This window comes from Phaenicophaeus curvirostris, chromosome 29 (genome assembly GCF_032191515.1).
Source record: "Phaenicophaeus curvirostris isolate KB17595 chromosome 29, BPBGC_Pcur_1.0, whole genome shotgun sequence".
NCBI classification, from domain to species: domain Eukaryota; kingdom Metazoa; phylum Chordata; class Aves; order Cuculiformes; family Cuculidae; genus Phaenicophaeus; species Phaenicophaeus curvirostris.
The window spans coordinates 2513764-2614733 of record NC_091420.1 but is presented as its reverse complement, the minus strand read 5'-3'; the positions used below and the strand labels follow the sequence as shown (position 1 = coordinate 2614733).

General features: G+C 56.4%; 11 protein-coding genes across 14 annotated transcripts in view; 6 read left to right on the top strand and 5 right to left on the bottom strand.

Annotated features, from left to right (window-relative positions):
* Positions 1-2691: 2691 nt before the first annotated feature.
* On the top strand, positions 2692-19646 carry MCL1 (MCL1 apoptosis regulator, BCL2 family member). 4 transcript variants are annotated; one of them, XM_069878789.1, is made up of 5 exons: positions 2692-3501; positions 6698-6945; positions 7362-7474; positions 14640-14735; positions 19397-19646. In XM_069878789.1, exons 1-5 carry the CDS (start codon positions 2751-2753, stop codon positions 19629-19631), a joined length of 1443 nt encoding a protein of 480 aa, XP_069734890.1. In that variant the 5' UTR covers positions 2692-2750; the 3' UTR covers positions 19632-19646. The 4 variants fall into 4 exon arrangements, 3 of the variants coding, with proteins under 3 accessions (XP_069734890.1, XP_069734891.1, XP_069734892.1); XM_069878790.1 differs by lacking the exon at positions 19397-19646 and adding an exon at positions 17527-17728; XR_011339265.1 differs by lacking the exon at positions 19397-19646 and adding an exon at positions 13497-13613 and having other exon boundaries at positions 2693-3501; positions 14640-14719.
* Positions 15661-19016, bottom strand: SSR2 (signal sequence receptor subunit 2). The gene is made up of 6 exons (XM_069878884.1): positions 18956-19016; positions 18337-18491; positions 17754-17852; positions 17092-17200; positions 16871-16948; positions 15661-16282 (listed from the first exon to the last, which is right to left on the bottom strand). The coding sequence occupies exons 2-6, from the start codon at positions 18489-18491 to the stop codon at positions 16172-16174; spliced, it is 552 nt and encodes a 183-aa protein (XP_069734985.1). The 5' UTR covers positions 18956-19016; the 3' UTR covers positions 15661-16171.
* A 101-nt stretch (positions 19647-19747) lies between the features above and the next one.
* On the top strand, positions 19748-27474 carry CCT3 (chaperonin containing TCP1 subunit 3). The gene is made up of 14 exons (XM_069878759.1): positions 19748-19861; positions 21144-21205; positions 21652-21702; positions 21795-21857; positions 22133-22229; positions 22582-22699; positions 23153-23339; positions 23925-24074; positions 24223-24355; positions 24790-24871; positions 24987-25167; positions 25707-25952; positions 26513-26644; positions 27191-27474. The coding sequence occupies exons 1-14, from the start codon at positions 19831-19833 to the stop codon at positions 27293-27295; spliced, it is 1638 nt and encodes a 545-aa protein (XP_069734860.1). The 5' UTR covers positions 19748-19830; the 3' UTR covers positions 27296-27474.
* A 136-nt stretch (positions 27475-27610) lies between these two features.
* LOC138732272 (glycosylated lysosomal membrane protein A-like) lies at positions 27611-32958 on the top strand. Its single transcript, XM_069878821.1, has 6 exons — positions 27611-27689; positions 28674-28931; positions 29843-30025; positions 30310-30528; positions 31154-31431; positions 32028-32958. Exons 1-6 carry the CDS (start codon positions 27618-27620, stop codon positions 32194-32196), a joined length of 1179 nt encoding a protein of 392 aa, XP_069734922.1. The 5' UTR covers positions 27611-27617; the 3' UTR covers positions 32197-32958.
* A 2189-nt stretch (positions 32959-35147) lies between these two features.
* Positions 35148-39430, top strand: LOC138732276 (glycosylated lysosomal membrane protein A-like). Its single transcript, XM_069878826.1, has 5 exons — positions 35148-35403; positions 36315-36497; positions 36782-37000; positions 37626-37903; positions 38500-39430. The coding sequence occupies exons 1-5, from the start codon at positions 35152-35154 to the stop codon at positions 38666-38668; spliced, it is 1101 nt and encodes a 366-aa protein (XP_069734927.1). The 5' UTR covers positions 35148-35151; the 3' UTR covers positions 38669-39430.
* A 1164-nt stretch (positions 39431-40594) lies between these two features.
* Positions 40595-44129, bottom strand: TMEM79 (transmembrane protein 79). The gene is made up of 3 exons (XM_069878822.1): positions 43344-44129; positions 42196-42409; positions 40595-41035 (listed from the first exon to the last, which is right to left on the bottom strand). Exons 1-3 carry the CDS (start codon positions 44071-44073, stop codon positions 40831-40833), a joined length of 1149 nt encoding a protein of 382 aa, XP_069734923.1. The 5' UTR covers positions 44074-44129; the 3' UTR covers positions 40595-40830.
* A 3304-nt stretch (positions 44130-47433) lies between these two features.
* SMG5 (SMG5 nonsense mediated mRNA decay factor) lies at positions 47434-79267 on the top strand. The gene is made up of 22 exons (XM_069878721.1): positions 47434-47637; positions 52317-52415; positions 53211-53334; positions 54186-54342; positions 56959-57048; positions 58295-58384; positions 59536-59614; positions 60138-60263; positions 60690-60758; positions 62965-63173; positions 63299-63436; positions 64867-65568; positions 68028-68197; positions 68411-68486; positions 69479-69654; positions 70486-70644; positions 71157-71216; positions 72115-72274; positions 72623-72713; positions 73686-73760; positions 74104-74242; positions 75148-79267. The coding sequence occupies exons 1-22, from the start codon at positions 47561-47563 to the stop codon at positions 75229-75231; spliced, it is 3150 nt and encodes a 1049-aa protein (XP_069734822.1). The 5' UTR covers positions 47434-47560; the 3' UTR covers positions 75232-79267.
* A 3529-nt stretch (positions 79268-82796) lies between these two features.
* On the top strand, positions 82797-87364 carry PAQR6 (progestin and adipoQ receptor family member 6). The gene is made up of 7 exons (XM_069878835.1): positions 82797-82860; positions 83020-83147; positions 83971-84176; positions 84949-85075; positions 85329-85425; positions 85510-85654; positions 86459-87364. Exons 1-7 carry the CDS (start codon positions 82810-82812, stop codon positions 86737-86739), a joined length of 1035 nt encoding a protein of 344 aa, XP_069734936.1. The 5' UTR covers positions 82797-82809; the 3' UTR covers positions 86740-87364.
* Positions 87365-87646: 282 nt separating this feature from the next.
* Positions 87647-89141, bottom strand: BGLAP (bone gamma-carboxyglutamate protein). Its single transcript, XM_069878911.1, has 4 exons — positions 89081-89141; positions 88401-88445; positions 88248-88314; positions 87647-87821 (listed from the first exon to the last, which is right to left on the bottom strand). Exons 1-4 carry the CDS (start codon positions 89139-89141, stop codon positions 87689-87691), a joined length of 306 nt encoding a protein of 101 aa, XP_069735012.1. The 3' UTR covers positions 87647-87688.
* A 1552-nt stretch (positions 89142-90693) lies between these two features.
* On the bottom strand, positions 90694-94390 carry PMF1 (polyamine modulated factor 1). Its single transcript, XM_069878862.1, has 5 exons — positions 94102-94390; positions 93228-93333; positions 92954-93054; positions 92049-92244; positions 90694-91733 (listed from the first exon to the last, which is right to left on the bottom strand). The coding sequence occupies exons 1-5, from the start codon at positions 94338-94340 to the stop codon at positions 91680-91682; spliced, it is 696 nt and encodes a 231-aa protein (XP_069734963.1). The 5' UTR covers positions 94341-94390; the 3' UTR covers positions 90694-91679.
* A 1954-nt stretch (positions 94391-96344) lies between these two features.
* The window catches only part of SLC25A44 (solute carrier family 25 member 44), an 8275-nt gene continuing 3649 nt past the window's right edge, over positions 96345-100970 (bottom strand). Inside the window, exons 4-5 of the mRNA XM_069878840.1 lie at positions 98420-98547; positions 96345-97837 (exon numbers count right to left, since the gene is read on the bottom strand). Coding sequence (XP_069734941.1) covers positions 97646-97837; positions 98420-98547 — 320 coding nt within the window. The 3' untranslated portion in view covers positions 96345-97645. The remainder of the gene's footprint in view (positions 97838-98419; positions 98548-100970) is intronic.

Sequence of the window (100970 nt, the reverse complement as noted above, 5' to 3'; positions counted from 1 at the left end):
CAAAATTGCTCCGAGTCCCTGCCCTTTCCTCCTCTTCCTCCTCCTCCTTCAGGGCTCCTTTCAGCTCCCACCATGCGGCTTCTCTCCCAGCCCAGCTCTACGCGTGCTCCGTGCGGGGCTGCCCCCCGAAACTGGAGCCATGGGGTGTTGGGGGGGGGGTTCATTCCCTAGGGAAAGCTGACCCCAAACCGTGGGGCTGTCAGGTTTGCAGGGGGCTGACCCCCCCTCCCCCCAAACTGTGGGGCAGGGGGCTCTTGGTCAGGCTGCCCCTTGGGGCTGGGGGCTGTGGGGCAACCCAGGGCTCTGAGGTGCGTGAGGAGCCATCGCCCCACAATGGAGCCGTGGGAGGGATCGGAGGTGGCCACCTTGGGGAGCCCGGGGGGGTGGGTTTTATTCTCCTGCCTTCAAATCAAACCCCTGTTGCCCCTCCAGGCTGTGGGGCAGGTGCTCCCGGTGCCCTCTGGGGCTCTGGGCTGCCCCGCAGTGACGCTGTCGCCATCCTGGAGTCCTGACCTCTTGAGGTTTTTACCCTCCGTGTCACGCTTTTCCTTTCTAGAGTTTTCTGGCGTGGCCGCTGCTGTCCCCTGACCCTCCCTGGGGCTGCCGGCAACCTCCTCGCTGCGTTTCCACGTCCCAGCCCACCCCAGGGCCGGGTGTTTGCACAGGGACGCGTTGTTCCAGCTCGGTGCCAAGTATGTGCTGGTGTTTGTTTGTGCTTTAAAGCTTGGCACTCGGGGAAATATGTACTGGGCGCTGCCCCAAGCTGCCGGAGCGAGCCGAGCTTCCCTCTGTTATTGCTCCTGGGGCCAAGAATTTGCTTTCCCACAAGGACGCGTTCCTTGGGGCCGCGGGAAGGACTTGGAGGGGGCTGGGTTTGGTCTTGCTGGATCCCAGTGCAACCCAGTCATGCTCTCGCCCCGGTTTATGGAGGTGACAGCTGGGAAAGGAGCTGATAAAGGGGCAGAGGATCTCGGAGGGGAGGCGCATCCTTGGCTTTGGAAGATCTGGGGTGCTTAGGATGGGGCTGTGCTCCCTGCAGCTGCTGCCTCTGCTCTTCCCACCGGTGCTTGGTGATGCTCTGGACGGTGACAGAGGCTTGTTCTGGTTTCTATCAGCAAAAATACTGATCAGAGAGGGGCTTCTTTATGGTGGGAGCTCCCGTGTCCTCAGTCGAGTGGAAGGAATGTGATAGGAATGGTGGGACTTGATCCAGTGGGTCCTTTCCAACCTAGTGATTCTATGATTCTAAGGAGCCGAGGAGGTGTCCTGGCATTCCCCTCTGCCAAATCCCAAGCTCTCAGGACCGTCCGCCCTCCTGGCCCTGCTCTTAGGGGGTTCAGGGTGGCTTTTGTGGGGCTGTTGGAGTTCAGCGCCCTGGCCCGTTCTTGCTCTCATCACCCCTCGCTCTGGTGACGCCGCGGTGCCTCGGCTGGGTGACGTGGGGCTGATGTCACCGTCCCCAGCCCTGGGTACTCACTCGAGTGGCCTTTGGACAGAGTGGCAGTGCGGAAAAGCCTCGGCACGCGTCCCTGGCGTGTCTGGCCCAGCCTGCTGCGTGTCCTCGGGGTCTGCGGGGAAGTCCTCTCCTGCAGCAGGTGATGGGGCTGCGATTCTGGGGCGCCCACGCCCCGATTTCCAGAGTCCTGGATCTGGTTAGGACAAAAGGCCCCAAGGCCGGAGTGGGTTGAGCTGCTGGTGCTCCTGCTGCTTTGCTTTACCCTTTCAGCAGCTGCCTCTGCCCCTGCACCGCTCTCGCCTTTCTGAGAGAAATGGAACGTAGAATCATGGAATGGTTTGGGTTTGAAGGGACATTAAAGCCCGTCCAGTTGGGCAGGGACACCTCCCGCTGCATCAGGGGCTCCAAGCCCCATCCAACCTGGCCTTGAGCATCTCCAGGGATGGAGCAACCTGTTCCAGGGCCTCCCCACCCTCATGGTGAAGAAATTCCTCCTTATATCAAGCCTAAATCTCCCCCTCTCCAGTTTATCCTCATTCCCTCTCATCCTATCACTCCAAGCCTCTATGAACAGTCCTTCTCCAGCTTTCTGTAGCTCCTTCAGGTACTGGAAGGTCACCCTAAGGTCTCCTCGGAGCCTTCTCTAATCCAGGCTGAACAACCCCAACTCTCTCAGCCTGGCCTCGTACTCCAGCCCTCGGATCATCCTTGTAGCCTCCTCTGGACCAGCTCCAACGGCGATGGGACGCGAGGAAACGGCTTCAAGTGGCAGCAGGGGGTGGTTTAGACTGGATCGGGGGGCAAAACTCCTTTATTGAGGGAGCGGGGCAGCCCTGGCAAAGGCCACGCAGGGCGGTGGAGGAGCTCAGAGCCCTGGAGAGGCTCCAGACGGGACAGGGCGAGAGGGAACGGCCTCAAGCCCCACCAGGGGAGGGTCAGGCTGAATATTAGGGAAAAATATTTCATGGAAAGGGTGATTGGGCCCTGGAACAGGGAGGGGGTTGAGTCCCCTTCCCTGGAGGGGTTGAAGGGCCGGGTGGCCGAGGTGCTGAGGGACATGGGTTAGTGATTGATGGGAATGGTTGGACTCGATGATCCTGAGGGTCCTTCCCCCCCGCCCCGGGTCGCTCTGTGCTTCCCCCCGCCGCGGGGGCGGGGCCGGAGCCGAGGGGCGGACCGGAAGCGGAAGCCCCGCCCCTTCCTGCCGCCTCCCGCCGCCATATAAGCGCGAGCGCCGCTTCCTCCCCCTCCGCAGCCCGGGGAGCCCCGCGCGCGCCGCGCCGCCGCCATCATCATGTTCGCCGTCAAGCGCAACGCGGTCATCGGCTTCAACCTCTACTGCGGCGGCGGAGGCCTCCCCGGCCCGGCCCTGGCTCCCGCTTCGCCTGGAGGAGACCCCGCCCCGCCTCCCACCGCCTCCGCCTCCACCACCACCGCCGCCGTCCCTCCGGGCTCCGGCCCCGCCGCCGCCGCTGAGGTACCGGGCGCCGCCATTGGCTCCGCGGGGGCGCGCGCCGCCGGCGGCCTCCGCCGCGACCCCCCTCGCTCGCTGATTGGCTGCGGCGCCGCGGGGTCCTCGTCGCTGATTGGCTGCGGGGCCGCGTCCTCGTCCCTGATTGGCTGCGGCTCCTCGGGGTCCTCGCCGCTGATTGGCTGCGGCGCGGCGGCTCCGTCCCTGATTGGCCGCGCGGCGGGGGCCTCGTCGCCGATTGGCTGCGGCTCCTCGGGTTTCGCGACCCCCGAGGAGGAGCTCGACGGCTGCGAATCCGACCCCGAGCGCGGCCCCGCGGGGGAGTCGCTGCCCGGGACCCCCCCCGGGCCCCCCGACCGGCTCCGGCAGGACACGCTGGAGCTCATCGAGCGCTACCTGCGGGAGGCGGCGGGGCAGAGCGAGCCCGGCCTCAAGAAGAAGCTTTTCCCGGCGCTGCTGGGCGGGCCGGGCTGGCCCGGCGGCGGATCGGGAGAGGCGGCTATGGAGAAGGCGCTGGAGACGCTGCGGAGAGTGGGAGACGGGATCCTGCAGAAACACGAGCTCGCCTTCCAGGGTGAGGGGCGGCCGGGTCCTCCCCGCGGGGCGGGAGGGAATCCTGGAGCCACAGGAGCATGGAATGGGGGGGTGGGAAGGGACCTCAAAGCCCCCCAGGCCCACCCCTGCCCTGGGCAGGGACACCTCCCACTGCAGCAGGGGCTCCAAGCCCCATCCAACCTGGTCTTGAACCCCTCCAGGGATGGGGCAGCCACCCCTGCTCTGGGCAACCTGGGCCTCCCCACCCTCACAGGAGAACATTTCTCCCCAAGATCTCATCTCAATCTCCCCTCTTGCAGCTCAAAACCATTCCCCCTCATCCTCTCCCTGCCCTCCCTGATCCAGAGCCCCTCCCCAGCTTTCCCGGAGCCCCTTTCAGCACTGGAATCTGCTCCGAGGTCTCCATGGAGCCTTCTCCAGGCTGTACAACCCCAACTCTCCCAGCCTCTCCTCATACAGGAGGTTCTCCAGCCCTCAGGTCATTTCTGTGGTTTTCTCTGGACCCATTCTAGCGCTTTTGAGCCCTGATCCTGTCCTTTCCCTGGGGGATGCTGGTGATTCTCCCCGTGGCTGGTCCCAGGGTGGCTAGGCTCGAAAATCATAGAATCACCAGGTTGGAAAAGACCCACCGGATCATTGAGTCCAACCATTCCCATCAATCACTAACCCATGTCCCTCAGCACCTCGGCCACCCGGCCCTTAAACCCCTCCAGGGAAGGGGACTCAACCCCCTCCCTGGGCAGCCTCGGACACTGCCCAATCACCCTTTCCATGAAATATTTTTTCCTGATGTCCAGCCTGACCCTCCCCTGGTGGAGCTTGAGGCCATTCCCTCTCGTCCTGTCCCCTGGCCCTTGGGAGAAGAGCCCAGCTCCCTCCTCTCCACAGCCTCCTCTCAGGGAGTTGCAGAGAGCAATGAGGTCTCCCCTCAGCCTCCTCTTCTCCAGGCTGAACCCCCCCAGCTCTCCCAGCTGCTCCTCACAAGGCCTGTTCCTCTAGGCCACAGGCGGGTCAAGGTCTCTTTTGGGGTTGCCCAGTGCAGCTTGAGGAGTTGGACTCAATGATCCATGTGGGTCCCTTCCAACTAGGGGATATTTTTATGATTCTTTGTGCCCGCCCCTCCCAGCAAGCAGGAGGCAGCGCCTGAGCTCTGGGCTGGGTTATTTCCGAGCTAGGATGTGGCCTGGTTTCGAGCGAGTTAAACCAGCTGAGAAGTGATTAAAAATGAAACTGAACTTTGCTCGATCGGGAGGTTGAAAAACCGCTGGTGGCGTGTGCAGAGGAGATAATCTAGTTACAGATTAGCTCCAGTTCCTTCTTGCGTCCTGCTTTGCTCAGCAGGACTGCACGCAAATAAACCCAAGAATCCAAAGATTCCTTAGCTCAGGAGTTTAAACTCCTTGCGCCCACAGCTCTGGTGGAACAGGGTTTTTGGGGAAAAAATTCTCGTGGACGATGTGCTTGGGTTATAGCTGGGCCTTTGCCAGCTTCTGGTGATCCTAGAATCAGGATTCCCAGGAATCCTGGACCTGGAAGGACCTGGAAACCCAGTGCCTGGGTGGGGATGAGCAGGAGCTCTCACTGCAGAGTGTCCTGGGAATGGATTGGAGGGGAGAACCAGCAGTTTTGAGCTGGAACTAGGAAACAAGGTGGTTTGGGGCCGGCCTGAGCTGTCCGGGTGGTGATGCTGAGCTCCCAGCTTTGTGCTGGGGCTGCTTTCCCTGTCCAGGTTTTGGGTTCTTCTTTTTTTTTTTTAATGGAGAGGGCTTAGAATCGTGGAATCATTAAAGTTGGAGAAGACCTCTGAGCTCACCCAGTCCAACCATCAGCCCAACCCCGCTGTGCCCACTAAACCGTGTCCCAAAATGCCACAGCCACGTGGTTTTTGAACCCCTCCAGGGATGGAGACTCCCCCTCTGCCCTGAGCAGCCTCTGCCAGGGCTTCACCACTCTCTCAGGAAAGGATTTTTTCCCCAATATCCAATCTAGACCTTCCCTGGCACAACTTGAGGCCGTTTCCTCTCATCCTCCCCCTTCTTCTGTGGGAGAAGAGACCCAACAACCACCTCGCTCCAACCTCCTTTCTGGAATCTGTGGAGAGCGATGCGATTCCCCCCCTCAAACTTCTCTTCTTCAGGGCTTCGCGTTCTTCCTCGTGTCCTTAGATGTGCTTAAATGAGAGACTGTGGGTTCAGCCACCCTGGCTGAGTTGATGGATGTGCCCGCGAGGAGCGTGAGGCCAACACGAGCTGGGGTTGATGTCAAAGGCTCCTGCAGGGACAGTGACCTCTGTGCGTGCAAAGCGGAACAGGCTTCAGGGAGGCTTCCTGGCAGTTTGAGCAACAACAAGCAGCGCGTCTCGGTTGTGCAAAGGCTCCTCTTGTTTGCGTGTTCACGAGGGGGCAATGGAGGTCAGACTAGGGAGCTCCGTTGTTCCAACCTCTAGAAGCAGGTTAAGAAAAAGGCGATGCACCTGCCCCGCGCTTCGGTTTGAGGCTGCGAAGCGGCTGCTGTGGTTCTGGTGCCGTGGGGTTTAACGCCCTTGTGAGACAGGAGGGTGTGACACGGGCCGAGACGGCAGCTGTGCGTGAGGTGGGGAGGAAGGAACTAGAAATGGGTTACTGGCTGGTTTCTGTCTGGCTCCAGAGAGCAGGAGCAGCAGAGCTGTCTGCAGAAACAGGCAGGTTCTTACTCTCCCACCCGTGACTCTTGCAGTTTTATGGGCCTAGAGCGCAGGGGCTGTGTTTTCATAGAATCACAGAGTGGTTGGGTTGGAAGGGACCTCCAAGCCCACCCAGTCCCACCCCTGCCATGGGCAGGGACACCTCCCACTGCATCAGGGGCTCCAAGCCCCATCCAGCCTGGCCTTGAACCCCGCCAGGGATGGAGAATCCACGACTTCCCTAGGCAACCACCCTCACAGCAAAACATTTCTCCCTAAGATCTCACCTCAATCTCCCTTTTTTCAGCTCAAAACCATTCCCCTCATCCTCTCCCTGCCCTCCCTGATCCACAGCCCCTCCCCAGCTTTCCCGGAGCCCCTTTCAGCACTGGAAGCTGCTCTAAGGTCTCCGTGGAGCCTTCTCCTCTCCAGGCTGAAGAACCCCAACTCTCAGCCTAGCCTTCTATGGGAAGTGCCTCATCTTCTCACTGATGATCTTGCGGTGTGTTTGGTGTCCTGGGTGTGCTTGCCTCTAAACCAGCACCTCTTGCAGGAATGCTTCGGAAGCTGGAAATCCAGAAAGAAGAAGATCTGCAGTCGGTATGCGAAGTATCTGCCCACGTGTTCAGTGATGGAGTAACTAACTGGGGTCGAGTCGTGACGCTCATCTCGTTCGGTGCCTTTGTTGCGAAACACCTGAAGAGCATAAACCAGGAAAAATGTATCAGCTCGCTGGCCAGGATCATCACGGACGCCCTCGTCTCATCGAAACGCGAGTGGCTCATGAGCCAAGGAGGCTGGGTGAGTCACTGCCTGTCCCGAACACTGCGAGCCTTTCGGAGCAATCCAGTATTGTCCCATTTCTGTGGCCTGCTCCTTGACAACCGCGTGTGTCAGTGAAGCACGGAGGTGACTCACTGCTCCGGTTAAAACCACAGTCTGAAATATTTAGCTGGAGCGCTGATGTTCCAGTCGCTCCTTACAAGCCTAAAGCAGTTTTGACCTGAAAATGTGCCCCTGTCTGGTGTAGAGCAGGCAGAATTCTTGAAGCCGAGTCGATCCTGGGTGTGCTGAGCCTGCTTGAAGCCGCTCTGGTGCCACCTCTGTGGTGCCACCTCTGTGGTACAGGCCGTGGCTGTAATGAGCGCGGGGAAAACGGCTTTCCCTGCCGAAGAAATGTGGCTGACGGGGAGATGACTTTCCTTTCTTTCTCTTAGGAGGGCTTTGTCGACTTCTTTCGAGTGGAAGACCTTGAAGGCAGCATCAGGAACATTCTGATGGCGTTTGCGGGTGTGGCCGGACTGGGAGCGAGCTTGGCCTACATGATCCGGTGAGCCCGGGCGCGCTGCAGAGGGACAGGACTTGGGGTGGCCCGGCTCTTTCGGGGGCTGGCGAGCTGATCTTCTGTCAGTACTTACGAAGCTGGACTTGAGTGAGCCGAGGAGAATATCTAGGCATCCCCTGAGCAATCCTTTCCTAAGAAGGAAGGTGCGATCTGGTCAGATTGTGGGTTTATTTGGATTTATTTGGTAACAGAAAGTGGAAGAATTGATACTTTGCTCCCTTCAAGAGGATGAGGACAGAAAGCTCAAGTGGACTGCTTCAGTTTTATCCCGGAGGGAACCGAGCTGCTCGGCAGCGAGCCCGTGAGCACCGGCAGCTTCTGTCTGGACTGACGCCTTCGGGCTCGGCAGCTGCGTGCGGAGCAGATGTTTCAGAGTTGTGGGTTTGGGTTTCTGGAAATAGCATCTCCTGCTGCTGGTGTCCTGCCTAAACTTGTGGCTTTTCTAGGAGCAGAAGCGTTGAACGCTGGGTGTGGGGCGAGCCTGCGCCAGCCCCCAGGTGGTGCTGCCCAGCGGGGCCTTGGCTCGGCCGCCCTCCAGAAGCAGCAGAGATGTGGCAGCGGCAGAGACGCGCGACCCGCTGCCAGAACAGGAGCCCTCGTGGCCTCCAGCTCGCTTGCCGAGCGAGCCAAGAGGGGCAACCAGAGCCAGCTGCGGCCCGGCCGCCTTCGCCTGGCTGGCCCCGCTCCGCTGCGGCGACGCGACTCACCACACACAGGCAGTTTAAAAACAAGGAGTGTGTTTGTGACTCTCGAACCCCCCCCACGGGGGCGGGGAGGCCGTAGAGAACCTGCAACTATCTATAAATCTGTAAAATATGTACATATTTTTACAGAGCTAACGATACAAAAAGGAGGAATTTTTGAATGTGGTGTCGAACCGCTGCTGGGTGCGCTGTACTTCATTCCTCACGTGAAGTAGCATTTCTTGTGGCGAAGCCTTCTCCTGCCTTGACTCCGAGCGAGCCTTTTCTTGATGTTTTTGAGCGGCGTTGCCAGGGAGCACAGGGATCTGTGGGCTCTCGTTTTGCCCAGGCCTTCCTGGCAACAGTTGATGTTTCTGTTTGTTTTAATTGTTTTGGTTATTCCAGCCCTTCTCGTGGGTGGGGAGTTGCGGAAGTTGATACCGCTCACTTCCTTCTCTTCCCTTCGTTTTGCTCCTTTAAGCCGTGAGTCAAACGAAGCTGATGTTTGAATGTAAACCTTCTGGAGCAGAATAAAACTGATCGGCTCGCGCGAGTCCCCTGGGGGCTCCGCTCTGGTCCCCAGCGGGTAGCATTGCTCCTCGGTGGGCTCGCAGCGCTCCTCCACCTCACGCCCTCTGATTCTAGACTGATTGTTCTTGGGGATCTCAGCTCTGTGAGATTGAGTCCCGCACCGCGAGGAGCATCCTCACCTGTGGTGCTTCACCTGCAGCCCAAGCGATGCCTGATGGAAACCTGAGTGGGTGGAGAGCTGGAAGTTGGTGCTATTGTTGGGCCTGCTTGTTTGCTGAACAAGCGCTTAGTTTTGTCAATAAATATTTGGTTTATTTTTTTTTTTTTTTGGTTCTCAATCCTCTGGTATAAAACTTGCCATTTCCTCTAACGAGGTGCTGACGTGCTAAATGCTCCTGTGGGGGCCTATTGGACACCCCACAGCCTTTTGCTTATTAGAAAACCCCTGTGGGCTGTGGAAAAACTTCTCTGGGTGTCCTTAGTCACGCGCTGGGGCTCCCCGGAGCCGTTCTGTGCCGAGACGCCCGTCTCCTTCACCACATACGTGGGTGGGGAAGGTCTACGAGGTGCCTGTGTGCTCTGAAACAGGTTTCTCCGTGGCGTCCCCAGAGCTGTGGCTCTCTGGGCCCCTGCGTGGGGCTGCAGGACGTTGTCACCCTCTAACCCTGCAGAGAGAGGGTGGGCAGAGCTCCTCACCCCTTCCACAGCGGGGAACAAAGCGCTCGGTGGCTTTGCCTCTCTAGAATTACTCTCGTCCCTCTGCCTGGGCAGAGCAAGCTGGTGTTTTTGAGGCCGAGGAGGTCTCTTTAGAAGCAGCCCTGCTCCCCTCCACCACTCCCTGCCCTGCAGGTGCCGGGGAGGCTTCTTTAGAGGGACCCCAGACGCTCCGAGTTTTGATTCCTGCAGGTTGGGGCTGTTGGAAGCGAGCGGCTTGCTTGAGGCCAGAGCTCAGGTGAGGTGCAGAGCTCCTCTGGGACAGTGGTTTGAGGAGCAGCTTCCTCCTGGCAGGACCAGCTCTGCTGTGGGGAACCTCGGCTAGAAAATCCCCCAAAGCCAAACTCCAACCCCGTGGGTCTTTGGAGCGAGATGCTCCCTGCGGTGCCAACGAGAGACGCTCTTTGGAAAAGAAGCTGAGGGCTCAGCCCTGCTCTGCAGATATTGCAAAATGCGGGTTTGTAGGGTGGGTAATTTCTTTAACGCTGTCTCTTGGGGGGCTATTTTGGGCCCCTTTGGCCCCCCCCAGGGCGTGGTGGGGCCCTCATGCAAAGCTGGAACTATGCAAAGGGGCTGGGGGGCTTCCTGGAAGCCGCAGCGCTCCGAGCCCGCCTGGCTCAGCACCGATAAACCCCAAGGCTTCCTCTTCCGCTCCGACAAGGGCTTTTCGCAGAAATGGTTTCGCCTTCTCTGAACTTTTAGTGTAAATAAGATAGGGGGGGAGGGGGGGAGAGGGATGAAAGCGGCTGCTGTGCCTCAGGGAGCAGGTTCTGGGGGTTCTGCAGCACCCAGCCCGGCTGGTTTGGGCTCCCACGTTGTCTGGGAATAGAGGGTCGGTGGGTTTTTTTGCACCAGCAGCTGGAAATTTGGGTGCTGCCCTTGGGAAGGGAAAGAAGGGAAGTGCTGGAAAAGCAGCAGCCTCCGCTGCCGCCTCTGCACCAGCTGGGGCCGAGCCAGGATCCGGCCTCGCATTTGCGAGCTGAAAGCTTACACCGGCTCTGGCTCGTGGGTGGGGGGAGGCCGATGCAAATACAGAAAATCCCCTGGCCAGGCAAAAAAAACCAAAACAAACCAACCCAATTCCTGCCTGTTTCTGGCTGAGCGGCCCCGATCCTGCACTGGGGGCTCCGATAAGATTTTGTGGCGTTGCTTGTGACGTCAAACTGGGCTAGTTGGGCCCCAAATGTAGAGAAGACCCACAGGATCATCGAATCCAACCATTCCCATGCAAAAAAGTGTCCTTTTCTTCCCAGGGAGGGCTTGCAGGACAGCAGGGACGTCGCTTGGTGCCCCCCACCTTGCTGGCACAGCGCTTCCCTCTGCATCCTGCGCTGGGAGGGATGCGCCCCCCGCGCTGTGGGGCAGGACGCAGCCCCCCCAGCACCAGCAGCGTGCGAGGGAGTTGGAGCTGCACCTCCCAGTGCGGAGCTGGGCTTGTGAGGAGCCCCTGGGAGGTGAATCCGGGGTAACTAGGCAGGGACAGGACCCTCCCCACGCTGGGGACAGGCTCTGGAAACGGAGAGGCTGTGGGGGAGAGGGGTCCCTGCAAGGAATGATAGAATGGGGGGATCATTATGGTTGGAAAAACCCTTGGAGTTCATCTAGACCAGCCCTGCTGAGCTGACTGAACCAAAGTGCCACAGCTGCAGGGTTTTTGAAACCCGCAGGGGAAGGGGGCTCCACCTCTGCCAGGGCTTCACTGCTCTCTGTGAAGACAATCCCAATCTCAATCCCAATCTAAAGGTCCCCCGGTGCAATTTGAGGCTGTTTCATAGAATCACCAGGTTGGAAAAGACCCATCGGATCATCGAGTCCAACCATTCCCATCAATCACTAACCCATGTCCCTCAGCACCTCGGCCACCCGGCCCTTAAACCCCTCCAGGGAAGGGGACTCAACCCCCTCCCTGTTCCAGTGACCCTTTCCATGAAATATTTTTTCCTGCTGTCCAGCCTGACCCTCCCCTGGTGGAGCTTGAGGCCATTCCCTCTCGTCCTGTCCCCTGGCCCTTGGGAGAAGAGCCCAGCTCCCTCCTCTCCACAACCTCCTCTCAGGGAGCTGCAGAGAGCAATGAGGTCTCCCCTCAGCCTCCTCTTCTCCAGGCTAAACCCCCCCAGCTCTCTCAGCCGCTCCTCTTCTTCTCCAGCCCCCTCCCCTCCCATCGCTTCTCCCTTGGGGGCAGAGGCTAAGCAGGAGGGAGCAGCGTTGGGGTTTTTGGGGTGGGTGCTGGGGACCCCGGCGGGTTTGGAGGCCGCGGGGTGACTCATTTCCAGCTGAGCTGACAACTCTTCACTGGCTGCTTTGTCACACTCGTGTCACGAGCCTGTCAGGCCTCAGCCTCTCCCGAGGGGGGTTGTGGGGCTCAGCCCCATGTTTTCGGGGGGCGCTGGGACTGGGGGTTCCCTTTGGGTTGCGGACGCTGCGAGGAGCTCTGCCCAGCAACGAGAACCGTTTATAGCATTTGGGGAAATCACGTGGGGCTTTTCCAGGAACCCAAGCGTCCGGTGCGGCCCATCCCCCTTGGGGGAACACAAAAAAAAAAGAGGGGGGGGACGGGGACCAGAGAGGATCCCCCCAACACACCTTCCTGGCTCATAAACCTGGCCGCCTCGAGGAAGGCTTCGCTCCTCTTCCTCCTTGTCTGGGTGCCTCAATCCCCCCCTGCCTGGGGGTTTGAGGGGTGCAGGGGGGGCGTGTGGGATATAGGGGGTTTGGGGGGGTGTCTGGGGCTGGGAGGGGTCTCGGGGGGGGGGGACAGGGTCCAAGCGCATGGGGCTGCGGTCCTGGAGCTGCCCAGGCAGGAGCTGGTGGTGACTCAGGCAGGAATGTGCTGGCAGGACACGGTGTCCCAGCAGCGCCCGCGGTGCCAACACCCAGCGCCGTGCCCAGCGCCTCCGTCCCCCCCGTCCCACGCCCCGCGGGGTGCCCCCTGCGCCCCAGCGCTGACGCACGCGTCCCCGGGGCGTGGGGAAGGGGACACCCTCTGTGGGACACTGGGGGTGCTGGGGACAGTGTCTGTGGGACATAGGGGACAGGAGCTGTGGGTCACTGGGGACACCAAGGACAGGCTCTGTGGGATGCTGGGGACAGGCCTTGTAGGGACACTGGGGACAGTGTCTGTGGGAGGCTGGGGACACTGGGGACACCAGGAACAGGCTCTGTAAGGACACTGGGGACAGTGTCTGCGGGATGCTGGGGACAGGACCTGTGGGACATCAGGAACAGGGCCTATGGGTCATTGGGGACACTGGGGACGGTGTCTGTGGGAGGCTGGGGATAGGACCTGGGGGACATCAGAGACGGGATCTGTGGGTCACTGGGGACACCGAGGACAGGCTCTGTGGGATGCTGGGGACAGGCCCTGTAAGGACACTGGGGACAGTGTCTGTGGGATGCTCGGACAGGACCTGTGGGTCACTGGGGACACCAGGGACAGGGCCTGCAGGGCATTAGGGACGGATTCTGTGGGATACTGGGGACAGGACTTGGAAAAGGCCCCAAAGCCCACCCAGTCCCACCCCTGCCACGGGCAGGGACACCTCCCATGGATCAGGGGCTCCAAGCCCCATCCAACCTGGCCTTGAACCCCTCCAGGGATGGGATCTGGGGGTTCTGGTTGATGTCAAGTGAGAATCATGGAACTATGAGATGAGTTGGCTTGGAAGGGACCTCGGAGCCCATCCAGTCCCACCCCTGCCATGGGCAGGGACACCTCCCATGCATCAGGGGCTCCAAGCCCCATCCAACCTGGCCTTGAACCCCTCCAGGGATGGGGCAGCAGGGCACCCCTGCTCTGGGCAACCTGGGCTCCCCACCAGAAAAGGTTCGTTTTACAAGAAACTGGGAAGAGATGCAGCCAGGGTTGGATCCGGTGCCACCAGCCGCGTGGCCGGGATCGAAGGGCTCGGTGGTGCCGGGTTTCTCAGCTGGATTTGCAGCACGTTTCAGGTGTGCGGCTCTGGAGCTCCGTTTGGGATTCCAGATCGGCATCGCGTATCACCCATTTGTACATTCCTTTATTGTTATTATTGTTGTATTTTCTCCTACTTTTCTGCCCTATCAAACTGTCCTTATCCCAGCCCATGAGTTTTATCTCCTTTGTTTCCGCTTCCCATCCCACCGGCTGCGTGAGCGAGCGGCCACGTCGTTCCTTGCTGCCGGCTTGAGGCTGAACCACAGCAACATTTCCCTGGAAGGTAAGAAATTCCTGGGTTTGAGCCCCCTCTCTTCCTGGGGTCTCACCTGGTGGGAGCTGCAGGGGAGGGGGTCGCTGTGGGGGCAGCCTTGTCCCTTCCCTCCTGCATCTTGAGAGGTGATGGAGCCCCAGAAGGTCCCATGCGAGTTTTCCCCCCACGCAGCCTGACCCAGGGCCTCCCCACCCTCCCAGCAGGACATTTCTCCCTAAGATCTCATCTCAATCTTCCCTCTTGCAGCTCAAAACCCTTCCCCTCACCCTCTCCCTGATCCAGAGCCCCTCCCCAGCTTTCCTGGAGCCCCTTTCAGCCCTGGAAGCTGCCCTGAGGTCTCCCCAAAGCCTTCTTTTTTTTTTTTTCAGTCTCCTCCATTCCCTTCTGCTTAGAAAGAATGTTTGTGGTTTCTCTGGTTCCCTTGACCTTGACGAGCTGGCCTTGGGGGAACCTCCCGTGAAGGGCACGTTGAATCTTGTGTTGAGCACTGGCTGCTAAGGGAAGAGAGAACTGTAAAATCCCTGCTTCAGGTTAACTTCTCCCCTGCTGTAAATAAGAATCATAGAATAGTTTGGGTTGGAAGGGACCTTTAAAGCCATCCAGTCCCACCCCTGCCATGGGCAGGGACACCTCCCGCTGCATCAGGGGCTCCAAGCCCCATCCAACCTGGCCTTGAACCCCTCCAGGGATGGGGCAGCCACCCCTGCTCTGGGCAACCTGGGCCAGAGCCTCCTCACCCTCATGGTGAAGAAATTCTTCCTAATGTCCAGTCTAAATTTGCCCCTCTCCAGTTTATCCCCATTCCCCCTTGTTCTATCACCACAAGCCTTGGTGAACAGCCCCTCCGCAGCTTTCTTGTAGCCCCTTTCACGCACTGGAAGCTGCTCTAAAATCTCCTCAGAGCCTTCTCTTCTCCAGGCTGAACAACCCCAACTCTCTCACCTGTCCTCACACAGGAGGTTCTCCAGCTCTCACATCATCCTTGTAGCCTCCTCTGGACCCGCTCCAACAGCTCCATCTCCTTCTTATGTTTAGGACTCCAGAACTGGACACAATCCTCCAGATGAGGTCTCAGAAGAGAGGAATCAAGAAGCAGAACCCCCTCCCTCATAAAAGAGGAGGCTGTCACAGGTTGGATGAGAAGTTCTGTTCTCGCTTCATGTTTTTCTTGCTTTCTGGCGCCCTCAGGGGGAGAGAAGTCAACAGGATCAAAGACTGTGAAAAGCAATCGAGTGTGAAAGCTTTGTCAGCAGCCCTAGAGGTGGTGGGTTAGGAATTAGGTGGGTTAGGAATTAGGTGGGTTGGGTAAAGCCAGCACAGCACCAGAACCACCTCCTCGGCCCCTCCAGGAGCTGAATTGTCACCCCCGGCAAAACCAGCCAAGCCCTGAACGAGGAAACTTGAGGCCTTTTCCTCTCATCCCATCCTTTGTTCCTTGGGAGCAGAGCCCGACCCCTGCCTGGCTCCAACCTCTTCTCCGGGAGCTGCAGAGAGCGATGAGGTCTCCCCTCAGCCTCCTCTTCTCCAGGCTAAGCACCCCCAGGGCCCTCAGCTGCTCCACAACCCCTGTTCTCCAGCCCCTTCCCAGCTCCATTCTCTTCTCCAGACGCGCTCCAGCCCCTCAAGGTCTTTCTTGGAGTGAGGGACCCAAACCTGAACCCAGGATTTGAGGTGCAGCCTCACCAGCACTGAGTCTAGGAGGACAATCCCATCCCTGCTCCTGCTGGCCACCCCATGGCTGATCCAAGCCAGGATGCTGGTGGCCTCCTTGGTGCCCAGAGCTCTTATGGCTGTCAGGAAAGCAAGGTCTCAGCCCTTCCCTCTTCCGTGAGTCCCCTTCCCTGGAGGGGTTTAAGGGCCGGGTGGACGAGGTGCTGAGGGACATGGGTTAGTGATTGATGGGGATGGTTGGACTCGATGATCCGGTGGGTCTCTTCCAACCTGGTGAGTCTATGATTCTACGTAGGGATTAATTTTCCTGACTGTGCACCCGCTGGCTGCTTCTGGACACAGCCAGGGGCCTCCAGGACTTCCCAGTGAAAGAAAATCAGGCTGCTTTCACGGCCTTTGTTTTATTACAAAACCCTCAACACCCCCCAACCCGTAACAGAGCAACCCAGAAAGAACAGGGACGCAGCAATTAACGGCTCAGCAAACACCACGGGGCCGCCTGGAGAGCCAGAGCTCCCGTTTCTCCCACCGAAGCCCCTTCCCGCAGGCGTCACCCAGGGAGGGGACGCCGAGATTGAACAGGACAGCAGTGAGGAAAGAACCTTTTGGCTGAAGGTAGCACCGACGGCAGAACCGCAGCTCAAACGAGCTCCTCGGCGCTAACACGTCGGTCCCGGCCCAGAGAGCGGGCTCTGCGCCAAACACACGGACACTGAGTTTGCCTGGGGGAGGCCTGAGATGTTCAGCTCGGGGTTTATTTCTTCTTGAGAACGTCGAGGGGCTCGGTTCTTTCCTGCCGCCAGGGCAGGGGGAGCTGCTGCTGATCCCCACACACCTGCAGGTCCAGGCGCGCGGACGCGTGTTCTTTCCGGGGTGCTGGCGCCTCTTGGCTTCGCTCAATTCTTTTTGGGTTTGGGGGTGTCGTACTTCCTCTTGCTGGAATACCAGAGCAGCAGCGGGATCCCGATGGAGGGCAGCGTCATCACGCCGAACGCCGCCCAGTCCAGCTGCAAGGAGGAATCGTGAGAGAGAAGTCAAAGCATGTACGCATCGGCCTCAGAACCATCAGATCTTCTCCTCTCAAAGCTTCTGCCTCAAATCCCACGGTTCCAGCTCCTTGTAGCTGGGATAAAAACAAGCTTTGCTTTTTCTGGACAACTGAGAGAGATTAATTGCAATTTCTCCCTCCTTCCTCCCTCTGGGCTCGGCCCTGGGGAGACCGCTCCTCGAATCCTGGGGTCAGTGCTGGGCCCCTCCCCACAAGAAGGATGTTGAGGCTCTGGAGCGAGTGCAGAGAAGAGCAACGAAGCTGGGGAGGGGGCTGGAGAAGAAGAGGAGCGGCTGAGAGAGCTGCGGGGGTTTAGCCTGGAGAAGAGGAGGCTGAGGGGAGACCTCATTGCTCTCTCCAGCTCCCTGAGAGGAGGTTGTGGAGAGGAGGGAGCTGGGCTCTTCTCCCAAGGGCCAGGGGACAGGACGAGAGGGAATGGCCTCAAGCTCCACCAGGGGAGGGTCAGGCTTGATATCAGGAAAAAACATTTCCCACAACGTGGCACAAAGCCCCTGTGCGATTCCAATCGCGATGGAAAGGTACGTACAAAGTGAGGGGAGAACCTCCTGTCGAACTCACGCTGAGCCAGGATCCCTCCCTGCCCGGGAGCACTGGTGAATCCAACCTGGAAAAGTAGCGGGGTGGAAAAAGATTTATCAACTTTGAGAGTGCAGGACAGGCGTCAGCCCCCAGCAGGCAGCTGGAAGAGCAGAGTTGGGTGAATTCACTCTGCGGTTCGGGCCAGGATCCTACAAATAATAAACTCACCACGACCTGCCCGCCCTCCTGCGCGAGGTAGGTGATGGTGGCAGAGGTGAAGTTGAAGTATCCAGCCTTGAGAGGCCGCAGCACCACAGTGTGGGACACGTTGCTCGCCCTGAGCGCCGGCAGTTAAGGAAAATTGCTGGAGTTCATCCAGGAAAGAAAAATCATAGAATCACAGAATGGTTTGGGTTGGAAGGGACCTCAAAGTTCATCCAGTCCCATAGCAGGGACACCTCCCACTGAATCAGGGGCTCCAAGCCCCATCCAACCATTCCCCCTCATCCTCTCCCTGCAATCCCTGATCCAGAGCCCCTCCCCAGCTTTCCCAGAGCCCCTTTCAGTCCTGGAAAGAGGAAGCGAGGAGACAGGTAAGGAGCAATCCCAAACCAGGTAGAAAAGTTGCTTCTGATGGGAGATCTGAGTCCTCTGTGGTTACAGGTACCAGATCCACCCAAGGCTCATCCAGCTGCTCCTCCGTTCCCGGCGCAGGAACCTGGTTCTGTTTTTAAGAAACTCCTTCAAGGAGAGCAAAGATTTTCACTCAGTTCCCTGCCCAGGGTCTGAGATGTTGGGATTCCGGTGGCAACAGATGCAAACGGAAGAGCTGCAGGACACTCAGGGGTAAGAAGAACCTTCTGGAGCAGTTTCAAAACACGAAAGGATACGGAGCGATCCTGTCCCACTTCACGTTGAGCATCCCAGAGACAATGCCAAAATCTTCTGGTGGGAAAGAATCATCCGATAGCTCCACATCTAAAGCAGCACTAAACGCAACAAAGAAAGGGATGAGGAAGGCTCCTCGACTTGGCACAGAGAGGGACCAGAGCACCAGTTCCACCAGAGCAGAGGAACTGGTTTAGGAACATAAAATGTCACCAGGAGGAGAGGGAAAGCGCGGTACAGGGGGATTATGGAAAGGGGAAGGCAAAGACGAGACGAACTGCATCAAAATCAGGAATGTTGATGTGAAAAAGAGCTCAAGGAGGGGCTGGGTGTAAGGGAGCAGCATCACAGATACAGAGGTAACTGCAGCCAGAGCAGCCAGGAGGGGGAAAGGAGGGAACAGGGAAAGCTGGGACAACAGGAAAAGGAGAAAACAGAGGATTGTGGGGTGAAATCTTCCAGTCGTGGTGGTGAGTCCAGAGCTGGAGAGAGCACAGGCAACAGGACAGAGCCCAGGAACGTCTCAGAGCCGCAGGCGCCTCACGTTTGCTCCCAGTCAGTGTTTGAAGCCCGAACGCGGCTCACCTGGAGCCGACGTTGTAGATGTTGTACTGCAGGGTCAGGTCCTTGCCCTCCACGGCGTATCTGTTCAGCAGGGATTTGGAGGCCAGGAGCCGGGCGCCTTCCTCTCCACAGGCCACGTGGAACAGGGCGAACACAGCGAGAACGAGGAGCTTCATCTAGAAGGAAAAGAAAATGGGACGTCATCGGTAATTTAACTGCAAAGAGAACACGAACAGGACAGTGAAACTGGGCAATCCCCCCAGGGCACCCCACGGTCCCTCTCATCTCCAAATTTCCCCCTAAAATCCCTCCTCCCAGAGCCATTTGGTCCCCAATCCCTCCCCACGAACCTCTCCCACCCCCCAATCCCTCTTCACGGAGACTCTACCCCCCGATTCCTCCTCAGAGGCACCTCACAGCCCCCCCAATCCTTCCTCAAGGAGCCTCTGCGTCCCCATCCCTCCCCACAGACTCCTCCCAGGTTCCCCAGTTCTCCCTCACAGCCACTCCTGCTCCTCCATCCCATCCCCCAGGCCTCCCCTAGGCCCTCCAGCCGCTCACGAGCCCTCTCGCCCCCCGATTCCCCCCTCAATCCCCCCTTTCAGAGCCTCTCGCCCCCCTCAGGCCTCCCCTCCCTCACCTTCCCTTCCCCGCCAAGGCCAAGTCAGCGCAGCAGCACCGGAAGCGCCGCAGACCGGAAGTTAGCGGCGAGCGGCCGCGGAGCACGCTGGGAAATAGAGTCTTGAGCCGCGCGCCGGGGACTCCGCGCATGCGCAGAGCTCAGACACTAGTTCTCCCTCACCCCCGCAATCCAGACCTGAGCTATGTGTGTCCCCCACAGAATCCTCAGGGATTTACACCCCTCCAGGTACTCTGCTCTGAGGGGGCACGGGGGCACCGAGAGGAGCTCGGGCGCCCCCCAAGCAGTTCCCGTGCAAAGGGAAAATGGCAGCCGCTCCTGGAACTACAACTCCCGTCATGCCCCGCGGCAGCGGCAAGGCGGGCGCGACCACTGCGATCACGGGGAGGGGGGTGTCTGTGAGGAGTTCCTTTCCACATAGATATCTCAATTCCATTTCAGCTGGCTTATGGAGCGGACTAACCCGTCTAAAATGCCTTCTAGACGCAGGAGTGTCGCTGTGCCGTCCTCCCGCTGCTCCTTTGCGTCAGTGCGACGACTCCCCCCCCGCATCATCCACACGCCCAGCGCATGCGCAGATCGCTCCACTGCACGCCGCGCGGGCCTCCTTTGTACATTAAACCTTCTTCGAGCGCCGCGCTCTGATTGGGCGCCGCGCGGGCGGGGCGCGCGGTGATTGGTCGGCGCTGGCGGGAGGCGTTGCTAGGAGCGGCGGGGGCGGAGATCGGCGTTCTGATTGGGCGGTGCGCGGGGGGGAGGGCGCTGTGATTGGTCCTCGCCGGGCGCGGGGGCGGGGCTTGCGTGTCGCGCGGCGGCGCAGGGAGCGCGCCGGGTCCAGAAGGTTCCGCGCCGGGCGCCGCGCTCGCACCGCCGCCATGATGGGCCCGCGCCCCGTACTCGTTCTCAGTGAGTGCCCCGGGGGTCTGCGGCTGTGGGGAGGGGCCCAGAGGGGCCGAGAGGGGCCGGGGACCCTTCCCCCTCGCCGCTACAGCGGGTTCTGCCGCCACTGGGGCCTCTCCGTGCCGGAGCCACGGGGCACGGGCCCTCCCCTCACGGCCCCCGGCGCGCCTTGGGGCCTCACGGGGTGGGGGGTGAACCCATCCCGGCCTGCTCTCCTCTCTCCCCTCGTCCCTCTCCCCTTCCCCCTCGTCCCCCTTCCCCTTTGCGCTTTCCCATTGAAGCCCCTGCACTGCGGGATTCTCCCCAGAACTGAAAACGCCGGCAAATAAGGTTTCCGAGAGTCATTTGGGGGTTTTAGAAAGCAAAAAAGCCTTTAATCAGGCCCGGGCTGCACGAGGGAGTGATCATAGAATCATAAAATAGCTTGGATTGGAAGGGACCTCAAACCCATCCAGTTCTACACCTGCCATGGGCAGGGACACCTCCCACTGCATCAGGGGCTCCAAGCCCCATCCAGCCTGGCCTTGAACCCCTCCAGGGATGGGGCAGCCACCCCTGCTCTGGGCAACCTGGGCCTCCACACCCTCCCTGCAGTTCATGCTTCTCTTGATGCAGCCCAGGATACGGTTGGCCTTCTGGGCTGTGTGTGCACATTGCCAGTTCACGTTGTGCTTCTCATGGACCAGCACCCCAAATCCTTCTCCCCAGGGCTGTTCTCAATCACATAATCCCCCATCAGGTACTGAAAACGGGGATTGCCCCAACCCAGCTGTAGGACCTTGCCCCTGGCTTTGTTGAACCTCATGAGGTTCTCCCAGCCCCACTTCTCCAGCCTGTCCAGGTCCCTCTGGATGACAATCCATCCTTCTCATGTGGCAACTGCACCACTCAGCTTTGTGTCATCTGCAAACTTGCTGAGGGCGCCCTCAATCTCACTGTCAGTATTTTTCTGAGAAAAATATTTTTCCTAACGTTCGTGCTAAACCTCCCCTGGTGGAGCTTGAGGCCATTCCCTCTCGTCCTGTCCCCTGGCCCTTGGGAGAAGAGCCCAGCTCCCTCCTCTCCACAACCTCCTTTCAGGGAGCTGGCAAGAGCTCTCTTATATCAGCTTTCATTATATTCACATTATAAACTCTTAATGCAGAACTGATGCTTCGAGTGTGTTTGTCTGCGAGCATCTCGGATGCGTTGTTGGCCTCGCTGCTTTAGTCTTGGACTGCTAAGTAAGGTCAGATTAAAGTTATAGTTGTACTTCAATATTTTATGGGGTTTTTTTTCTGTGCTTTAGGTCAGAATATGAAACGTGAGTCTGGAAGAAAAGTCCAGGCTGGAAACATCACTGCTGCTAAGGTACCATATCCTCATGTCTGGCTGTTTCCATCCTTTTTTTTTTTTTGACCTGTACATATATATTTATATATTTAAGAAGGAAAACTGGATCTGAATTGTTTTCTCTCTGATCTTTGTGAATCCAGAGCAGAAACAGCGTAAAAAATGAATTTTCAGTGCTATAAGAGGTACAGCGTAACTGGAGGGGGGGGGGGGTTTAACCCACCGAAACCTCTTCCTCTGCAAAATCTGAAAGTACCAGTTGTCACATTGGATTTAATTAATAACTTCTGTGCTGCCTGTGTTCTTCTTACCCCCGTGTTCTCGTTCTCACACAGTTGTTCTGCTCAACTGCAGGGTCATCAGAGCATTTTAATCTTGCAGTGACTGCTTGTTTCCCATAATCTCTGCTTTTTTGGACTCCTCAATGCCCTCCTGCGTGGCCTCATTTCTTTTGTCTCTCCTAGACTATTGCTGACATTATCCGGACGTGTTTGGGACCGAGAGCCATGATGAAGGTAAGAGCTTTGCTGAAATACCTGTGCTGTGACCTAACCAGGAACACCACGAGTTTTCCATCAGTGCAAACCTTCTGCTCTCTCGCCTGCAGATGCTTCTGGACCCCATGGGTGGGGTCGTGATGACCAACGATGGCAACGCTATTCTGAGAGAGGTAAGATTCTCCTGAAGGGTTGTGTGGCTTAACCCGTGGGTCGGAATCTTCCACGATCATGTAGCTGCCGGTGGGACGATGGATGATCTATGATTCTGTGCAATATTCTGAATGAAAAGGGCTTGTTTCCGGTCTCAAAAATGAAGTAAAATCTTCGCTGTAGCTGGGCAGGATGCTTGCGTTGTTAAAAGGTGTGGTATTTGTTCAGTTGAGCAGTGAACGAGCTTTCAGCTTTCGCCTTGTGGCACAAAACCAAACCCCTTGCTCCCGTACAGATTCAGGTCCAGCACCCTGCAGCCAAATCGATGATCGAGATCAGCCGAACTCAGGATGAGGAAGTTGGAGACGGAACCACGTCTGTGATTATCCTTGGTAAGGGGCGTCAGTGAGACAAATGCTGTATAGGTTAAGTCTGAAGTTTGTTCTCTCTGCTCCTCAGTGAGAATGCATTAATGAAACAGATCCTTGTTATTTCCCAGCCCTGATATCAACAGGGATTTTTACCACAGAAGAGAACGCTGCATTCTTTAGACCCTTAGGAGATCAGCTCCTTGGGAAGCTGTGGTCTTCCCCTGAGATAAGCACAGTTAGGGATATAGAAAGTTTTAGGTGCCATTTGATTTCTCTGCTGGGGTAGGGGATGCGTTTTGTCTGCTGTGCTGTTCTACTGTCCTGACTGTTGGTTTCTCTGCTGGCTTATCTGGTGTTTTGGGTTTGTTTTCAGCTGGAGAGATGCTCTCTGTGGCCGAACACTTCCTCGAGCAGCAGATGCACCCGACTGTGATCATCGGGGCGTATCGCAAGGCTCTGGACGACATGATCAGCATCCTAAAGAAAATTGGGTAAGTGTGGGCTTGGGGACTTAGAAGGGGCGTGGGGTCCCAGTGCTGCTTAAATAGAATCATGGAATCATGGTTGGAAGAGACCTCAAAGTCCACCCATCAGCCCAAACCCACCGTGCTGACTGAACCACACTCCAAAGTGCCACATCTACATGGTTTTTTAACCCCTCCAGGGATGGAGTCTCCCCCACTGCCCTGGGCAGCCTCTGCCAGGGCTTCACCACTCTCTCAGTAAAGTAATTTTTCCCTATATCCCATCTAAACCTCCCCTGGTGCAGCTTGAGGCCAGTTCCTCTCGTGCCATCCCTTAGTACTTGGGAGAAGATGATCCTTCAGGGAATCCAGTTGGTGAAGGGTAACTGAATACAATTGGAAAGGGACTCGATGGGATTAGGAGCAGATTACAGCCTGGAGTAAGATTCAGTTTCCTGTTTGTTTTTTCCTTTCTGTCAGCACTCCAGTGGACGTGAACAACAGAGAGATGATGCTTAAAATAATCAAGAGTGCGATCAACACTAAGGCAATAAACCGCTGGTCTGACCTGGCCTGCACCATTGCTCTCGATGCCGTTAAGACTGTGGAGTTTGAAGAAAACGGCAGAAAGGAAATTGATATTAAAAAATACGCAAAAGTAGAAAAGGTGAGCGTGTCCTGAGCCGTTTCTGACCCGTGCGCCCCTGTCTTGCTTGAGAAAAGCCAGGAATGAGCTGTTGGTAGGACACGGTGGGGAGAATCCTGTGCTGCTGATTTGCAGTTCACAACCACAACGCTTGAAGATCTTTTATTTCAGTTGGTGCCGTCAGCCTTGCTGCTTCACAGGGAAAACGGGGCAGGATTATTTCAGCTCTTTTGGGATCTTTGTCAAAAAGATCATCCAAGTTTCACTTCCCGTGTTCCAAATACGTTGACAGGCAGTGGGATGTGAGCGGTTTCTCAAGTTCTTTCGTGGCTTTTAGTAGAGTCACGGCTGATCCGAACCAGGGTGCTGGTGGCCTCCTTGGCCACCTGGGTCACTGCTGGCTCGTGTTCAGCTGCTGTCACCCGCCACCCAGGTCATTTTCCAGCTTTCCAGCTGCTCTTCACCCAAGCCAGTGGGCTGAGAATAGTCTCTAGTTGGAAGCTCGTGGTTGCGTGGGAGCATTTTCTTTTCTTGGCATGTGGGATGGGTGATGATTATTCCTTGAGCAGACTGACTCCCCTCGCTTTCCCCCTTTCTGTGCCTCAGATTCCAGGTGGTTTTTGTGAAGACTCCTGTGTTTTGCGTGGAATCATGGTGAATAAGGATGTCACTCATCCCAAGATGCGTCGCCTTATTAAGAATCCGCGCGTTGTCCTTCTGGATTGTTCCCTAGAGTACAAGAAAGGAGAAAGCCAGGTAAAGCCAGTCCCGTGAGGGCTGTCTGTAGAGTTTTGGGTGTAGGACTGGTGCCGAGAACCAGTCCAGATGGGACGTTAAGTGGTGGAGGTGGGTTGATCAGAGTTGGGAGGAGCACGGTGAGGCCTTCACGCTGCTTTCTCTCCAGACCGACATTGAAATAACGCGGGAGGAGGACTTTGCCCGCATCCTGCAGATGGAGGAGGAGTATATCCAGCAGATTTGTGAGGACCTGATGAGAGTCAAACCAGACCTGGTCATCACTGAGAAAGGGATCTCTGGTAATGGCACATCTCATCCTTCTTTGTGTTGAATTGATCTTCATAATGTTCCTGCTCTGCTAAATGCACCGTTCGGTAGCTTTAAAACAAACCAATGCCACAAATTGTCCTCCAAACCTGATTTTGAACAGGACCCTGGTTTTGTTTTTAGCTTTAGCAAACTGTTCTTTGTGGCAGGCGTTGGTTTTGAGGTTATTGTGTGAGCATGGACATAAAATATTCTGCTTTTCCAGCACTTGGAAATGATACCAAACCATGAATGAGGATGAGTAGCAAACCATGAGGAGCTGCGCTGTATTTTTGCCTTGCTGCATGGTTTAAGCAGCTGCATTTAGGTTTTTTCCTTCCATAATAACCCTTTTTATTTTAAAGATGCATAAAGTTTGCTCTGATCCCACTGATCCCTTAATAGTATTCCCCAAACCTCCTTCCAGACTTGGCCCAGCACTACCTGATGAGAGCCAACATCACCGCGATCCGCAGGGTTAGAAAGACAGACAACAACAGGATTGCCAGGTAAACACCATCCCCTTGCTGGAGCTTCTTCTTCCTGCCTGGAACATCTATTTTTCCTTCTTATCTCACCCTGGTTTTTCATTCTGAGCATCTGACTTGATTGTTTGTGTTCCAGGGCGTGTGGCGCTCGCATCGTGAGTCGCACGGATGAGTTGCGGGAGGACGATGTGGGAACAGGAGCCAGGCTCTTCGAAGTTAAAAAAATAGGAGATGAATATTTTGCCTTCATCACCGATTGCAAAGACCCCAAGGCCTGCACCATCCTCCTGCGCGGAGCCAGCAAGGAGATCCTGTCGGTACGTTCCTCCTGTCCCACCTCTCCTCTGCATTGACTCCTTCTTGGTGTCAAGAAGTTGGTGCTTCCCTCTGAGAAGCTTTTATGCACACCCAAAGTGAGGACAGGTGTCATCCAGCTTCCGGAGTGGCTCAGAATTCATAGAATCATGGAATGGTTTGGGTCACAAGGGACCTTAAAGATCATCCAGGGGTCTCCAAGCCCCGTCCAACCTGGCCTTCGACACCTCCAGGGATGGGGCAGCCTTCACTGGGCAACCTGGGCCAGGGCCTCCCCACCCTCCCAGCAAGACATTTCTCCCTAAAATCTCATCTCAATCTCCCTTCTATCAGCTCAAAACCGTTCCCCTCGTCCTCTCCCTGCACTCTCTGATCCAGATCCTCTCCCAATCTTGTGGGCTGGGCTGTCCAGCAGAGGCCAGGCCTGTGTCCCGGGGTGGACATGGAGCTGGGGACTGTGCTGGACTTCCTTGGAGCTACCAATTCTCCTTCCCCACTGATCCCTCCTTCCCCGCTGATCCCTGCTTGGCTCCCGTTGCAGGAGGTGGAGCGCAATCTCCAGGACGCCATGCAGGTTTGCCGGAACGTCCTCCTGGACCCGCAGCTGGTGCCGGGAGGGGGAGCTGCCGAGATGGCCGTGTCCCACGCGCTGACGGAGAAATCCAAAGGCATGACAGGAGTGGAGCAGTGGCCCTACCGCGCCGTCGCCCAGGCTCTGGAAGTCATTCCCCGAACGCTGATCCAGAACTGCGGCGCCAGCACCATCCGCGTGCTGACCTCGCTCAGGGTAAGACGTGCGGCCTGTGGTTGCAGGAGGGCTTCGGCCCTTTCTTCTTGTGTCCTGCCCTGCAGATCAATCCTGGCAGGCAGCTTTTTCGTAGCTGCTGGGGTTTTTATTTTGAAGGAACCTTTGTGGAAGCAGTAGATCCGTAGAAAGCGACGAGAAGGCTGTTGTGGGTTTTGCATTCCCCGGGCTGCAGACAATTTGACCAGCTTTGTTGCCAAATTTGGAAGCCCCAGAATGGGATTGAATGGCTGGGTTGAGGCACAGGAGCTTAAAAACAAAACAACAAAGCCCTGAGGGTGAAGAAATCCAAAATATTTGGGATGAAGTGCAAGAGTAACTCCAAAGTGGAGATGATCACACAGTGGTTTGGGTTGGAAGGCCAAACCTGGAGCCCCTGTCAGCACTGGAAGCTGCTCTAAGGTCTCCTTGGAGCCTTCTGCAGGCTGAACGACCCCAACTCTGTCTCCTTTGCTGTTTTGTGGAACCCTGGTTGGTTCGGCTCTCTGGAGGCGACTTTTCCGTTGGGTTGTGTTGGTGTTGAGCTGTCGTTGCACTCACAGGCGAAGCACACGCAGGAGGGCAGCCAGACGTGGGGGGTGAACGGCGAGAGCGGAGCCCTGGCCGACATGAAGGAGCTGGGAATCTGGGAACCTCTGGCTGTCAAACTGCAAACCTACAAAACAGCCGTGGAGGTGAGTGGGAGTGGGAGGTCGCCGGGAGCAGCGTTGGGATGTGGTGCTGGCATTCCAGGGCTGCCGCACCGGGAGAGCTTCTGAAATGCTTACGAGTGTTGGATCAGAGCAGTTTCTTGGAGCAGGCCCTGTGCCTTTCCTCTTAGTCAGCTGGGAATTGGGGTCCTCTCCTCCACCGAGCATCTCTGGAGCTTCCAGCTGCTCTTGGCTGCTCCATCCCCTTCCCGTGGCGCTCAGAGAATCCTTGAACTGAGGGCAGAGGGTTCCTTGGTGGGAATCACGAGGGCGGCGGGAGGTTTGATTCTGTCACGACTTGGGCTTTTGATTCTGTTGGGACTCTGGGTTTTGATTCCATCACGACTGGGGGTTTTGATTCCATCATCATGGGTTCTGATCCTATCGCAGTGGAGGTTTATCCCCTGGGAGTGGGGTTTTATCCCCGGGGAATGGGGTTTTATCCCAGGGGAGTGGGGTTTTATCCCCTGGGATGGGATTTTACTCGTTTCCATGAGCTCCTGGCTAACCAGGCGCGGGATTTCTCCGCAGACTGCCATCCTCCTCCTCCGCATCGACGACATCGTCTCGGGGCACAAGAAGAAGGGCGAGGAGCAGAGCAAGCAGCCCGCGGCACAGGAGGCAGCCCAGGAGTAGGAGAAGCCCCAGTCCCAGTTTGGCACTGGGAAGAACTGGGAGAAGGCAGGAACAGAGGGGGCAGGAGTGGGGGAGGGATGGGGAAGGGCGGGCATGGAGCCCTTGCCCCGGGGGATGCGAATGGTTAATTTAAGGACTGTGATTCCACTGTTGCCTCAACAATAAAAACCACCTTTCAATGTTCGTTGCGCTTTATGGGGGGGGGTGGAGTGGGAGGGTCCCGGAATGAGAGGGCGGCCCCCTTTAAGAGGGGAGGTGGTGGCCCCTTTAAGAGGAGAGGGGGCGTGGTCTGCGCGGTCACGTGAGCGGCCGGGAGCTCAATATGGCGGCGGCGGCGGTGGTGGTGGCGCTGCTGCTGCTGGCGGCGGGGGGGGCGGCGGCGAGCGGCAGGAGGGTGAGCCGGGGAACGGGACCGGGAGCGGGGAGGGGAGCGAGAACGGGAGCGGAGGGAGCGGGGAGGGCGGGGGGAAGGAAACGGGAGCCGGAGGGGGAAAAGGGACTGGAGATACGGGGAACCGGAACGGGGCTGGGGCAGGACCGGGAGCAGAGGGGAACGGGAACGGGAATAGGAGGTGGTGGGGGGGACCGGGAATGGAACCGGGACCAAGAATGAGGGGAATGGGACCCGGTCCCGGTCCTGCCCCAGCCCCGGTCCTGCTCCAGGTCCCGGCGGGAGCAGGGGTTGGGGACCGGGACCAGTGCGTGGGAACGGGAGCAGGAACGGGGCCGGGGAGGGCGGGGGTGGAAATGGGAACGGGAGGAGGTGGGGGGGACTGGGAATGGGAGCGAGGACGCGGGGGAACGGGAGCAGGAACGGGGCTGAGACTGGACCGGGGGGAGCAAGGATGGAAACGGAAAGGGGAATGGAACCGGGAGCGGGGGTAGGACCGGGGATACCGGGGGGAGAGAGAACGGGGCCGGGGCCGGAGAGGGATGGGGGCACCGGGAGGAGGCCGGGGGCAGTGGGATTGTGGGGAGAGGGGGGTCTGGGGACACCGGGGCCTTGCCGGGGACCCGGAGAGGCAGAGAGGGGCTCTGGGGTCCCCCCTGCGTGGGGACCCTGCGCTGCCGACGCTCCCGGTGCCACCGTCCTCCTCGCCGCCGCGTCCCAGTGCGGCTCCGGGACACGGAAGAGGCTCAGGGCTGGAAAGTGGCTCTGAAACCGCGGGGTGGGAAGTGCTGAGCGAGCCTGGGCTGTGGTCGGGCCAGCTTCCTCCTCTCCACAACCTCCTCTCAGGGAGTTGCAGAGAGCAATGAGGTCTCCCCTCAGCCTCCTCTTCTCCAGGCTGAACCCCCCCAGCTCTCTCAGCCGCTCCTCTTCTTCTCCAGCCCCCTCCCCAGCTTCTCGAGCCGCCCGTGACCTCTCCATGCTCCGCAGGTGTCCATGCAGTACAACCCTGGCTGGAACAGCTCCTCGGTCAACCTGCTTCACGTGCAGGCGGTGGGGCCTGCGGACACCCTGCACTATGTCTGGAGCAGCATCGGAGCTCCTGCCGTGCTCCTGGTGGCTACGGAGAGCGAGAGCAGCTCCTTGCGTGTCAACTGGAAGCAGTTGCTCTCCCCAAGCCCAGCGGGCGCCGTCTGGATTGACCCTCCCAGCAGCGTTGTCTACTCTGCCGCCGTTGTCTTCACCAAGGTAGGAGTGAGATGCTGCCCCGTGGGGGAGGAGGGTGTGGGCAGAGCTGACCTGGGGGTGTTGGTTGACAGCGACTGAACAGGAGCCAGCAGGGGCCCAGGGGGCCAAGAAGGCCAAGGGCATCTTGGCTTGGATCAGACCCGGCGTGGCCAGCAGGGCCAGGGAGGTTCTTCTCCCTCTGGCCTCGGCCCTGGGGAGACCGCTCCTCGAATCCTGGGGTCAGTTGTGGGCCCCTCCCCACAAGAAGGATGTTGAGGCTCTGGAGCGAGTCCAGAGAAGAGCAACGAAGCTGGGGAGGGGGCTGGAGAAGAAGAGGAGCGGCTGAGAGAGCTGGGGGGGTTTAGCCTGGAGAAGAGGAGGCTGAGGGGAGACCTCACTGCTCTCTGCAACTCCCTGAGAGGAGGTTGTGGAGAGGAGGGAGCTGGGCTCTTCTCCCAAGGGCCAGGGGACAGGACGAGAGGGAATGGCCTCAAGCTCCACCAGGGGAGGGTCAGGATGGACATTAGGAAGAAAATTTTTCCCAGAAAGGGTGATTGCGCCCTGGCAGAGGCTGCCCAGGGAGGGGGTTGAGTCCCCTTCCCTGGAGGGGTTTAAGGGCCGGGTGGACGAGGTGCTGAGGGACATGGGTTAGTGATTGATGGGAATGGTTGGACTCGATGATCCGGTGGGTCTCTTCTAACCCGGTGATTCTATGATCAGCAGTGTTCCCAGCTCTGTCCCATCCTGGTTTTGTCCTCCTCGAGCTCCAAAAAAGACGCTGCCTTGGCCAAATGTCTCGAGGTACCACCTTTGGTCAAGGCAGCTCCTTTTTCATCTCCGTCGTTGCCATGCTGGCAGCAGCAGCTCCTGGATCGCTGCACAGAGCAGGTCTGGTAGCGGCTCCCAACCCCTCTCCCGTTCCTCTTTCCTAGGTGTTTGAGTACAGAGATACCAAAGTGCCAGGAGAGCTTTTCTATCCCACTTACGACCTCTCCGACTTCTCCTGGGACAGCATCAATCACACCCTCAACCACACGGCGCTGACGGCCGAGTTCAAGGGCATCCCAGCTACTGACCCCGGTGGCAGCTTCTCCAATGGCAGCGTGGCATTCCGAGTGAGTTCCCAGGGAAGCTGTGGCTGCCCCATCCCTGGAGGGGTTCAAGGCCAGGTTGGATGGAGCTTGGAGCCCCTGATGCAGTGGGAGGTGTCCCTGCCCATGGCAGGGGGGTGGAACTGGATGATGTTTAAGGTTCCTTCCAACTCAAACTATTGTCCGCAGTGGCTGAGATGCTGCTGTAGGGAAAACACAATGAATATTGTGTCCAAAGCATCTCCTGGAGAGGGGATGTTGCTCCCTGGGGGCTCAGCCGGTGATGGTGCCGTGTCTCACCCTTGCAGGTGACAGCCTACGAGGCCGGTGGCCGCGATGGGCTCCTGCCCAGCCTCCTGCACACAGCGAACAGCTCGAAAGTGGAGTTTGTCCTGGCCGGGGTGGCTCCGCGGGGCAACGGCTCGCGCTTTGCTTTGGAGGTGGCCACGGTGGAGGAGCTGGGGGTGACCCAGAAGCTGCGCGCAGTGCGTTCCATCGACGATGAGTACACTCCCACTGTCTTCGAGGTGAGTGTGGGGCGAGCGCCGCGCTCGGGGGTGTTCCCTGTTGCTGGAACGAGGCTGGGGGAGTCTGGGGTGCAGCCTGAGCAACCTCCACTGCGGCTCTTCCTTGGGCTCCTCAGCACAAGAAGGATGTTGAGGCTCTGGAGCGAGTGCAGAGAAGAGCAACGAAGCTGGGGAGGGGGCTGGAGAAGAAGAGGAGCGGCTGAGAGAGCTGGGGGGGTTTAGCCTGGAGAAGAGGAGGCTGAGGGGAGACCTCATTGCTCTCTGCAACTCCCTGAGAGGAGGTTGTGGAGAGGAGGGAGCTGGGCTCTTCTCCCAAGGGCCAGGGGACAGGACGAGAGGGAATGGCCTCAAGCTCCACCAGGGGAGGGTCAGGATGGACAGCAGGAAGAAATGTTTCATGGAAAGGGTGATTGGGCAGTGTCCGAGGCTGCCCAGGGAGGGGGTTGAGTCCCCTTCCCTGGAGGGGTTTAAGGGCCGGGTGGACGAGGTGCTGAGGGACATGGGTTAGTGATTGATGGGAATGGTTGGGCTCGATGATCCCGTGGGTCTCTTCCAACCTGGTGATTCTGTGATTCTATGATTTATCTTGGCACGGAGACCATTCCTGTCCTCGCTTCCCCACCAGATGCTCTCTCTGGTAGCCGAGTCGCGAAACGACAGCTCCACGCTCAGCTTCCTGCAGTGGAAGGCGACGGCCTACGGCTCCCGGACACCCAGGCGTGAGGACAACATCCAGTGTCGGTCTGAGAGCCTACAAGCAGCCAACTGGAGCCTCCCCGTGTCCAGCATTGTCCGAGCCTACTTCGGGGAGGGTGTTGGCAGCACCTACACCGTCAGTGCCATCAACATCTCCTTTGGCGGAGAGGAAGGAGGGGTTTACCAGGAGAAGCGCTATCTCAGCTGGTGAGTGGGGTGGAAGCTGCACAGTGGAAAAGGACTTGGGGGTGCTGGGTGACAGTAGCTGAACATGAGCCAGCGGTGGCCCAGGTGACCAAAAAGGCCACCAGCATCCTGGCTTGGAGCAGCCATGGGGTGGCCAGCAGGAGCAGGGATGGGATTGTCCCCCTGGACTCAGATCCTGGGTTCAGTTTTGGGTCCCTCACTCCAAGGAAGACCTTGAGGGGCTGGAGCGTGTCTGGAGAAGGGAACGGAGCTGGGAAGGGGCTGGAGAACAGGGGTTGTGGGAGCGGCTGAGGGACCTGGGGCTGCTTAATCTGGAGAAGAGGAGGCTGAGGGGAGACCTCATCGCTCTCTGCAGCACCTGGAGAGGAGGTTGGAGCCAGTCAGAGGGTTCCTCTATGTGATAATGATCTCCTTCCAAAAGTCCATGTTCCCTACGATCCCACAGCCAGGAGTTTTGCAGTTTATTGATGCGTTCCCTCACCTCTCTCCTTGAGGAATCCCGATCTGAGCCTCTCGGGGTGGACAATCCCAGCTATTCCAGCCACGGGACGTGCCCATTCCCATCTCCATGGCTGATCTCTCATCCCCTCCCGCAGGTCGGCTCTGCTGGGCTTTGGACAGCCGCCCACGGACACCTTCTCCCCCCTCGTTATCTCCATCACGGCCGTGGCCCTGGGGACCCCCGTCCTGATGCTCCTGGGGGGCACCTGCCTGGTCCTCTTTGCCCAGAGGAAACGCTACTCGGAGTACGAACCCATCAACTGAGCGGGATGGACCCCGGAGAGACCCCCGGGATCCTTCTTGTTGGCAGGAACCAACGGTGGCAGCTGGAGGGGCTCCAACTCCTGCCGCCTCCGCTCTCTCCATCCCTGTGGTCCAGGATCAGAAGGGACCAGGGCAACATCGGCAGCGCTTGCCCACGTCACAAATCCTGCTCCCATCCTGCATCCGATGACTCTTCTTCCTCTGTTTTTTCCTCATCCACCCAGCCAAGGGAAGCGACCCGGGGGAGCTGATCAGGGTTGCCTTGAGCTGTGGAAAGATCCTTCTTCTCCCAAGGGATAAAACCACTGTTGGGGCTGCAGCCAAGCCCGGCTCTTCCCCATCCTGTGCTGCTTCCAGGGTGGCTCCAACCCAGGAGCGAGGCTGGAGCTGGTGTGCAGGGTGCCTTCTGCTTCTCGCCGTGCTGGGGGCATCCCAGAAGAGACCCCCTAACCCCACTGGGGCTCACGGACTCCTCAACCCCAACTCTTTCTGCTGTGCTGCCCTCGGTGAGGGTGCAAGAGGGAAACGTGGGGCTGCTTGAGCTCAGGAACGTCCTGGCAGCCCATGAGGAGCCGCTTGAGACTCACTCTTGGTTCTCCACGGCCTTTGGCTCTGTGGTGCTGGCTTGGAGTCGCTGTCCCGGTGCTCTACGCCGTGGTCTGCGGCTTCTTGGTGTTGGCAGAGGCTCCGCGTCCCTTTGGGCTGTGCTGCCCTTTCACCGTCTCCATTCACTGACTTCTCTTTGACCAAATAAAGTGGATTTCTCAGAGTGGTTCCGTGTGGAATCGCTGCAGGGTGAGCACGAGGAGAGCGGCTCTTGGCCTCGCCCGAGTTAAGCTGTGCTGGAGCTCAGCAAGGTAGGAAAACACGGAGAGGAGGGAGGCTCGGTGACGCTCAGGGGGGTTCTGCCCAGGAGCTGTGTCCCTGCTGGGAAGGTTCCGGAGTCTCTTCTAGGCTGCAGGGGGAGAATTCCCACCACGTGGCGTTGCGAGATGGGAGCAGGGACAAGCCGAACGCTTGGCAGATCCAGGGATGGAGCAGCTTTCCTCTTTATTTGGTGGATTTTTAACTGGGTTGGGGGGTACCTGAGAACTAAGACAGGCTGAGAGAGTTGGGGTTGTTCAGTCTGGAGAAGAGAAGGTTCCAAGGAGATCTTAGAGCAGCTTCCAGTGCTGAAAGGGGCTCCCAGGAAAGCTGGAGAGGACTGTTCATAAAGGCTTGTGGTGATAGGATGAGGAGGGATGGGTGTAAACTGGAGAGGGGCAGATTTTGGCTTGATGCAAGGGAGAATTTCTTCACTGTGGGAGTGGTGAGACAGGGTTGCCCAGGGAGGTTGTGGCAGCCCCATCCCTGGAGGGGTTCCAGGCCAGGTTGGATGGGGCTTGGAGCCCCTAATCCATGGGAGGTGTCCCTGCCCAGGCAGGGGTGGGACTGGATGATCTTTAAAGTCCCTTCCAACCCAAACTATTCTATGAGACAATCAGGCTGGATTCCAAGGGCCTTCTTTGTGTCCAAAAAAATATTTTAGATGGAGCTCAGTGCCCTGCAGGGTCCAAACTGGGTGCCCAGCCAAGGAGAATCGCCCATCCTGCTGCCACCTCACCAGTCCCAGTGCCCTCTCAGCAGTCCCAGCTCCTCCCCTGGGGCAGAGCTCCCTCCCTGCTACCTGCCCTGACTGGTTTGTCAACCAGGAGCTGAACTTCTCCCAGGGGGAAGAGGAGGAGGAGGAGGAAGCTGGGGGGGGACCAGCCACAGCACCACACAGGGACGCAGGGCTGGGGTGGAGCTGCTGGGAGATGGAAAGTTTGGGGAAACATCATTTTTGGGCTGGATGGTGGCATCCGGAGTCCTGGCAGGACCGATTCCTAGGTGAATTTAACCCAAACCAGCTACAGAGCCGCTCAGTGAAAGGCTTTATTGGGCAAAGCCGGCTCCAGCAGCCGGTAAGGCGAATCCTACCCCAACCCATCCTCACCGAACAGGACTTTCTGCGGCTCAATCCAGGTCCTGTTTGCGCTCCTGCAGGAAATTCCCAGTGCAGAGGGGTTTACAGCTTAGCTCTATCAATCCCAGGGGTCCAACCTGATCCGCCTGCACCCTCAGCTTCAGGCTCAAGCAGGGAGCGAGGGGAGCTCAGCTCTGGGGTCCAGGCGCCCCATCTCAGCCCCAGTAGCGGAGTTTGGTCCTGGTGTCCTTGGAAGGCTCCTCGGGCTTTGATGCTGCCAGGGCGAGGAGGTTTTCGGGCTCCAGGACCAACATGCTGTACAGGTTCCAGAGCAGCATGGCCAGCAGCGGCAGGAAGGTCATGCTGAAGCCAAAAGCACGGAAGGAGCGGCCGATGGCGTAGGAGAGCCAGTAGATCAACCTGGAGAGGGCAGAGACGAGGGCGACGCTGTGGGGTTGGCCAAGGGGACCCGTTTTCCCCCTTCCCTCTCAGTTGCTCCAGAACTGGTGGGCAGCGCAAGGACCACAAGTGGTTTGGCAAAGCTCTGTGAGATCTCGCTCTGCTGGTGGGTTGGGGGGTTCTTTCACAGAATCACCAGGTTGGAAGAGACCCACCGGATCGTCGAGGCCAACCATTCCCAGCAATCACTAACCCATGTCCCTCAGCACCTCGTCCACCCGTCCCTTAAACCCCTCCAGGGAAGGGGACTCAACCCCCTCCCTGGGCAGCCTTTCTGTGAAATATCTTTTCCTGCTGTCCATCCTGACCCTCCCCTGGTGGAGCTTGAGGCCATTCCCTCTCGTCCTGTCCCCTGGCCCTTGGGAGAAGAGCCCAGCTCCCTCCTCTCCACAACCTCCTCTCAGGGAGTTGCAGAGAGCAATGAGGTCTCCCCTCAGCCTCCTCTTCTCCAGGCTGAACCCCCCCAGCTCTCTCAGCCGCTCCTCTTCTTCTCCAGCCCCCTCCCCAGCTTCTCGAGCCGCCCGTGACCTCTCCATGCTCCGCAGGTGTCCATGCAGTACAACCCTGGCTGGAACAGCTCCTCGGTCAACCTGCTTCACGTGCAGGCGGTGGGGCCTGCGGACACCCTGCACTATGTCTGGAGCAGCATCGGAGCTCCTGCCGTGCTCCTGGTGGCTACGGAGAGCGAGAGCAGCTCCTTGCGTGTCAACTGGAAGCAGTTGCTCTCCCCAAGCCCAGCGGGCGCCGTCTGGATTGACCCTCCCAGCAGCGTTGTCTACTCTGCCGCCGTTGTCTTCACCAAGGTAGGAGTGAGATGCTGCCCCGTGGGGGAGGAGGGTGTGGGCAGAGCTGACCTGGGGGTGTTGGTTGACAGCGACTGAACAGGAGCCAGCAGGGGCCCAGGGGGCCAAGAAGGCCAAGGGCATCTTGGCTTGGATCAGACCCGGCGTGGCCAGCAGGGCCAGGGAGGTTCTTCTCCCTCTGGCCTCGGCCCTGGGGAGACCGCTCCTCGAATCCTGGGGTCAGTTGTGGGCCCCTCCCCACAAGAAGGATGTTGAGGCTCTGGAGCGAGTCCAGAGAAGAGCAACGAAGCTGGGGAGGGGGCTGGAGAAGAAGAGGAGCGGCTGAGAGAGCTGGGGGGGTTTAGCCTGGAGAAGAGGAGGCTGAGGGGAGACCTCACTGCTCTCTGCAACTCCCTGAGAGGAGGTTGTGGAGAGGAGGGAGCTGGGCTCTTCTCCCAAGGGCCAGGGGACAGGACGAGAGGGAATGGCCTCAAGCTCCACCAGGGGAGGGTCAGGATGGACATTAGGAAGAAAATTTTTCCCAGAAAGGGTGATTGCGCCCTGGCAGAGGCTGCCCAGGGAGGGGGTTGAGTCCCCTTCCCTGGAGGGGTTTAAGGGCCGGGTGGACGAGGTGCTGAGGGACATGGGTTAGTGATTGATGGGAATGGTTGGACTCGATGATCCGGTGGGTCTCTTCTAACCCGGTGATTCTATGATCAGCAGTGTTCCCAGCTCTGTCCCATCCTGGTTTTGTCCTCCTCGAGCTCCAAAAAAGACGCTGCCTTGGCCAAATGTCTCGAGGTACCACCTTTGGTCAAGGCAGCTCCTTTTTCATCTCCGTCGTTGCCATGCTGGCAGCAGCAGCTCCTGGATCGCTGCACAGAGCAGGTCTGGTAGCGGCTCCCAACCCCTCTCCCGTTCCTCTTTCCTAGGTGTTTGAGTACAGAGATACCAAAGTGCCAGGAGAGCTTTTCTATCCCACTTACGACCTCTCCGACTTCTCCTGGGACAGCATCAATCACACCCTCAACCACACGGCGCTGACGGCCGAGTTCAAGGGCATCCCAGCTACTGACCCCGGTGGCAGCTTCTCCAATGGCAGCGTGGCATTCCGAGTGAGTTCCCAGGGAAGCTGTGGCTGCCCCATCCCTGGAGGGGTTCAAGGCCAGGTTGGATGGAGCTTGGAGCCCCTGATGCAGTGGGAGGTGTCCCTGCCCATGGCAGGGGGGTGGAACTGGATGATGTTTAAGGTTCCTTCCAACTCAAACTATTGTCCGCAGTGGCTGAGATGCTGCTGTAGGGAAAACACAATGAATATTGTGTCCAAAGCATCTCCTGGAGAGGGGATGTTGCTCCCTGGGGGCTCAGCCGGTGATGGTGCCGTGTCTCACCCTTGCAGGTGACAGCCTACGAGGCCGGTGGCCGCGATGGGCTCCTGCCCAGCCTCCTGCACACAGCGAACAGCTCGAAAGTGGAGTTTGTCCTGGCCGGGGTGGCTCCGCGGGGCAACGGCTCGCGCTTTGCTTTGGAGGTGGCCACGGTGGAGGAGCTGGGGGTGACCCAGAAGCTGCGCGCAGTGCGTTCCATCGACGATGAGTACACTCCCACTGTCTTCGAGGTGAGTGTGGGGCGAGCGCCGCGCTCGGGGGTGTTCCCTGTTGCTGGAACGAGGCTGGGGGAGTCTGGGGTGCAGCCTGAGCAACCTCCACTGCGGCTCTTCCTTGGGCTCCTCAGCACAAGAAGGATGTTGAGGCTCTGGAGCGAGTGCAGAGAAGAGCAACGAAGCTGGGGAGGGGGCTGGAGAAGAAGAGGAGCGGCTGAGAGAGCTGGGGGGGTTTAGCCTGGAGAAGAGGAGGCTGAGGGGAGACCTCATTGCTCTCTGCAACTCCCTGAGAGGAGGTTGTGGAGAGGAGGGAGCTGGGCTCTTCTCCCAAGGGCCAGGGGACAGGACGAGAGGGAATGGCCTCAAGCTCCACCAGGGGAGGGTCAGGATGGACAGCAGGAAAAAATATTTCATGGAAAGGGTGATTGGGCAGTGTCCGAGGCTGCCCAGGGAGGGGGTTGAGTCCCCTTCCCTGGAGGGGTTTAAGGGCCGGGTGGACGAGGTGCTGAGGGACATGGGTTAGTGATTGATGGGAATGGTTGGGCTCGATGATCCCGTGGGTCTCTTCCAACCTGGTGATTCTGTGATTCTATGATTTATCTTGGCACGGAGACCATTCCTGTCCTCGCTTCCCCACCAGATGCTCTCTCTGGTAGCCGAGTCGCGAAACGACAGCTCCACGCTCAGCTTCCTGCAGTGGAAGGCGACGGCCTACGGCTCCCGGACACCCAGGCGTGAGGACAACATCCAGTGTCGGTCTGAGAGCCTACAAGCAGCCAACTGGAGCCTCCCCGTGTCCAGCATTGTCCGAGCCTACTTCGGGGAGGGTGTTGGCAGCACCTACACCGTCAGTGCCATCAACATCTCCTTTGGCGGAGAGGAAGGAGGGGTTTACCAGGAGAAGCGCTATCTCAGCTGGTGAGTGGGGTGGAAGCTGCACAGTGGAAAAGGACTTGGGGGTGCTGGGTGACAGTAGCTGAACATGAGCCAGCGGTGGCCCAGGTGACCAAAAAGGCCACCAGCATCCTGGCTTGGAGCAGCCATGGGGTGGCCAGCAGGAGCAGGGATGGGATTGTCCCCCTGGACTCAGATCCTGGGTTCAGTTTTGGGTCCCTCACTCCAAGGAAGACCTTGAGGGGCTGGAGCGTGTCTGGAGAAGGGAACGGAGCTGGGAAGGGGCTGGAGAACAGGGGTTGTGGGAGCGGCTGAGGGACCTGGGGCTGCTTAATCTGGAGAAGAGGAGGCTGAGGGGAGACCTCATCGCTCTCTGCAGCACCTGGAGAGGAGGTTGGAGCCAGTCAGAGGGTTCCTCTATGTGATAATGATCTCCTTCCAAAAGTCCATGTTCCCTACGATCCCACAGCCAGGAGTTTTGCAGTTTATTGATGCGTTCCCTCACCTCTCTCCTTGAGGAATCCCGATCTGAGCCTCTCGGGGTGGACAATCCCAGCTATTCCAGCCACGGGACGTGCCCATTCCCATCTCCATGGCTGATCTCTCATCCCCTCCCGCAGGTCGGCTCTGCTGGGCTTTGGACAGCCGCCCACGGACACCTTCTCCCCCCTCGTTATCTCCATCACGGCCGTGGCCCTGGGGACCCCCGTCCTGATGCTCCTGGGGGGCACCTGCCTGGTCCTCTTTGCCCAGAGGAAACGCTACTCGGAGTACGAACCCATCAACTGAGCGGGATGGACCCCGGAGAGACCCCCGGGATCCTTCTTGTTGGCAGGAACCAACGGTGGCAGCTGGAGGGGCTCCAACTCCTGCCGCCTCCGCTCTCTCCATCCCTGTGGTCCAGGATCAGAAGGGACCAGGGCAACATCGGCAGCGCTTGCCCACGTCACAAATCCTGCTCCCATCCTGCATCCGATGACTCTTCTTCCTCTGTTTTTTCCTCATCCACCCAGCCAAGGGAAGCGACCCGGGGGAGCTGATCAGGGTTGCCTTGAGCTGTGGAAAGATCCTTCTTCTCCCAAGGGATAAAACCACTGTTGGGGCTGCAGCCAAGCCCGGCTCTTCCCCATCCTGTGCTGCTTCCAGGGTGGCTCCAACCCAGGAGCGAGGCTGGAGCTGGTGTGCAGGGTGCCTTCTGCTTCTCGCCGTGCTGGGGGCATCCCAGAAGAGACCCCCTAACCCCACTGGGGCTCACGGACTCCTCAACCCCAACTCTTTCTGCTGTGCTGCCCTCGGTGAGGGTGCAAGAGGGAAACGTGGGGCTGCTTGAGCTCAGGAACGTCCTGGCAGCCCATGAGGAGCCGCTTGAGACTCACTCTTGGTTCTCCACGGCCTTTGGCTCTGTGGTGCTGGCTTGGAGTCGCTGTCCCGGTGCTCTACGCCGTGGTCTGCGGCTTCTTGGTGTTGGCAGAGGCTCCGCGTCCCTTTGGGCTGTGCTGCCCTTTCACCGTCTCCATTCACTGACTTCTCTTTGACCAAATAAAGTGGATTTCTCAGAGTGGTTCCGTGTGGAATCGCTGCAGGGTGAGCACGAGGAGAGCGGCTCTTGGCCTCGCCCGAGTTAAGCTGTGCTGGAGCTCAGCAAGGTAGGAAAACACGGAGAGGAGGGAGGCTCGGTGACGCTCAGGGGGGTTCTGCCCAGGAGCTGTGTCCCTGCTGGGAAGGTTCCGGAGTCTCTTCTAGGCTGCAGGGGGAGAATTCCCACCACGTGGCGTTGCGAGATGGGAGCAGGGACAAGCCGAACGCTTGGCAGATCCAGGGATGGAGCAGCTTTCCTCTTTATTTGGTGGATTTTTAACTGGGTTGGGGGGTACCTGAGAACTAAGACAGGCTGAGAGAGTTGGGGTTGTTCAGTCTGGAGAAGAGAAGGTTCCAAGGAGATCTTAGAGCAGCTTCCAGTGCTGAAAGGGGCTCCAGGAAAGCTGGAGAGGGACTGTTCATAAAGGCTTGTGGTGATAGGATGAGGAGGGATGGGTGTAAACTGGAGAGGGGCAGATTTTGGCTTGATGCAAGGGAGAATTTCTTCACTGTGGGAGTGGTGAGACAGGGTTGCCCAGGGAGGTTGTGGCAGCCCCATCCCTGGAGGGGTTCCAGGCCAGGTTGGATGGGGCTTGGAGCCCCTAATCCATGGGAGGTGTCCCTGCCCAGGGCAGGGGTGGGACTGGATGATCTTTAAAGTCCCTTCCAACCCAAACTATTCTATGAGACAATCAGGCTGGATTCCAAGGGCCTCCTTTGTGTCCAAAAAAATATTTTAGATGGAGCTCAGTGCCCTGCAGGGTCCAAACTGGGTGCCCAGCCAAGGAGAATCGCCCATCCTGCTGCCACCTCACCAGTCCCAGTGCCCTCTCAGCAGTCCCAGCTCCTCCCCTGGGGCAGAGCTCCCTCCCTGCTACCTGCCCTGACTGGTTTGTCAACCAGGAGCTGAACTTCTCCCAGGGGGAAGAGGAGGAGGAGGAGGAAGCTGGGGGGGGACCAGCCACAGCACCCCACAGGGACGCAGGGCTGGGGTGGAGCTGCTGGGAGATGGAAAGTTTGGGGAAACATCATTTTTGGGGCTGGATGGTGGCATCCGGAGTCCTGGCAGGACCGATTCCTAGGTGAATTTAACCCAAACCAGCTACAGAGCCGCTCAGTGAAAGGCTTTATTGGGCAAAGCCGGCTCCAGCAGCCGGTAAGGCGAATCCTACCCCAACCCATCCTCACCGAACAGGACTTTCTGCGGCTCAATCCAGGTCCTGTTTGCGCTCCTGCAGGAAATTCCCAGTGCAGAGGGGTTTACAGCTTAGCTCTATCAATCCCAGGGGTCCAACCTGATCCGCCTGCACCCTCAGCTTCAGGCTCAAGCAGGGAGCGAGGGGAGCTCAGCTCTGGGGTCCAGGCGCCCCATCTCAGCCCCAGTAGCGGAGTTTGGTCCTGGTGTCCTTGGAAGGCTCCTCGGGCTTTGATGCTGCCAGGGCGAGGAGGTTTTCGGGCTCCAGGACCAACATGCTGTACAGGTTCCAGAGCAGCATGGCCAGCAGCGGCAGGAAGGTCATGCTGAAGCCAAAAGCACGGAAGGAGCGGCCGATGGCGTAGGAGAGCCAGTAGATCAACCTGGAGAGGGCAGAGACGAGGGCGACGCTGTGGGGTTGGCCAAGGGGACCCGTTTTCCCCCTTCCCTCTCAGTTGCTCCAGAACTGGTGGGCAGCGCAAGGACCACAAGTGGTTTGGCAAAGCTCTGCGAGATCTCGCTCTGCTGGTGGGTTGGGGGGTTCTTTCACAGAATCACCAGGTTGGAAGAGACCCACCGGATCGTCGAGGCCAACCATTCCCAGCAATCACTAACCCATGTCCCTCAGCACCTCGTCCACCCGGCCCTTAAACCCCTCCAGGGAAGGGGACTCAACCCCCTCCCTGGGCAGCCTTTCTGTGAAATATCTTTTCCTGCTGTCCAGCCTGACCCTCCCCTGGTGGAGCTTGAGGCCATTCCGTCTCGTCCTGTCCCCTGGCCCTTGGGAGAAGAGCCCAGCTCCCTCCTCTCCACAACCTCCTCTCAGGGAGTTGCAGAGAGCAATGAGGTCTCCCCTCAGCCTCCTCTTCTCCAGGCTAAACCCCCCCAGCTCTCTCAGCCGCTCCTCTTCTTCTCCAGCCCCCTCCCCAGCTTCGTCGCTCTTCTCTGGACTCTTTTGGCAAAGATCTTTTCAGATCTCGCTCTGCTGATGGGTTGGGATGTTCTCTTCATAGAATCATGGAAAGGTTGGAAAGGACCTCAAAGCCCATCCAGTTCTACCTCCCACTGGATCAGGAGGAGTCTCCATCCCTGGAGGGGTTCAAAAGCCATATGACCATGGTACTTTGGGACAGGGTTTGGTCGGCATGGTGGGCTTGGGCTGATGGTTGCACTGGATGAGCTGAGAGGTCTTTTCCAACCTTAATGATTCCATGATTGGTTCAATTCTTTACTTATGGGAGCTCAGTGGGTGCTTTTCTTTCCCCTCTCTAACCAGTTGAGTAGAGTTCAGGTGGCCAGGAAGGAATCCAAGTGTTCTCTTGCCTTGGATCTGTCCTTGACAGCCTGAACCTCAACCAACACACGACCTCTCAGGGCATTTGGGCTGTGACACTGGCATCCAGATTCACTTGGGTGTTCTGACCTCAGCGAGGGTTTGCCAGGTAAGGCTACTGTGGGAAGTGGGATGAGGGATGGAGGAACCCTTCTCCTCTCTTGGCTTTCCTGGCTGTTGCGGCCCAGGTAGGATGAAGGAGCCACTTACCGGGAGATGGCAAAGAGCCCCGTGAGCAGAGGGATGAGCTTGAGAACCTCCTGCGGGAGGTAGGTGGCCAGCACAGCCATGTTGAAGAAGTAGAGGATGAAGAGATGGATGGACTGGGAGACGTAGGTGCGGTGGAGCTCCACCTCCCGCTGCAGCTCCCCGAAGGGCTCCAGCGCTGAGGAGCAGAGGCGAGAGATGCCGCTGACGATCATCCCTGGGGGGCAGAGAGAGGGGGCTGAGCAGGTTGCCTGGTGAAAGGGGACCACAGGGACCAGAGGGAGACTCGATGGGGTGGGAAAAGGGGAGGAAAACCCCATGTGCTTCTCCTGGGGGGAGCAATGGAGCTGCAGAGAATCATAGAAGCGCAGAATCACCAGGTTGGAAAGGACCCACCGGATCATCGAGTCCAACCATTCCCAACAATCACTAACCCATGTCCCTCAGCACCTCGTCCACCCGGCCCTTAAACCCCTCCAGGGAAGGCGACTCAACCCCCTCCCTGGGCAGCCTCGGACACTGCCCAGTGACCCTTTCTGTGAAATATTTCTTTCCTGATGTCCAGCCTGACCCTCCCCTGGTGGAGCTTGAGGCCATTCCCTCTCGTCCTGTCCCCTGGCCCTTGGGAGAAGAGCCCAGCTCCCTCCTCTCCACAACCTCCTCTCAGGGAGTTGCAGAGAGCAATGAGGTCTCCCCTCAGCCTCCTCTTCTCCAGGCTAAACCCCCCCAGCTCTCTCAGCCGCTCCTCTTCTTCTCCAGCCCCCTCCCCAGCTTCCTTGCTCTTCTCTGGACTCGCTCCAGAGCCTCAACATCCTTCTTGTGGGGAGGGGCCCACAACTGACCCCAGGATTCGAGGAGCGGTCTCCCCAGGGCCGAGGCCAGAGGGAGAAGAACCTCCCTGGCCCTGCTGGCCACGCCGGGTCTGATCCAAGCCAAGATGCCCTTGGCCTTCTTGGCCCCCTGGGCCCCTGCTGGCTCCTGTTCAACCAACCCCCCCAGGTCCTTCTCCTCCAGGCAGTTTCCAGCCAGACTTCTCCTGGTCTGGAGCTGCTCAGGGTTGTTGTGCCCCGGAGAGGAGCTCAGCCCCAGCTCTATTCCCCACACACCCAGCGGCTGGGACAAAGGCCTCCGTCCCCGGCCCCGAGGCTCACCCAGCACGATGGGGAAGGTGGCGAAGGCGGCGCAGCGGAGGGTGTAGACCAGGCGGGCGCTGATGGTGGGCAGCAGCGGGGCGTCAAAGGGCAGGAAGACGTAGGCTCCGTAGACGAGGCAGGGGCAGAGAAGCAGAGCCCCCAGCACGGCGGCCACGGCTTTGAGGTTGATGGCGCCACAATTCCCGCAGCACGGGCACCGTGGCCCCTCGGGTGGTGGCTTGGCCACGAGCCCCTCGAAGCCCAGCGGGTCCCTGTAGCGCGAGGGGCTGGTGGGAAGGAAGATCTGCTTCTGGCGGAGGCCGTTGGCTTTGTCGATGGGGGGGACGTGTTCCCCCTTGGTCTCCTCCCGTGGCCACGGGGCCGGTTGCTTCTTCTGCTTGCTCGGAATCCGCTCGATGCACTGGGGGTCGATGGGCACGAAGACATGGGCTGCCATCACGGGCAACCCGGGGACTTCTTCGTCTTCGGCCTCAGCTGAAGGGGAGGCGAGAGCAGCCTCCTCGGGGTCTTCGCGGCCGCCTTCGGGACTCGAGCGTCTCTTGGCCTCTGCAGGCTCCGGCTGGCTCCGGGCGCTGTGCTGGCTCCGGGAGTCCCAGGGCAGGGTGGCTTCAGGGTCCCTCGGGTGTTCATCCAGGCCTGGTGGCACCTTCTTCAGGGGAGTGGCCAGGGCCACCTTCCCCAGGTCCAGCAAAGCCACCTCCTCGGGGATGGGGTCGGCAGCAGCCATGACACCGGCCAGCTGGGGCCTGGCAAGAAACCCTCTTGTGTTTTGGGGTGCCAAGACGGAATTGGACCCTGTTCACCCTGTGCCAGGAGAAAGGAGACAGAAAACAAGTAGAAATGGGAGGTTTGGACTCGATGATCCGATGGGTCTCTTCCAACCTGGTGATTCTATGATTCTATGAGATAGTTTGGGTTGGAAGGGACCTCAAAGCCCATCCAGTCCCACCCCTGCCATGGGCAGGGACACCTCCCACTGCATCAGGGGCTCCAAGCCCCATCCAGCCTGGCCTTGAACCCCTCCAGGGATGGGGCAGCCACAACCTCCCTGGGCATCCTGTTCCAGTGTCTCACTGCTCTCATGGTGAAGAAATTCTTCCTTATATGAAGACTAAATCTGCCCCTCTCACGTTTATCCCCGTTCCCCCTTGTCCTGTCACCACAAGCCTTTATGAACAGCCCCTCCCCAGCTTTCTTGTAGCCCTTTCATGCACCAGAAGGTCACTCTAAGATCTCCTCGGAGCCTTCTATTCTCCAGGCTGAACAACCCCAACTCTCTCAGCCTGTCCTCGTATGAGAGGTTCTCCAGCCTGTAGGAACCCGTCACCACAAGAAGGATGTTGAGGCTCTGGAGCGAGTCCAGAGAAGAGCAACGAAGCTGGGGAGGGGGCTGGAGAAGAAGAGGAGCGGCTGAGAGAGCTGGGGGGGTTTAGCCTGGAGAAGAGGAGGCTGAGGGGAGACCTCATTGCTCTCTGCAACTCCCTGAGAGGAGGTTGTGGAGAGGAGGGAGCTGGGCTCTTCTCCCAAGGGCCAGGGGACAGGACGAGAGGGAATGGCCTCAAGCTCCACCAGGGGAGGGTCAGGATGGACATCACGAAAAAATCTTTCATGGAAAGGGTGATTGGGCAGTGTCCGAGGCTGCCCAGGGAGGGGGTTGAGTCCCCTTCCCTGGAGGGGTTTAAGGGCCGGGTGGACGAGGTGCTGAGGGACATGGGTTAGTGATTGATGGGAATGGTTGGACTCGATGATCTGGTGGGTCTTTTTCAACCTGGTGATTCTATGAGTCTATAATACTGGAAGGTCTCCCCACCACCCACCAGCCCTTTCCGAGGCAGGAGGAAGCAGATCCTGGTGTTTCCGTGAGGTGCCCAGCCCTCAGTGGTGGCACCAGGGCGTGTGGCATCACCCGGAGGCACCTGGTGGACCTCAGAGATGAACCAGAGCAGCCTGGGAATTGCTTCCCCACCCTGTTAAACATCCCAGGGGATCCAAGTGGGCGCGACCCCAGGGATTTGGGGGAGCCAGATGTTTCCTGCCCGATGCGAGTGGCTCCTCTCGCAGCCCGGACGCCTGGCCATGCGTAGGAAGCGGAGCTAAAGCCACGAGCCAGATTTCCAGGCAGAAATCTCACTTTTTTCCCCTGCTCAGCAGGAAATCCCTGTCTCCTGGCCCATCCCAGGGCTTGCTGGCTGCGGAGAGGGGAGCCTCATTCACCCCTGCAGCCCCAGAAGGAGCCCTGGCCTGGCCACAGGCGTGGGGAAACTGAGGCACAGAGCGGCGTGGGCTCTGCCTGAGGTGCATACGTGAGACTAGGGCTCCAGGGGCGTCCTGTGCCTCACACCCCATCGCTTTTCTCCCACCCCACTCGCGCGTCGCCCACGGGACGCGGGAGGAAGGCGGCACCGGGCGCCCCTCGCTGCGGGACTTACTTGGAGAGAGGTGGGGGGCCATGGGGCCGTGCGGCGGCCTGCGAAATGCTTCCACTGTCTCTCCGCTGTCTGGACTTCAAACCTGTTTAACCAGCTAAGGTGGGGCCGGTGGAAAGGGGCAGGCGGAGCGGAGAGCTTGATGAGGTGATGAGACTGTGCTGAGCCCTGAGCTGAGCCCTGAGCCCAACTCTGAGCCCTGAGCTGAGCCCTGTGGCCAAATCTGAGCCCTGTGCCCAACTCTGAGCCCTGAGCTGAGCCCTGAGCCCAACTCTGAGCCCTGAGCTGAGCCTTCTGCCTGACTCTGAGCCCTGAGCTGAGCCCTGTGCCCAACTCTGAGCCCTGAGCTGAGCCCTGTGCCCAACTCTGAGCCCTGAGCTGAGCCCTGAGCCCAACTCTGAGCCCTGAGCTGAGCCCTGTGCCCGACTCTGAGCCCTGAGCTGAGCCCTGTGCCCAACTCTGAGCCCTGAGCTGAGCCCTGAGCCGAGCCCTGTGCCCAACTCTGAGCCCTGAGCTGAGCCCTGTGCTCAACTCTGAGCCCTGAACTGAGCCCTGAGCTGAGCCCTGTGCCCAAATCTGAGCCCTGAGCCCAACTCTGAGCCCTGAGCTGAGCCCTGTGCTCAACTCTGAGCCCTGAACTGAGCCCTTGAGCTGAGCCCTGTGCCCAAATCTGAGCCCTGAGCCCAACTCTGAGCCCTGAGCTGAGCCCTGTGACTGACTCTGAGCCCTCAGCTGAGCCCTGAGCCCAACTCTGAGCCCTGAGCTGAGCCCTGTGACTGACTCTGAGCCCTCAGCTGAGCCCTGTGCCCAACTCTGAGCCCTCAGCTGAGCCCTGTGCCCAACTCTGAGCCCTCAGCTGAGCCCTGTGCCCAAATCTGAGCCCTGAGCCCAATTCTGAGCCCTGAACTGAGCCCTGTGCTCAACTCTGAGCCCTGAACTGAGCCCTGAGCTGAGCCCTGTGCCCAAATCTGAGCCCTGAGCCCAACTCTGAGCCCCGAGCTGAGCCCTGAGCCCAACTCTGAGCCCTCAGCTGAGCCCTGTGCCAGCTCTGCGCCGGTTCCGAGCCCTGTGCCGAGCCTGGTGCCGGTTCCAAGCCCTGTGCCGGCTCCGAGCCCTGCACTGATCCCTGTGCCCAGCTCTGAGCCGTGTGCTGAGCCTGGTGGAGAAGGAGAAGCCCCGATGCTTGTCTGGCAGGGCAGGGACAGGGCTGGCTTGGGACTCTGCCCAGGCACAGGGCATGGGGGGCTGTTTTGAGCTGCAAGAGGGGAGATTGAGATGAGATCTTAGGGAGAAATGTTCTTCTGGGAGGGCGGGGAGGCCCTGGCCCAGGTTGCCCAGAGCAGGGGTGGCTGCCCCATCCCTCGAGGGGTTCAAGGCCGGGTTGGATGGGGCTCGGAGCCCCTGAGGCAGTGGGAGGTGTCCCCAGAGCAGGGATGGGCCTGGGTGGCTCCGAGGTCCCTTCCCACTCAAACCATCCCATGACCCAGTTCCCGCCGCAGGGGACTATGGCGGAACTCTCGCGAGATGACGCCGCGCGGCCGCCATGTTTGCCAGCACTAAGTATTGGCAAAAAAAAATCTCGCGAGATTTCCTCGCGAGGCTCGCCCTCCACCCCCCCCCCCGCCCTTCCCCGGGGCCCGAAGTCTCGCGCGAAATCTCGCGAGAACTACGCGGGGCAGGGGGCAGCCGCGCAGCCATGGCGGCCGAGCGGGGCCGGGGGCGGCGGCGGCGGCGCCGGGGCCGGTGCTGAAGGGGCTCGGGGCCCGGGATTTGCCTTCGCCGGGCGCCATGAGCCAGGGCGGCGGGGCCACCGGCGAGAGCGGCGAGCCGGAGGCCAAGGTGCTGCACACCAAGCGGCTTTACCGGTGAGGAGAGCGGGGAGAGGAGAGGAGGGGGCTCGGAGGCCTCTGGGGAGGCCGCGCGGGGGCCTCGTGGCCAGCCCTGGGGGCCCCGGTGGGAGAGGGACAGGGAGCTCTTGGAGGAGCCCAGAGGAGGCCACAGGGATGAGGCGAGGGCTGGAGCACCTCCGGTACGAGGACAGGCTGAGAGAGTTGGGGGTGGTTGTGACCAGCGGGGCGAGGGAGGGGATTCTGCCCCTCCGCTCCGCTCTGGGGAGACCAAACCTGGAGCCCTGCGTGCAGCTCTGGAGTCCTCAGCATAGGGAGGACATGGAGCGGTTGGAGCGAGGCCAGAGGAGGCCACGGAGATGATCCAAAGGCTGGAGAACCTCCTGTGTGAGGCCAGGCTGGGAGAGTTGGGGTTGTGCAGCCTGGAGAAGAGAAGGCTCCAAGGAGACCTTAAAGCAGCTTCTACTGCAGAAAGGGGCTCCAGGAAAGCTGGGGAGGGGCTCTGGATGAGGGAGTGCAAGGAGAGGATGAGTGGGATGGCTTTAAATTAGAAGGAGGAATGTTTAGATTAGACGTTAGGAGGAAATTCTTCACGATGAAGGTGGTGATGCCCTGGTGCATGTTTCCCAGAGCAGGGGTGGCTGCCCCATCCCTGGAGGGGTCCAAGGCCAGGTTGGATGGGGCTTGGAGCAACTGGATCCAGTGGGAGGTGTCCCTGCCCATGGCAGGGGTGGGACTGGATGGGCTTTGAAGTCCCCTCCAACCCAACCCATTCCATGTTTTTATGACTTTGGGGGAGGACTTGCCCCTCAGAAGGTTCCTTCCAACCTGAGCTGTGTTCCTTCCACACAGCACTGTGCCCTGTGTATAAGCCCTTAAAATCACCTGCTCTGTTCGGAGCAGTAAAAGCTTAATTTACACTCACCTGAAAATCCAAGGACTCGCAGAGGTGGGAAGCCACCCCGAGATCATAGAATCGTGGAGTCCTGGAATCGTTTGGAATCGCGTTGCCCCGGGTGGTGTTCTGCCGCGTATGTTTTAGCGTAGGGTGAGCAGATTTACTTTACAGGTCTCTGCTGGCTCTTAGTGACCGCTGGCTCCCGGCCTCTGGATTCCTGTTCTCTTCTGGGCAGCGTTATCTGTGTGCTGACACTCACCAGAATACAAATGAAGGGCTGCAGCTCTTCCCTGAGAAATGCCTTACTCCTCTTAGCGATGTATTAAATAAAGAAGCAGGGAGAGGACAGAGAGTTCTCATCCCAGGACGTTACAGGCAGGTTGATGTTTTCGTGGCCGAAGAGGACATCATGTTGGACCCTTTCCACCCTTCTTGGCGGGATGTGCTGGGCTCGGTTCTTTTAATAGTCTGGCATCCCGTTGGCCTCCTCTGTGGCTCCGATGTGCTGTCTGAGGGCAGCGTTTAAACCCAGCAGGTATATAAAACAGGTGCTGGGACACAATTTGGCCTCTCAACCGCTAAAGAAGATTCAGCCCGTGGTCCTGGGCCACCCAGGGCACACACATTTTAATCAGTGCGTGGTCTGTAGTGCTTGTGTTGATGTTTCCTAACATTTCTGAAGCGACTCTGGCTCCTGCAGCTCTTTATCCGCACCCGCTCCCTTTGCTCCCTGCTGTGGCCACAAGATCCTTGCAGGGCATCGCTGGTTGTCACCGACAACTCCTGCTTCTGCCTCCTCCGGTGCTGCTGATAGAGATTTTCAGCCCCGTCTCTGCTTTACAGCTCAGGAACCGCGTCCTGAAAGGGAAACGGTGCTGCTTGCAAGTCACCAACTCTCTCTTTCAATATGAACCCACAAAAAGTACCAGAAGCAGCTGGTGTCTTCGTGTGCCCCATCCCTGACCGTTCGTGTGTGGGAAACTCCCTCAGGGATTCCTCCTGCCCTGTGCTTGAGGGGAAGGTGAAATACCCTCAGATAGTCCTTAAAAGGAAACTCTTGTGTGTCGAATTCCAAATTCCACTGGGTCCTGCTGCGTGAGAGTGGGGTTTCCTTGCTGCTTGATCACATTTCCCACCCTCCGCTATTGCTGGCAGCCGAGTAGCTGTCTGTGTGCTTCCAGCTTGGAAAGGAGCTTCTGGCAGTGGGTTTTTTTGAGTCATTCCTGTGATTTCATGGGTATGGACTTGATGATCTGGTGGGTCTCTTCCAGCCTGGTGATTCTACAATTCTATGATTGTGCTGCACGATGTGTTTCTGCACTGCTGAGCTTGGGAAGGTTCTTGGATGAGGTTTTGTGACCCTTTCTTTTGGATATCCCAAGCACAAACTCATGCTGGGCAGAGAATGGATGGAGAGCAGCTCTGAGGAGAAGGATTTGTGATTTGGTCTGGAAACCAGCCGTGTCCTGGGCTGCATCCAAAGCAGTGGGACCAGAAGGGAGAGGGAGGGGATTCCACCCCTCTGCTTTGCTCTGGTGAGACCCACCTGGAGCCTCATGTCCAGTTCTGGAGTCCTCGGCACAAGGAGGACATGGAGCTGTTGGAGTGAGTCCAGGAGAGGCCACGGGGATGATGTGAGGGCTGGAGCACCTTGTGTATGAGGACAGGCTGAGAGAGTAGAGGTTGTTCAGCCTGGAGAAGAGAAGGTTGTGGGGAGACCTTTCAGCACAGAAGGGTCTCCAGGAAAGCTAGGAGGGGCTCTGGATCAGGGAGTGCAGGGATAGGATGAAGGGAAATGGGTTTGAGCTGAAAGAGGAGAGATGGAGATGAGATCTTAGGAGGAAGTTTTCACGATGAGGGTGGTGATGCCCTGGCCCAGGTTGCCCAGAGCAGGGGTGGCTGCCCCATCCCTGGAGGGGTTCAAGGCCAGGTTGGATGGGGCTTGGAGCCCCTGATGCAGTGGGAGGTGTCCCTGCCCATGGCAGGGGGGGAACTGGATGGGCTTTGAGGTCTCTTCCAACCCAAACCATTCTATGAAGTGGCTGTGGGTATCAAGGTCAGTTGCAGACTTTTGGGTGTGAGCCTCAGTCTGTTCTTGGTTTGCTTTGTGATTATTCAGGAAAAACTTGGATCAGCTCTCTGCTGCTTTGATCTCCCAAACCCTTGCGTGAGGCAGTCCCGTTCCCTACACTCGTTCTCTTCTCTTAGATCCTGTGTCTCACTGAAATAAGATTTCCATTTACCGCTGGATGAAAGTTTCCGGTGCCGCAGGAAATGGGACGTTTTCCCCTTGAGCTCCTCACGTTTGGGGTATTTTCAGGGCAGTTCCTTTTGGCGTGGTGGGTTTGTGAAGAGAGATTTCTCTTGCTGGGAAGGGGCTGGTACTGAAAACCTGGCAGTTACCTTACAGCGATCTCTGTAGTTGTCAAGGAAGCGGTGATGGTTTCAGCCCTGCGCACAGTCCAACAATGATTTTTGTGTGTGTATGTGCTGAAAGGAGGGCCAGTCACATCATTCTGTGTTGAGGGAGCTGTGTTCTGCAGGTGATGAGGATCTCGAGAGCTGGAAGGAGGCTGGTAGCAGCATCGAACTGCTCTTTGCAGAAGGTTGCTCTGCTCAGGTCGGTCTTGTTTTGTATTTACAACACATCGTGCTTGTCTTCAGCTTGTTCAAACAGCTCTCTGTGCGTGGCAGGCTCAGCCCTAGGAGCAGGGAAGGTGCTGGAGCAAACCAGGAATGACAAGTAGGTGGATGTGAAGTTGAGGTGGGGAGAGCAGGTCCCTGCGGGGTTTGATGGCTGGGGATGGCGTGGAGGACGTGTTCCTGAAGGAGAACGTGGGGAGCCAGCGTCTGGGAGCAGTTAATCGACCTCCAATACAGGCTGAACAAAGGCGAAGGTTGACATGATCTCTTGTGGCAAGAAGGGTTTTGTGTAGCTGGTTGATTCTGTGTTATCAAACTGAGATATCGATGAGGGCTCTTTGGGTCGGCACTGATGCTCTCTAACTCCCTGGCTTTTATTTCACTGCTTGAACTGCAGTTTGAGTTGTTCACAGCCACAAACTTTGGAGGGCTGGAGGTTTTACATGCGGTGTGGTGTTCCTCCTTGAGGAGAGGATCGGGCAGTGATTCACAGACGTGGTTTTCTGTGTGACTCAGAGGTTTGGAGGTGGCTTGTTCTGTCTTTTAGCTGGTGTTCAGGCAAAAAACCTCACAACAACTTTCATATTTTAGGCTGGTTTTGAATATCTCCATTCTCTTTTGCTGAGAGACCTTAAAGGGCTTTAGTCAATGAATCACTGTAATGAAGATCAGGAAGGTTTGGCAAATGAGAATGAGTTGCTTTCTTTTATAGACAAATTGATAAGGAAATAGGAATTGGTGGAGGTTAGAAAGCAAATAATTTTTTTTTATTCATAGAGTTTTGACATTTAATTTAATCTGAGTGTTTATATCGTGTGATTTAATTGCCACGGTTAATAGCTGCTAACGCATCCTAAGACATTCCTGACTTTGCTGCCGTGGAAGTAATGGACATTTCTTACCAGACAGGCAGTGCTGACTGGGGATTAAACAGCTGATTTGCAGCAAAATCACTACAGTGTACATAACTCTGCTTTTTTCTGCTTTCCATAAGCTTTCTAAAAGAGACTGCTGAAAGGAAATCGATTAATACAGTGCGTTGGTATAATGTGGCTTGCTAATAATGGAATTAACTAGGCCAGTGTGGTTCTGTGCGGACATCCAGAGCTCAGTTAACCTGCTCTTCTGACCCTCCTCGTCCTGTGCTTCCTTGCAGAGCAGTGGTGGAGGCTGTTCATCGACTGGATCTCATCCTTGGCAATAAGGCCGCGTATCAAGAAGTGTTCAAGCCAGAGAACATCAGCTTGAGGAACAAGTAAGTTAGGCAGGATGCTGGGTTTTTATATTGAGCTGGGGAAAATCCATGTGAAGCAACACTAATTCTGCGGGTTTGGAGTGCGCTCGATGTGTGATGTGGAATTCCTCCGGGTTTTTGAAGCAGAGGCTGGGTTTCGGGTCTGTGTTTGAACAGCCCCTCGTAGAATCATAGAATGACCTGAGTGGGAAGGGACCCACAAGGATCATCGAGTCCAACTCCTGTCCCTGCCATCCTGTCTGTGGCTGGAGACTTCTCCACAAATCTTCTCCATGTTGGCCAATGCTTGCCTTATAATTCATAGAACCATCGAACGGTTTGGGTTGGAAGGGGCCTTAAAGATCATCCAGTTCCACTGGCTCAGGCTGTCCAAGACCTTGTCTAACCTGGCCTTGAAAACCTCCAGGGACACGGCCACAGCTTCCCTGGGCAACCTGTTCCAGTGCCTCCCCACTCTCATGGTGAAGAAATTCTTCCCTGTGTCTACTCTAATTCTCTTTAAAATCTCACACTTCTTATATGTGTGTGAGATCTTCTATTGGATTCAGAATCCATGGCAGGGATGGTTATTTATACTCATTTTTAATCTGTCAAGACAATTCTTGACATCATCGGGGAGTTGCTAATGGCCAGCTGAGCCAAGAGCTGGTTGGGTGTGTGGGATGGGGGTGATACAGGTTGTACCATCACCGCGTGTTCTGGCTCATCTGTCGCCGTGAATTCTGATTTTCCTCTTCTGTGCTCTTGTCGGGAGCTGCCGTAGCTGAATGTGAATTCCCTGCTGTCTCCTCTCAGGCTGCGGGAGCTGTGCGTGAAGCTGATGTTCTTGCACCCAGTAGATTATGGAAGAAAAGCAGAAGAGCTGCTCTGGAGGAAGGTTTACTATGAAGTTATCCAGCTCATTAAAACCAATAAAAAGGCAGGTATCTCTGACACTGGCTGTGAAACGAGAGATGAAGTTAAAAGCTTCATTTGCCTGGAAAAGTTGTGATTCAACACGGGGCAGGGAGCCAGGTGCTCCTGAACTTTAACTATGGAGCTGATCTATGCTTTTTGTTCAGCTGTGGGCAGGCAACCTCCAGTGATGTGCTGAGAGCTGCCGATGCCGAGGATATTTCAACATTATTTGCTTAAATTTTGTCTTCCCATCTTCTTCCCACTGCATGAGAGGCTCCAAGCCCCATCCAACCTGGCCTTGGACACCTCCAGGGGTGGGAAAGACACCGCTGCTCTGGGCAACCTGGGCCAGGGCCTCCCCACCCTCACAGGGAAACATTTTTCCCTAAGATCTCATCTCAATCTCCTCTCTATCAGCTTCAAAACGTTTCCCCTCATCCTATCCCTGCACTGTGTGGAGTTCAGTGTCTCCATGGAGAACAGGGTCTTAGGAGGTTTTCTCTGTGCCGATTGTTTTTACTGGGATCGGTCCCTGAGAAATACTCATATTATTCACCTCTGTATTTTCTGACGCCACCAGCTCTCTCCTGCTGCTCTGCTTTTCTGGAGAAAGGTTCTCTAAGGTTCTCTAATTTAAGGTTCTCTAAGCAGACACCTTGATTTTATTTTTCATCGTTGCAGCCAGTATTTCTCCTTGATGTTTACCCCTGGTAGATTCCATCAAACAGAACCTTGTTGAGCCAAAGGAGGTCCAGAACATGGCAAAACCAATTCCAGCCGAGCTTCCCACTATCTTGTTTCCCAAAACTTGAGTGGCCAGCCTGAAATGCTGCCTGCAGGACATTAACGTGTTCTCCTTTGCCTTCCCTCCAGCACATCCACAGCCGGAGCACTCTGGAGTGCGCCTACCGGACTCACTTAGTTGCTGGCATAGGATTTTACCAGCACCTTCTCCTCTACATCCAGTCTCACTACCAGCTGGAGCTGCAGTGCTGTATTGACTGGACACACGTAACGGATCCTCTAATAGGTGAGTGCTCTGTGTACTGGGCTCCTGGGACAGCTCGGAATCCCAGGCAGGTGGCTTCCCCAGCGCTTGTCTCTCTTTGTTTCAGCGTTCCAGGGATTATCTCGGTTCCTTTCCCTGATTAGCTGGTTATCTGTTCAGAGCAGACTGTTCTCTCTTCCCCCCGCTTCTTGTTTTTTTGATACTAAACTTGGGAAGAAGGATGGGTTTCTATCAGGAATTAAAAGCTGTTGGAAAATTCTTCAGTGAGCGTTCGGTGATGGCAGATTTTTATGGAAAATCGTAGAGCTTTTCTGGCTGTACACAATGTTTTTAAAAGCTAATTTAAAGCAGGGGAACGGATTCTTGAAACCAACAGATTGTTGTCAGGACATTGTATTCACTAGATGTAAGATATTGTTCCTTCTCTTGCTGTCCCTTCTCCCTGTGCTTCCTTCATGTGCAATCTGGAGCTTTAAGACCACAGCTGAACTGGGAACTTGAGGAAGCTCCCGTCACACTGTACGGTGTGTTAGATGTCTCGGGGCACCACTGCTGTGTTTGAGGGATCTTTGCTACAAGGGGAAGAAGAGAAGAGTGTTCACAGTCCTGAAACAGCTCAAGGCTGTGCATGTATTACCTTGTAGTAGAATCACAGGGTGATTTGAGTCAGAAGGGACCTTAAAGCTCTTGCAGTCTCACCCCTGCCGTGAGCAGGGACACCTCCCACTGGATCAGGGGCTCCAAGCCCCATCCAACCTGGCCTTGAACCCCTCCAGGGATGGGGCAGCCACCCCTGCTCTGGGCAACCTGGGCCAGGGCCTCCCCACCCTCCCAGCAAAACATTTCTCCCCAAGATCTCATCTCAATCTCCCATCTTTCAGCTCAAAACTGTTCCCCCCTCATCCTCTCCCTGCACTCCCTCCTCCAGGGCTCCTCCTCAGCTATCCTGGAGCCCCTTTCGGTCCTGGAAGCTGCTCTAAGGTCTCCCCACAGCCTTTTCTTCTCCAGGCTGAACAAGCCCTAGTAGTTCATTCACCTCTCCTGAGTTGTGCTCGGTGGCCTCGAGGCACGTGTTTCTGGTCTGATGGGAGAACTGGAACCTCTGTGTGTTTTCTGAATGGTATTAGCCAGGCTTTCATTGACATTCTTAAAGCTGGAGGGAGAAGGACGGCAGGAACTGGTATCACAGGAGTCAGTATGTCTTTAGCAATGGAACGTTTCAGGCGCTGCTGTCCTATTCTTAGTTCTGGGAGACGATTGTATCACGATCGGCTTTGAAATGTTGGTTGAAAAGGCAGATGTCCCTGGCAACTGTTGCTTTGAGAAATGTGTCTCGGTACTGCGGAATCAATAAAGGCTCGAAATACGCATTCCAGATGGGTCTGTTCCCTGTGGTGTGTGATTGTGTTTGAATGGCTCCCCTCATTTTGGTTCCTTAATGTGTTTGGGCTCTGTAATTAAAGGATGCAGCAGACGAGCGTGTAACGAGACAACAGAGATGTAACCCTGCATGTCCAGAAAGGACAGATGTGTTAGAATCTCGTATGAATGACAGATCAGGTTAAATAAATGGGAGCAAGAGGATTCACAGCAAAAAAGAAAGGTGGAATGGGTCCAGTAGCGTATGTGGATGCAGATTTGAAGGCTGTGTGTTTGTATAATGCAGTTTGTGTGATGCTGGTTGTTAAGAGGGAACCGTTCCTCATTTAAGGTCACATAAGCTTCCAGATTTCACTTCTACTCTAAATCCAAGCCAAGAGGGGCACAGCTCAGACTGTAGGCTGGACCGGTCTCAAAAAGCTTCCTTGGGGATTCCTGGTTGAGGGAATTTGCGCCTCCAGAAGGGGAAAGTCCTTGGCAACAGGCACCCTGAACCCAGATGAATCCACGGCACTGACCTGCCTGGTGGTTTCCTTTGCCTCCTGGTCTCAGGCTGCACAGTTTGTCTCTCTGGCCAGGAGAAGGTGCCGATGGGGAGATGGGAAGCAGGCTCTGGCCAGCAGCAGCTCATCCCAGGAACTCAGTAACGTTTGATGGCTTCACTTAGTTTGGATCAGCTAGCTGGAGCCTTCCCCTGTTGGTTTTGATGTTGGAAAAGACCTCTAAGCACATCCAGTCCAACCGTCAGCCCAACTCCACTGTGACAACCAAACTACGTCCCCAAGTGCCACGGCCACACAGTTTTTGAACCCCTCCAGGGATGGAGTCTCCCCCACTGCCCTGGGCAGCCTCTGCCAGGGCTTCACCACTCTCTCAGTAAAAGAATTTTTCCTGATATCCAACCTAAACCTCCCCTAGAACAGCTTGAAGCTGTTTCATCTTATATCCCATCACTTGTTCCTTGGGAGAAGAGACCAGCACCTGCCTGGCTCCAGCCTCCTTTCTGGGAGCTGCTGAGAGCGATGAGGTCTCCCCTCAGCCTCAGTGTCTACATGTATTTTCTACACTTCTTTTCCACTTTTTGACATCCAGAGTGGACCAGTGCCGGTCAGTCGGATGCCACAGGCAACAGCGTGGTCTAACACATGGTCTGTGTTTTCATCCAGGGAAACACTGGGTGCCTGGGGCAGAGGTGCTGGCTGCTCCTGTGTCTTTCTCGCAGCCTTTAACCCGTGGTGTGTGTGATTTCTCATGCAGGCTGCAAGAAACCTGTGTCTGCGTCAGAGAAGGAGATGGAGTGGGCGCAGATGGCGTGTCACCGATGTCTGGTTTATCTGGGAGACCTTGGTAAGAACAGTATTGTCTTTCAGGGCAACCTGTAATACCTCCACGGTCCCTGTGCAGCTCCAACCTCCTTGCAGAGAGCAATGAGGTCTCTCCTCAGTCTCTTCTTCTCCAGACTAAACAGCCCCAGGGCTCTTAGCCGCTCCTACAGCCCCTGTTCTCCAGACCTTTCCCCATCTCCATTGCCTTCTCTGGATGCACTTCAGCCCCTCAAGGTCTTTCTCATAGTGTGGGACCCAAAACTGAACCCAAGATTCGAGCTGCGGCCTCACCAGCACCGAATCCAGGAGGACGATCACTTCCCTGCTCCTTCTGACCACACTATTTTTGATCATTCCCACAAGTGTGACTGAAAAGCAGGTTTATTAAGCAGAGTTTTGGACCAGTGCAGAGCAGCAGGCTGCTGCAAATCCTCAGCTTCTTTCAGTGTCATCCTTTCTAGAGCAGGTGTGTCTGTCCCCCAGTCATGACCTCCTGAAGCGTGTGGTAAGCATGTCAGCTTCTGGCTCGATTGTGAACACGTGGGAGTGAAGGGAGGGAGAAAACACGGAGCTGTGTGACAAAAGCTTTTTGAAGTGTGGCGCGGGTTAATGTGCTTGACATGCAGCAGCCTCCAAGCTCTCGAAAGCTGTTTGGCATTTAGTGCTGTGCGTGAATCAACCTAAAAATGGCATTGCAGATAAATGTCTTAGGGGGGATTTAAGACATGGTGGGAGAGAAATGGGTCTCCGTCTTCACAAGGGTGAGGTTTCCAAAGCGCCTGCTGCTGTCAAAAACCCAGAATAAACTCCAGTCCAGCCCCAGCCAGGTGTTTTCTTAGCTCAGCTGACTTTCTTTGCATTTCATGCTCTGCTGTAGTAGAACCCAGTCTGTTTGATGTGCTGGAAAGTGGAGCACAGCTCCGAGTTATTTCAAGGGTAGATGAATCAACATTTAACACACGGAGATGAAGAATTCCTTCCTTTTACTTACACACTGCCACAAGCGTTGAGGGAGATCCCCTTCGCTTGAAGCGGCAGGGGTTGTGGTGTGTGGAGCAGAGCACTTAAAATTGCTTCAAACAGGCCTGGCAAACCTCGTACATCGCTGTGTTTTGCCAAGAGCAGTTCTTCTTTGATGGATTTGTTGACTTGGCTGGTATTTCTAGTTTTGTGGTATTTTTTTTAATCTGTAGGGAAACTGCGCTTCTCTGCGGAAGGGAAGAGAAGGCTTTCTGCTTTCTGATGTGCGGTGTGTGGTTTTTTTTCAGCTCGCTATCAGAACGAACTGGCAGGTGTGGACACAGAGCTGCTGGCTGAGCGGTTTTACTATCAAGCCCTTTCTGTTGCACCACAAATTGGTGAGTTGAGTTACCGTGAATTTTTAGTTGTTAAAAACCTGCGTTGCCGCAACCTACAAACAACACTCTGTGCCACGCTGGTCAGGTTTATATCCTGCTGCTGAGGGAGGAGTGCTTTTATCCTCGTTTTATCTCTCCTTAACCTGGGTTATGTCTTCCTTTGGCAACCTCTCTTGCTGGCAAGCCAAATAGAAGAGTTAAAGCAAAGGTGCTCTTCACCAGTGACCTCAGCTTCTCATCTGATAACCCATGGGAAGCTCAAACTTCCACAAATGTGATAAATTATCTGGCTAAGGGGAAACCCAACTGCCCATTGCCAGAAGCAGAGCATTATCGGTCATCTTCCTCTTTTTACCACTGCAAGAAAACCCCTTCACGTGCTGCTTTCTCCTTCGGAAGTGGCTGCTTTCCTAGAACACCCTGGGGCAGGAGTTGAGGGCCTGTCTTATATTCAAAAGTGTGCAATGCCAGGAGAGTGTTTTCTCTGTCTTTGCAGAGTTCTCAGTGAGTTTGATTAACTGATCCCAAACACCAGTAAGTGACAAAAGTTAATGTACCACGGTGAGATGGATTGGAACTCTGAAATGCTGATAAGATGTCTGTGTCAAGAGGAATAGAGAGTCAAGGACATGGCATTAATAATATGGAGGAGGTGGCGTTGTTTGCTCTGCTTTCATATGTAGATAACTGGCAGGAAGGAGGGGAGGATGTGAGAGAGCTATAAAACAGAACAAAAACCTGGGTGGCAAAAGGGTCAAGTAGTCCAGACCTTTGTGCTGCAGCCTTACTGCTCTTTGTGTCTGCTGGAAGAGTAGTGAGGGGGAAAGGATCTGATGGAAAGATTTCCTAGTAGGGCCGTTAGGGAATCGTAGAATCATGGAATGGTTTGGGTTGGAAGGGACCTCAAAGCCCATCCGGTCCCACCCGTGCTGTGGGCAGGGACACCTCCCACTGCATCAGGGGCTCCAAGCCCCATCCAACCTGGCCTTGAACCCCTCCAGGGATGGGCAACCTGGGCCAGGGCCTCCCCACCCTCCCAGCAAAACGTTTCTCTTTAAAATCTCATCTCAATCTCCCCTCTTTCAGCTCAAAACTGTTAGTTTTAAGAATTAACTGTGGGTTAATTCCATCGCCCCTCTCTCTTGTGACAGGCATGCCCTTTAACCAGCTGGGGACCTTGGCAGGGAGCAAATACTACAACGTGGAAGCTACCTATTGCTACTTACGCTGGTGAGTGTCCGGGAGGATCTTGGCTTTCTAGACAGAGAATCAGGGCACTGTGGATGCTGCTGCTGGGTTCTTTTCCCCTTTACTTTGCGCTTGTGACTGTTTTCAGCAGATGAGTTTCAGGGGAGGAGAAAGAGAGATGGGTTTATTCCAGCCACGAGCGAGAGTGGTAATAAGAAAGAGCCTTGGTTGAACCAAACCATCCTGCTGGTCACTAAAATACAGTGGAGGGGCTGCGCTTAGAGCGCAGGGTTTCATCTAAGCCCCCTCTTATCTGTGCTGGAGAGCTGGATTTGAGGGGGAACAGAGGTGCTGAGTGAGGTGGGAGAAATTCTCTTCTCTGAACACAGTCTTGAGGCGCAGATTGGAGAAGGTGATAGTCGGGTAGCCCAGCACGGGTACAAAAGCTCTGGGTACCCGTCTTCAGGCTTAGATGTCGGAATAACTTCCTGGGGGATTAAAGCCACAAAATATGAGCAGCCTGGTGGCAAAGTGACTGTCGATGTGTTGTGTTTTGGGGTCTCAGTATCCAGTCTGAAGTGTCCTTCGAAGGTGCCTATGGGAATCTGAAGCGGCTGTACGACAAATCAGCCAAAATGTATCGCCAGTTGAAGAAATGCGAGACCAGGAAGTTGTCTCCGAGCAAGAAACGGTAAGAGGGAAAGGAAAAGGAGACCGGTGCAGGCTGAGGGTTTGCAGTGCCACCAGCATCGTCCTCTGGGTTGGGAGTAGTGTCCTTCTGGGAAGTGGAAACTGGAAGATGGCCAATTGGGGGCAGTGACCGCTTATGGGATTTTGGGAGCCCCAGTTTTGATCCCATTCTTGATCTGTTGGGTCATGATTTCTGGAGATAAGTTAAATGCTGGATAGGTGTAGAGTTTAAGGTGGGAGGTTTCCTCTCTCTCCCCTGGCTGTTCATGAGGGTTGACAATACTGGTGATGGTTTGAGAGGTACAAGCTGGTTTTTTTTCTCCCATTTCATCAGAACGCGATTTTCAGTCAAGGCCCGATTTACTCGTGAATAGAGCTCTGTGATGGTGCTACCTGCTTCACACTGTTTTCTTCTCAATCTTTTCAGAGGCAAAGACATTAAGAGGTTGCTGGTGAGCTTTATGTACCTGCAGAGTCTTTTGCAGCCAAAGAGCAGGTAAGGTTACGGCCGATTACATCTTCTGTTGGGAACTCACAGTCGCAGGCATTCAGCACTGGAAGAGGCTGTTCCCTGGAGGATAACGTGCCTGTGCTGAGGCTTCCTGCCAAAAGCTCCCAGATTTCAACCTTCTAACCTTGCTGGGAGAGCGCAGATTGTCTTCCGAGCGAGGCTGGAATACCAGGGGGGTGTTAAATACTTTAGATCTGGCTAAATCAAGCCAGTAGCTGGATGGATGCTGGACTCCTGAGCCTTGCAGCTCACTCTGTGCTGTGCGGTGCCTTTGGTGTGTTCTTCCCTTGTTCAATTGTCAAATGCTTTTGCCTGGCAAGCACTGGGTTTAGGCCGATAGCAAAAGAGTCACTGCCTGTATACGAGCCTGGCTGTTCATTGCATTCGGGAATCTGTAACCAAATAACTTCTTCCAAGAAACAAATAGCGTAACCTGTTCCTGTTAGAAAACAGGGAAAGCTTTGTCTTTTTTTTTTTTTTCCCCTTGGATGCTCTCAGTCTCTGTTGGGAGGTTTGCAGGTGATTGCAAATTAACCTCTTCCTGCCTAGAACAGTGCAGGTGTTTTTAAGGGCATAGTTGACTTGTTGTTTAGGTTGGAAGGGATCTTCAGGGAGTCTAGTCTTTCCCTGAAGTCATAGAATCATGGAATGGTTTGAGTTGGAAGGGACCTCAAAGCCCATCTAGTCCCACCCCGGCCATGGGCAGGGACACCTCCCATGGATCAGGGGCTCCAAGCTCCATCCAGCCTGGCCTTGAACCCCTCCAAGTGGGGCAGCCACTGTTTCTCTGAGCATCCTAAGCCAGGGCCTCTCCCCACCCTCCCAGGAAAACATTTCTCCCTAAGATCTCATCTCAATCTCCCCTCTTTCAGCTGAGAACTGTTCCCTCTTGTCCTATCCCTGCCCTCCCCACTTTTGCTGCGGCCCTTTTCAGTGCCAGAAGCTGCTCTAAGGTCTCCCTGGAAAGTCACGTCCACTGTGAAGGCAAATTCAGCTGTGAAGTTAGGCAAGGTTGCTCTGAGCCTCATCCAGTCACGTTTTGAATGGATGTAAGGACAGAGATTCCATACCTCCCTGGTCCCCCTTCCAGTGTTTGACCTCCTTCGCTGTGGAATATTTTTCCTTTGCATCTTCTCATTTTCCTTTCCTGCAGCTTCTACCCATCACTTCCCTTTTTTGTGTCGTGCACCACTGAGAAGACTCTTATTTGCTCTTCTCTAACCATGTGCTTGGCATCTGGAAACAAGACGATACCCCCTGAGCCTTCTTTCAGGCTGAACAAACTCAAATCCTTTTGCCTTTTCTCGTACATCGTGTTCTCTATTCCCCTCACAGTCCTCTGTTGGATGAAGTCCCATTTGCCTGTGTCTTTGGCTGGTTGTTTTGTACCGGAGGCCCACGGCTAGATGCGCTACTCCCGATCCCATCTGTTGAGTGCCAGAGAGAGGGATAATCCTTTTCCTCAAGCTGCTGGCTGTGCCTTTGCTGATGGGATCCCTACTATGGGATTGGCTTCCAGAGATTGACTTGCACCAGAGTGGAACTTTCAAGGCTCATTTAATACCCACTTAACACACATTTAGCACATAAGAAAACTGGAAATTACTTCCATTTCCCAAGCACATTAACTCCTGAAAAGGATTTGCGGGTTGTTTTGCAGATGGTTGCATTTTGTAAGGAGGAGACTCCCACAGCCCATTTTATGGAATACCGTGGGTGCTTCCCTCGATGGAGCCAACAGCTGCTGAGGATTTTGGAATGTTCTTACAGGGCTGTGAGTTAGAGCCATGGGAGGTGGAAAAATTGAGTCCTCGCTGCACTGTAATCCTTTAACTGAGCTGTGGATCCAACACTTCTGCTACCTTTGACATTGAAAGTGCCCTGGATGTCCATATGGCTGCAGCCCAAGTGCCCAGGGAACAATCAGATGCTTCTCGGTGACCCATCTCATTGCAGGAAGGTGTTCTCGTTATTGCTTGTCTTTTAGTTTACAGCTTTGGAGAAGAAAACATAATCTGATTAATCTCACTTGCTTCCCGTAGCTGTTGTTGCCTCAGAATATTCCCTGGTGCTTCACTCTGTCTAGAGCTGAAGGACAACCTAACCGCCAGTTTTGGTTCAATTTCCATACAAACTCTGGCAGGAACTTGAGTCTTGGATAACAATCCTTGTGGTTTTTTTCTCTCTTAAGCTCTCTGGACTCTGAGCTGACATCTCTCTGCCAGTCTGTGCTGGAGGATTTCAACCTGTGCTTGTTCTACCTGCCGTCTCCTCCGAACCTGAGCTCAACTTGTGAAGATGAAGAGGAGTACGAGAGCGGCTACTCCTTCCTCCCCGATCTCCTTATCTTTCGCATGGTGATCATCTGCCTTATGAGTGTTCACAGCCTCAAGAGGGCAGGTAACCAGCTCTTTGTTAGCATTTAGTGACTAAGATGCGTTAAGATGAAGATGTTGTCTTAATTGGCGTTTGTGTTTTGGGTTAGCGGTCGGTCTCCTCGACCTCATCACGCTGTCTCCTTGCAGGTTCCAAGCAGTACAGTGCAGCCATCGCTTTCACGCTCGCCCTCTTCTCTCACCTGATAAACCACGTCAATATTCGCCTGCAGGCAGAGCTGGAAGAAGGGGAAAATCCAGTCCCAGCCTTTCAGAGCGATGGCACAGGTAAGAGAGCAGAGGCAGTAGGGCTGGGTCTGCCTCGTTGCCTGCCTGCAGAGCTGGCTTTTACTTTTCATTCCTAAATCTCCTAGACGTGTTTTTTTTTTTTTTTTTGAGCGTAGTGCGTGAGTGGCCTTAGAGGTATCTTGATCTTTGACTTGTCTGCTGAGACAAGCTTTGCTTAGGTGCCCTCTGTGAGTATTGGAATCATCACAGGACGAAAACGTTGCTTTCTGTGTTGTAAGGAGTTATCCTTCTGTAGCTCTTGGCAGCTCATCATCTGTTAACCTCACTCTCTCTTCCTTATTTTCTGTGTATTTGCTGGTATTTACTGGACTCTTCTCCTCTGCTGAGGAGCTGATCTCAGGTGAAACCCAGTGTCTAAGGGAGGCAGGCCTTGCTCTGCACAGCTCCTCTCTGCTCAGACAAAACCAGATCTCTGGTTTCCGAAGGATCCTCTTGAGCAGAGAACAAAACTACTGGATCTTTCCTCTCCAAACAGTCAATTTGTAATATTTCACAGAATGCAGGACTAGAGTTTTCCTGGTCAGAACCGAGTGAATGACTCCTCCCCTGTGTGGGTTTAGGAATTGTTGGGGCCACGTAGCGGCTGCTGGAAGGGCTGGGAGCGTGTTGGTCAAGGGAGGGATGAGGTCAGCTCAGTGTGGTTACAGGGTGGAGTTGGTGGCTGGCACCTGCCCCTCCCATGCTTGCTTCTCAGGCTGTAGGAAGCTGGGGAAAAGATAAACTGTGTATTTGATGTTGATCTAGAATCATGGAATCATAGAATCATTAACGTTGGAAAAGACCTCTGAGCTCATCCAGTCCAAACATCAGCCCAACCCTACTGTGGCAACCAAACCACGTACCAAAATGCCACAGCCATGTGGTTTTTGAACCTCTCCAGGGATGGAGACTCCCCCACTGCCCTGAGCAGCCTTTGCCAGGGCTTCACGACTCTCTCAGTAAAGACGTTTTTCTCAATATCCAATGTAAACCTCCCCTGGTATATCTTGAGGCCGTTTCCTCTCATCCTATCGCTTGTTCCTTGGGAGCAGAGCCTGATCCCCTGCCTGGCTCCAGCCTCCTTTCTTGGAGTTGTGGAGAGCGATGAGGTCTCCCCTCAGCCTTCTCTTCTCCAGACTCAACAGCTCCAAGTCCCACGGCTGCTCTCGCGATGTTCAGTGCTGATGCTGCCTGATAACAGAGCAGCACAGCTTGAGCAGTAGGAATCCCGGCTTCATGAGTCTTTCTGGACATCTTTTAGAAAGTGATTCGCTCTCTAGGGTTGCGATGACCTGGTCTCTCATTAAAGACACAAATAGAAGCTGTGGCTGAAATTTCTACTCCTGATTCCCCAGGCTCAGGGCTGGCAAGTAGCTCGTGTGACGCTATGAGACTTTCCTTACTCATGGTCTCTTTTTAAATACCTGCAGATGACCAGGAGCTGCGGGAGCCCTTGAACTCGATTGAGAAGGAAGCTGAAGCTGACTTGGCCAATCACCAACCCATCGAGGAACAAAGGAAGAACGACTGCAAGAAAAGCAAGAAATACTCGCGCCTCTCCTGTTTGCGTCGCCGACGCCATCCCCAGAAGGTGGATGAGAGTGACCTGAGCGAGGGCTTTGACTCTGACTCCAGCCAGGGCTCCATAAAGGGCAGCGATGGCTCAGAAAGTGGCTCGGAGAAGAGTGATGAGGAAGCAGAAGCTGCTTTTGATGTGGAGACGGACTCTGACATGAACAGTCAAGAATCTCGGTCTGACTTGGAGGACATGGAGGACGAGCCGGGTGAGGAGGGGAGCGGCCAAAGCAAAAGTGGGCCCAAAGAGGCCTTAAAAAACTGTGTGGACGGCAGTGTGCTGGGGGACTCCAAGAGCCCAAACATCTCTAAAACTGAGGCTCCGGATGCAGCAGTCAATGGGCCAGCTTCCCTGAGCACTAACGATGCAAGCATAGCCAGCAACCTCCAGGCCATGTCCACCCAGCTCTTTCAGACCAAACGCTGCTTTCGCTTGGCTCCCACTTTCAGCAACATCCTTCTGAAACCCAACAGTGACCCACCCGTCCTGAAGGACGGAATGGACAGCAAGCCATGTGTCAACGGAGATCTGGAGAAGCCTGGCTTGGCAGAGCAAGGTGAGAATCAGCGACCTCGTTCAAAGTGTTTGCTGTGTAGAAAACCGCAAGCTGTAGCAGTCTCTCTGCTAAAATCTCCCCTTTCTCACAGTGCAAGTTCTCCTTCAGCCAGGCTTGGAGGAGCCTGGTGATTCTATGATTCTATGAACAGGTTGCCCAAGCTCTAGGCAGATCTTGGATCTGGTGTTTCTAGAAGGAGGACCTTAAATCTTACTGCCTGACATCCAGGAATATGCGCACCGGGCAGCAGCCAGGGTTACCTGTTATTCTGCTCCACAGGCTGAATGCTGAGCAGCTGTGATGATGCAGGGGATAAAGAGGAGAGATTTAGATGAGATATTAGGAAAAAGTTGTTTCCTATGAGGATGGAGAGGCCCTTGACCAGGCTGCCCAGGGGGGTTGTGGCTGCTCCATCCCTGGAGGGGTTCAAGGCCAGGTTGGATGGGGCTTGGAGCCCCTGGTGCAGTAGGAGGTGTCCCTGCCTGTGGCAAGGGTGTTGAAACAGGCTTTGAGGTCCCTTCCAACCCAAACCATTCTATGATTCTATAATAATTCCAGCAGGTGGTAAAAATTCGGATCTTCTTCCTTTTTCCTGTGTGAAACGCCTGTACTCACAGACACTTCATAGAATCACCAGGTTGGAAGAGACCCACCGGATCATCGAGTCCAACCATTCGCATCAATCACTAACCCATGTCCCTCAGCGCCTCGTCCACCCGGCCCTGAAACCCCTCCAGGGAAGGGATGGGGTCCAGGCAGTTCCCCATGAGATATCTGCTTATCAGCTCTGCTGAAGGTGTCTGAGATGTGATTGAGGTGCAAGCGAGAGGAGCAACAAGCCTCTTTCCGTGCCGCTCCAAGCGTTCCGGGCTGAACCGAACCGCGGCCGCACAGCAGGTGGAGCTGCGATGTCTTGGTTACCGTGCAGCTTACACAACTGAGTCATGTTCTGAGAGAAAAAACCCAACCAGCTTGAAAGGGAGATCCGATGCACTCCAGGGAGCTGTTTGTGTTTCAGATAAAACCACACGGGCCTGTTCGGTCTTGTTTGTCATTCCTCCCATCTTCCCTACAGCAAGGAAACATTTTTGCGTCGTGCTGCCAAATCCAGTGGGTTTGCAGCACTGGCAGGATTCAGGCTTTGCCTGGGCCAGGGTTTGAAGGGGGAGCGTTAAATCGTGTTAATGTTTACTGGCCCCTGGCATTGCTTTGTAGGCACTCGAAAGAGATGAGGTTAAAGGAAGAAACAAATGATTTTGGGTCTATTTAACGTTTTCTTCCAGTGGGTTGCGCAAATGTTGCAGCTCCGGGAATACGTTTGTATTTTAAACTCAAGATTTTTCAGGAGGCTGAGGTTCTGCACCTGGGCTGGGGTTATCCCAAGCAGAAATCTGGGCTGGGTGGAGAACGGGTTGGGAGCAGCCCTGAGGAGAAGGGCTTGGGGTGCTGCTGGTGAGAAGCTCCGCAAGAGTCAGGCAAGTGCACTCACAGCCCAGAAACCAACCGTGTCCTGGGCTGCGTCCAGAGCAGTGGGAGCAGCAGGGAGGGAGGGGATTCTCCCCCTCTGCTCCGCTCTGGTGAGACCCACCTGGAGTCCTCCAGTGAGGAGAGGGCTGGGGAGGGCTGGGAGAGGACGTAGGGGAACGCTTTTCAGCTGCAAGAGGGGAGATTGAGATGAGATCTTGGGAGGAAATATTTTGCTGTGCGGGTGGGGAGGCCCTGGCCCAGGTTGCCCAGAGCAGTGGTGGCTGCCCCACGCCTGGAGGGGTTCAAGGCCAGGTTGGATGGGGCTTGGAGCAACCTTCTCCAGTGGGAGGTGTCCCTGCCCATGGCAGGGGTGGGACTGACGGGCTTTGAGGTCAAACCACTGCGTGATTCTGAGCGGTGTGGCCATGGTACCGTTATAGGAATGAGCGGCCGAACGAGCCCTGGTGAATGAATGAACCCATGGAGTTTTTAGCTTTGAGCTCTCCTTGCCTCTCAAGCTCTTTAATGGTTTTAACACACTGTCAGGGATGGTTCCTGAAGAAATTACTTCCCCTCTTATGATTTATTTATTGGATGATAATTGCTGTGCTAATAGGCAGAGACGACGTGGACCACGCATTTAAAACAAGGGACTGGGGCAGAGCACATTGTTGATTCCCAGCTCGCTGCTCCTTTCACCCCGAGTCCCTCACATGGCTTGCAGGCAGTGGGATTAAAACTCAGCCGGGCCCTGACCCATAAAATCACCCAGCCCTTTTCTTCTCTTGCCTAACCTGAAGATTGATGCTATCACAGTTCAGCCCCGACCCGGCAGCAGCACAGGGGTTGGGGAGCTGGATTTTTGCGGATGTACAGAGGCACCGAGACATTAAACTCGACTCTTCCCAACCCAGCACTGTTCTTGAACCAGTAGGGCTTGGCTTCTCAAGGGATTTCGTGTCTGTCATCCTGCTTTTCCCTTTGTTTTCCAGATGATGTGTCTGACTCCGAGGAAAGCATTTCAAGTAACAAATCCTGCAGGAACGAGCGATCCCTTCAGGAGAAGCTGGAGATCGTGACTAACGAAGGGCTGCTGCTCACTGTCAAGGTGTTCCTGGACTGGCTGAGGACAAACACGGACCTCATCATCATGTGTGCTCAGGTGGGAACTCTGCTCTGTGTTTGGGCTGAGGCTGCGTCCGTTCAATTCCCCGGGGTTGGGATGCAGAAGGCGAATTGGTGTTTCTGTCCTAGTCCAGGACAGAATATGATATTAAACACTCCACCTGTGAAAGATGCTGGGAAGCCCAAGTGGCCTGGTTATTCCATCCAACTGTCTTGACGTCTCCTGTGGCCTTGTGTTTTGTCCCTGCAGAGCTCCCAGAGCCTGTGGAACAGGCTGTCTGTGCTCCTGAACCTTCTGCCTTCTGCTGTGGACCTGCAGGAATCAGGTACTGGAGAAGGAAGAGGCGATTTAATGTTTCGGCAAGCTTGACCATCAGGGATTTTCGTGGGGTGGGATAGAGCGCAATGTGAGAGATTTGCACAGAAAAGACAATGGGAAGTGCCATCATGCAGGTGGTGGGATTTGTTTAAACGCTATTCCAGCTAACTGCTGTCCCAGATACTCCGTTAGTGCTTTATACTTGACTGATAGAGTCCTGGAACATTCGCACCTGTGTGCATGAAGTTCTTGTGTTCAACATAGAATCATGGAATCACCAGGTTGGAAAAGACCCACCGGATCATCCAGTCCAACCATTCCCATCAATCACTAACCCATGTCCCTCAGCACCTCGTCCACCCATCCCTTAAACCCCTCCAGGGAAGGGGACTCAACATGATTGGAATTAGTTATCAAGACCAGAAAGAAGGGTATGATTTTGTCACAGCGGTTGTGGAAACAAATTTTGATGCTCCAAACACACATGATGTGCTTTATACTTCAGGCTAAAGCACCTTGTGGTTTGTGAGGAGCACAGTTCAGACAGGGATGCTTGGAAAAGCTAACCCTCCAAACTTTGTATTTTCTGCAGGTGGTTTGGGACAGTTGCTCTTTTATCCTTTTCCTTTTTCCTTCCAGTACGGAAAGAGGCTCCAGGAAAGCTGAAGAGGGCCTGTATCAGGGAGCGTGGGGATGAGACCAGGGTTTTTAGCTGAAAGAGGGGAGATTGAGTTGAGATCTGAGGGAGAAATCTTTTGCTATGAGGGTGGGGTGAGCCCAGGTTGCCCAGAGCAGTGGTGGCTGCCCCATCCCTGGAGGGGTTCAAACACAGATTGGATGGGGCTTGGAGCCCCCCGATCCAGTGGGAGGTGTCCCTGCACGTGTAATTAAAAACCTTTGCCCTTGATCATCATAGATCACGTGCCTTAAAGCAGTTTTCCACTTGGTCCTGTGTGTCAGTCACTGTGTGTTGCTCTTCTTCCCCTCCATTCACTCCAGGGCTGGCCCTGTGTAATGAAGTCAAGGACATCTTGAGTGGTGCTGAACTCCCAGACCTGAAAGCCAACCTGCTGCTCCCAGAAGATGTGGCCCTGCGGAACCTTCCTCCTCTGAAAAACGCACACAAGAGATTTAACTTCGAGCAGGACCGGCCCATTTTCTCAGCGATTGAGGAGGTGAGTGAGGATAAATCCTGAATCTTGGCACGAGCTGTTTCCCTGCCCTCCTTGTCTGGGCAGAGGAGTTGTTAGCTCTGCCCTGCCTTGAGTGAAGGAGCTTTGGTTGGGGCTGCGGGGCATTCCCTGTGATCCTTCTCTAGTAAATGAAGTCTCCGTGTGTTGCTCTGTGACCTTGTGGAGCACCCCGTCTGTTTTCCCCAGCGCAAAGGGCCAGGGTGATCCTTTCTGGGTAGGGGCCAGGGTGATCGTTTCTGGGTAGCTGAGGTGTGCAGGAAAAGGCAATTATTCTTCTCTGGTCTTGCCTTGCTAGACCAATCCTATCCCTTTGGCATGGGAAATGAATTAACCTCTTCTCCCTCGATTTGAGGGCCCTGTTCTCAGACATGACACGGGCCCCGCGTTTGTTAAATCCCAGTCCTGAGGTCTGGAATTTCATCTTAGGCTGCTGGGGCAGCAAAGTGCAGCAATTTGGCATCCCACGTGAGCTCACCCTTTGCAGCCCAGCCAACAGCAGTGCAAGCCCCTAAATCAGATCTAGATTGTTTTATTCGATTCCTTTTCCCATTGCTGAGGTTTTAGAGCCGTGATTTAGCAGGGGAGAGAGCCTGCTGATGTTGTCTGAGGTTTTCTTTGGTTGGAGAGGCCCAGCACGTGAGCGTATCTAAGCTCTAGCCAGCTGTAGGCCTCCCTGCAGCCCTCTCCTGCCATCCCTGACTTCAGAACCACATCAGGACTGTTTCTTTTGGATTATTTTAAATAGCAGTTTCCCCAGGGTTGGAGCCCAGCGGCGGAGATGTGGCTGGTGATTTCCTGTCTGCTTCTTTTCAGTCCGTTATTCGCATTTGCTGCATTCGGAGCTTCGGCCACTTCATTACCCACCTGCAAGGCAGCATCCTGCAGTTCAACTCGGAGCTCGGGATCTTCATCAGCATAGCCCAGTCGGAGCAAGACAACTTGCTGCACCAAGCCCAGGCCCAGTTTCACATGGTGAGTTGGCAGAGGTGGATGAATTAGAATCATAGAATCCCCTGTACTTGGCGCAGTTTCCTCCAGATTGTAACTATAATCCTAAATCTTTGGTGGGAGATGGAGGTTTTGCTCCTTAAAGCTCCTTGGGTGTCCTTTTTTCACCCCGTTTCATAGAATCACAGAATCACCAGGTTGGAAAAGACCCACCGGATCATCGAGTCCAACCATTCCCATCAATCACTAACCCATGTCCCTCAGCACCTCGTCCACCCGGCCCTTAAACCCCTCCAGGGAAGGGGACTCAACAGCCTCTGCCACTGCCCAATCACCCTTTCCGTGAAATATTTTTTCCTGCTGTCCAGCCTGACCCTCCCCTGGTGGAGCTTGAGGCCATTCCCTCTCGTCCTGTCCCCTGGCCCTTGGGAGAAGAGCCCAGCTCCCTCCTCTCCACAACTTTCTGGAAGCACGTGCTCCTGTCAGCTTGTGTCTTTCCTGCTAACTGATGTGGAAGTTTGTTTTTATGTTCCTAGGCTGCGGAGGAAGCTCGTCGGAACAGGCTCATGAGAGATATGGCTCAGCTTCGACTGCAGGTAGGAGATGCTGGTTCCAGCCTGAAAGATGGCAGGGCAGTGGCTGAAAGGTGTGAAACTAGGAAGAGAAGGGGGAGCGCTCTGCTCCCGTCCCACACAGAGGCAGTAAGTCTGGTCCGCAGAGGCAGTCGTAGGGTATCTCAGGTTGGAAGGGACCCATGAGAATCACTGAGTCCCACTCCCTGTCCTCACAGGGCTACCTAAAGCTAAACCATGGGGCTAAGAGCATCATCCAGGTGCTCCTTGGCCCCGGACGGGCTTGGTGGCTCCAACCTCTTTTCCAGATGATGTGGAGAATAATGAGGTCTCCCCTCAACCTCCTCTTCTCCAGACTAAACAGCCCCAGGGCTTCCAAAACCCCTGTTCTCCAGCCCCTTCCCAGCTCCCTTCCCTTCCCCAGACGCGCTCCAGCCCCTCAAGGTCTTTCTTGGAGTGAGGGACCCTAACCTGAACCCAGGATTCGAGGTGTGGTCTCACCAGCATCAAGTCCAGGGAGACAATCCTGTGTCTAATCTTGCTGGCCACCCCATGGCTGATCCAAGCCAGGATGCTGGTGGCCTTCTTGGCCACCAAGATGGCCAAGAAGATGGCTGGATGGCCTGGATGAAGAAGCTTCTTCTAACATCCGATCCAAACTTCCCCTTGTGCAGCTCTGTTCCATTCGCTTGTGTCCTATTGCTGTTGCTGCCTGCCTTGAGGAGGGTGCAGACTGTGCTGAGGTCACCCCTCAGCCTTCCCTTCTCCAAGCTGAACCCCTCTCTGATCCTCTGGCTCCTCCAGCTCTTGCCTTTGTGAGGGAGGGCGCTGGAGAAGCCTGATGGAGCTTTGCAGGGCGAGTCTTGCTCTCTTCGACTGTTTGTTTCAGCCTAAATATGAAGCAAGGGTCTGTTTTTTACAGCTGGAGGTTTCTCAGCTGGAGGGGAGTCTCCAGCAGCCCAAAGCGCAGTCGGCGATGTCTCCTTACCTCGTCCCGGACACCCAGGCCCTCTGCCAGCACCTGGCTGTGGTCAAGCAGCTGGCCACCAGCGGGAGGTTCATCATCATCATCCCTCGAACAGGTACGGATGCTCCACATCGAATCACCAATCCCACCTTCCCCACGCTTCCACCTTTCTAGGGAGCAAACCCCGTGGGCCTAAGTGGTGGCTTTTCTGCTGCCGTTGTGCTTTGCTTCGCCTGGAGCGGCTGAAAAACGGTTCCCACATGGCACTTTTGGGGTCTGCTCGATTCCTGTGCTTGGAATCTATCAAGAGAGGCCCTGTTTGCCCTCTGCTTCATCTGCCTCCTGTGACAGCCACTCCCCTGCATCTGAGGCAGCTCAGTGGGATGAAGAATTCCTGACATGTCTGGATTAGTTTATACAAGTATTGCTGTAAGCCAGATGCTTTTTGCTTCTTTTTTCTTAGTGATTGATGGCTTGGATTTCCTGAAAAAGGAAAATGCGGGAGCTCGGGACAGCATCCGGTATCTGGAGGCAGAATTTAAAAAGGGAAACAGGTGAGAGCGATGCCATTTGCCTTCACTTTTGGAATGGGTGTATTTTAAGGAGGAAGATGATGTCCGTAGTGGAAGCAAACTCTGCATCCCCTGAGCAGAAAATGAGCCAGGGGAAAGCCAGGCCTGAGGAATGCACTTGGCAAGAGGGAAGGTGGCAAAAGAACAGGTTTGGCAGCTGCTTCTCCAGCTTATTTGCTGCTCTGCCATGAAACGTAGCTGCTTCTGAGGAACGGAGGGAGTTGCTTCTCTTGATCGGTGTATAAAATGGAGCGTTTTGGTGATGCGCTGGGAGAGCTGTGCTGCTGCGAAGACCAACTGCATCTTCAAGGCTGTGAAACACTTGTGGTAGCGTGAGCTGCACACAGCGATGGTGGTGAGACAGGGGACATGGTCTGATGATAGATTCACTGAGGGTGGAAAAGACCTCTAAGCTCATCCTGTGCAACCGTCAGCCCAGCCCCACTGTGGTGACCAAACCGTGTTCCAAAGTGCCACATCTACACGTTTTTTGAACTTCTCTGGGGATGGGAACTCCACTTCTGCCCTGAGCAGCTTATGCCAGGGCTTCACCACTCTGTCAGTAAGGAAATTTTTTCCTAATATTCAGTCTAAGCCTCCCCTGGCACAACTTGCAGCCATTTCCTCCCGTTACTTGGGAGGAGCTGGCTCCAACCTCTTTTCCAGGAGCTGTGGAGAACAATGAGGTCTCTCCTCAGCCTCCTCCAGACTAAACAGCTCCAGGGCCCTCAGGTGCTCCCAGAAGCCCTGTTCTCCAGCCCCTTCCCCAGCTGTGCTGCCCTCCTCTGTCTAAGGGGCTTCACAGGGGATTCCTCACACCGACCTTTGTTTTGGTGGATAAATCCAGCGTTGTGGAAGGTCCTGCAGCACCTGGTGAACGTGGGCAATGCTGTAGAGCCCTGACTTCAGTCTGTGTGGCGATCTCTGAGCTCGGTGACTGTGCTCTTTCCTTAGGTACATCCGTTGCCAGAAAGAAGTTGGGAAGAGCTTTGAGAGGCATAAATTGAAGAGACAAGATTTAGATGCCTGGTAAGATCACAGCGTCTGAGGTGTCTAAGCTTGACTCCCAGTGGGCGGGTGGCTTTGGGGTGAGGAGTTGGCACTGGGACCCATCCTGCACCTTACGTGATTGTTGCTCTACGTGAGTAATTATAAAATGCCCTGGAGAGAACGTTAGGGCATCCATCCCTCTGTCCATCTCGTGTAGCACCAAGCACTTGGAGCTAAGAATGGCCTTGGAAAAGCCTTCAGCAGGCACTGGAGGAGCAGTCCCGCTTTCCACACGTCCTCCTGAGCGTGCATGATGCGTCTAGCGTGAAGAAGTGATCTTCCCTCTGACTTTCTCCCTCTGTTTCTCCCCTCTGTGTGGCAGGAATCTCTATAAAATACTGGACAGCTGCAAACAACTGACAGTGTCGCAAGGAAGCAGAGAGGACGACACCACGGGGATGGTCACCATCATCACGGGCTTTCAGCTGGAGGACCTGAGCTCCTTCTCGGTGCCCATGCAGGTCAGTAGCTCCTTGCTGGCTGAGTTGAGCCTTTATGCTTTCTAGCGAGATTAGGATTGGACCTCATCCCTGGAGGTGCTCAAGGCCAGGTTGGAGGAGGCTTTGAGCCAGTGGGAGGTGTCCCTCCCTGCAACAGGGGGATGGAACTGGATGGGCTTTGAAGTCTCTTCCAACCCAACCCATTCCGTCATTCTGTGATTAAGATCTGGTTGACTGGCAAGAGATTTTTTTAAGTGTTTTCTGCCTTGAGTAAAAGCTGTCCTAGATTTCCCAAGTTTAGTTTCTAAGTCGTGTGGTTCCTATTTCATAGAATCGTGGAATGATGTTCATTGGAAGGGACTTCAAAGCCCATCCAGTCGCATCCCGGCCATCGGCAGGGACACCTCCCACCGCATCAGGGGCTCCAAGCACCATCCTTGAACCCCTCCAGGGATGGAGCAGCCACCTCTGCTCTGGGCAACCTGGGCCAGGGCCTCCCCACCCTCACAGGAGAACATTTCTTCCTAAGATCTCGTCTCAATTTCCCCTCTTTCAGCTGAAAAGGGGATCTTATAGTGACCTTCCAGTACCTGAAGGGGCTATGAGAAAGCTGGTGAAGGACCGTTCACAAAGGCTTGTGGTGATAGGACGAGGGGGAATGGGAATAAACTGGAGGGGGACAGATTTAGACTGGACATGAGGAAGAATTTCTTCACTATGAGAGTGGTGAAGCCCTGGAACAGGTTCCAGGGGAAGTTGTGGCTGCCCCATCCCTGGAGGGGTTCAAGGCCAGGCTGGATGGGGTTCAGCCCGATCTAGTGGGTGGGTTTGGAACTGGATGATCTTTAAGGTCCCTTCCAACTCTAAACTCTTCTGTCATTCTGTGAAGGGCAGGAAAAAATGCCGTTTTGTTTGTTTGCTTGCAGTCTGCCATCCAGGCAGCCGCCAATGCCAGCGTAGAGATAAAAAACGTTCTGGAGTTCTACAAGCAGTGGAAAGAGATGGGCTGATGTTCAGAAAGGCATCGGGTTGGTGTACCTTTCTCTCCCCCTCTCGGAACGTGCAGCGTCTGAACGAAGGAAACAAAAACTCCGGGTGCCACTTAGACACGAAGAAGCAGCAGCAGCAGCAGCAACAACAATAATGACAAAAATATCTACCAAAACCAAACCAAATCAATCCAATTCGGGGCACGCACACAGCCACCCTCCACCTGCATCCCGACCAGACGGCTGTACATCTCCGACGGCGCCAACTGCTCTGAGAAGAGAGAGGCCCCTCGGCACGGCCGAGGCTGAGCTCTGCCCTTCTCCCAGTCGGCAGAGATGGGCGAGAGACGGGCAGTCCTTCATCCCCCCACCCCTCTTCTTCCTCCCCGAAGCTTGCTTGGTCATCGGAAACGAGCAGGCGGCTCCTCAAGCGTGTGGACTTCAATGAAACCGAACCAGCGCGGCAGAAACGGAGCCCTCCTGGCTTGGGGAAGAAGATCCATGGAGTCTTCGGCTCTTGTTGGCAATCTGGTTACAGGAAAGCAGATATTCTTCTTTTTTCCCCCCCTCCTCCTTTGAACGACTTATTTTTTCCTTCTAATTCTTAGTTTTTATATATATAAATAATATTAAAAACGAAGAAAAAGTGGAGTTCCCTTGGGGTTCTGGATACTCTTCCAATGCCAGAGAGAAAAGGAAACAATGCGCTATTTAAAAGGGGGGGAAAAGCTCTTAATATAAATTTTTTTTTTCTTCGAACAAGCATATTTATTTCCTTTCCCTGTTCCCCACGGAGCGGGCTCAGTGCAAAGGGATGTCGGCCAGCTGGGAGCGAGCGGCCTGCGGGGCTGTGACGGGCGTTGGTGAACGTCCTTGCTCCCCTCGCAAGCTGCAAACTCCGTGAGCAGCGAGAGATCGACCGGGCTGCTTGAGAGAGGTGAAAAGGACTCCGTTCTGTCTTCCCTGGTCTCTCCTGCTTCTTTGCTTCCAGCGTTAATCCTTGGAGATAAGGAGTGGAAACCAGCAGAGCTGCTGGAAAAGAGAGAAGAGCCTATGACGGAGCAGACAGCACCCAAGGACTCAAACCACTGCTTTTTTTTTTTTTTCCTTCCTTTTATGTTCCTTTTTATCTTCTTTTTTCTCTCCAAGTCTTGCAGAGTGAGGTGCGGAGGAGGAAGGAGGATCTCAAAGCCATTCTCTTCTGCTGGTTGACACCACTGCTGCTCCACCGTGCTAGAGAGGGTGACAGAACTTGATCCCTGCTCCTCGCATCCCTCCAGAGCAGGAAAGGCAGCGCAGGACTGAGCTCCTGAACCGTGCGCTGCTTTCAGCATCCCAAAAAGAAGGGATAATGCTACCTGGACGGACGCTGGAAGAGCTGATTCCCCGTGGGACCTACGAGAGGGACCTTTCCCATCCCGACGGCATCTCGAGCAACCTGTGTCTGACATCCTGTCACACGCTGATGCTTGGAAATGAAGAAACGGGTTGCTCCCAGGACAGCAGAGCGGTGGGAGACGAGCTGGATGGCCTCTTTGGATTCCTCTCTTGGTCTCCTCGAGAAGCAGATGTCTCCATCCCCATGAACTAACAGCAGCTATGCAAGTAAAAACCACTTGTCTTCTCCCTTCACGTGTTTTTTTCGCATGGGCTGGCCAGAAGCTGCGACAAAATGTGGAAAGACAACGTATTCCTGTCTGTGCAGACTTCCTAGCATGATGCGTTGTACTGGAGTGGCAGGATGTTCCTTGTTTTCAGGTAAAAACTAAAAGAACCGGCACAAGTCCCAGAGGATTCATTTCTATTCCAGTTTCGGTTCCTTCGCAGCATGCAGCCTTGTAGCGCAGCGCAGAGAAATTCTGAGTTTTGAGTTAAAGCCAGAGCTGGCCCTGCGAGCTCCAGACCCTGAGGTCTGAAAGGTGGGCGGAGGGGGCAGAATTGTGGGGTTGTCCTTCAGGTTTTTCCTTTTCCAGCTTCTCCTGAAACTCGCGGTGCTTTTCCAGGCCAAGCCAAGGAAACGATGTAAGCAGAACAGCAGGTCCCAGCCTCCAGCTCACCTTGGGTGTTCGTGGAGATCTAAGCTTGCTAGTCGCTTTCCTCCAGCGTTTTTTTATTTGAAACCGTTAATTTGTCTAGCTCATTATTTTTGTTTGATGGGGTGGGAAGAGAAAAGGGAATCGTGCTGTGGATCTTGCCCTTCAGCTAGGAGCCAGAGCAGTGTGGGGGAGAGCAGAGTCCCCTCCCCTCTGACTTGGAGCACAAAAAATCCGCTCTGTGCTGGGTCCAAGCCTGGCTCAGAGGATGGAGAGCTGGTGGACTGGGCTTTTTTTTCCCTGCTGCTTAAGAAAACCGTCCACCTCCTCGCTCTGAAGGGTCTGTGGTCTGCATCTCTGGGCTTGCAGTCCTGAGAGACCTAATTGTCATTCCCTTCGTAGGGCAGAGCCTGCCCTTGGGGTTGGAAAGCGAGAGCTTTGCTTGGCTGGACTCCAGACAGCCAGGAGCTGGGGGCGTTCCTCAGCTTTGCTGGGGCCAGGTATTCCCTGCTGGAGCTTGAGGGGAGAAAAGAGCCGTGCAAACAAAGCAGGGAGGCAAGGGAAATGCCTGGCGTGCTGATCCTGAGGGTCTGGGGCTGCTGCAGAAGTTGCTGGGAGCAGGGACTTCGAGTCTGGTGCACAAGATGGGCTAACGGAGCCCATCCGAGTCCCGTGGAATCAGGGCAGCTCGGAAAAGGCAGTGAGGCTGTTGCCTCCTTTTCCTTATAATACCCAGCTCGGAGCGATTGCCCTGGGCTTCCCTCCCCTGGAGTTTTTTGCGCGCCTGGAGAGGAGAAAAAGGCCCCCAGCCCTTCAACAGGGAATCTTAACTGGCATCTTCCAGTACGTTGTCCTTCTGGGCTGAGTGAGGAGGGACAGGAACCTTTTGAAGAAGGTGCCTAACGATCCCGCTGCCGTCCTGCATCCGGGGATGAGGACCTAGTCAATATTTTTTGGACGCACGTCCCCAGGTAGAGAGATGGGAAGCTGAAAGAGCAGGAGACTGGAAAAAGGGGAGACTTCAAAGCTGCAGAACAGCCTCGGGGAAGGTGGCAGTCTGTCCTCAAGGAGCGCTGCCTTCTAACGGGTTTAAATTTAGGGTAAAGAAAGCCATTTCTTAGCCCTGATCCCTCTCCCCGATGAGCTGGATTCTCCTCCCTGGGTATCGATGGGTCCAGACCTGCTTGGCCAAGGGCCGCTTTGCCCCACGTGGCTTCCCAACCCAACCGCAAAGGCCAGGAGCCTGGTTTCCCTGCCCTGGTGTGGTGGTCGCTGATGCTCAGCGTTCCTCCAGAGCTGAGAGAAACCAGCTGCTCTGTCGGGAGGCTCCGTGGCTCCTGGGGGCTGGGGTTTCCGCAGAGCTCGCTGCCAGAGGGTTTGTGCCAGCTTGAGATGGAGCCGCAAACCACCCTCCAGTGACCAACCAGCTCATCCGTTCGGTGCTACCTCTAGCACCAACTCCAAGCTCGCCGAGCCCAGCCCCAGGCTGGTCCCGCAGCCCTCGCTGTGCCGGGAAGGAGAGCGAAAAGGAAAAACCTTGTGGGCCACATGCTTTTTTGTGTGTGTTTCTCGGGTTTGGTTTTCATTTCGTTGCCGCCAGGGCTGGGTGCGGGGTGACCCCATGCTGGGAGAGTCCGGGGCAGAGGGATTGATCGCTCCGGTCGCTGTTGGACTTTGCAGGCTCTTCCTTCTCCTCCCACCCTTGCTCGGCTCCTTGCTACTTGCACTGCTGGGATTTTTGCTTGCATCTTAGATTTTTTTTTCTTTTTCTTTCTTGACCCGTCTGGCTGGGGCAGAAAACAGTGGGGAACGGGGGCGGCTGCGAGAACGGGGAAAGGCAGGAGGGTTGGCACGGGATCCCCGCCGCGCTGGGGCCTGGGGGCTTGGTTGGAGGCGAGGGACAATCCTTGCTCCCTCGGTCCTCTGGTAGCACAAAGAAAAAGCCCAGCCTGGGGGTTTTGCGCTTGGAAAGCTCTCGCTGGGGCCGAGGGGGGCAGCTCTGGGGCCCTGGCGGGGACGTGGGGGGCAGGCCGGGGCTTTCCTGGCGCGCGGGGCTTGGCTGTGGTCTGAACACAGCGACCGGCTTAATAAAACACAGGATGTTTGTACCTCATGTTCTGTGGTGGTTCCAGCTCTGCCTCTTCTTCTCCTTCCCCAAAGGGTGTATTTTGATGGGGGAACCCACCTGCAAACGTGCGCTTTGCTCTCCAAAAGAGGAGCTTTGCCCTTCCCAGCCCCTTTGGATCTTGTTTGACTTGGTTGAAGGGAGCAAGAACCTTGGTTTGATGGGATGAAATGTAGGTGGGTCCCTTCCTTATCCCTGTAACAGGAATGTTGTTCCCTTCACTCCTTTCTCTGTTGTGGGTCAGGATGGGTCCATCCTCTTGCCAAGGCTCCACAGGAGCATCCCCGGCAATCATGGAATCATTGAGGTTGGAAAAGATCTCTAAGGTCGCCTAGTCCAACCATCATCCCCCTGTGACAACCAAACCAAGTCCAGGGGGACAATCCCGTCCCTCCTCCTGCTGGCCACCCCGTGGCTGCTCCAAGCCAGGATGCTGGTGGCCTTTTTGGCCACCTGGGCCACCGCTGGCTCCTGTCCAGCTGCTGTCACCCAACACCCCCAGGTCCTTTCCCACCAGCAGCTTTCCAGCCGCTCTCCCCCAAGCCTGGAGCTCGCGGGGTTGTGTCCCAAGCTGTGTTGAGCCCCATCCCGTTGGCCTTGGCCATCGCTCCAGCCCTGGCGTCGCTGTGATCCATGGAAACAACCGTGGGAGCTCACTGGGCACCTTCTCAGCCTGGTTTTAAAGGTCGGGGGGAGGCAAAAGCAGATATTTTTCAACTGTGAAACTTCCAAGTGGGACTTGGAGCAGCCGCTAAGAGCTCCGGTTCGAGGGATAGAGCTGGGCACGCCGAGGGTTGGTTCCAGGCACCGGGAAAGCTGTGGGACCATATTTTATAGGGTGAAACCCCTCAAAAAGTCTTCCCTTCCCTATATTCATCCACGCCAAAGCTCCTTTATTCCTTCTGCTAGTGGGAAGCACCGAGCCAGGCACCCACAGAACAATTTACTCCCCCTCTCCAGCCCTTTGGACGCTGCCAGCGGTGGGAAGGGACGGAGAGGGCGTTGTGAAAAGGGCAAATCCGGCTCCTGGTCCCTCGCAGGACAATAACTGTGGGCGCCTTCTTCCCACGGAGCGAGACGTGTCCTGTGTCCCAATGCTGCGGCTCCGGCAGCACAAAGGGAGCTGTCGGGGCCCCTCCGGAGGGGCTGGAAACGCCTCTTCCAGCTTGGAGTCTTCCAGCCAAGAGTCTTTCCCGGCGCTGGGGGATGCGGATGAGCTCGGTGCCTCTCCCCTTCGCTGGCGGGGTGGGCGAGGGCTCTGGGAATGAGCCTTGTGGGTCTGGGAAGGAACCAAAGGGGTTTGCTCCTGGAAAAGCAGAGGACACAAAGCCTTGATTGAGAGTTGGAGCTCCAAGTCCTGCTTGTTGGGAGCCGAGTCTTTGGAAAGCCCCAAGAGCCTCCCTTTCTCCCAACCCCTCCGTTCCCCTTCTGTGCTTCCCACTTCTCCCTGCGATGGGATTTCCCTGCCCCGAGTAGAGGTTGGCTTCATGCAGGTGATTTTTGGAGCAGTTTTCCAGCCCCGGAGCCCGTGGCCTTGCATGGACGCAGACCCCGAGCCCTCCCACCGGCCTCCTGCCAACGCCGGCTGGAGAAACGCAGCTCCTCTTGGCCAGGGCTGCCCAGAGCCTCGCGCCGGGGGGTCGAGCAGCGGCTGAGCCGGCACGATGAGCCCTCTGGGGGTAGAGGGATCCCCAAGGATGGGGGCTCCGGAGGCATCCATCCCGCTTGTCGAACCCTGCGCCTCCTGAGCTGCTGGGATTTGCCCCCCCCGGGGCTGGCGCTTGAGCCGCCCTCGGCTCCCCCCGTGCCAGCAGGATCCGCTCAGGTCAGTGGGAAGGGTTTCCCGAATTTCCTTCTGCTTTCTCCGGCTCTTTCCGTCTCCTGGATCTCAAGGATGATCTGAGAGCTGGAGACCCTCTGCTAGGAGGCCAGGCTGGGCGAGTTGGGGTTGGTGAACGCGGAGAAGGCTCCGAGGAGACCTTAGAGCAGCTTCCAGCGCGGAAAGGGGCTCCGGGAAAGCTGGGGAGGGGCTTTTTACAAGGTCCTGGAGTGAAAGGACGAGGGGGAATGGCTTTAAACTGGAAGAGAGAAGGTTTAGATTGGCCATTAGGAAGAAATTCTTCACAATGAGGGTGGGGAGTCTCTGGAACAGGTTGCCCAGAGCCGGGGTGGCTGCCCCATCCCTGGAGGGGTTCAAGGCCAGGTTGGATGGGGCTTGGAGCCCCTGATGCAGTGGGAGGTGTCCCTGCCCGCAGCACGGATTGGGTCTGGATGGGCTTTGAGGTCCCTTCCAACCCCAATCATGACTCAATGGTCTCACCCGCGGTGCTCTGGGCCCCCGCGGGGTAGCCTGGTGGGTGATTTCTGGGATTCCTGGCGCTCCGGGACGCCCCCAACCCGCCCTGCCTCAGTTTCCCCACCCACCACAAAGTCGCAGCAGCTCGCTGGGGCTGCCCCATTCCTGACCAGCCCCACGGATCTTCTGGGATGATGGGATAACGTCCGGATCCCAGCACTCTGGGAGCCCAAGAGCTCATTTGTGATGAAACCTTGATCCTCGGAGCTGCTCCACGATATTCCCTGCCCCTCCGGCAGCCCCTGGGGGGGCAGAACCCCCCAGCACGACAAATCCAGGAGGGTTTGGGGTGGGATTTGAGCTGGAGCAGCCGGCGAGGCTGGGGCAAAGCTCCCTTGGGGTCCCACCAGAGAGGTCCCATCCCCTCTCTTCTCCTGGGGAGGGACCCTGCGGCCGCTTCCCAAGGCATCTGGGGACACGGGTGGCCTGCGGTGACAAGGAGGGGACCACAGCATCGCCCCCAGTCCCCCCAGGCTCCCCCCTGGCCCCACTCTCGCTCTGGGCAGCGCAGTGGGAGGCATCTCGGGTTGCTTTGGGGTCAATTTATTGTTTTCTTCCCCTTTTCTCCTCCCTTCTGACCCGCTGGGTGAGTTGGGCTGGAGGAGGGCTGGATGGGGACACCGAGGATGCTCCTCGCGCCGCTGGGCTGCTTTCCCTGGGCCGTGCCTCAGTTTCCCCACTGGAGAAACCCTTCCCGGCCGCCGCTGTCGGGGTCCTGCTGCCTCCCAGACCCTGCGGAACACGACAGCTCCAGCTGGGCCAGCCTTGAGGGGGGCTGTGGGGCTTCTGGGGGGGCTTTTACCCCTCTGTGGAGGCCTCTCCCAAGCCCCCATGGACCAGGGACAACCCTAGAGGGGTCAAGACCCACGGGGATGAGAGCAGGATCTGCTCTTCGAGCTCTCAACTCCTACCAGCCTTCTCCACCGTCCTGGGGGGCCTAATCCTGCTCTCCCGCTGGTTCCCATGGTGCTGCGGATCCCGGGAAGGGTCAAGCCAGGAGCTGAATTTCCCTGGAATGAGGTAGGAACCAGCCGCGTCCCCGCGTCCAGCAGGTTCTGTCCCATCTCCACAGGACATGTCCCACCATGCTGACCATAAAGCTGCCGCAGATCTTCCTGGTGCATCAGGTGCCGCGGGTACGTGGGGGTTTCTCCCTCTTCCAAGGTGGAAAAACCACCTGGAAAATCATCCCGACCTCGCTCCGGCTGGTGGGACTCTCCCAGCCTCGGTTTCCCCACCCGTCGCGAGGCCGGAGCGGCTCCCTGGGGCTGCCCCACACCCTGGTGTCCCCACAGATCTTCTGGGAGGATGGGATCATGTCGGGGTACCGGCACCCCGGGAGCTCAGCCCTTGACTGCGTCCTCAGCTCCTTCCAGATGACGAACGAGACAGTCAACATCTGGACACACTTCCTGCCGGCCTGGTGGGAACAGGGGGGGGACGGGAAGAGGGACGGGCGAGGGGAGGTGGGATAGGGACAGGGATGGATGGAGATGGGAATGGGGGTGGAGACAGGGGTGGAGGTGGAGATGGTGGTGGAGATGGAGATGGAGGTGGAGATGGAGATGGAGGTGGAGGTGGAGGTGGAGGTGGAGATGGAGGAGGAGAGGGAGGAGGAGATGGAGATGATGGAGATGGAGGTGGAGTTGGAGTTGGAGTTGGAGTTGGAGGTGGAGATGGAGGTGGAGATGGAGAAGGAGATGGAGAAGGAGAAGGAGATGGAGGTGGAGGTGGAGATGGAGATGATGGAGATGGAGGTGGAGTTGGAGTTGGAGGTGGAGGTGGAGATGGAGGTGGAGATGGAGAAGGAGATGGAGAAGGAGAAGGAGATGGAGGTGGAGGTGGAGATGGAGATGGAGGTGGAGAAGGAGATGGACGTGGAGATGAAGATAGAGGTGGAGAAGGAGGTGGAGATGGAGGTGGAGATGGAGAGAGAGACAAGTGTGGGGACAGGGAGAGGGCTGGGGATAAAGAAAGGATGGAGATGGGAAATGGGAAGAGAAACGGGGGTGGAGATGGGGACGGGGATGGTGACAAAGCAAGGAGGGGGTTGGGAGAGGGCCAAGGCTAGGAACGATGGTGGAGACGGGACTGGGGACAGGGAGAAGGATGGGAATGATGAAAGGACGGATATGGGGATGGGGACAGAGCCAAGTGGGGACGGGGACGGGCCTGGGGCTGAGGAGGGACGGCGATGGGGACGGAGACGGGGCTGGCGCTCACCACGCCAGGGGCCGTGCCCGCAGGTATTTCGTGTGGCGCTTCCTGGTGCTCTCCTCCTCCCTGGACTTCTGCCGGGAGCCCTACCTCTGGCCTCTGCTCATCTACCTGCTGCTCGTCTGCCTCTACCCCTTCGCCTCCAGCTGCGCCCACACCTTCAGCTCCATGTCGGCGCGCGCCCGCCACATCTGCTACTTCTGCGACTACGGAGCCCTCAGCCTCTACAGCCTCGGTGAGGGCCCGGGTCGCCGCACGGGGGGGGGCTCCGGGGCTGGGGTCACACAGTCAGAGCACCACGAGGTTGGAGAGGAACATAGAGATCATCAACTCCAACCATACCCAACTCATCTACTACTAAAGTGTGTCCCCAAGCATCTTATCTACCCGCCTTCCAAACCCGTCCAGGGATGGGGTCACCTCCCTGGCAGCCGTTCCAGCCCTTGAGAACCCTTTCTGTGAAGAAATTATTCCAAATATCATAGAACCATAGAATCACCAGGTTGGAAGAGACCCATCGGATCATCGAGTCCAACCATTCCCATCAATCACTAACCCATGTCCCTCAGCACCTCGGCCACCCGGCACTTAAACCCCTCCAGGGAAGGGGACTCAACCCCCTCCCTGGGTTCTCCTCGCTCCTCTTCTTCTCCAGCCCCCTCCCCAGCTCCGTTCTCTTCTCTGCACTCGCTCCAGAGCCTCAACATCCTTCTTGTGGGGAGGGGCCCAGCACTGACCCCAGGATTCGAGGAGCGGTCTCCCCAGGGCCGAGGCCAGAGGGAGAAGAACCTCCCTGGCCCTGCTGGCCACGCCGTGGCTGATCCAAGCCAAGATGCCCTTGGCCTTCTTGGCCCCCTGGGCCCCTGCTGGCTCCTGTTCCACCAACACCCCCAGGTCCTTCTCCCCCAGGCAGTTTCCAGCCGCTCTTCCCAAGCCCCGAGCGCCATGGGGTGACAAGACTGGGGACGGGGATGCACAGACCCCACACCACTGCCGTTCTCTTGCAGGTTGTGCCTTTGCCTACGGCGCCTACGCGATGCCGGATCACTGGGTCAGCGGCGGGCTGCATCGTTACTTCGTCCCCGCGGCTGCGTTTAACTCCTTCGTCTGCACCGGCCTCTCCTGCTACTCCCGGTAAAGCTTGAGGTGGGATGGGAGTGGGAGCTGGAGGTTGAGGTTTCCTCCTTCTCCGCTTGTCCCGCAGAACATCCTGAGGGACATGGGTTAGTGATTGATGGGAACGGTTGGACTCGATGATCCGGTGGGTCTCTTCCAACCTGGTGATTCCATGATCCCCTGCTCCGGCAGCAGCTCTGCCCCGAGGGTCCCTGCTGGGGGGGCTGACGGGGATCTGCGCCCCCTTCCCACCGTCTTCCCCCGTTGGCAGCTTCCCGGAGCTGGACCGTCCTCGCTTGAGCAAGGTGCTGCGGACGGCGGCTTTCGTCTACCCCTTCCTCTACGACAACATCCCGCTCTTCTCCCGGGTGAGTCCAAGGTGGGAGCAGCTCCTAGAGTTCTCCTAGGGTTGCCCCAACCCCGCTGCTCACCCACCTCTCCCCCACCCCCAGCTCCTCTTCTGCTTCTGGAACGACTGCGCCTGGAGCGAGGCGGTGGCCGGGTACTGCTACCACCTCCTCTTCGCGCTGCTCACCGGCTTCCTCTTCGCATCCCACCTTCCCGAGCGCCTGGCACCCGGACGCTTCGACTACATCGGTGAGCAGCACCCCCAGTGCCTCCCAGTGCCTCCCAGTCATTGACTCATGGGATGGGTTGGGTTGGAAGGGACCTCCAAGCCCATCCAGTTCCACCCCTGCCCTGGGCAGGGACACCTCCCGCTGGATCAGGTTGTTCCAAGCCTCATTCCACCTTGAACCTATCTAGGAAGAAGCTCCACGAGTTGCCAATGGGGCTCGCAGACAAGAAACCACCCATGTGATTCTATGATGATTCTATGATTCTAGGATGTCCTGGGCTGCACCCAAAGCAGCAGGACCAGCCTGGAAGGAGGGGATCCTGCCCCTCTGCTCTGCTCTCATGAGACCTCTGAGAGCTTCTCATCTCCCAAATCCGCAATGCAACGTCCAGTATGGACTCATGGGACAGGTTGGGTTGGAAGGGACCTCCAAGCCCATCCAGTTCCACCCCTGCCATGGGCAGGGACACCTCCCACTGGAGAAGGTTGCTCCAAGCCCCATCCAACCTGGCCTTGGACACCTCCAGTCCGCATCCCCTTGCAGCTGGAGCTGGGCAAGAAGTCACAGAATCACCAGGCTGGAAAAGACCCACCAGATCATCGAGTCCAACCATTCCCATCAATCACTAACCCATGTCCCTCAGCACCTCGTCCACCCGGCCCTTAAACCCCTCCAGGGAAGGGGACTCAACCCCCTCCCTGGGCAGCCTCGGACACTGCCCAATCACCCTTTCCGGGAAAGATTTTTTCCTGATGTCCAGCCTGACCCTCCCCTGGTGGAGCGCCAGCACCCGCGGTTGACGTTGGCCTGTCTCCTCATGCAGGTCACAGCCACCAGCTGTTCCACATCTGCGCCGTGCTTGGCACACATTTCCAGCTGGAAGCCGTCCTCTGCGACGCCTCCTCGCGCCGAGCTTGGCTGCGGGGCCGCCTGCCCGCCCCCGGCCTCCCCGGCACCTTCGGCACCGCCGCCTTGGTGCTTTTGGGCAACGTGGCCATCATCGGCGCCTTCACCGCTGCCTTGTCCCGCGCGCCCGGCAGCTCCAGCAGCACCACGAGTGTCCCCCCTGCAAGAGCCGCAGGGACCCACGACGCTGCAGGGTGAGGGGCTGCGGGGACCCGGACACCCCCAGATCTCCCCTGCCCTCAAGCGTGGGGTGGAGAGGGTGAGGGTCCTGCTGGGGGTGTCCTGGGGGGGTCACAAGAAGCGCCTCCCAGGTCCCTCTGCCTGCAGCCAATACGCCCCCATCCCGTGCCTCAGTTTCCCCACTGTTAAGATAGAGCTAATCCTACTCATCTCTCTCTCAGCCGCTCCTCTTCTTCTCCAGCCCCCTCCCCAGCTTCGTTGCTCTTCTCTGGACTCGCTCCAGAGCCTCAACATCCTTCTTGTGGGGAGGGGCCCACAACTGACCCCAGGATTCGAGGAGCGGTCTCCCCAGGGCCGAGGCCAGAGGGAGAAGAACCTCCCTGGCCCTGCTGGTCACTAGTAGCGCTTAGGTGGCACCTAACACGGGGTTCCTGGTGCTGCTGCCGCTCGGCCACTGCCTGGTGCCCCGCACCGAGTCGCTGGCTCGGGAGGCAAAGCATCACCCGGGGGTCCCAATCCCACCTCTGCTTCCCCCTCACCTTGAGGAATCCGGTGTTTGCTTTGGGAATCCCACAGCTGGGAAGGGTGCAGGGCTCCCGGAGCCACCCCGCTAACCACACGCTTGGGATAAAGAGCTTCTCATTAAACTGGAATAACTGCACTTCCAGCACCGGGTTCATCCTTGCCCGGGGACGAGCTCCGGCTGGTGCCATCGCAGCCCGACCCGGAGCCTTTGGGTGGTGGGACAGGCAGGAGGAGGAACGTGGGGCTCCTCAGCCTCGTGGGGACGACGCGGGGGTCCAGCCACAGCGGTCTCGCCCCATCCCGCGCCCTCCGAGCCGGCTACACCGCTTGTGCATTTATTTCTTTCCAAGGTTAACAGAAAGCGGGGTGAGCGGAGGTGTGAGGGGGGGGTCTGGTGCTCGGAGCTCAGCCCCAGAGCGGACCCAGCGCTCCGGGGGCACGTTTAGACGGGGCCGTAGAAGCGCCGATACGCCTCCTGGAAGCCGATGTGGTCGGCCAGCTCGTCACAGTCGGGGCTGAGCTCGCACACCTCCCGCTTGGCCTCCAGCGGGTCCCGCACGGCCCCGTAGACGCTGCTGGGGACAGAGGAGAGAAGCTGCTCCCATGGGGATCCCCTGGAAGGACCCGGACGGTGGGGGCTCTTCCCCAAGCCACGATTTCGTTGAATCACCAGGTTGGGAAAGACCCATCAGATCATCGAGTCCAACCATTCCCATCAGTCACTAACCCATGGCCCTCAGCACCTCGTCCACCCGGCCCTTAAACCCCTCCAGGGAAGGGGACTCAACCCCCTCCCTGGGCAGTTCCAGTGCCCAATGACCCTTTCCAAGAAATATTTTTTCCTGATGTCCAACCTGACCCTCCCCTGGTGGAGCTTGGGGCCATTCCCTCTCGTCCTGTCCCCCTCCCCAGCTTCGTTGCTCTTCTCTGCACTCGCTCCAGAGCCTCAACATCCTTCTTGTGGTGAGGGACCCAAGGAACATGGTGGGATGGGGCTCTACCTGTCATAGACGTAATTCCTCTTGTGTCTCCGGGCCACCTCGGCACTGGCGCGTTTGGAGACGAAGGCTGCGGGGATGGAGGAAGGGGGTCAAGGAGAGCCACGTCCCCTCGTCCCCAGGGTGGCAGGGAGGAATGTGGCTGCAATCACTCACCTTCGGAGCTCGGCGAGTCATCGGCGCTGACGGATGCGTCCAGAGCTGTGAGGGACAGCAGGAGCGTTCAGGGCTCGGGAAAGCCACGTGCGGACTCACCCTCACCCCAAGTCTCATTTTGGGGCTCCCATCCCACCACCCCAGCTCTGAGCCCTCATCCACACGCCTCGAAGGGAGTCATAGAATCATGAGTTGGGTTGGAAGGGACCTCAAACCCATCCAGTCCCACCCCTGCTAAGGGCAGGGACACCTCCCACTGGATCAGGGGCTCCAAGCCCCATCCAACCTGGCCTTGAGCTCCTCCAAGGACGGGGCAACCACAGCTCTCATGGACAACCTGTTCAAGTGCTTCCCCACCCTCATGGTGAAGAATTTCTTCCCGATGTCCAATCTAAATCTTCCTCCTTCCAATTTTAAGCCGTTGCCCCTCGTCCTATCATCCCATGCCCTTGCCAAGGATTCCTGCTCCCCCAGTCTCCATCACCCTAAATGTCTCTCCAAGCCCTTTTGCTCTCTCCAGCTCCCAGCAGAGCACTGGTCCCCCCAGTTCCCATCACCCTAAATCTCCCTCCAGCTCCCAGCAGAGCACTGGTCCCCCCAGTCCCCATCACCCCAAATCTCTCTCCAGCTCCCAGCAGACACTGGTCCCCCAGTCCCCATCCCCCCAGGACTCTCCGTACCCCTGCGGCAGAGCCCGAGGGTGAGGAGGGCCAGGAGGCTGAGCAGGAGCAAGGTCCTCATGGTTCCTCCCTGCGTGGCGCTGAGCCGGGTGCAGCCACTGGTCCCCGAGCGGTTTTATAGGCCCGAGTGACCACTGGCAAGGAGGGGCCGGTGGCCCCGGCAGGGCTATTTCCAGCGCATCCGCTGTGGCTGGAGCCGCCGGCACAGGCACTAATTGTGGTTTGGGGTGAACTCGGTTCCCTCGGCAGCGGTTGGAGCCCACAGGGAGGGAAACGCGGCCCCGGGCCAGCAGAAAGCAGCCAGGGGCACCCAGCCAGCCTCCCAGGCCCCGAACTAGGATGGGAGACGCAATTCCTGCCTGTCCCAGGTCCCACTGCTGGATTTGTCCAGCCTGGAGAAGAAGAGGCTGAGGGGAAACCTTCTACAAGTGCCTAGAAGGAGGTTGGAGCGAGGTGGGTGTTGGTCTCTTCTCCCAAGCGATGGAATAAGAAGGAACGGCCTCAAGTTGCACCAGGTTCAGATCAGACATCAGGAAAATTTTCTTCATCGAAAGGGTTCTCGGGCACTGGAACAGCTGCCCGGGGCGGGGGTGGAGTCCCCATCCCTGGAGGGGTTTAAAACACGATGAGGTGCTTGGGGATGGATCAGTGGTGGACTGGGAGAGTTTGGCTTCATCTCAAAGGTCTTTCCCAACCAATCATAGAATCAGTAGGTTGGAAAACACCTCCAGGATCATCAAGTCCAACCATTGCAATCGATTCCGATTCTATCCCCACAGGGCTGCTGCCACATCGTGAGTCTCCTTCTAAAACCTGGAGGGGTTTTCTCTCCACAAAGGGCCAACAGGGACTCGTTGGCCGTTTCACCCTGGGGATCGGCACGTTCTCCCGTAGCATCGTCGCTGCAGCCCCTTGCCCAGGTGGCCAAGATGGCCAAGGGCATCTTGGCTTGGATCAGACCCGGCGTGGCCAGCAGGGCCAGGGAGGTTCTTCTCCCTCTGGCCTCGGCCCTGGGGAGACCGCTCCTCGAATCCTGGGGTCAGTTGTGGGCCCCTCCCCACAAGAAGGATGTTGAGGCTCTGGAGCGAGTGCAGAGAAGAGCAACGAAGCTGGGGAGGGGGCTGGAGAAGAAGAGGAGCGGCTGAGAGAGCTGGGGGGGTTTAGCCTGGAGAAGAGGAGGCTGAGGGGAGACCTCATTGCTCTCTGCAACTCCCTGAGAGGAGGTTGTGGAGAGGAGGGAGCTGGGCTCTTCTCCCAAGGGCCAGGGGACAGGACGAGAGGGAATGGCCTCAAGCTCCACTGGGAGAGGTTTAGGCTGGACATTAGGGCAAAATATTTCTTGGAAAGGGTCACTGGGCAGTGGAACAGGCTGCCCAGGGAGGGCCCATCGAGCTGGGAGCAGCAGGAGCTCCCTGGGCTGCTCCGGGGTGACATTCCTCTTTGAGATCCTGACCGCATTCCAGACTTTCTGATCCTTTAACTCCAACCCTGTCTTGGAAAGCGGAACCGGAGGCTTTGGGGCGGCAGAGGAGGAGAAACGCTGAGGCCAGAGCCTTTGTCAAACAAACCCATAAAGTACAGGGGGTGAGGGCCAAGCGTGCAGAGCAGGAGCCAAATCCCAGCAACAACGGCTCCAATTTATTTAGATTATAATGCAGCAGGGGACGCCTTGTTTACAGCAGGAGGAAAATATGCTCAGGTCAGGCTGTCGCTCCGGCTGCCTCTAATTGAAAACAGAGGTTTGTGCCTGGTGGCCAATCTCCTAAGAGCCGTAGCCACTTCTTGGAGTGCAGGAACTGACGGCCGCGAGGCACAGAAGACCAGGAGGTGGGCAAGGAGCTCGCAAACAGCCCTCGGTGGGTGCAGGGGAAGGAGTTTCTCTTCCTTTGGAACGCACATCTCACCTGCAGGATCATCCCAGCACAGATTTCAAGGAGTCCCTGGTTTGCAAACTTCTGATGGGATGGTAAAGGACAACTCCAGGTGGGTAAAAGCAACCCAGTTGGGTTCCAGGAGTCATCACAGAGGATTCACAAGAAAATAAATCCCTTTTTGAGCCCCCAAAGTCAAGGCAAGGCTGTTCCATCCTCCTCTTGTCTCCACACACAGAGAGCTGTGGCTGGATCCTGGATCCTTCACGCTGCGGCTCTCGGAGAAGCACCCTGGGTGTGCGTCTGCTGGGAGGGGTTGGAAAAGAATTGGGGGAAAAAAAAGGGATAAATGGCAACGAGGAATGGGATAAAGCGGCTGACAAGGTCCATTCCGAGAGGTCAAGCTGTTTAAAGACTTGGATACTGAAAACAAACACAGCACAAAGGCAGGAAAGGAGCTCAGCAAAAGGAGGAATTGGAAATGGTGACCTATTTCCAAAGAACCCAACGTGCTCCCTCCTTTTTATTTCTCTACAAACTTAAATCAAATGGTGAAGCCTGGCAGCGTCTTCCAACCCCTGGAAGCTTCTTCCACCCCTAGAACCTTCTTCCAACCCAGCAAGGTGAACGTGCTTGCATGGTTTGTACCGACAGGCGCAGCTTCTCTTCCTAAGGTGGCAGGAGCGCTCACGGGGCGAGCCTGGATGTCTCAGGATGGCCCCACGTCCTCACTGGGGCTCCCTGAACGTGGTGATGAGTTCTCGTTGCTCTTTACTAATCGCCTGGAAGGGAAACGGCCACCGTTGGACTTGGAGAAGTGTTTTTCCCCATGGACACCAGCGTTCAGGGACAAGGCAGCGCGTGGGGAACAAAACCCACTCAAGCCACATCCTCATCCACGGAACCTCCCACCCAGCGCACAGGGAAACAAAGAGCCAAGACCTCCAGGGAAAACACCCAGACCGATTCCAGCAGGATCTGGAATTCAGAAGGCCTTCAGGAAGGAAAAAACTTAAATATAGTGCAGCCCTTTGCCAGCCAGGCCACAGACAGTGCTGCGTTCCAGCCGGTGCTCCACAAGGAAGGGGTTTTGTTACCTGCCAGGCGTGTTTGCGAGCTTGGATCAGCTGCTGCAGCTCCGCAATCCTGCCCCTCCCTGCAAGCACAGACTCTGCCACTTTCCTGTTCTCCTCCACCTTCTCCTTGAGGATTTTCTGCAGGTACGACTTGTGCTTGAGGAGATAGAGCACCAGGGTGCTGCGAACGTCCTCTTCTGGGATCCCGCTGGGACGCCTGGGAAAAACGAGGATGTGAAACAATCAGAAAGTAAGGAGCCCGCAGAGCGAGTCTTGTGCTCCTCAGTTGGGTTCTGAGCTGCTGCCACAAGGTATATTCCTATTTTGATAGGAATGGTTGGACTTGATGAGCCGGTGGGTCTCTTCCAACCTGGTTATTCTGTGATTCTGTATCTGCTCACCAGCTCTGGGATTTACCTCTGGCACAGAATGAGAGGAATCCATCCCCAAATCCAGCCGTTAGCAGAGGTCCAGAGGCAAGCAAGATGTAATTAACCCCCCAAAACCTAGAAATGTGACATCGTGACGATGCTTTTGGGAATTAAAGGGCCCAGATGGCCTTTAGGGGGAACAAAAGGCAACACGTTCAGCTTCTAAGGAGGCCCTGAGGACTTCATCCCAATGGGAAGAGATTCAAGTGCTCCTACGGGAGCAGCAGCTGTGGCTAAAATGCACCAGCAGCCTTTGGAACCATCCAAACCCAACTCTGCCTCCCTCAGGTCTCGGCATCACCGATCTCCTCGCACTAAAAAAAAGGACAAACACATGACCTGGAGAAACGCGGATAAAACTCGCTTTTGGATATTTTGGAGGCAGTGAGGTTGCTGTTAAGATAAACCGACATTTAAACAACTCCCTCACAGCACAAGACCAATATTTGCTCCTGAAGGAACACACACACACACACACTCCAAAACTGTTCGTACCATGCAGGCTCTTCCCGGTTCTTTGCCTCCTCCACCATCTTATCGAGTGAATTAAAGAGCATCTCCAGATTCCCTTCGTCCTTCACCTCCTGGATCTCCTCCTGTGAAGGAAGAACAGCACAAGGATTCATCAGGGCCCCAGCTGAACAGATGTGAGCATGGAACAAGGGGAACTGGGTGGGCTTTGAGGTCCCTTCCAGCCCAACCCATCCTGTGATTCTGTGAGATGGAACCATCGCGCTCAGCACTTTGACGCCAGCCCCACCGCCTTCACCTTGATGGACGCCTGGAGCTGGGACACGAACTGCTCGTAGATGCTCCTGGTCACCTCGGGTTGGAGTTTGTAGAAGCTCCGGTAGCAGCTTGCAAACCTCTGGTAGCTGCAACACCATGAGGGGAGATGGAGTCACTAGGGGGGGAAACTGGAAGCCATTGGGGTGGGGGAAACTGGGAGAAATTGGGGAGGGGGGGAACTGGGAGAAATTGAGGGGCAGGGGGATCTGGGAGCCATTTGGCGAGGGGGAACTGGGAGCCACTGGGGAGGGGGGGCTGGGAAAACTGGGAGCCATTGGGGAGGGGGGGAACTGGGAGCCATTGGGGGTGGGGTGGGGGGAACTGGGAGAAATTGGGGAGGGGGGGAAACTGGGAGAATTTGAGGGGCAGGGGGATCTGGGAGCCATTTGGAGAGGGAGAACTGGGAGCCACTGGGGGGGGGGTGGGAAAACTGGGAGCCACTGGGGAGGGGGGGAACTGGGAGCCATTGGGGAGGGGGGGAAACTGGGAGCCATGGAGTGGGGGATCTGGGAGCCATTGGGGGGGGGGGAACTGGGAGGCAGTGGGAAGGGGGGGAACTGGGAGAAATTGGGGAGGGGGGGTGGAAACTGGGAGCCATTTGGGGGAGGGGGACCTGGGAGCCGTTGGAGGGGGGGGAAACTGGGAGTCATTGAGGGGGATAGACTGGGAGTCACTGGGAAGGGGGTACTGGGAGCCAACTGGGGGACAGACTGGGATTCAACAGGGGAGGGGAAACTGGGAGCCACTGGCCAGGCGGGACTGGGAGCTGGGGGGGGGTGGACCGGGAGCTGGGCGGGGCGGGACTGGGAGGGACTGGGAGCTGGGAGTCCCCGTTCCCCGCCGCCCCCCCTCACCTCCCCGCCGCCACCAGCTTCTCCAGGAAGGTGTCCACCACTGTAGCGAAGATCTGGACGCGCCCCGGAGCGCGGGGGTCGCCATCTCCGGCCCCGCCAGCCCCGCCGCCCTCAGAGGGCTCCGAGGGCTCCGCCATTTCCCGCCACTCGAGCGGCTCGCGCCGCCGCCTCCCATTGGCTGCTGGGGTGGCGGCCGCGGCCTCCCATTGGCTGCTTGGGCCGCGGGTCCCGCCTCCCATTGGCTGCCGAGGCCGCGAGCGCCGCTGCCATTGGTGGATTGTGCTGCAAGCCCCGCCCACTGGGGAAGAGAGAGGCGGGGCGAGGGCGTGGCCAATGGATAGAGAGGCGGTGATTGACTTGTGGGCGGGGGCCAAGCGCGTTATGGGCGTGGTCTGAGACAAAGGGGCGGGGACAAGGGGTCAGTGGGCGGGGCCTCAGTCTATGCGGAGGAAGCTAGGACCGAGCCGGGGCCTGGAGGGGGATGTGGGCGTGGCCTCTGGGAGAAGGGGGCGTGGCCTCAACCGGTGGGTGGGGCCAAAGGGCCCTGTAGGCGGGAATTCATCTGTGAGGGGCGGGGCTTCACCGCTAGGGGGCGTGGCCTCCGCGGTTGTGGGCGTGGCCCTGCAGCACTTCCCCCCCACCCCCCCCCCCCTTCTTACCCAGGGCAGAAGGGTTTAAACTTTAAAACTAGAATCATAGACCAGTTTGGGCTGGAAGGGACCTCAAAGCCCACCCAGTCCCACCCCTGCCCTGGGCAGGGACACCTCCCACTGCATCAGGGGCTCCAAGCCCCATCCAACCTGGCCTTGAACCCCTCCAGGGATGGAGCAAGCTGTTCCTGGGCCTCCCCACCCTCATGGTGAAGAAATTCCTTATATCAAGCTTAAATCTGCCCCTCTGCAGTTTATCCCCACCACCTCTCGGTGTTATCACCACAAGCCTTTGTAAACAGCCCCTCCCCAGCTTTCCTGGAGCTCCTTTAGGTACTGGAAGCAGCTCAAAGGTCTCCTCAGAACCTTCTCCAGGTTGAACAACCCCAACTCTCTCACCTGTCCTCACACAGGAGGTTCTCCAGCCCTCACATCATCCTTGTAGCCTCCTCTGGACCCGCTCCAACAGCTCCATCTCCTTCTTACGTTGAGGATTCCAGAACTGGACACAAGACAGCAGAACCAACAAAGCCCTGGCAGAGCTGGGAGGCTCCAGCATCGCACAGATGGGGGGTACAGAGAACATCCAGCCCTTCTCTAGAGATCCCTCAGACACCCCAACCCCACGGATCAACCACAGTTTGAATCTGCTTAACGAAACGCAAGGACGGAGCCCAGAAGAGGAATCATTCAATTCAAGAGAGGGAGAAGCAGAAGATCCTGCCCCTTTTCCCATCCGGACACCATTGTGGGAGCAAACCAGACCCAACCTTGGTCTTTAAAGGGGCTCTGCTTGCCACTGATCCACATTTCAGGCACTAAACCTGCTTTGTCCTGGTTTTTCTGGCTTCTTCGGCCGTCTGTGCAGTCACTGCTATTGTTTCCAGGTCCCTCCTCGGCGGCGAAGTGTTCCCAGCAAGGAAATGCTGCTGTGAAATGTCAGAAAGCAGCCGGCTCCCTGTGCTCACGTCCTCCCTACCGTGCTGGTGCACTCAGGCTTCGCACCAAAGGTCTCTGATGTTTATTCATTGTCAAGGACTTTGCTGGTTCAAAGGAATATTAAGCTGGAGAGCATCTCCCACACTGAGCTTTGCCTTGCTAGGAACCAGCAGGAGCCGCTTACTGGTGTTTGAATACAGGTATTACTGCTGCCTGTGTGAGAACGAGGCTGTCGCACACTCGAAATCCAACCTTGTGATGCTGCTGTTCTGCTTTTTAGAGGAGAATCCACTGTAAAAGCCGATCGGCCTCCTCTTTTAAACAAAAGAGCAACCTGCAGAACGCGTTCCACCAGCAGCTCAGGCAAATGTCACCGTATTTAATGCTGCAGAAATCACTGGTGGGGTTAAAAGGCCTTTGATGACTCATCTGCAACCATTAAGGGAGCTGTAACTTGCATCAAAGTGTCTCTCCAGCTGCAGCAGCGTCTTTCTGTCCTTGTCCCAGCTTCAATCTCCATAAAGACTGGAATTCTGATGGTGGAACGAAAGCAAGAGCAACCCAAGCCAGGTCCCAAGTGAAAAGAGAGCCTGGGAGGATCAACGCTACGACCAGCAATTCCCTCTCACGGCACCGAGTTGAACAGAGGCAACACCACATCTGTTATTTATTTATCCTCACTCCCAGGTACCCCGGGCCGGGCACCACGCGCGGGCTGGCGTCACGAAAGGCAAATCTCAAACACTGGGACCCGCAGAGCGAAGCTGAGCGAGCCCCCTGCATCCTCCCTCCTCCCCGAGGAGCTGCCTCTCGCTTCAACCGCTCGCCTGCAAGTTTGCATCTGGGAACAAACACAGAGCATGGCTTAAGGTTTTGATCCAGCAGAGTGTGCAAAGAACCGTCCTTGCCCTTCCCAAACAGGATAAGCAGGATTTAAAACTTCCACAGTATCAGCGAACCATTACTTCTTATTCAATATGAACGCACCGGTCGGGTTGGAACTGGATCAAAAGCCAGTCCAAGCTTTTTCTTCCCCACCTCACATCCAGCTGTAGCTCAAATCACACCGATCCTCATCTTGGCAACGTGACACTTCCAAATTCCGCATCTGTTTGTGCTTAAACTAAAGGTGGGAAGTGGCAGCAGCCACCCTGAACATGCAGGACGGACACTCACGTTGAACAAGGCCACAGCACAACCGCTCAGCCCCCACCCCCCCCCAAAATCAGAATAAGCTTCCCTACATTAAAAAAAAAATTAAATAACAACCGATTAAAAACATAGGTTAGGTGTCAAAATTGCCATCAGCTAATTACAAACAGCCAGCTCGGCTCCTACCAGCCAGCTTGCTGTTTGAAGGATGAGAGACAGGAAACGTTTTCCAAGAACATACAGACAAGGTACGTACAGATCTACTCAAAACACGGTAAATAACGTCTTAGAATGGTTCCAGGTGACTCTCGTCTCGCATCTTCTAGAAAGAAATGTGGGTGACTGGAGAAATTCACTCGTCTATTCTGTTCTTGCAGCTGCAGCGAGCACCCGACCCACCCGAGGGCCCTGGCAGACTCCCCTCCCGGGAAGTTTGGCAAAGATTAAAATAATTTAAAGAATAAACTGGCTTTTCCCTTCAGCCAGTGAGTCTTTAATTTAAAAAAAAAAAAGGGAATTAGGAACTTGCTGAGATGCGTTCGCACGCCCGGGCTCTTGAATGAACCGTCACAGGCAAACGGCGTCGCCGAGGGTCACAGTTTGATGGTTTTAAGCAGAGACAGTAGCAGAGCCCCGTGGTAAATCAAATCATAGAGGTGAATCGCAGTCGCTCTTGCTTCTGCCTCGTGCTGTGAAACCAGCCAGAGAGAAAGGAATCGTCGGCTGCCTCTCCTCCAAGCCGTTAACCGTCAAGGTCCAGACGCGGCAGGTTGAGAGGAAGGGTTCTCTTCCACCAGCTCCCTCTACCAGTGTCTTGAATCCACCAGCTCCGGGCGGAGGCTCAGCTTCTTCAGGGTTTCGTAGCCCACTACGATGACGATGGTGGAAGGAGTGGCTGAGATGATGCGAGCGGAAAGGCCTTTGGTCAGGCCCCAGGGACCCTCCTCCGCCACGAGCTGTTTGAAGGTGAGGATGATGGAGCTCTTGCCTTCCACCTGCAAAGCCAGAAGAAATGTTCACGGAGCTGCTAGACTTCATGCTGAGTTGCTCTGGGGTTCAGCGTCAACTGGATTTTAGACCACAGACCAGCCGCAGCTCAAGGACCTCGACGTAGTGTCCAGATTGGATATTAAGGAAAATCCCTTTACTGAAAGGATGGTGAAGCCCTCACAGAGGCTGCCTAGGGCAGTAGGGGAGTCCCCATCCCTGGAGGGCTTCAAAAACCACGTGGCCGTGGCACTTCAGGACATGGTTTGCTCAGCACGGTGGGGCTGAGTTGATGGTTGGACTGGATCAGCTTAGAAGTCTTTTCCAACCTCAATGATTCCACGATTTTATCTGCTAGGGAACCTCATCGGAGCAGCCCAAGCAGGCAAAGCCAGCTTTGAGAGCCGAGCTGCCTCCTGCTACCATCGAGTGCAAATGAAGCGACGCGCTATCTAGGACAAAACCACCCACGAACAGCGAGGGAAGGAATGCCGCTTACCCAAAGCCACCAAGATCAAAATGCTGAGCTCGAGCCCCACCCTGCGTCACGCGGTTGATGTGGAGAGACACGCCAAGCAGGCTGAGCTTACCTGAACCCGAGCCCTGACCACATCCATGGGGTTGGTGAGCGTGGAAGCCGTCGCGGCTGCGAGTGGCCCCGATATAGCTTGAAGGAGGAGATGGGGACAGTCTTTAGGAGTCAGGCTGGAAAGCTGTTCTGGAAACGGGAAAGAGAGAGTGAGGTTTCAGATGAGAGGCTGCGTATCGGTTCTTTACCACCACCTGCTAATTTAGACTGATCTGAGCCTGTACACCTGCTCTATCACGCACTTTCTGGGCAGCTCAAATGCAGGCGCTCAGACTTGCTGGGGAAAATCATAGAATAACCAGCTTGGAAGAGACCCACCAGATCATCAAGTCCAACCATTCCCATCAATCACTAACCCATGTCCCTCAGCACCTCGTCCACCCGGCCCTTAAACCCCTCCAGGGAAGGGGACTCAACCCCCTCCCTGGGCAGCCTCGGACACTGCCCAATGACCCTTTCCAAGAAATATTTTTTCCTGATGTCCAGCCTGACCCTCCCCTGGTGGAGCTTGAGGCCATTCCCTCTCGTCCTGTCCCCTGGCCCTTGGGAGAAGAGCCCAGCTCCCTCCTCTCCACAACCTCCTCTCAGGGAGTTGCAGAGAGCAATGAGGTCTCCCCTCAGCCTCCTCTTCTCCAGGCTAAACCCCCCCAGCTCTCTCAGCTGCTCCTCTTCTTCTCCAGCCCCCTGCCCAGCTTCGTTGCTCTTCTCTGGACTCGCTCCGGAGCCTCAACATCCTTCTTATGGTGAGGGACCCAGAACTGACCCCAGGATTCGAGGAGCGGTCTCCCCAGGGCCGAGTCCAGAGGGAGAATGAACTTGTGTGTCCCCAAACTACAGCTTGGAAACATCCACCCCTCTTGAAAAGGCAGAGGGAAACCTTTAGACAAGGACTTGTCTGCAGAAATCCACGCAGATCCAGAAAGCTGACACCGAGCACGCTGTCCATGAGATATCCACGTGGCACGACACTGTGGGACCTCTGAGGAGATAAGCGCTATGTGCTGCGCAGCCCAGGCATTTCCTCATTCTGTTCTCACTGCCTGGCAAGAGGGATTGGAATCTCCCATGCTTTTATTGATTAAAGTTGTATGAAAGACAGTCCGAGAGTCCCCGTTTCTTCAGATGACGCAGTGATTGCGTCTACCTGGCAAGAGGGATGGGAGCAGCTCTGCTGGTGACCCAGAACACGGATCTGCATTGCTGCCAGCAGTGGATTTTGACCCTGAGGAAGGTTCAGTGACCCCTGCTGCTGCCGGCTGCGGCTGGCGCGCTATCCGGGGACAGAGGGCTGGAGAAGGCAGCCAAGGCAGGGAGGCACTGACAGCAGGGGATGATGTTTAGTGTCATCTTCCACTATTTCCATACTGAAAGGGGCTCCAGGAAAGCTGGGGAGGGGCTCTTGATCAGGGAGGGCAGGGACTGGGCAAGGGTTTTCAGCTGAAAGAGGGGAGATTGAGATGAGTCCTTAGGGAAAAATGTTTCCCTGTGAGGGTGGGGAGGCCCAGGTTGCCTAGAGAAGTGGTGGCCACCCCGTCCTTGGAGATGTTGAAGGCCAGGTTGGATGGGACTTGGAGCCCCTGATGCAGTGGGAGGTGGATGGAACTGGATGGGCTTTGAGGTCCCTTCCAAACCAAACCATTCCATGCTTCTACGGTCTTGATTTCCACTGCAGAAGAGCAGGAAAGAGAGCAGACACCTCAGAGAGGCACGCTCTGTTCCCTCTGTGCCAACTTTCTCGCTTTTAGATGTCCACTTAGGTACCTTTTTGGCATGGAGGTTCACAATTCACACAGTGGCTTTTGGTATTAAGAATCGTTCCTGTGGAGAGTGAAGGAAGAGCTCCCAAAAAGGTCAGACGGGACCAACACCCCAGGCTGCAGCTGCTGTTCAAATTCAGGACACCCGGTATCCTTAAAAGCAGGTGATTTCCCAGATATACTTCAACCCTCGCACAGCAAAATCTAAGCCTCTCGTTATCATCACTTTTAGACAGATTGCTATTAGGTAAATATTGGCCTAAAACCCACACGCAAGGCTGCACAACAGAAATCTTAAGGATTATTATGGGAGAATAAATCTTAGCAAGTCGATATCTTCAGTATTTGGGAACACCCTAAGGATTAGCGGAGCCGAGCCAGGGAGAGAGAACACACTGTTCAGTGTAGTTTATACCACAAGGCTTGGTGCCAGCTTCAAAGCTATGGAAATTGAAGACACAAAACCACGGATGATGTGGCCTTTGCCTCTGTTGTTTGCTTTGGCTTGCAGATTCGTGGCTCTGGAAGTCTTTTTGCCATATAGGATGACTCCTGAGCTCACGTGAACTGAAAGAGGACTTAGACTTACACAGTGGCTTCAAAACTCTGCCTAATGCCAGACAACAGCTTTTCTCCCTTCCGTGCAGGAAGTTATTTGGGATTAGCAGACGAGAAAGGTAAAGGAGACGCATCAAGTCCCTCTTGCCCAGAGCCATCAGGTTTTAAGTCCTCTCTCAGCCCTCTACTCTTTAAATTTGCTTCTCAACTTCCACCCAACGCTGGCAGAATCTGTTT

Bases quoted from the DNA above. Each gene is read 5' to 3' on its own strand.
- MCL1 (XM_069878789.1), top strand. From the start codon at position 2,751: ATGTTCGCCGTCAAGCGCAACGCGGTCATCGGCTTCAACCTCTACTGC. The intron at 7,475-14,639 runs GTGAGCCCGGGC...TCTTATGTTTAG, and splicing joins AGCTTGGCCTACATGATCCG to GACTCCAGAACTGGACACAA. The intron at 14,736-19,396 runs GTTGGATGAGAA...ATTCCATTTCAG, and splicing joins AAAAGAGGAGGCTGTCACAG to CTGGCTTATGGAGCGGACTA.
- SSR2 (XM_069878884.1), bottom strand. From the start codon at position 18,491: ATGAAGCTCCTCGTTCTCGCTGTGTTCGCCCTGTTCCACGTGGCCTGT. The intron at 17,853-18,336 runs GTGAGCCGCGTT...TGTTGCGTTTAG, and splicing joins ATCTACAACGTCGGCTCCAG to TGCTGCTTTAGATGTGGAGC. The intron at 16,949-17,091 runs GTGAGTTTATTA...CTACTTTTCCAG, and splicing joins AGGAGGGCGGGCAGGTCGTG to GTTGGATTCACCAGTGCTCC.
- CCT3 (XM_069878759.1), top strand. From the start codon at position 19,831: ATGATGGGCCCGCGCCCCGTACTCGTTCTCA. The intron at 21,858-22,132 runs GTAAGATTCTCC...GCTCCCGTACAG, and splicing joins GCAACGCTATTCTGAGAGAG to ATTCAGGTCCAGCACCCTGC. The intron at 22,230-22,581 runs GTAAGGGGCGTC...GTTTGTTTTCAG, and splicing joins CACGTCTGTGATTATCCTTG to CTGGAGAGATGCTCTCTGTG.
- LOC138732272 (XM_069878821.1), top strand. From the start codon at position 27,618: ATGGCGGCGGCGGCGGTGGTGGTGGCGCTGCTGCTGCTGGCGGCGGGG. The intron at 28,932-29,842 runs GTAGGAGTGAGA...CCTCTTTCCTAG, and splicing joins CCGCCGTTGTCTTCACCAAG to GTGTTTGAGTACAGAGATAC. The intron at 30,529-31,153 runs GTGAGTGTGGGG...CTTCCCCACCAG, and splicing joins ACACTCCCACTGTCTTCGAG to ATGCTCTCTCTGGTAGCCGA.
- LOC138732276 (XM_069878826.1), top strand. From the start codon at position 35,152: ATGCAGTACAACCCTGGCTGGAACAGCTCCTCGGTCAACCTGCTTCAC. The intron at 37,001-37,625 runs GTGAGTGTGGGG...CTTCCCCACCAG, and splicing joins ACACTCCCACTGTCTTCGAG to ATGCTCTCTCTGGTAGCCGA. The intron at 37,904-38,499 runs GTGAGTGGGGTG...CCCCTCCCGCAG, and splicing joins GAGAAGCGCTATCTCAGCTG to GTCGGCTCTGCTGGGCTTTG.
- TMEM79 (XM_069878822.1), bottom strand. From the start codon at position 44,073: ATGGCTGCTGCCGACCCCATCCCCGAGGAGGTGGCTTTGCTGGACCTG. The intron at 42,410-43,343 runs GTGAGCCTCGGG...TCTGCCCCCCAG, and splicing joins CACCTTCCCCATCGTGCTGG to GGATGATCGTCAGCGGCATC. The intron at 41,036-42,195 runs GTAAGTGGCTCC...TGCCCTCTCCAG, and splicing joins GGGCTCTTTGCCATCTCCCG to GTTGATCTACTGGCTCTCCT.
- SMG5 (XM_069878721.1), top strand. From the start codon at position 47,561: ATGAGCCAGGGCGGCGGGGCCACCGGCGAGAGCGGCGAGCCGGAGGCC. The intron at 70,645-71,156 runs GTGAGTTGGCAG...TTATGTTCCTAG, and splicing joins CCCAGGCCCAGTTTCACATG to GCTGCGGAGGAAGCTCGTCG. The intron at 72,275-72,622 runs GTACGGATGCTC...CTTTTTTCTTAG, and splicing joins CATCATCATCCCTCGAACAG to TGATTGATGGCTTGGATTTC.
- PAQR6 (XM_069878835.1), top strand. From the start codon at position 82,810: ATGCTGACCATAAAGCTGCCGCAGATCTTCCTGGTGCATCAGGTGCCG. The intron at 85,426-85,509 runs GTGAGTCCAAGG...CCCCACCCCCAG, and splicing joins ACATCCCGCTCTTCTCCCGG to CTCCTCTTCTGCTTCTGGAA. The intron at 85,655-86,458 runs GTGAGCAGCACC...CTCCTCATGCAG, and splicing joins CGGACGCTTCGACTACATCG to GTCACAGCCACCAGCTGTTC.
- BGLAP (XM_069878911.1), bottom strand. From the start codon at position 89,141: ATGAGGACCTTGCTCCTGCTCAGCCTCCTGGCCCTCCTCACCCTCGGG. The intron at 88,446-89,080 runs GTACGGAGAGTC...TGTCCCTCACAG, and splicing joins CCTCGGGCTCTGCCGCAGGG to CTCTGGACGCATCCGTCAGC. The intron at 87,822-88,247 runs GTAGAGCCCCAT...CTCTGTCCCCAG, and splicing joins AGGAATTACGTCTATGACAG to CAGCGTCTACGGGGCCGTGC.
- PMF1 (XM_069878862.1), bottom strand. From the start codon at position 94,340: ATGGGAGGCGGGACCCGCGGCCCAAGCAGCCAATGGGAGGCCGCGGCC. The intron at 92,245-92,953 runs GTACGAACAGTT...CGTTTTTCCCAG, and splicing joins AACCGGGAAGAGCCTGCATG to GCGTCCCAGCGGGATCCCAG. The intron at 91,734-92,048 runs GTAACAAAACCC...TTTCCCTTCCAG, and splicing joins CTCGCAAACACGCCTGGCAG to GCGATTAGTAAAGAGCAACG.